The sequence below is a fragment of the Meleagris gallopavo genome, chromosome 9, assembly GCF_905368555.1.
Source record: "Meleagris gallopavo chromosome 9, MGAL_WU_HG_1.1, whole genome shotgun sequence".
NCBI classification, from domain to species: Eukaryota; Metazoa; Chordata; class Aves; order Galliformes; family Phasianidae; genus Meleagris; species Meleagris gallopavo.
Window position 1 is genome coordinate 71,916 of NC_139412.1, and position 117,564 is coordinate 189,479.

At 42.6% G+C, this 117,564-nt stretch overlaps 4 protein-coding genes across 20 annotated transcripts; 2 read left to right on the plus strand and 2 right to left on the minus strand.

Moving 5' to 3' along the window:
* Positions 1-5,413: 5,413 nt before the first annotated feature.
* LOC146543755 (uncharacterized) lies at positions 5,414-17,204 on the minus strand. 14 transcript variants are annotated; one of them, XR_014885055.1, is made up of 4 exons: positions 15,738-17,204; positions 13,998-14,269; positions 8,458-8,545; positions 5,414-7,267 (listed from the first exon to the last, which is right to left on the minus strand). XR_014885055.1 is itself a non-coding variant. In XM_085230857.1 (2 exons), the coding sequence occupies exons 1-2, from the start codon at positions 16,355-16,357 to the stop codon at positions 14,200-14,202; spliced, it is 690 nt and encodes a 229-aa protein (XP_085086983.1). In that variant the 5' UTR covers positions 16,358-17,204; the 3' UTR covers positions 5,414-14,199. The 14 variants fall into 14 exon arrangements, 1 of the variants encoding a protein (XP_085086983.1); XR_014885052.1 differs by having other exon boundaries at positions 10,892-14,269; XR_014885053.1 differs by having other exon boundaries at positions 5,414-7,561; positions 10,892-14,269.
* MSN (moesin) lies at positions 15,938-54,711 on the plus strand. Of its 2 annotated transcripts, XM_085230855.1 has the most exons (14): positions 16,013-16,072; positions 34,975-35,058; positions 40,022-40,242; positions 42,433-42,528; positions 44,390-44,664; positions 45,076-45,159; positions 45,533-45,679; positions 46,143-46,239; positions 47,594-47,757; positions 48,212-48,342; positions 49,003-49,163; positions 49,652-49,744; positions 50,170-50,403; positions 51,476-54,711. In XM_085230855.1, the coding sequence occupies exons 3-14, from the start codon at positions 40,057-40,059 to the stop codon at positions 51,638-51,640; spliced, it is 1,833 nt and encodes a 610-aa protein (XP_085086981.1). In that variant the 5' UTR covers positions 16,013-16,072; positions 34,975-35,058; positions 40,022-40,056; the 3' UTR covers positions 51,641-54,711. The 2 variants fall into 2 exon arrangements, with proteins under 2 accessions (XP_085086982.1, XP_085086981.1); XM_085230856.1 differs by lacking the exon at positions 40,022-40,242 and having other exon boundaries at positions 15,938-16,072.
* A 5,782-nt stretch (positions 54,712-60,493) lies between these two features.
* LOC100549832 (rho GTPase-activating protein 20-like) lies at positions 60,494-98,836 on the minus strand. Of its 3 annotated transcripts, XR_014885042.1 has the most exons (16): positions 98,636-98,836; positions 84,525-84,607; positions 81,995-82,165; positions 81,195-81,344; positions 79,794-79,835; positions 79,043-79,127; positions 78,047-78,124; positions 76,940-77,006; positions 75,973-76,161; positions 75,359-75,534; positions 74,699-74,860; positions 73,307-73,416; positions 72,736-72,925; positions 72,002-72,116; positions 69,551-71,375; positions 60,494-64,801 (listed from the first exon to the last, which is right to left on the minus strand). XR_014885042.1 is itself a non-coding variant. In XM_085230853.1 (15 exons), exons 2-15 carry the CDS (start codon positions 84,602-84,604, stop codon positions 69,646-69,648), a joined length of 3,345 nt encoding a protein of 1,114 aa, XP_085086979.1. In that variant the 5' UTR covers positions 84,605-84,607; positions 98,632-98,836; the 3' UTR covers positions 69,355-69,645. The 3 variants fall into 3 exon arrangements, 2 of the variants coding, with proteins under 2 accessions (XP_085086979.1, XP_085086978.1); XM_085230853.1 differs by lacking the exon at positions 60,494-64,801 and having other exon boundaries at positions 69,355-71,375; positions 98,632-98,836; XM_085230852.1 differs by lacking the exon at positions 60,494-64,801 and having other exon boundaries at positions 69,355-71,375; positions 98,636-98,835.
* On the plus strand, positions 60,551-63,987 carry LOC100549678 (adrenodoxin-like). The gene is made up of 4 exons (XM_010715119.4): positions 60,551-60,744; positions 62,260-62,384; positions 62,904-63,033; positions 63,276-63,987. The coding sequence occupies exons 1-4, from the start codon at positions 60,566-60,568 to the stop codon at positions 63,394-63,396; spliced, it is 555 nt and encodes a 184-aa protein (XP_010713421.2). The 5' UTR covers positions 60,551-60,565; the 3' UTR covers positions 63,397-63,987.
* Positions 98,837-117,564: the final 18,728 nt, after the last annotated feature.

Genomic DNA, 117,564 nt, shown 5'->3' on the forward strand with positions numbered 1-117,564 from the left:
ATGAGTCACAAGGAGAGGGCACGTACAGAAGAAGGAGAAAGAACACTTGCATCAGCTAAGATTCCATGATTTCTATCAGCTGGGACAACTGTGGCCTCAGGTAAACTGTTCATTTTCTGTCTTCATTTCTATTAGCTATGCTTGAGGCCTGGCTAGCCACTTAGAGTCTCAGCAGGGATAAAGAGAGATACCACTTTTGATCCAGAGAGCTCCAAAGAAATACCATTTGGGCTTAGGACAATTCATGTTAGAGTTAAGACAGCAAATTCTACCACAGGGCAGTGACTGGGAGATGGATATCTCTCATTTTGGAGTTATGCGCTCTTCATTCTCAACACAATGTTCTATTTTCAAAGAAAGTAATTGTCTCCTTACCTAGGCCCGTTTCTAAGAAGTAAACGGCTGTGATCTCTCTATGTCTTCATAGAGAGGACACTTATGTGGGGTCAGCAGATGTCCTTTCTACTGCTTTGTGGCTGTAGATGTAGGAATTCACAGCCAACACACTAAAAAGGCATACTCAGAAAATAAAGAACTTAGAGCGAAAAGCAACTCTGTGTAAGTCTGTGACAGCTGCTGAAGATGTCAGAGAACATATGTATCTGCAAGAGTGGCTAAATGTAAGACTCATATCAGGATCTTCATGTAGTTTGACCCATTAAATTCTTGTGCCATGGAAAACTGGGAGACAAGAACTGAAGAAATGAGAGACAGAGTTCCTGTTGGGTCTGTCCTGTTGTGTCACTTCCTTGGAGCAGGGTGAGTGCATACAGTCTGCTAAAAGACTGGTTAGAAATTTGTTTGTGCGCTCTGCTGCTCTAGTCTTTGTTTCTGTTTGTTAAAAACACTGTGGACCTGTTATCAGTAAAAAATCCAGTCCTCTTCTGAATCAGCACAAATTCTGCATGCTCAATGATATCCTATTGCAGGCTAACTGCATTTTGTGCTAAAAATAAACAAATCTTTATTGTGGATTGCCTCTCCAGTTTCATAAGGTACTTCAGATATGTATATAGACTGGGAGAGGAACTTGAAAGTAGTCCTGCTGAGAAGGACTTTGGGGTACTGGTAGAAGAGAGACTTAACATGAGCCAGTAGTGTGCTTCTGCAGCCTGGAAGGCCAACAGTAGCCTGGGCTGTGTCAACAGAGAGGTGACAGCAGGGTGAGGGAGGGGGTTGTCCCCCTCTTCTCTGCTCTTGTGAGTCACCACGCAGAGTACTGCACTCAGGTCTGAGGCCCCCAGCACAGGGAAGATGTGGAGCTTTTGGAGAAGGTCCAGAGGAGGGCCTCAAAGATGCTCAAAGGGCTGGGAGCCCCTCTCCTATGAAGACAACTGAGGGAGTTAGGCTTCTTCACTTGGAGGGGAGAGGGCTTCTGGTATTTAAGATGAGATTGCAAACAAGAGGGAAACTTTTTGCATGGTAGTGTAAAAGACTGATAAGGCAAGGGACAATGGTTTTAAAATGAAGGAGGAGAAGACTTGTATTAGATATCAGGGAAAAGTTTTTCACTGTGAGGGTGGTGAGGTGCTGGAACAGGCTGCCTAGGGAGGCTGTGGGTGCCACATCTCTGGAGGTGTTCAAGGTCAGGTTGGATGGGGCCCTGGGCAATCTGATCTAGTGCTTGATGTAGCACTAAATGGCCTTTGAGGTTCCTTTCAACCCAAGGCATTCTATGATTAATCTTGTCAGAGAGTGTAGAAAGGATAGTCCGTCTTATATTGAGGTATACTTTTTATGCTTCTTCCTCTTCAGTGAACTTCTCTAATATTTGCTGCCTTTTTAACCTCACAATTTCTTTCACATTGCTGTAAATGACCGATCTCCTCTGTCTCTTTGTATATCCTCCTTCAGCTCCAGTCATCCTGGAACACACTCTAGAGGTGGCCACCCTGAGCGTCTCCTTGGTGTCCCACAGCTCAGAACTGTTGTTTGAGCTCTGCTAGTTCACTGCAGTGGCAATGAGCCAGAAGAATACATTTATGTCATATCCTTCAGGGAAACACAAACTGCTTAAAAGCTGGTAAGTCTAGCAGTGATACTAGTTTTCCTTATAGGGAATCCTAGAGTTCAGAGAACTTCCTTGTAAATTCCTAGTTTTTCTGCTAGCTTTAGCAAGCTGGCAAGAACAGAATATCTAAGATTTGTGCAGTACATCCCTGGTCCAAGCAATGATGTAAACTCTGCCCAAACCAAGCACTCTCAAGGACCTCTTGCTGAGAATCAGTGTGGGTGTCACACTGTGGTATGGACTCCGGGAATAGGTAATTTGCATCCTTCCTCTGATCCAAACCTGGAAGCGTGGCCTCCTCTTCCTTGGAGTCCATCAGCCTATTCAGTATACTTTCAATCTCGTCTGTGTGGCAGAGTTTCTGCAGCCAGAGAAATTCAGAAGCAAAGCTTTTCTGAGATCTGTTCTGTGATTCATCTCTGCTGAGGAGGGGAGAGGTTCTTCATATCTGCAGCCTGGAGGAGTGTATCCCAGTGCTTCATCAGGCTAAATTTCTGACTTCTATACACCATGTGTATGGCAGGGGGCGGGGGGTGAGGATACGCTATTTGTGAGTAATACCGGGAGAGACATCCCTTCAAAATATGCCTTTATCTCCTCCCCGCTTGCCTTTTTCCTCCTTCGGTGTTGTCACCTTGTAGTATTTTAATCAGAGGAAGCAGATATACCAAGGAAGTCAATGGTAAGGGTGAAGCAGGGAGGGGGAAACGAGGAAAATCACATCACAGCCCAGTTTGCCAGTATAAACACTTGATGATTTCCTGTTATTGTAGCCTAAAATGTACCATGACATCACTTGCGGACCTCCCAGAATTGCCCAGAAGGAGGAAAAGTCAGCATTCTCAGCCCGCCCCCGGAGTGATTCCAGGAGATTCAGACCCTATAAGGCAGTGAAGCTCTGTGAGCAGCAAAGATAGAGTTTTGAAAGATTTCTTGTTCTTGGCAACGTGGGAATTTCACAAACAGGAAAAACTGCTTTTACTTTTCCTAAAGAGGAACCATTTATGCCTATGGTGCATTGATGCCTGGAACTGGGCTTGCTTTAAAGTAGAGCGGAAATGTAAGAAATGCTCTTAGCAGAGGACAAGCAGAGGTAAGCTCTCCCCTAATCGTGCCAGCTATTTGTTCCAGACATCCACTTTTTATAGTACTCGCTTCTACGTCCATTCTACGAACAGGGTAATTAAGTCAAAAAGCTGTAGATAATATAGAGCGGTCCAACATGAAATTAAATTGATAATTCTGAAAGGTACAGCTAGTCCCAAAAGTAGCAGAGACTGCCAGTGAAATGTTCTTCCTCCTTTCCTGTGTACTACATCAGAAGACATTTGTCTGGAAAATGAAGAGCCGAGCTATTCTGAGCCCGGATACATGAACTATCCTGGAATTTGACTCAATCGGTCAGATTTGTGTCTCAGTTACAGTTAATCCTGATTCACTGTTTTGTCTGTACCACTCTAAGCAAGAATAGATTCAGGTTCACAGAAATGGGTTCTCATAGCTTTTCTGTGAGGGATAGGAGTTGGCCAAATACACACCACACCCTTTAGCTACAGTTCGTGACCAGCCGTTTGGGCAGACCACAGTTGGATATCTGTGGTTTTTTCTTCATAATCAGAGTAATAAGCTTCAGAAGTGTGGTACTGTAACTGTAATCATTGGGATTCATACCATCCTGTCTTCCAAATTCTTTGCAACCATGAATACAGGGAAATATTTTGTTCCCAAAACAGGGGAAATTAATATTTTCACTTGATATGTAAACAAACTGAGGCAGTGATATTGAATGAAATACTACCTTTTAAAACAGAACTTGTTCTCTTCATGCCGTTTTATACTAATCCCATACATCTAAATGCTGCCAGCAAATTAGATTTGTTTTACCATGAAGTAGGTTTTAAAAGTCTGAAGAAAGTTAGTCAAGAGGAAAATGATAAAAGTAAGTCTAGTGAATAAAACATGCTTGGGATTTGACATTAAAATAAACAGAATGGTCTTCCAGTTTACTGGACAGATGTTACAGCCACGTATAAATTTTGCTGTTATTGCTCTACCTTGGATTTACTGGAATACAAAAGGGAGTTGTCCCATTTCTGCTACTTTTGGGTAGGAGAACCAAGCCATTCAGTTCTTTGCCATGCTGAGTTCCTTTCAAAGCTATTTATATAAGATGATTATCACTCATTAAGTAGTTTACTCTTCACTGCCAGTGCCGCCCATTTGCAGCGCTGGGAATTGAAGTTTATGCACAGCAATGACAGAACTCTGCATCCACTGAAATCAAGATCTAGGAACCTTGAAATAAGGAAGCAGGAAAGCAAGTTACTCAGATTCTGTCGGGATAGCTGTGCAGTTTTAAGGCCCTGAATTTATTTCTGTTATTCTGTATCTCATCTGAGAGTGGAGGTTATCGTGCGTTGTTCGCAGTGGAGGTAAGGAGAGGAGCTTCTTCTGAACACTGAATATACCAGATCTAGTGTGCAATTATTCTGGCTTTGGGATTTTTGCTGAGATGTGTAAAAAGATGTGCCCTGCCAAATAGCAGGGCAGCCAGCAGCAGGGACGAGTACCTGATACAAATTTTTGCAGTTCAGCATTTGTAGGTAGCTGATAGATGAATGTTCACACCACAAACTTAAGATGCCATGTTATGTATTTCTAGGATATTGATCCCTTTTCATACAAGAAAAGGATCATGCCATGTCAGTATATCCTCTCTTCCCACAGCACAGGAATGACTTGCTTGTACAGTGCTGCTCTTCATGTTGTGTATTCACTGCAATCTACTTCTGTTCTCTGTGAAGAAATGGATTTGAATAGTTTTTTCTCAGTTCTTTTCATCCGAGGATTGGAGAATCCTTTATCCTTCCCTAATGTGCTGCCACATCTTTTTCCCTGTCAAAAGTGAAGTACCGTTTTGGCTCGAATGTGAATCTTCATTTATTACTTGTATTTTGTCTGGTCTTTCTGTGAAGCAATGTCTACATATCTAATGTTCTGCAGCCCACTGGGTGCTCACAAAACAGAGATGACTTAATGCTGACTGACATCTTGAAGCCTGTTGTAATCCCATTTTCCCTTCCCATGATTCTACAAGAGGAAACAAGAAAGCTTCCTGCAGGTATGGAGGTGAAAGGAGGTTATTTGTTTCTGTAATACACAGTTCCTCCATGCATTAGCAATCAAAGCAGGCAACTTTGTAAATCTTATCTGGGTGCATGGGTAATCCTCTGTTGTTTTCTCCCATTGTCTTATGCTGGTATTGTCAGCAGCTCTCCTTGAGGAATAATCTACAGCAAATATGACCTGCTTTAGCAGAGGATGTTGGAATAGATCTCTTGAGGTCTCTTCCAATCCCTGTGATTCTGTGGATTCTTTGTAGACAAAGAAAAGGCTAATAGGTTGTGGTTGCTGTTCTCTTTATTGGTTTGTTGTTTTTTTTCTTTTCATAAACAAAAAGGGAAAAAATGGTTCTGCTGTGCAGTTTTAACCTTGCTGGTGTGAATCCTGAGGAAACATGCAGCGTGGGTGTGAGATGAGGGAAACGCTATCATTACAGCTGCCAAAAGCAAAACAAGACCTACGATGTTTCCTAGCTCTTTGTGTATCAACTCAAGCAGAATGCAGAAAGATGTCACAGTGGAGGAGGATCAACACAACACATTACTGCTGTGTCATTACTCAACTCCTGGAGAACACAATGGAAAACTTCTGATTAATGACTTGGAGAGTCGGAGGTAAATTACTTTTTTTTGTTGTTGTTGCTTTTATCAAATGCAAAAATCTTAACCAGAAGTGTCTTTTTATCTCTGTAATGCTGATTCACATCTCATAGGGAGGTGAAAAAGCCAATGAGTAAATGACAATGATTAAGAAGCTAAACCTCATGGATTATGAAACAAGTTATAGTCAGAGTATGACTTGGAGTACTAAAATATGGTCAGTATTGTGGACCAGTCCTTCAGAGAAAATATCCAATACAGCGTAAAGTTTAGAACTAAAGCTTCTTTCACAGGTGCGTTAGTTTAAACACTTTCAGACATGGAATCAAGTCTTCTATTATTTTAACACTGACGTTTATTGTAGTGAAGTAAAGCAATATTGCCAGTGTTGATGACTTAGCTTTGAGTTTTTAAAATCCACAGCTTTATTTATTTATTTTTAATGAACTTGAGGTCCTGGAACTGGGTAGGTGTGAGTATATATACATATTGAAGTCTACAATGAGAAGAATAATGAAAATAATTACTTCAAACATGAAAATAGTGATTTCGGTGCAGCTAAGAAGCAAAAAATCTCAAACTCATTCTCTAGTTCTCAATGTGTTTCAAAAAAACATTTAGGTCTGTTCCTTATTTTGGATATCCTGCTATGAGGGACGTGAACAGAAGCTAGGAGTCAAGCATGCATCAGATCAAGCTCCTTCTAGCAAACTGGGTGCCTGCTGACTGATTCTGATTAGGTGCTCATCTGGTAGCTGTTGACAGAGGACAACAGTGTTCTGTGGAAGCCATACAGCTCTGTGTGAGGCAATTTGCTTTTTCCTGCAGAGACAGACTTTAGCACCCTAAACTACTCCACTCATATGGCTGGTAATTGGTGTTGTAGGAAATTGCTGCATGCAGTTTATCCCCATGATCCCTCTGAACAGATGGAGCACTGTGAGTCCAGGGAGGCTTGCTGACAGGTTAGTGAAGCCTTGTGCTGTGATTCAGGGAAAACACAGCTTGACCCATGCCCTGCTGCTTTCTCTCAGCACAGAAATCCCAAAGGTCCATTCACAAACAAGTTTGATATGTTGTGACTCAGCCCTGAAAGTGTCAGAAGGCCATCTAACTTGCTGGCTTCAGTGAGGACTTCTGATATGTCCTGTGCTCTTGAGGATCCATCTTTTCTGCTTAATGGTTAGCTGTATGCTGAGAAGAAATCGTTCACTGAGAGGGACTTTGGTATGCTGGTGGCTGTATGGTTGCTAAAATAGATGGTATGGAGGACTTCTGTATTTTCGAAGCACTGTATGAACTTCATATAATCAGTTGGGTTGGAAGGAACCCTTAAAGGTCATCTAGTCCAACTCCCCTGCAATGAACAGACATCTGCAGCAGTGAACATATCCTTCCTGCCTCCAGGATTGCTGAGTATGGATGTTTCTGTTCGTGAAGGGAGAAATCATCTAGGCTTGGAGATTGTCTCAAAATATGTTTAGGCCAGTTTTGATGTTGAGGGCTTTTTTGTAGCTTTAACTCAGGGAATTTTCTTAAAAACAAAACAGGACAAGAAATTTAAAAAACTTGAATAAGAAATTAGTTCTTTTTTTTATTATTTCTTAGAATTTTATTTTTAGTTTTTATTTTAGTTTACTTTTTAGTTTTTTATATTTCGCTTTTTTATTTTTTTAGTTTTAGTTTTTATTTTTATTTATTTATTTATTTATTTATTAGAATAAGAAATTAGTTGTGAGTGAGAGAAAAAACTGTGAGATGAAGGAAAAACTCTATGGCTGTTCTGAAAATATAAGCTTGTAGTCCCCATGAAGATGAAAGAATCCTCCTGAAACAGAACAGGCATTACTGGGATGGAGTACTTGCTTCTCTGTGTCTATTGCTGAATAGCAGTCACTTTAAGGACAAAATTTCTAAGAACATTGTATATATGTGTATGGGAACTGCTGAATCATGGCCTGAGCCTCTGATTGATCACCTGAGGCGAGCAGTGAGTCAGCCACGGGAGCACAGGTGAAGGCAGTTCAGCTGTGCTGCTGGAAGGGGTGGAGCCTGGCTGCACCTCTCCCAGAGCCATTTAAGAGCTGACCACCAGTGGGGAAGGATCTCTTCTGGAGATTCCTCCTCTGGAGTTTTGTAGCGAGCCTTGGATGCAGGTAAGCTTTCTATCTATTCTCTTTTTGTTACTATAATCTGCTTAGACAAACTCTCTTGTTTTTTCATAATTATTATAATTATCTTTATATTCACTGATACATCTACTTATCCATCTGTTATCTACATATCTATCAATCTGTTTACCCACCTATCCATCCCTGTTTTTAGTGACACCGTAACCATACCGTAACACTCTGCGTTTTAAGAACAGAGAGAGAATGGCAAGGGAGTACTTTGTAAAAACTTAGGGAATACAAATTATGCTGCCATGTCTGTGTCTAACTGAGGCTGTATGTGCTGTGTAGTGCACCACTGTGTTCAAAGGTGGATAAAAAAGGACTGTGTATAGAGTGCTGGGGGGAATTGGTATTGCCCGTGGGTGTCTGCCTCTCACAGTCACATAATCCTGACTTCAGATTGCACCTTGTAGTGTTAACAAGGTGGGAGGGAGTTCCCTTCACTTGTGAGTGAGCTGGGTAGGAGAAGTATCATAAACGCTTCAGATTATACTCCAGCCCCAGGCTTCTCCTGCATAATGATGCTCTAGATTTTTCTACAATTAATTACTTGTTTTGAGGCTGCTCCACATCCTCGCAGAGAAACAGTTGTAATACTTATCTAGACAACTTTTCTTCTGTCACGGTTTGGATCTCACCTGGAGGAAAAAATAAATACAAAAATTCAAGCAGGAGCCAAAAATAATATCTTCTGTATATAGTATTCCTGCACTGGAATAAAAATGAGTGGCAACTCCCTGTGTATTTTTATGACCTCCAAAAATAGATCTAAATCTCAGGGAAAAAATGAATGATGCCACGGAAAGAAATGGTAAAGGGTGATTTGTCTGTAACAGTGCTGAGATCATCCTCCATATTATATGTCACTAGCTGGAAACATGGGCCAGTTTTCTCTCTCTTCATTGCTAAGACTGAAGTGCATCAATTTTGATGAAGTTTCAGTACAGTGGGGAGCACTGACTTAACATTCATGTGGAGACTGAGAGTTCCCTCCTGCTCTGCTCTACATGAACTGGATCATGGAAGAGCCATGGAATAGTGGGGAGAAGTTAGGTTTATAAGCAGCAACGCCAGCAACTCTATGTGTGAGTGCAACTTGTGGGTAAGATCACTGGGGAAGCACACATTCAAGGATGAGTTTGACTTCTGTCAGTGAAGACTGAGTCCATGGACGAGACTGTGGCATTTTGCAGAGGGGAGGAGAGCTTAAGAGCCAACTCCATAACTACAGTTTAATGATCTGTGCAGCATTGGCCAGCCTGGCCTCCAGGTGTGTCTTGGGTTTCCTGAGGCTGAGGACACTTCTGTCTGCATTGGAGACTGCTTTGGAGGTTACTGTCCCCACAGTAAATCTGCATTTCTCCTCGCTCCCCAGTTTAGTTCTACCGGCTCTGACGTAGTTTAAAATCTGTCCTAATAAAAATGCTTAAACAGGTTCAATAGACACAGGCAAGCCTGGATTCCTTTGACAGGTAAGTGTGTCTACATTAGGTAGTGCGGTTAATAGAGGCAGATCTGGAAAACAAAACAGTGTTAGATATTTAACAGTAGCTGACATGAAATGTGTTTCAGTGGGAGCTTATATTGGAGATGCTCTATTCTTGTCTTGACAACCAAACTATTGCTGGAGCTCATTGGGTGTATTCTTGGAGCACATCTTCTGGCCTATTTTCATTCAAACAGAATTTAGTCTACCAATTATGTGGCTACAACATGACAGGAAATGAAGTGCAGTGAACAGAGAATTCACTTCAAAAACCAACTCCTGATCTGAACTAAAAAGTTAGAGTAGATGCAGCTTTACTAATACAGTCTAGTGGCTGAGTAATTGGTGATTCCCATGAGTGTTATCGGTAGCGATGACAGGAGGGGTGAAAACTCCTTAATCCAGCTTGGTTACGACCTGTGTGCTGTACTGGTCCGCAGCTGAATGCACTATAACCCAAACTACTGCCAACAGCAGAGACAGAGCTGCCTGAGGGTTGACACATAGCTTTATTTACTGGCTACTGCTTCAGGACAGATAACTCCTACTTATGATAGATTACTCTGGAGGAATAACTGTGTTCCCTCTCCCACAGTGGCCCTATTAAATGGCCTACGAGTTGTAGAGGAAATGCTAAGTTGTGGCTTGAAACAGTGATTGAGCACCTGGTGGGAGCTCAGGTGCATGCAAATGCAGACCTCATTTAAGGGTTGGTGGTGGAGGTGAGGGTATCCTGCTGGAGATCCCTGCATACTTGAGGCCTTCTGAAGGTAAGTAAATTTTTCTTCCTTTGTCTGCATTCCCAGCTGCTGCATTTGGGCTTATTTAGATTTGCTGTAATCTAGGACTTTGCTACCTTGCTATTATTGCTGTACTTTCCATCACATCATAGCATTATGTGAGTGCAAAGGGGAGATGGTCTTAGGCTGGGAACATTAAAGGTCACTTGCTTGGGCCTTCCTGTGCATGTAAGAAGGCAGTGAGCAGCTTTCTGGAGTCACAAGTTCATGAAACAGGATCCTGAAGCAGACTGTGTGTAAGAGGGCTTATATTCTGCTGTCTCAGCTGGACCTAAAGGAGAAAAGTGGGCAAGGAGATCTGCACAAGAGACCAAGGGCTGCTTTTAAGTGTTCTTGAGAGCCCTGGACTTTGGTAAAATGCAGCTTTTGCTGAGTTGATGACAAAAGCTCTCCTCCTCTGGCACCTGCTCTCTAGCTTGCTTGCTCCTGCATGCATGCACTCACATAGCATTGGGGTTGTATCCTGCTGCCCCTGAGGTTACTGATACCTTTGGTCAAGACCAATGTCAGGGTCTATTATTCTCTTGCTCTGTTTGAATTTCTCATGTAAGCAAGGAAATTCTCGGATTAGCAGGCTGCACCACCACTTCCTATAAAGAACAGAGTGCACAAATGGTTATGCTGTAACATTGAGAAGTTCAAATCCAACCATGCAGCAGTATTTGTGCATCTATAGCGTAAGTGGATCAGGTAGGTACCTGGCTGACTTTCCAGCTGTTCTTGGCAACTGTGCAACATGAGTAAAGAAACATTTCTCAAGTGAAGAAACTTAAATCTTTTGCTGTGCATGATGATACTAAGATGTGGAGAGTTAGACTCCTTGATTATCTACATCTATTATGCAAATATTAGCTGGTGGTATTTCAACATGATCTGATAGTGATAGAACAAGAGGAAATGGTTTTAAACTAAAAGTGGGGAGTCTTAAGTTAAATGTGAGGAGGAAATTCTTTGCTCAGAGGGTGGCCCTGGCATAGGCTGTCCAGAGAAGTGTGGGTGTCCCATTCCTGGAGATGCTCAAGGCCGGGCTGGATACACTCTTTGCACTGTCTCAAAAAAATAAAAATAAAAAAAATAAAAAAAATTAGGAAACAATTATTTTCAATTAAGAGTTCAGGCACTGTGTATAAATGTTTACTAACATAATTAACACAAAATATAGCATAGCATCTGCACTGTTGCCTGAAACCTGAACATGGACATTTTGTCTGTACCTCTAAGAGAGCCAATATTATTACATTAATTTTATAGCTGGGCTAATAAAGAATGAAAAATCATCCAGTCACTGGTGCAGCTTACAGGAACTAAGGAAAGCTATCTTCTAGTCTCTGTCCCTAAAAAAAAAAAAAATAATAATAATAAAATAAAATAAAAAATTCCTTAGGATGGGGTCCGTGACTTTGCAGTGTCTGAGGTACTTTTACTTTGCTCAGAGAGAAGCAAATTGGTCATTTTTATATGAAAAAGAAACCTGTGATCTTTGAACAGTGTAGGCAGATCCTGTGTAGATGGCAGCCACAGGACTTCTGAAGAGACTTGTTATTGCTGTCCCTGCAGAGCTCTCTTTCCTATTTGCTGCTTTCTACTCCCATAAAACAAGCTCTTTCCTCCTCCACGCATTCTTTCCTTCTTTATTTTCTACAACAACAAAGAATTACTGGATGGTCAGAGATTCCTCATATGCTTTTTGAAGATTTTTCCATGGGTGCTGGCAGGTAAATCTTTAATGAATCACCTTATGTGATTTTGGGGGGGAGGGGAAGGAATACGAATGAGAATATGGAAGAGGAATAGGAATGAATAGTTTAAATTACCTCTTCTTTCATAATGTCACTGACATCTTGTCACAGGAATTGTTGTGCATCTTATGAAAGATCAACAAAGACCATCAGTCTCTGTCATACTCGGTATGAACCAGGGCAGGCAAACTACTGATACTTGTGCACAGAACTCTGATATTTCTAATAAACTTGGCAAGAATTGCCACAGTAATTTGCTCTCACTTCATTTATCTCAAATTCAGCCCTGGTATAATTCTGCTGATTCCGCAAGAGATTAATATACCTTGCAAGGCCTCCTTCCTTCCTGACTGTAGAGCTCCTCCTTTGTCATCCCATGAACCAAATAGAAAAAGCCTCGGCTGTTCTCCATGGCTGTGCATGGACTAAAAGCCTTTGTGGTTGAATATTAGCAATCACCACGCCCTACTCAATGTATCACAGCACTGTGGGCCTGCCTCCACTGTTTCCTGTTATGATCAGGCTCTCTTTGCAGTTAGTCTAGCTGTGATATTTCGTTGTGGGTGCTTAGCTTAAGAATCCAACTCATCTTCCTTTCTGCAACAAAGTTTGCCACTGTTGCATATAAGCACTTGCTGGGCTGAGCTCTATTAGATAAAAAATTTTCTGGGTTTTATACATACAAAGATTTGAATTGTCCTGTTAAGAAAGTATGAGCTAATTCCTCCATCATCCATACAAATAATCTCTCTTGATTAGTTTGAGATTAAATGGGCCAGGGGTACTTTTGCCCATCCTCTTGCACTGAGAAGGTGGCAGTGTCAGTCTATAAAGCTCACATTGTTCCAATCCTACCTAGCCTTCTGAGCATTTTTACACCACTGCCTTTCATCCAAACTGGCAGTTTATGCCCACTCACAGTTTTGTCCTTGCTAGCTGTGTTATCTATTACTTGAGCTGCAAATATTTGGAGTCAGGTCCCAGAATATCTGTTAGATTCCCCCTTGTTCTTCTTATTGCTGAAAAGTTTTTAAAGTGTAGAAAGCAAACAACATGACAAAGGTCATGGTGGTCTGGTGAACTCATATGAGTTATCCCACTCATAGGATGAGGGGAAACATAACCTTATTTTCAAGAAGAAAAAAAAAAAAAAATCCAGGGAACTACAGGCCTCACCTCTGTGCCTGGCAAGATCATGCAGCAGGTCCTCCTGAAGGCCCTACTGAGGCACATGGAAAATAAAGAGGTGATTGGTGGTAACCAAAATGGCTTCACTAAGGACAAGTCATGCCTGACAAACTTGGTGGCCTTTTATGATGGAATTACAGTATCAGTGGATAAAGGAAGAGAAACTGACATCATGGTGATAGGTGATAGGTGGATGGTTGGACTGGATGATATTGCAGGTCTTTTCCAACCTTGGTGATTCTGTGATTCTGGGATCTATGTGGACTTGGCATTTGACACCGTCCTTCATGACATCCTGGTTGCAAAATTGGAGAAAAATGGATTTGATGGCTGGACCACTCACAGAATAAGGAATTGACTGGACAGTTGCCCTCAATGAGTTTGTGCCCCCTCCCTGGAAGCATTCAAGGCCAGACTGGATGGGGCTTTGAGCAATCTGGTCTAGCAGGAGGTGTCCCTGCCTATAGCAGCGGGTTGGAACTAGATGATCTTAAAGGTCCCTTCCAACCCAAATTCTATGATTCTTTCAAAGCTATGGGAAAGTTTCAAGTTACCCAGCATTAATCCAAGAAAGCTGTATATTGAAGAAAGAGCTCATGCTAAATATTTCTTTCTTTTTTTTTTTTTTTTTTTTTTTTTCCAGACCACATCACTGGTGTGCTTTTTCTATCTAAAAGAATATGTGATCTGAAGAAAACCAAGATAATAAATCCCCAGAGAAATACCAGGTCTTCTCCCAGAAGAATGCTTAAAATTCTGAAATACTTGAATATTATCTAGGCCCTGAGTGGGCTGGAAATAATGGCATTTTTGAGGCAATGTTACTTATCTGTACAGACTCTTCCAAGGAGGAGGTTTTGACAGCTGACTCTTTTACCCTTTAAAATCTCATCCTTCAGTTGGGTAGGAAAGATAACTCTTGTCTGTAGCTCTCAAGGAATCCATGAATGGGTTTGTTTTCACACATGGCTAAGCCTTTAAATATAGGTAAGCAAATGGACTACTTGATACTTCAATCCTTTCTCAGCAGCTGGCAAAGGAGAGGTCTGTAGTGGAGGTCAGATCTTGGTGCAGCACATTCACAGCAGGGATTTCTGAAGATATTGTAGCTGGAGCATCCTGCAGCATAGGCATTTCAGATGTCTCATTCTAAGGGAAGAGGATAGGAAGAAGTAGGACAGAAAGTAAAGCTTGGAGACTTGTGCCTGTCACAAGGAACCATTGTCTTTCAAAATGGCATGAATACCGTTTTGTTTTAGCTATTGCTACTAACAGTAAAGAAGGACAAGAGAAGTGGTGTGAGATGAGAAAGAAGTGTCTGTCATGCTGAAGACTTTCTTTTGTTTTGCCTCACCCATTCAGACTGCTTACAGACTGCTTGGCCTATAGTTAGTGACTTTCTATGTACACAGGCAATGTCCAGCACACCATGAGTGCAAATACAATTACTTTGGATCCAATTGTTTCACTAGCAAGGGACTTCCTTTGCATCATGGCTACTGCCCTAAGCACTACGATGAAAACATCAGTTCCTTGAATGCTAAACTGTAACTCCTTAAATATAGCAAGAAAATAACTAGACTTTTATCATCTGCATTCTATCATCTCTATGAAGAAGAATGACAAAATCCTCCAAAGAGTAACCTCAGTTTTATGAAGGAACCTAGGAATAGAAGTTTCAACAGAGACAGAACACAACTTTCCCTATCATGTATCTCCATATATGTGTCCATAAGTCCTTTTGTTATTTTGGAGCTCTTCTGTCAGTATCATTTTCTGTCGGGGGGGAGGGGAAGGGAAATGGAATACTGTCATGAAAAACTCTGAGTAAAAATGAGTCAGAAAAGGAAAAAGGCAACTGTGTGAAATAGACCCTTAGGAAGCCAGTAACTTTTTTCCTTTAAAAATTTCCTTAAAAATTAATCATTACATTTATTGAGAATGTTTAAATTTCTTCTTGTAGACGCAAGTTGTTAACTTTAACAATAATTACTTTTTTTTTTTTTTTTTTTTTTGACAGTTATGTTCAAAGTCCCAAATGAGATGAAATGCCTCCTTTGAAACCCTGTGAAAATGCTGGAACATGATTCTGTCCATCAGTGGCTCCCTCCCAGAGATACCACAGGAAACTTTGGAGTGGTCCTCAGACTATTTTCATCCATGGATTTGACAGCTCACTAATATCATATCATTATGGTGATGGCCTCTGAGGAGGCTTGAGGACCAGGAGTGGTGTGTCTGCCAAACTGTGGGAAGCCACAGCCCCTTTGGTTATGCTTTTCAAATACCCGAAGCCGGTGGAGTGCTTTATAGCAAAACAGGCAGCTATAAGAACGTTGTACATGACAGCACGCTCAATGAATGTGCTCATGAGTCAGAGACCATCGACTTACCACAGCACCTCTGAGCTGCACCCAGTGCACATGATTCAGACTAAATAAAAGACAAAAGGATCTATCGCACACCACTGCCATCTTCTTATTCTGAAAAGTGCAATCGCCCGTAACACACACGGCTAATGTTTAAAATAATGCTTTCAGTAAGGACCAGGACTCCCAGTGACATCAGATACGCAAACGAACTTCAGAACCCGGGGCTTTCCCGGTTTCTCGGGCACCTGATTTCGGGGACGATGGACCACTCCTCAGCTTTTGCCCCGGTGGGCCTCAGCCGCCGCCACCAACGCCGCTCCCCTTCCGAGGCGGCCTCGCAGAGGGTCCCTCCAGCGGGGCAAGGCCTGCTGTAGTCCGGGCGGCGTCTCCCGGCCCCGCCTTCCTCCCCCGTGCGAGACACGAAAGCGCCGGGCCCCGGTACAGCCCCAAAAGAAGGCGGGGTGGGGTTTGCGTCGGGACAGGCGGGCGAGAGAATCCCGTTAGAAGCAGTGCGGAGAGCCCCAGCAGCGCAGGACGAGCGGTCCGTCGTGCCCAGAACGCCGGGAAGATGCCGAAAACGGTGAGCGCCGCGCAGCCGCTCCGGGAGGGCGAGCCGCCCGTCCGGCCCCGAGTTTCCTCCGGGGCGCGGCGGGGTTGGGATGGCGGAGCCTCGGCCGCCCGCCCCGTCGGGCGTCGGGAGCTTTTCGCGGCCGGGCTCGCCCTGTTCCTGGTGGCTGGGCCCCGGAGGTATCGGCGGCCACCGATCGGCCGTGACCCGGAGAGGGAGGAAGGGTCTCTCGGGAGCGCGGCGCGGGCCCGGCGGGGGGGATGCGGCGGGTAGGGAGGGATCCGCCCGCCCCTCCATCTTGTGCTGCGCTCCTCGCCGGTCGCTTCCTGTCCCGCCGCAGCATCCCGCGCCCGGAGGGGCCGGGCCGGGCGGGAGGCGGCCGCCTGGCCAGCAGCGAGCGAGGAGCTTCGCCCGGATGCCGCCTGTCCTCTGTAAAATGCCTGAATAAAGAGGCGCCTTTTTGCTCTGCTCTGCTTTGCCGGCGTCTTCTGTGTTGTGAGCGCGTTGGGTGAATCTTTGGAGAGCCCGATGGGGAATTAATTAAATCTATGGCTATCTCTCGTGTGCTTTGTGCAGAGGAGCGGTTTGGGGTTTTCACAACTTGTAATTAGTCAGTCTAGGTTGCTAGGGGAGGTTTGTCCCAGCTTGACTCCAAGTATTTCTTGGCTGGAGAGATCTTGATACTTCAGAAAGTCTGTTCAAGTCCATACTTGACTCTTTGTTACAGCAGGAGTTCAGTGACTAATAAGGAGCTTTTTTTTTTTTTTTTTCTTCTCAATGTAATTTCTCCTGTCCGCAGAAAGAATTGGTCCCTGCCCTTCGTTGATAAAACAGGAAGGAGCAGACTGGAAGGCTCTGGATGTTTCCTCACTCAGAATGTTCTGAAACGGCCTAGGGACTTGTGATCTTAAACTGAAAGACAGTATCTCTTACATCGAGAGAAGTGGGGGGGGAGGGAGAACCAAACAAAATAACCACACCCCTCTATAAAGGGAAGTTGAAACAGAATCCACCCTGATTTTTTTTTTTTTTAAGTAGTTCAATGTTATTTTAAAATAGATATTAATTACATATTTAACTGACTTCTGCTTTTCTTGCTATATTAAATGCTAGCATGCCAGATCCCTGAGATGAGCTGGATTAGTGTGTTTTAGCGTTTTCCCTTTTGTTTATTTGTTTGTTTATTTTTGCTTTTAATTTTAAACATTGGAGTCTTAAAGGATATCAAATTCAACCCTTAAAGATTGAGAAGACAGTACTTTCTAAAGGTTTTGGAAGGCCTTTCTTCAGACAATAGTAATGATTAGTGAAGACTTTTACTTCCTAAAAAAGGCAAAAAATTCAGTAAGATCAACAGAATTAGCTCAGGTTAAGGGACTTCTGTGTAAAGTGCAGTTGAGGCTCTTGAGCCTTATGAGGGTTTGCAGTTGTGAAGTGACTTCTTTTATCATGAATCAGACCAAAAATCCCGAATATGTCATGGAGAGGCTTATGAGGCAGGGTTCCCTGCTGATAGGATGAATCCAAGTGTTTTGACACTGCATTACAAGGTGCTTACAGCCTCCTTTCAATCTGGAGACACACCCTAGGCTGGATTCACGTTCGCTAGCTGCTGCTTTCTAGTTCTGACAGAACAGTCAGAGCTGGAATAGATAAAGAAGTTTAGGTATTTTGTTATACGTTGCAGAAAGTGGTTCACATGTTTGTGCTTGTTGAGAGAGAAAGCTGCAGGCCTCCTGCTAGAGGAGCCACTTCAGTTTCCCGCCCCATCTGCCACAATTGCAGACCCAACTGAAATAATACTTTAAACATCATTTCTTGAGCTGTGGTTTACAGGAACAGGAAATGCTGGCGTAACTGTGTAATCAGTTCTTCATGTGAAAGAAACATGACCACTAACATGCTAGCTTAAGATTTGCTAATAACTACTTAATTAACAAAACAATAAAACACAAGTAACTTTCCTTAATTGAGGTCAAATGTAGGTGAAACTTGAGCAGCTAGATGTAGCTATATGTAGGCTTCATTACAAAAATAAATCCATTGTGAAGAAGACAGATGAAGGAAATGTTTCAGGGAACAGTTCTGGCTGGGCAGGAAAAACATTTGTGTCTAAAGTGTTTGGTAGCTCTTATCATTCATCTCACCAAGCATACAGAACATGCTGTGGCTGCTTTGTGGCTTGGGCAGCAAAACTTGTTGAGTTCTGAGGCCCTGCTTTCTGGTAAACCAGGCTAAATGTTAACATATCTAGCTAGAAATTGCTTGTTACATGAGATTTGTTCACAGGGGCACTATGCTTTAGTACACTATTAATAGGAGTCCAAGAGTAAATCAGGTAACCTTCGAACTAGTGGCACGTGATTTGCTGTTGTGAAGTGTAATGTCTGCAGTCAATATGGGGTTTGTTGAAGGCCTTGTAGACAGTGTAGAACATCATAGATCTGCTTACTAATCCTGCCACACTCTTCCCAGGAAGGCTTCATTGTTTTATCTTGAGTGCTGTTATAGTTAAGCAGCCAACTGTTTATATATACTTTTTTCTAAAAGACATGCAGGATGTAAACAGCTGAAGCACTTGTGAAAGAGGACGTACAATTCCCCCTGCGCTTTGTATTGCGAAGGGGTGGAAGTGATTGGTTGGTAAAATTCTTCTTGCAAACTATTGTCAATTTCAAACTCTGCTGGTTCTGAGAAGTCAGTTGACTGTGATTGGCTCTGATCTCATGTTCACTGTCTTGTACTCTGGTTTTGATCAATTTCAGGGGTGACAGAGCTGAATGTCACACTAGATTCCAAATCTTGATAAAAATGAATGAGTTGTCACATTGGCAGATGGTCCAAGCCCCATAGTTAATTGCTTTAACTTTAATACTGCAAGAAACATTTAGCTGCGAAGAAATAATGGAAGGAAAGACAACTCTTTTGTGCCAGTCACATCTATTTCAGTGCTGATATTTCAATGTATTTTTAGCTATTTTGTCTGTGAATGTAGTGGCTTAGTGGCTATGTGAATGGTTTTGTCACTGAGAACTTGGGAGTGTGAGCATCTACCTTGTATGAAGTGTGTATTCAACTCTTGTGACTGTCCTATCACTGGGAACTGAGCAGTTCTGTTTTAGGTAACATGGATAAATTGATACAATCAGAGCAAACAGATTCAAAGTGGGGATTGTGAAGTTTGGACTCCTCTTCCTGTATTAGCAGAACTGTTTCTTTTTATGTGCGGAACATGTCTACTATGTTTTGAAGTGTTATTGCAGAGAAAATCAGCTTGGACAAGCATGAAGTCCTCTGAACAAAAGAGCAGTGAGATTTGCAGGTCTCAAGATTACTATGATAGTTCGGATTTAAAAACAAATCTTATTTGCTGCTACCTTTTCCCTTAATATTTTCTAAAGTTCAGCGTAACAGTTGCCAAAAGATGATGAAGGACCCTGCCTGTAGCTGATATTGATGGACTCCAGTTGGATTCCAGATGTCTTTAGGATTGGAGTAGGTCTGGTTAGAAGGAAGGTTATTGTGGGACTGCGTAGCGAGCATCAGGAGATCCTGCTGGATCATTTCTTGAGGTGTGGCAGCTTGCTGGGAAGCACTGCAACCAAGTGGCAGCTGTAAGCAGAGTGCTACATTTGTAGCATTTGATTTTTTTTTTTTTTTTTCTTGTGGACTTCTCTAGTGGTCTTAAAAGCTGGAGGCAGAGGGTAGACAGTGGTGGGTAACTAGAAATGATGGGCACTTACTTTGGTGCCCTGGATTGGAGTCCTACTGTACTGTAACAGAACACTGAAAGCATTCCAGATGCCTTCTGCCTACCAAGGGTTGCTTCTGGGATGTTGTATCTCCCTTTTTCCCTCCCTCAGTATAACTCAAAAAGTTTGGCACTGCTGATCGAAGTTGAGCTTTGGTCTGATGTTGGTGCTAACTAGTTGGGCAAACCAATCCATTGTATCTTTCTTCTAGCACTCACAGGCATTGAATTGAACTGAAAAGGTGTGACTGAGAGCTCTCAGAGGCCTTGATTTGTATAGAAGCTGATTTTGCCCTGTTGGTGAATTTCAGATGAGTTTGTACTTAGGAAGCAACAATAGCTAAAATATGCTGAGTGTGCTGTGGGACCAGGTTAACTACTAGAGCTATAGATTTATATCTGTCGTGGGATGTTTATACCCTATCTTGCATACTGTTCCTGGATTTGGCAGAAGTAGCAAGGTTTTACTTCTTGGGCAGATGAACCAGTTGGTGCTGATGATACTGAGCAGAGGCTTCAGTTTGTACTTCTGCCTTCTATGCTGAAGTTAAAAAGGTATTTTCAATAACCTTTGTGCTCAGTTTATTTATACATAATGCTAACATTTTACTTCCCCTTCTTATGGAAAGCCCTACCTCCAACTGTCAATGCACTGCGGAAAACATCCGTTACAGCGGTTTTAAACTGTAGCAAGGAAGGCCTATCCTGAGTGCCTGAGCTAAACTGGTAGTCGTGATCTAACTCGTAAAACTAAATGGCATATTATTAGGGTTGAGTGCTTATCGTATCAGAGGTTCAATAGGATTAAATATTAGTTGATTTGATTTTCAGTTCTTGCTCAAGAAACAAATCAGAAAGCCAAGAAGTAGGCTGGTAAGGTGCATATAATAAGAGCCCCAGGGAAGCTTTAGGTTTGCTACTTCTGTAAGAATCCTATGGGGGAAATAGTGCTTAATATCAGAGGACTGGTCATTACTTGCTTCTTGCAAATGTTGTATCACTTTATCTCACAGGCAGTACTTTTTTTTTTGGACCTACAAGGGGTTGCAGCACTTTCCTTGGGGCAACTGCCTCATCTGATTAATCAACCCTGATTGTTAATTGCAATTTTTGCTTTTCTCATGCAGCTACTCTATAAGATGTCTTAATATGGACTCCTTTTTTTGACAGGAAATGTCATTGTTGCCTCTAGAGGAAACTCATTTCTGTTGTTTTATGCATAGTGGCTTTGATATCTGGTCTGAATTGAATTCCTCTTTGTTGACGTCTCTAGGTAGCTTCATAAAAGACAGTTGGCAAACTGTTTCAAATACCTTCTGCCTTTTTGTGAAACTGGGTTGGGGGGGGGGATCCTTGAGTTGCTGGGATCTCTGCACCCTTTCTGATCAACTGACACCTCTCAGGGAAACTTGTCTGGCAGAGGTAGCTCTGGCCCTGCTCCCAGTTTTAAAGGAAACTGACTAAAAGCTTCCTCTAACTACGTCATCTCCTGCACTCTTTCCTGGCTTGGTGCAGCTCAAACAGCCTTATTTGGCTGACTTTCTTTTTTTTCTTCTTCCTCTTTTTTTTTTTTTTTTCCTTTCCTCTTGTGCTGCAAGAAGGCTTCCCTGAATTTGCCCAATAAAGCTGCTGTCTGTGCTCAGGCATTGTTCTAAGGATTACAGTGGAGTGCTTCTAAAAGAGTTCCGAGATCTCAGTGCTAACTCTTGGACCCCCTTTCCCAGGTGTCTTGTTTGTCTGCCTTCTGGATGTGATGATAGTGGAAATCTATATCCTCTATGAGGAGTGTCCCTGCTGTTGCAGACACAATGATGGAAGAGAGGAAATCCTTCTCTGCCTAGGAATAATGGGGGACATTTAACTGTTTTAAAAGAAGAGCACCTAGTTAATCGCTTTCTTTTCCATGGCAGTGTTTGAGAACAGCGGGGATTTGCATAGTGCAGCCAATATTGCTACATCAAAGGAATTTGTTTTTATCCTATCAGAAATTTCTAGAGCAGGCTGAAGCCTCCAGGTTCACGGAAAACTAATTTTGAGTTAACCTCTTTGTAACAACTTGAGTGCTCCAACTGGAGAAACACATATAAGTTTTCTAGAAGTTGTTGGCACTATACCCTCCCTTCTGACTACAGTAGCTAACTATTGGCTCTTACTGTAAATAGATGGTGCAATAAATACTTGGCAGTGAGGTAGTACCAAAATCACTGGTGACCTTAGTGATTATAAAGACACGGAGTCAACTGCAGCTGTTTGGAGGCTGAAAATCTGAAAATGCAGAAGTTTGGGCCTTACATTTGCAAGAGGCAATTATACCTGTAGCAAATGTGGACACATGACGAGGCGATCTTGTGCTGCTTCCCTCCTGTGTATTCTGAAAGGATATGTTTGCTTCTGCGAATGTGTGGTCCTCCAATGGAGTAGTGAGGCCGTCAGAAATTCCTGGCCTATGTGTATTAACTTTCTGAACCTCTATTAAGATTTGATGCCTCTGAAGCTGCAGCTGTCCTGAAAAACCTATTCTCAAATTGTCAGATGAAGCATGGAGGAATAATTTTCTGTGCTCATCTCAAACATGTTCACTCCTAGGCATAGAAAAGGAGGTTTTTTGGGGGGCTGTACGTGGTTCTTTCTTCCCATTGGCCACGACTGGTTGACTAACAGCTACAGGCAAAAAAGAGAGGTGCCCCAAAAAGGAAGAATGAATGAAAAAATTCTGAATCTGATCAGTTCTGTGGAGAGAGGTGATTAGGCATGCTGGGAAGGAAGGGATGCTTTTTTATCTTTTTATTTTTTTTAAACCAGTTCTGCATAGAGATAAAGAAATATCTGAAAAGATCAGAAAGAGGATAACTGAAGTAGAGAAGCAGAATAGTGCAGACTGATCCATGCTCTCCTGCAAGTTCATAGCACTGTTGATCACTATGTTAGCATTAGCGAAAGGCTTCTGAAGAGGATGCTAACTTCAGTGTGGAGGTTTTTTTTTGTTTTTTGTTTTTTTTTGGCAAAAAGAATGTCTTCCTGCAGACATGATCCATTCTTGTGTTTATCACTGGCTTCTCCTTTTCCCGTTACTAAGTCCTTATGACTTTCAACTTTCTTTTTCTCTGGATTAGAAACAGTTAAGGTGGGGAAGTGACTAAGTAGTGGAAAAGTGCAATCAGTCATTTAGTCACACCATTTAATAAATGTACTTCTTTTTCTGTAACAGAGTCCAATGACACATGCAATTGTAGCCTAAATCTCTCCTTTCAGTATAGCTTTTGGGCTATACTGAAATTCACTCTTGAGTATTAGTTCTCTACTTTGTTGTGCTATAAAAACTGACCTGACAGACAAATTTTAGGGTGAAGTGTTAGAACTGTCAACAACTCTGCTATCCCCTTGGTCTCTTTTTATTCATAATACCTTTAAGAATAAGGTAGATTTTCTTTATCCTTTAAATATTCTACTCTGGAATAGTGATTAAAATAATGATCCATGTATATTTCCTCAATATACTGTATGTCCTTTCAGACTGGCTGCTTGATGGGCAGGATGGTTCTGGTTATATATTTTTCTCTATTAAAATTCAGAACTTGTTGTTCTAACTGGTTAGTACAGGGTAGCTAGCTCTCCAGCAGCTTTTGTAGTCTTGCAGAGTTATCAAAATTTTATCTGAGGAAGATCTCTAGAGGTCATCTGATCCCATTTCATGCTCAGAGGAAGGCTGATTTCAAGGCCGAATCACTTTCTGAGCTGGATTGAATTGTTCAGAATCTTGTGTTGGTTGTGGTGAGACAATAGTTCTTGACTTTCCAAACTGTATGTGAAGAAGTGCTTGAATTTGCAAAGTGTTATGTAGATGCCTGGAAGTTCTTAAGGTTACCTTCAGGAGTGTGGAGGGATGGAGACAGTAGAAGAGCTATTCGTGTATAACGGGGGAAAAAAAAACAAAAACAAAAACAAAACAAGAAACTAATACTGCTCCAAGGGAGGCAGAGGGAGAGTGCGTTATGGTGGCAGGATGGTTTGCAGCGGTGGTGTGACCACACCCTGTGTGTGCTGGCACTGCTCTCTCCAGCTGCTGCCAGCAGCTCGACACCCACCCGCTTGGGAGCCTTTTGGGACACAGGATTCTGTGTATTCTGCTGTTGTAGCTACTCTCTATAATAGGAAAGCTCAAGTGCTTGAACTGTACAGAGCTTAAAATAACAGAAGGTACTTCAGCGATCACAAGCTGGTCTTTTATAAGCTATGTACAGTCCCGACAGAGCTATTTGAAACCTAAAATAGGTTGGAGAGGGAAGCAAATGTGGGTGGGGAAATTTACACTTAAAAGTACTATAGAACTGAGCTCTTTCAGGGAAATCCTTCATTTTAGAGAACTGTGACCTAAATAAGCATAGAAGCAGCCAGCCTGCATGAGACCCTGTACTGAAAGGAAATTGCGGGATTTTTCTAGCTCACTGAAAATGATATAACTGAAAATCACAGGATGATGAAACAGCTTTACCTCACATTTGACTCTGCCTGCAGTTAAATTTGGAGGGATGGCTCATAGTCTGGGCAGTTGAATCCCACAATAAGGCTGTGTTCTAACTCCTAGAAGTCTGGCTATTGTTCAAGATACTCAGTGAGCTCTGTGAGCTGGCCAAGAGCTCAATGTGCCACACCCAAGCACTGCTTTGAAAGTCTGGAACAGGCAGCTGCTGCATGTAGCTGCCCTTCTTGCTTATTATCAGCAAGCTTAAGTGCTGCTTGTCTCTTGGTTGAAGAACAGGGAAGCATCTGAAACAGTTGAGCACATTTCTGACTTGTTCTTCTGAACATGAGAATCTTTCTGCAGAAGTAAGAGCTCAGTTACAGAAGTGATCTTTATGCAGCTACCGAGTGGAAATTCTCTTGAATGATAAGTGCAGCTTCTGCGTGTGGCTTTTTTATTGCCCTACATTTCGAGTTACTCCTAACTGTAGGTGAATTTGGAGACCTTTACATAGGGAATTAGATGTTCAGCCTAGTAGCCTATGAACCTGTAGGTACTTAACGTTCACGTGGTGTGCCTGTGTGGGTCACGTTTGTTAGCATCCTGTCTTGATCTTGTTTTGAGCTCCTGCCAACAAAATTGCTGGTTGTAATTTTGGCAGGTCTTTACTGGATGCTAGGTTTGTAAAGCCTATCGGTTCTTTGAAAATGCATCTTGGCTACCAGACATGTCTTCTTAACACCTTGAACTATTTATTTTAGCTGCTAAATGGTACTGGGAAATCTCCCACCTTTGAAACGAAGCTTGGGAGGAAAGGACTAGACTAATGCAAGTTTAAGGGGCAAAAAGCTGCTGTCTAGCAGTCTTCTCAGAAAATCTGATATGCTTCCAGGGGTGTTGGAGTTGTTTCATGTGTTCAATTACTACGGTAGCAGTCAGGGTCATAACACCGATTTTAATGGGGAGGGTGGTGATGGCTGGACCAAAACACTTGTTTGTAACCTGTAATTGGGATTGCATGAGAAGTGTGCTCAATAACTGAGAAATGTCACACCCACTGCTACAGGCATTTCAAACATGCCCACTGCTCTCTGAGTGCCGTTAAGTCAAAGAGCATTAATGAGGGATGTGGTTAAGCTCAGACATGTGAAGCACAGCTGCCAACCCCACTGTTAGGGTAGAGAGGCCATAATAGGCATACACTGTTTCTCAAGAGAGTGGCACCTTCTAGCATGCACGAAACAAATTAAAAAAAAACAAAACAAAACAAAAAAGCAAACAAAAAAACAAAGTTTGCTGGTAGTGTAGTGGTCAAGTGATTTGTATGGCTAGATTCTGCTTTGTTTTCCCTCTGTAGAGGGAACTGTAGAAGGAGAGAAAGTTTTGTTTTATTTTTTTTCCTTCCCATCATTGTTTTTTCTTCATCTCTTCTGGATTTTGACTAATATAATAAAGAGTGTTTTCTCTAGATAGCCCAAATTACAGGTACAAAAATAGTTTTCGAGGGGCTGGCTTCAAACTAGCTCTAAACGAACAGCAAATGGCAATACTGGGAATTGAAACAGCTATGGGAAAGCAAAGGGAGGTATATAAGGAATCTATTTATGAGAAAGGAAATGGCAAAAATAGAGGAACTGACCCAATGCACAAAGTTGTGAATATGTAATGGTTGTATGACCTACAGACATCTGGACTTGATTGTAAATTTGAGGACTCAACCTTGACATCTTTTGCTGTCTTAGGACTCTTGTATTGCAGTTCCTCTGATCAAACTGGAATTTGTGCTTCAGACAGTGTTGCTAGGCTCTTAGCAGCCATTGAAATACCACTGGTAGGATGTACCTGGTTACTCTCTGCTTGGCTGTAAAGGAAGGAATTATATTCAAGTAACTTTAACTGGGAAACATGTTACTGAGGACTTTGGAGGATGAGCTGTGTAGGGGAATTCCCTGTTATTTTGTCGTTGTTGTTGTTTTATTTTGTTTTTTAATTTTGAATGACTTACTTGGTAGTAGTCTTAGGAAGAAGAACTTCTAGAGGAATAAAAGTTGTCTGGGAACCTAAACCTGATCATTAATTAAACCAGGTAAACAATGCCCCCAGAATTTTAAAATTCTATGTTCTCCATCCCATTAACAGGCACTGATAAAGCTCTGGTTTTCTATGACCTTGTGCTATAATGTGTGCTTGCTAGCACTGTTGAAAAAAGCCCAGATCTTTGTAACATGTATTATGAGAAAACAGAAGTTGAGGCAGAGGGGTGGGTGAAGGCAGCCTCTAAAGTGCGGGCAATGTAAAAGTCAGTCCTTCTGAACAAGGAATAGGCCTTTCTGAAGCTCTCTCTGCTGATATGGTTTGAGGGAGACCTGAGTTTTTAAAAAGGATGTCCTTTGAGGTTGTAAGTTGGTTCCCTACTTGGGAAAATGAGGCTTTGGCATGTATGAAGACACCTGAAGTAGCCACCCTGACTTAATGTGAGTACCGAATCTCTTGTCTGATGGGCCTGTCCTGAGGATCCCCTCGGGTTCAATTGTCTTATCCTGTAATCTGGCCCCTTGGACTATTGATCAGTTGTAAAGGGAGACTTCAGCAAAAAGCTAGCTTGTCACACTTTATCTCAAGAACCAGAAAAGCAACAAAGTACTGCTGTGTTGCTCTGCTCTGTAGGCATTACCTTTTCTATTGCAAAAGGTGTCTTTAAAGAGACAGTTCTTTTCACGGCTGCATTCCAGTTTATTTTTGACTGTATGAAAGAATTTTATTGTCTCTGGGATGTGAAGTATCCAACTTCATCTCATTGTGGAGGAAATGGAAGAGCTGTGAGGAGATCCCTTGTGAGAAAGAGGAATTGAAAGGCAGAATATATTGGCTGTGACCCTAGCACAGATATGCGTTGGTAGATGAAACATCCAAAAACTTGTGTCTGTCTGCAGTTTCTGGTAGCTCTGCTGATGAGCGTAGTTACAGGAACTAGTTGCTCTTGCCTACTGCACTGCGGTACTGTCCTGTGTCAAAGACAGACTTTCTCAGCTGTCCTGCTGAGAGCCAGGAGTGTGAGTCATTCACTGATATGCCTCTTCACATAACTCAGGCGCTTTTTATTTTATTTTTTTTTTAGCCTGTTGCTCTCAGTTCTGCTGTACAGCTCATTGAAACTTATGGTAACAGGAACGTAAGAGTTTTTGAACTATGGCTAACAAGTGTTTTCAGGAATGTGTAATTTAGAGGGACACTTGCTAGATCAGTAAGCATAGAGGCTTTGCTCTTTAGCTAGGAAATTCCACAATAGGGCAAGAGAAGTCTTGAGGAGATGTCTGCCAACATGCTGTACTGCTTCTGACTGTGATAGGTATCTACATCTGCTGAAAGGGCAGATGAAATAAGAGGGGCAGCACTCTTGTCAGGAGTAATGCAGTTTTCACTATTCTTATTAATAATTGGGCTTAAGAAGTGTTTTTGCAAAATAGACAAGTAAGAGATTAAATGTACAGTAAATACTGGTCATTAAAGTGTAAATTATATAGAGCTGCAAAGCCTGACTGCAGGCTTTTGGGGGGGAGAGGGGGAACAAACTTTGCTGGAATCCTACTTTTGTGTTCATGTGGTTAAATGACTTGCCTTTTAAATCGTGGGCTCAAACAATAGTCTTTTGTGGTAACAATCAAACAAACATGTTTAGGGCTCTGGTGCTACCGTATGACAGGGTTTATGTTAGGGTAAATAATTTAGTTTCCTTTCTGAATCTGACTACTTTAGCGTTATGTACCAGATTTTTAGTGCAACCTCTATCCATTTCAAGAACAGAGATTGATTCTTTCACCTACTGGATATGCTACTTTCTATAAATCATGTGAGAATATTTGTATAGGAAATGCTAGTAGAGTGGCCCCAAAATCTGTTTATTTTGAACCCCTTTTTGAGATAAAGCAAAAGTTTTCTACTCTTCCAAGCTCCGCATGGGATGGATGACTTCTAAAAGACTTACATGTTAGTCTCCAAGCACTAGAAGAGAGGGTAACCAGTAGCATAGGTATTGTTTTAGTGGTCGGTGTGCTCTAACCAGCTCTCCCTGCTAGTGGTACTAAATCAATTCCACAAAGTTGCATTTTGCTGGCAGCTAAGGCAGAGTGTTTTCTGCACTGGTATCACTTCTCTTGGTGACTCTACAGAAGTGAGGTAAAATGTCAGATGCATACTTGTGTCAGGGCATGTCTGGTTTCTTCCAGCTCGGGCTCTGCCTCCTCCACCCTTTCTCAGTTCATCTTCTGCAAGTATACTCTTGAAAGCTGTGAACTTTCTCATTCTTGACTGCTGTCACTGCAGCTCTCTTCCTGTGGCATCTTTTTAGTCTTGCTGTTCTCAGTAACTTGGTTTAGAACCTGTGTGAAAGCTGCAGCTTGCTGCCTGCAGAGTCCATCCTGCCTGGGGTGTGTCTGTTCTCTGCTGGAGTTCTGCTCCTGATGAGCTTAAGGTTATGAAAAGACCCTTTAAGACGGCTGGAAGGGGGCTGGTTTAATTAAATGTAATCCCTTTAGAAATTGCAAGCACTTTCATATGACCGGAGTCCAGCTTCCACCCTAACACAAAGGACCCAGGTTTGCCTTCAGAAGTGTGCTGGTACTCGGAAAAGAGCCAGATGTCTGTGAGTATTGCTGGTGCTTCAGGTGGGGGGTGTTACCTCTGATGCTCTTTCAAGGCAAAGCAAGGTGCTTCAGTGTGCTCTGTGGATTGCTGTATGACTCCTGCCCTTCCAGCAGGGCACTAGGCCAATAGGCACGTAAGGTGGCAGGACCCATGTTAGCTTATCTGTATAGCAGGGAGTAGAGTATACAAGCCCTGAGAAGCATTTGTAGTCTCAAAAACACTCAAAAACACTCAGGCGTGTTCTGTGGGAGTGTGGCACAATTCTAACAATACTTATGTACACAGTTGTTTTCCAGTCATAACAGGTGCCACCAGTGCATGTTGCTAATTGAGTATCTTTACCTACAGTAACTGCTGGGTGAAAAGATGCTCTGAAGTGCAGAAAGCCTGCACTACAGATTAATGGTTAAGAGTTGGCCTGGGATTTCTTTTTTAAAATAAACTTACATCATTTCCATAACAGTCAAATAATAAAGTATGATTTCTCCCTAATTATAGTTATGCAGTTTTATCCAGTAATTATCCTCTTGGTGTCTTAAACCTGGAAGACAGAATGTGAAGATTGTGGCCTGCAGACCAGCAGTGTGTAACAGCCTTGCATTCAGGAATTCCCAGGGAGAAAAGAAGATTTAACTCAGGATCTGGGCTTTGTAGAGGCTGATACTGTGTTATATTGGGGGCCAGAGAACTGGAGGCAATAGTCCAGGTGTGGTCTCATAAGAGTGGAATAGAAGGGAGGAATCTATTCTCTTGAGCTGCCCAGGATATGGTTGGCCTTCTAGGCTGCAAGCGCATATTGCCAGCTCATACTGAGTCTTTCATCAACTGACACACCCAAATCCTTCTCCTCAGGGCTGCTCGCAAAGTATTCTCCACCCAACCTGTATCTGTCCTTGGGATTTCCCCAACCCAGGGGCAGCACCTTGCATTTGGCCTTGTTCAATGTCATGTGGTTGGCATGTGCCTGTCCAGGTCCCTCTGTATGGCATCCCTTCCCTCTAGCATCTATCTGCACCACTCAGCTTGGCGAAGTCCGCAATCTTGCTGAGGATGCACTCGATCCCACTGTCCACGTTGCCTACAAGGATGTTAAATAGCTCTGGTCCCAGCACCCATTCCTGAGGAATACCACCCTTCACTGATGTCCACTTGGATTTTGAGCTGTTGACCATAACTCTTGAGTGTGACCACTCAGCCAGTTCCTTCTTGAGTGAGTGGTCCACTCATCAAATCCATTTTTCTCCAGTTTGGTAACCAGGAGTGTTTTATGTACAAACTGTCATCTTAGCATGTAGTTGCAGCAGGTTATTATAGCTGGGCTCACTTACGGACTTGGAAAAGAGCGCTGATCATTCCTGCTAGTACAGCTTCCTGGGAATCTGAGTGGAGCAAAAAGTGGGACTTGAAAGTGTATGGGCAATCTTTCTGAAAAGACATTGGAAATAGATGCAAATAGATTGTAGTGGCAATCTTTAGTTGTGCTTTTACTGGTAAAGCAGTGCGAGTCCTCAAATAGAGAAGAGGAAGAGTTGCTAGCTTTCTAGCTCTTTCCTGTAGCCATTATGAAATGAATCAGTTAGATGTTGGCTTTTTTTCTTGAGTACTTTTTAGGTTAGTTGCCTTTTGAAATGTGTGTGCTCTGTGCTTCTTTTGAAATGTGATGAATTTTCTTGTAATCTGCAAGATGGGCTTTTCTAGAAGCTTTTTATACAATATTGTTAGCTGTTAGTATGCAAAATACTCTTATTAAATGATAATGGAAAGTCAAAAGAAGCCTACTTAAAGGCCATCTACCTGGGTAAAAATTCTACTAGTTTAAGATCTAAGAAGAATTTTGAGGGCTGGAGACACTTGGGTACAGCAATTATAACTGTAACGCATTATAAATGATGGAAATTCAATTAGTTGCTTTAAATAGAATTTCAGTATAACTTACTGTTTCAGGATAACATTTTTGGTAAATCTGCTGCTGATGAAAACAAGTCCTCTATAAACACATACAGAGCAATGACAATGAAGGAATTTTGCTGATTATACCACGGGACTTTTTTTACTGTGCTAACAGGCATGAGTCTTACAATTAGTAACGGTTTATGAAATTTACAAAATCCTTTTTGGACAAAGGAATGTGGGTAATTGCTGTCACTGGACTTTGTAATCAGTGGCAGGTAATGTCTTTTTCTCACTGTATTTTCTCCTGTTGCTAGTGTTGGAGAAGAATGTGCCTCACCTGCCTGATATGACAGAGCTAGAACTGTGTATGCTCAGCAGTCCAAGTCAGTTACACTCAGAAGGAGTGCTTTATTCTATTTGCAGGCTGCCCTCAAATGAAGGTATTGATGAGGAATTGGACTCTTATTACAGTCTCCATGTCTGACTGGCTGTCTTCTAGAGTATTCTAGTTTAGTAGTTTTGATATGTTCTGCCTGGGAAAAGCAATCGAGTTTTTCAGGCAGAACTTGTCTTGTTATGGGGCAGAGATTGAGTGCCTGTAGAAGAAAAGGACTGTGCAGTGTCTTAATTCAGGCATAGCACTACACCATTCCTGCACAGTTACTTGGAGGACAGGCTTTTATTCTTATTTGGAAACAAATCTGTTGTATATATGCTACAATTATTTGTTGACAGGAAGACAGACCCATGTGTACTGCTTCGTAGGTGCTAGGATATTTAATCTAGGAAAACCTCATTAGATGGTTTAGAAATACAAATCGTAATACAAATGAATCCTGAGTCTTTTCTTGCTTAGAATAAGCATTGATGCAAAATTAAGTTAATGGTTTAAAGTACTTTGGCAGAGTAATTCAAGGGACAAAGCAAGCATAAAAGTCTGAATTATGCTGGGACAGATTATTCTTTCCTCTGATAATCATTTTGTGTACCTCTTGTCTTACTTCTGTGTTAGACAGTACTCAGCTGTATATGCCTTAGCAGAGTGGTTTAACTAAAGATAATATTTTGAATGAATGAGGAGAATGAAGGTGATCGTGCAGTTCCTGGCATTCACTTGCCAGGTAGGTAGTGTGTAGATCAGGTAGGCAGTTTCTGGTGGTTTCTCTCTGAGCTGCAGTCAGAACCCATTAAGCTGAAGTGACCAGGAGTTGGATTGCTGTAGGGCATTGTCTAGAACAAAGCTCCCTCCTTAGTGCTTTTTTCCTTTTTTTTTTTTTTTTTTTTTTTTTTTTTTTTTCCTCCCTCCCCCCATGCTTTAAGAACTGATTTGGATTTCTATAGCAGTACTGAGCAGAAGCAAAACACTCCGGTGAAGCTGCATCTGCTCCGGAGCACTGTCAGGCTTCTTATCTGCTAGCTGGGAATGGAGAACAGTACCTCCCACTGCCTGTAACGGTGGAAACTTCACTTTGTTTTTCCAGTTCACAACAGCTGGCTTAAAAATACAGCTTGGAAGCACATTGGGGTTTGGGGGGAGGGGAGGGGAGAAGAAACTACAAAAACTTTGGATTTTTTTGAGGTGGTGTTACATCCCAGGACATGCTTTCCTCCATTCAGTACTTAAGAGCAGTATGCTATTTGGTAAAACTTTGTGCAGATCAGGGAAGCTAGAATTACCGGGGTGCGGTTCTGTAAAACACATGCCTGTTTCCTGTGGTATTTTTGCTCATGCTGTATTCTAAAAAAGTGTATACTGAAATTGCAAATGCATACACCCTGTTTAAAACTTCTCCTTGAATTTCTACTCATCTTGAACACAGAGAGCTACTATTAGGAAAAAAGTGCATCTCTTATTACTTAATGTACTAACTGAAGGGTGATAACCCATCAGGGAGCTCAAGTATGTTTAACTGAATGACAGTGAAGGAATTTTGCTGATTGTACCATGGAACCTTATTTTGCTGTGCTAACAGAGCTGTGAGTCTTACAAATAATAATGGGTTATGAAATTCACAGAATCATAGAATGGTTTGGGTTGGAAGGGATCTTTAATATCGTCTAGTTCCAACCCCCTGCTATAGGCAGGGGCACCTCCTGTGCTCACAGTTCCATCCAGCCTGGCCTTAATTGTTTCCAGGGAGGGAGCATTTGTAACCTCACTGGGCAATTCTGTGAGGAGGATACTTATTGAGCCAGCTTTATTTTAAAACTTTTAGAGCAGAGCTTAAAAATAATTCAGGCCCAGGTTGCAAAGAGCTGCCATAAATGTTTCTGATTTCTGGTGCTCAGATACTGTGCTCAGATACTTCTGCATTTAATCATGTATGCAGGTGTTGTCAGCCAAGGGTAGCTACTGCATTTTTATCCATTAACAGGAGATCTGAAAGCCGATATATTGTTTTCATGATAGTTGGTATATAAGTGGATTAGGTGAACAGGAGGGGCTTTAAAGCAAACAAACAACAATCTGTTGCTGAATGACTTGTTTAACCCAATGCCTTTTAGACATAGTTTATGGATATCTTTGCTCTTGCTGTATATGTCCTAAGGAAGGCAGATGTAGAAGCTGACACTCCTCTGGTACAGGAAACTGCTTCTAAGTACAAGTAGCAAAACTGGTTTTGAGCTCTCATTCCTAGCAAGCATATCAAACATTTCTGTGCCTGCTCTATCTTTTTAGTCTCTAGTGTCACGTTGTTAACTTAAAGTATAAATGGCAGCTTGAGCTGCTCTGACTAAAACTGTTCACAGCATACCTTTCCAACCCCTGAAAAGTGGGTAAGGTAGGGTAAGAAGGTGGATTACACTGGAGAGCAAATAAATGAGTGTTTAGTGATGTACAGTAAATTGCTGTTGGCAGGGAAGAGAACTGCAAGATAATGCCTGTACACTGGGGTTTCGTGCACTGTGAATCTTGTCTATGTACCTTCACATTTTCAACTTTTGCTCCAACGGAGAAGTGTTAAAACAGTTTTTGTTCTTAAAATCTTTGCAGCTTCTGTATGTTTTTCTTTTTTGGAGTATAAACATGCAAGTAGAAATGAGCTCTCAGAAATCTCGGTATACTTGAAGACTTTACTTGGCCTGGTTAGAAGTTAAGTCATCTGCGTGTCCAGGAGGGAGTATTTCTATATCTAAGAATCTATAAAATATTCTGATAACGTGAAGTTGTAAATGGAATCAGCTATGTTTTAATCAAATATTTGAGATAAGAAACTTCTGCTCCTTATTTCTTAACTTGTTCCCTGAGAACTGTCGGGGAAAGATAAGCAGGTATATTCTTGCTTCTGTAAATTGAAATTACAGTTTTGCTTGCTGCAGTTTCCTTGTCAGTTTCATTTCACATGGAAGCATGACGGTGAGATGCTTGTCACTGGAGTGCATCATATAATATTTCTTCTGAAAGACAATTCATTATCTCATTTCTTACTTTTTTGCTTATGGTGTTTTTAAGAAATTTGACTGCATAGTAAGATGCACCTAAAACATTCGTTCATTGTTTCTAGATCTTTCACCTCCTTGAAAGAACTAGGTGGTAGTATGCACTTACGTAGGGATCATTCTACTGGTTTGTGAAGTGCCTGCTCATACGAGTGTCTTAGTTCAGTGTGCATTCTTTTTGCCTTCACATGTTATTCTAACTTGTTTGCTTTGTATTCGTAGCCCTTGAACTATATCAGGGATTGTGCCTTGTAATCTCCCCAGACATCCATGGAGACTGGAACAATATTGTTCTATTCCTACTACTCTTCTGCAGCAGGTTAAGGTTGTTTTTGCTTCCGGGGACTTCCTTGATATTTATGCTTCGTATGTTCCAAGGTCTGAGACATCTTCGCTTTGTTGACTGATTCCAGGATTTTCTACACTGAGAAATACAACCTCATAAGCTGTAAATGGCCCTCTCATATGTTATCAGTATGTAGATTTGAATGCAAGTTGGATCAGGCAGGATGAACACTAGGACATTTGAAAGCTATGCTCTGTGAGCAAGCTGAAGTGGTGGGTGCTGGGAACACTGGGCTGTCTGGGCAGGTGACTTTATAACTGCTGGCAGTGGAGTTCTTGGAAACCTGGGAATGGGTCTCTGGATGGAGGCAGATGATGTTTTTCATTATTGTGTAGTGTCAGTGCATGTATTATAATGATGTCTCTTCTGTTTTCCAGATCAGTGTGCGTGTTACCACCATGGATGCTGAGCTGGAATTTGCCATCCAGCCCAACACTACAGGGAAACAGCTCTTTGATCAGGTAAGCAATAGAGCTGCAGAAGATCTGAAGTTGACACTGATGTTGTGATTCTGATAACAGTTTCTAAAGGGCTTCAAGTACTAAATGACAGTATGTATAGCAACTTTAAGAGAACTCAAAAAAATATGAAATGACAGCTTTTTTCAAAACTACTTTTTTTTTTTTTTTTTCAGAATGTGTTAGGAGCTATTCTTACTTTCACTGAACTGTATTGGTACTGTAGCTCATAATTTGAGTTGGATAGCAGTAGATATCTGCAGCCACAACTCATGAGATCAATCTTACAGGGCACCTGGTAAGCTACTGTTGCTTGGCTTACTTGCAAACATTGTGTAATTGATTTCAAAGAGAAACTGATGTAAATCAGGAGGGTCTTAGCTGAGGTTTCAAACATTGTTCAACATTGTGCACACAAAGTGATATTGTATGCTCTCAACACAGCTTGAAGGTGATACTAAGAGAAGTTACATAGTGTATTATATTGAGCCTTCATCTAGGTGCTTTAGCCTTCCCCGTCATTCACTGGCTGGGCAAGCTTCTTTCTACTTTCCTCCAAACAGAAGAAGGGAGACGTGCATCCCAAATTTGGAGCAGCTGAAGACAGACTGTAAACTGCAGCTGCTGAAACTTTGACAGGCTCCACTGTGTGTTCCTGCTGTAATCCTGAAGGGCATATCTAGGCAACTGTCTAGCCACTCAAAGCATCTGTGCTGCTAGCAAGTGATGTAGTCTCTTCCTGTAGTCAGTCAAGGCTTTATGAGGACACTGAGGAAAAAAATCAACGGTTTCCTAATCAGAGAAGAATCTGAGCAATAAGTTCATGGCTTGAAGGAAAGTAAAATGAATCTCAGATTCATGACAAGATATGTCAGGTATGGCCATGGCTAGGTAGTACCAGGCATTCTGGGGCCAGCTCTACCCTGAGCCTGTCTTAATAAACAGAGAAACTGAAGAGAAGACCCACCTGCAGAGGTCAGCTATTTCATGTGGGGCCAGAGAGCCTGATTTTTATTAATTAATTTATTTATTTAATGTTTAACCACAAATTGCTACTTTCCTTCATACTCATCTGAATGATTCAAAATTAGATATTATATTGTCCTCTATACCCAGCCCTGGAATGGAGTAAAGTGAGATTCTATGGCTTAACAAAGAGTGCCCTTTTATGATGGGATAGGAAAAAAAAGGCTTTCGAAAAAGTTCTGTGCTGCAGTGTAGTTTCTCAGCTGTTTGCATTTTACTGTGCAGTAGCTGCAGTATATTGAGTCTGGTGTGATCTCAAGACTCTCACAGTTCTTTTGATAGATGGAATTGAGTTCTGGGTTCCATCGAGAATGGAACCAGTTAGTTTATGAAACCTTATTCTATTAAAGCTTACATGATATACTCCTAAATTCATCGAGAGATGAACTGATTTTATTTATTTGTTTGTTTGTTTATTTTGGAGAGGTGCTTCTTCAGTTGGATGCTTCCTGTAATTATTTTTCAACGTGTAATTTTTGGTATTGTCTAAATAAAGCACCAGGTACTAAGAAGTGTTGCTGCTGAAGTCAGTAGTGGTTTAAATCTGTGCATAAATTTTTCAGTCTACTCTAGACCATCTGTAGCTTTTGCCTACTGGACATTCAGTACAAAATAAAACTGTGGTGTGAAACTTGGATTTCAACAGCTTGTCTGTTTTTGTGAAGCTTGTGATCATTTTTCCTGTATGGGAACTTTTCATCTCTTAGTAATTGATTTCACTCCTTTGTGAACAGCTGCATGTGCAGAAGAGAGAATTTGTCCACAGTCAGACTTGCACATCACGGCTAAAAATGCTGGGATAAGGGAGCAAGTGCTTGTATACTGTAGCTGCAGGCTTCTTACTGTTGCATATGCCTTCTTTTCCTTTGTTAAACGTTGTTCTTGTCTTCACTTAGTTAATCTTTAATCCAGTGCTCAGCTTTACCCCCATCATCTCTCTTCATTGCTCTTTAAAACAGATACTTGTTCACTCTTAAGAGGATCTAGGAGAAGTGCAATCTTGTAGCTTATCCAATTGGCTTGTCCTCTTCATAATTTTTTTTATACTTTCATCTGGCATGTATGCGATAGGTTCAAAGTGGCTGAGCTATTTGTGTAGATTAGTTCCTCTAAAGGGCTAGTCCAGAGCTGTTTTCCCTGCCTATGCTACTAGTGGGATCTAAGCAATGATTGCTCTCTGACTAAGATCTGTTCACTCTATCTCAATTTCTATCCTGAGGTGGTCTTTGGTCTCATGCTAGGATCTACAAGAACAAAGTGAGTGTTAATTTCCTAGCTTCCTTGAGCTATGATGTACTCCTGAAATTGCTAATCTAGGTTTTGTGCATGATGCTGAATGTGAAAAAGTGTCTGCCATCATCAGGGTTTTTTTGAGGGTAGAGAGACTTTCTCTACAAAGCAACCTTATGTTTTTGCTACTGCAGTACATTGACCTCCTGGTGTGAAATCTGGCTTCAACTCTTTCACGGAAAAATTTTTAGATATCCTGAATGTTTTTGCCTCAGAGTACCCTTTCGTTTTGAGTGAGTTGTAAGTTCTGAATTAGACAAGAAGCAAACAAGTTTTACCAAGGTTTTTAGCTACACAGCTGTCTCAGTGCACGCTACCGGCTTTGTTCAGCAGTGTTTAGGTAGCAGCAGTGTTTAGGTTCCACCCACCGTGTCTAAAGGTAGAATAAATGTATCTATCCCAACGTAGTGATGACCTACTCTGAATTAGGATTAAAAGGACTTTTTGAAAGCTAGATATCTTCATGAGGAAGAGCAGTTTGATTCTAAAGAGAACGTTCTGCACTAATAATAGGTGAATGGACTTGAAGTAGGGATGCTAGTGCTTCACTCTTTCATGCTTGGCTAAATTCCAAAGTAAACTTATGTACTGTTATCTTCTCTAATCAGATACCTTGGAGCAGAAAAATCCTTATGAATTGATATATAGGGTAGTAACATCATGATTTGTACTAGAGATCTACCTATATCATCCTGCTCCCAATGCTTGTATAGTTGTAGCATTAAATAGCTTATGCTGACAAAACTGTATTAGTTGAGGCAGGAGGACTATACGAGCTTGTCTTCAGCAGCTCTGCTTATGTGTCTCTTAGTGTCAGTTGCTGAACTGCAGTGCATACCAACTCACCAGAAAAGCGAGTAGCTCTGTGAAGGATGAATATGGTCTCTGGCTGTGGTCATTAGATCTTCAACTATTTTGAGCACATCAGTAGTATGAAAGCATACTCCCTTCTTCCATGTACCCAATCAGCTGCACATGGCAGCTTCTCAAATGCTTTTTTTTTCTGATAGTTTTGACCTTGGATTCTTTTGGTTTCTTGTTCTTTCCCCCTTGAAAGCCTCTTATTTCTTCTAGCTTCTTGTAGAGGCATCTTAGCTGCATGCAATACTAGACCTACTGAGTGGTTAGTACAATAGATGGGTGGCATCTCTACCCACTTGATAGGCCTTACGTCAGGTTTTTTTTTTTTGTTTTTTGTTTTTTTAAACAATTGAGTAGTGGTTTCTAAACTGTTTAGTCAGTACTTCTTTTTCCATCCTACAATGAACTCTACTTCTCTGACTGCAGATTTTCTTCTCAATGACTTGCTTTGTGCTCTCTAAGCCTATAGTTGACCACGTAAACTTCAGACTGTTCAGTACTAGCTTTTAGACATCACAGAATCAAGAGATAGTGACCTCAGCATGTCATGCCAGAATAAACCTTCAGAGTAAGCAAAAATACCATCTCTTTCAAGGCAACAGCTGTCCGGAGCTGTGAATTCAAGTACAGTTTAAGGAGGAATGTGACACTAGAAAAACTTTTATTACTTCAGACTGTGACAGCAAGTTGCTGGCCTTCCCGAGACACTTTCCTGGGTATGAGGTCAGCACCTGAAGCAAACAGTGATATCAGTGGCTCTGTTTACTTCTTTAGAGGATAAGTGGCTTGAAGCATTGTAGCTAATCTTGGTCAAAGTGCCATTGCTCTCTTCTCAGATTTTCTGGTTTTTTTTTTTTTTTTTTTTTTTGCATGTTATTAAGAGAGAGTGTCATGTTCACACAGCATCATTCTCTTGGCCTAGTCTAGATTTCACAGGGTTGCTTGGATTACGTTATCTGAAGTTCTGGTAAGGTCAGCTTATACTTTAGAAATATTACCTCTCTTTAAGAGGTGGAGGGAGTGCTTCTGAGATGAATATGTAAACGTGCTGAACTCTCTGAGAAACCTGGTTCCGCAATTGAACTAAGAAGGGGTATTTTTTTTTTTTTTTTTTTTTTCCTTTTATGGATTCTTATTTCTACTCTTCTCTACTCGTGCTTCATTTTGGACATAATGTGCCTGAATACTAGCTGAGCCAACGCTGTATTCAATTTTGAAAAGTAATTGAGAGAAGGCTTCCCCAGTCATGATCATTGCAGGAAATAAAACCAAATAATGCCTGGGCCTGATAAAGATCTTTTGCATTGTCTAATCCATGTCCTAATCAAGGAAGGACACTTGTGCAGTGGCACAGAGGTTTTCAGTGGCAGTGAAAGCAGGATAATTAGGTGACATTTATCTGCAAAGTGCCTCTTTTACTAAATTAAATTTATACTATGGCATATTAAACTGCAGATGTGACAGATTAGCCAGGTCAGAGCTAGTCCAGCAATATTGTTTGCAAGCAGATTTCTCTCAAAAATACTTGATGTGCCTCTCGTGGCCTTTTCATCTTTGGAAAGGACAACAGGTGGTGTTCAAGACATATGTAGTGTTGTGGATGCTTTGTCCTTTGAAGCAGGAACTTGAAATGTCTTTTTTGCTTAAATACTTCGCTTTTGTCTTTGTGTAGATATTGCTCTCATGCTGGATCTGCACTTGTTTCCATGTGTGGTGTATTTCCTCCAAAATCATCTAGTCCAAATATCTACCTACCACTAATATTTCACTATTAAACCATGTCTCTTAGAACAACATTTAAGTGTTTCTTGAACGCCGCCAGAGATGGTAACTCAACCGCCTCCCTGGACAGAGCCTGATCCTGTGCCTGACCACGCTTTTAGAGAAGAAATTTTTCCTAATAACCAGCCTGAATCTCTCCTGGTGCAACTTGAGGACATTCTCTCTAGTCCTGTTGCAACTTATGTGAGAGAAGAGGCCGACCCCCACCTCGACACAACCTCCTTTCAGGTACTTTCTTCTTTCAGGTAGAGAGCTGTAAGGTTTCCCCTGAGCCTCCTCTTCTCCAGACAATTTTCCTAGGCTGAGAACTATAGCAATCTTGAACAGTCATCCTCATGCTAAAATGTACATTTAAGAGGTCTACTTGTGGCCCTCCTTCTACTGTGGGACAGCTCTTAATGGCAAGAACAATAGCTGGGAACGAGACTGGTACTTGTGGAGGGGGGAGGTGAGAAGGCCACGCAGACCTGAAAAAAGTGGAGTTTTCCTGTAGAAAACTTTTTAGTTCATGATAGTTTTGCTTTCAAGATTGAACCAAATATCCTGTTAAAGCTGAGGTGGAAAGGACTGTCACTTGATAGAGGCTACCATCATCTACCTTTACTTTCAGGATGAAGGCTGAATGGTACAGATCCATGCTCAGACTAACAAGCCACGATGTGCCTTGCTTTACATTTCACATAATTCCTAGAGGAGGAATTGCAATGCATCTTAGTTTGATTCGGTAGCCAAGTGAGGCTGTGAAGTTCTTGTGTGTGCGTGCTGTGCTGTCTCCCCCTCTCTTCTGTCCAGACCATTGTTGTCAGTGCGTTGCTGTGCAGACTTCTGCTGTGGAATAAAAGTCCTTTTGTGCGAGGCCTCAGTGTGATGCCATTCAGTTCCTTGCTGGCAGTTCAGCTTATTGAATTCCCAGGCTTAAGCTGCAGACAAATGAAAGTGAAGCAAGCAGACGCAAACAACAGTGGGGGTGAGCCTCCATTCCATTCAAATGTTAATATTGCAGAGAACAAAGCTTTTCTTAGGCTCTAGGACAGCCTGTCTTCCTCTCTTTCTACCAAGAGTTTTTGGTACATACAGCAAAATCGAATGCTTTTCTGAAAGCCTCCTTAGCTGGATGCATCCTACTATGTTACATGTGCAAAGTGAAGGCTTATCAGACCCACATCCTTTGTTTAATGTGTTATTTAGGCCAGTTCTCCATATTCAGGCAAGGACAGGCTGAATAATTTCATGGACTTGAAGAATCATGTGTACAGTCTATGCGGCCTTGTGCTTTTGTGTGTGTGTGTGTATGCGTGCACGTGTGTGTTTCTAATAGCATACAGCTGCTGAAAGCTCTCCGATATTTTATTTTTTTTTCCTGCCATGATGCTATTTCTGTAAAGCCAGCAGAAATGTCTGATCCAAGCCCTAAATAATAGAACTAGTAGTATGTTTGCAGGGACCCTCCGTCCTTAATTTTGTGGCTCAGCAAAACTGGACTCCACATAAAAGAGAATAGAGCACATCTTTAGGAATCAGCAAGGAAGTAACTTAACAGAAATTAGAGAATTAGAGAAACATCATGTAAAACATGGGACAAGGCAGGACTAAATCTACCTCAACTATTTGTCAAATCCTTTAGCATCTGCAGGAGGAAAGCTGCAAGCAAGGGTGGGTAGTGTTGAAAAGCAGTTCTCCAGGTACAGTGTTAGACCTAAAGATAAGTGTTTTATCCTTTCTTCTCCTTTGTCTAGTAGTGGAGGTTAAAGGTAGTTGCCCTGTTTGCAGGCATAAGATCGACTCTAGGGTGTCCAGGAGGGATGTGAAGGAATTTCAGTTTTTAGACTGAATGAACCCTATAGCAGGTGTGTCTTGGACTTGCCAGAGTACAAAGTGATGGCCTTGTGCTGGTGAACTTGCTTTATAAAGGAACCTCTCTCTCTCCTTTCTACTAGCATTATATTGCAGTAGTCTTGCCCTCCCCCATGATGCTCTTTTTTTTTTTTTTTTTGGTTACCATATTTTCGTAAAGCTGCCTTAACTATATTTATGTAACACTTGTGACCTGCTAGAGACATGACTAAGGAGAGAGTTTCTATACCATCATAGATATTTCCTATTGAGGTTCTTACCTGCTACACCTGACAGATCCATTGCATTGTATTTTGGCTATAAAAGTTGGCTTGTAAGTGGCTAATCAATATGGTATCTGATTTTAAGTATCAACAAATCTTAAGGATATGGGGGAGAGAGATGCTTCCCACATGGAATTCCTCAGGTGCTCTGTCATCTGTGTACGAGCACACTGTCAGGGGTGGCAGAATGCTAGGGCACTGCTTGTCTCTGTGCTCATCTGAACTTACCTCTGACAGGTTTTCTGCTACCAGTGAGATCAGCCTGTCTGGCTATGGCTCTTGCTAATTATCTTTATTGCAGGTTGTCAAGACAATTGGTCTAAGAGAAGTCTGGTTCTTTGGACTCCAGTATCAAGATACAAAGGGATTCTCAACGTGGCTCAAATTAAATAAAAAGGTATGTTTGCTTCAACCTCTCATTTGTCTGGGGTTCCCTTCTGTTGGAGGACAGGAGCAGACTCTGTACTTCTATCAGGGATCTTGCTTCTCTGCAGACATGAAGTTACAGCAAGATTAGTGAGTTCATACCACCTTCCTTCAATTGTTAGAGTCATAGAAAGGCATAAAAGGGACCTTAAAAATCATCTAGTTTCAACCCAAGACTGCCACTCACCAGATCAGACTGGCCAGACCCCACACAGCCTGGCCTCAGTCACCTCTAGGGATGGGGCACCCACAACTCTTATAGGCAGCCTGTGCCAGTGCCTCACCATATCATTTGTAAAAACAAAACAAAATGAACAACAACAAAAAAAACCCACCGCCACCAACAAAAACAAACAAACCAAAAAAACTATAACAAAACCTGCTAGTATAATCTAAATATCTCATGTTTTATTTTAAAACCATTTCCCCTTGTCCTATTGAACCACATAAATAGGAGCAAGAATTATTTTTTATAAGCTCCCTTTAAGTACTGGAAGGCTGCAGTGAGGTCTCTCCGAAGCTTTCTCTTCTTCAGACTGAACAAGCGTATCTTCTTCAACCTTTCCTCTTAGGAGAGATGCTTCAGTCCTCTGATAATCTCTGTCGCCCTCTTCTGAACCTTCTCCAGCAGCTCCATGTCTTTGTTGTGCTGGGGGCTCCAGGCCTGGACACAGTGTTCCAGATGGGGCCTTGAGAGGACAGAGCTGAGAGGGTTAATCCCCTCTCTAACCCCGATCCTCTCTCTAGCCCAGGATACCACTGGCCTTCTGGGCTGCAAGTACCCACTGTTGGCTCGTGTCAAGCTTTTTGTCCACCAGAAGCCCCAAGTCCTTCTCCATGGGGCTGCTCTCAGTAAAGTTCTTCTCCCAGTCTGTACACATAATTGGGATTGCCCCAGTGCACCTGACCTTGTTGAACCTCTTTAGGTTCACATGGTCCTACTTTTCAAGTTTGACCAGATCACTTTGGATGGCATTCCTTCCTTATGATCAGCCTTCAGCCTTTATGTACAGTTCCATCAGGATCCTGGGATGTGTGTCATTGGGCCCTATAGATCTGTACGCATTAGTCTCATAAGGCAGTCTCAAACTTGCTGTTATGCTACAGCAGGAGGAATTTTACTCCTTCAACTCTCATCTAGAGCTTTAAGGGCATGAGAGATGTGGGAAGCCTGTGAAGACACGGAGAGTTTCATACAAACATGCAGAAGAACTTTACAATAGGGATGATGGAGCACTGGAGCAGGTTTCCCAGACAAGCTGTGGAGCCTCCTTCTATGGAGATATTCAAGTGTGTCTGGGTGCCTACTGGTGTGACCTGTTGTAGGGAACTTGCTTCAGTGGTTGGAGGAGGGTGGTCCCTTCCAACCCCTGCGATTCTGTTAAGATTGAAGCCAAGAACTGTTGAGTACCTCAGCTTTCTCATGACTGTTGCAATTTCTTCCTTCTCATTTATCGCTCTCCTTGACCATTGTCTTCTGATCAGTGTAGAATCTCTTGTTATTTTTCCACATCCTTTGCCAAGGTCAATTCCGTCTGTGGCCTGACTTTCCTGATCTCATCTATGCATGTCTGGACAGCATCCTCATATTCTTCCCAGGTCACACATCCCTATTCCCATCATACAGTCAATCTTCCCCAGTCTGCAAGATCTGTTAACCGCCCTTGTAACTGTTAATGTGATGCTCATGTGAGCATCTTGCCCATCCATATTTGTGTTGCAAATGTGGATTTGTGTTTCTAATGCATGCTTGTCTTCTCTTCCTGAGCATTAACCCTGCTCACTTTCATCTGACATGTTAGCTATAAAATCTGATAACTCTTTTGCTCCAGGTAACAGCACAGGATGTACGCAAGGAAAGCCCTCTTCTTTTCAAATTCCGAGCCAAGTTCTACCCAGAAGATGTGGCAGAAGAGCTGATCCAGGACATCACACAGCGCCTATTCTTCCTCCAAGTGAAAGAGGCAATTCTGAATGATGACATTTACTGTCCTCCAGAAACAGCTGTCCTACTGGCTTCCTATGCTGTCCAGTCCAAGTACGGAGACTTCAATAAAGAAGTGCACAAGTCTGGTTACCTTGCTAGCGACAAACTACTCCCGCAAAGGTATGAGAATTTGTTCAGTTTTAGAACATCTTTGCGCTAAAAAGTTTGGAATTTTTTTGGAGTCTTAACCAGAGAATTCATAATAAAATATAGCCTCGTGCATCTCTTAAAGATCCTATTGCTGCTGAGGAAATTGTAGTTGGAAGTAGTTGGAGAAGCTCCAAAAAAGCCTGATAATGTAATGGTACAAGGAGAAACATAGCTGAATACAGCTTGTTGTTTGTCAGAAGCCTTGAATACTCTACTGATGTGTCTCTGCCTAGCCTTATAAATCCATATTTCTGGAAATGTTTTTTGAGTTGGGAGCTGTGATGTCCATGGAGTATTCAATGAAGCGTTGTTCTGGACTGATGTGGTGGTGTGTGCATAAATGCAGTGGCTGGTCTCAAAAATCCAATGTATTCTTTCTAGAGTTCTGGAGCAACACAAGCTTAACAAGGACCAGTGGGAGGAGAGGATCCAGGTGTGGCATGAAGAACATCGAGGAATGATTAGGTAACTGGTGCATGTGAAACTGCTGTATTTAGAATAGTGTGATACATGCTAGTGTATAATGTATGAAGTCATGTATGAAGTCACACAGTAATCTGTAGCTTGCTCCAGCATGAGTTAGCATTCATCAGGTTATTCTACTGAGAGTAGCTAGGCCAACGTGCCTCTGACCTTGCTAGTCCATGTAACTGGCTGACGTTAGTTGGTAAAAACAAAGCTGAACTTGCGGAGCTTGTTCACTTCTATATTCAAGGATGATTCTTGGAATCTTTGGCTAGTCTATTGCTGCTCTATCTGTGTAGATAATCAGCACCTTCTTGATCAAATGGCTTATTGACTCGAGAAATAATATCTGCTTTCTTTTTGCATGATACAGAGAAGATGCTGTCTTGGAGTACCTAAAAATTGCACAAGATTTGGAAATGTATGGTGTGAACTACTTCAGCATTAAAAACAAAAAGGGCTCAGAACTCTGGCTAGGTGTAGACGCTCTTGGACTCAACATTTATGAGCAGAATGACAGGTAATAAATCCACTCTCCTCATCACTGACTTCATCTCCTTTCCAGTGTAAGGATGTAAGGATAGTTAAAAGTAATCTGTTAATCTGCTCTGATATTTTGCTCTTATACTGGACTCTGCTGCTTATGTGTCATTCTTGGTTGTATTTTGCTAGAATGCACCATAAAATGTGCTGCTTAGGAGCAAAACCAATGAGACACTCAAATCTTACCAAGCTAGTTTTACCTGTATCCTTTGTCTTCCTGATGTGGATGCATTCTTCAGATATTCTCCATTTAATCAATCAGGATTGGAAAATTGCTCCCTCGTTCATTTATCTGATCAATTCTATTTGCTCATTCCAGTCAACCTGAGAGTACTGAAATATCATGAGGGCAGCTTTTTCAGAATTTTGATCTTTATGTTGTAATTCAGGAGTTTGAAATGACTTCGGACTTTTATCTCCTCTGTTTTCTGCTTCTGCAGGCTAACGCCAAAAATTGGATTCCCTTGGAGTGAGATCAGAAATATTTCTTTCAATGACAAGAAGTTTGTAATCAAGCCTATTGACAAGAAAGCACCAGTAAGAAGCAACAGCCGTATTAAAGCTTTTGAACTTTCAGTTTCTTCTTAGATGAATTGTAGAATGATTTGGTTTGGAATTGATCTGGAAGGTCATCCAATTCCACCCTGCTGCTGTGGTCAAGGTTGCCCTCCCACCAGATCAGGCTGCCCAGGTCCCATCCAGCCTGGCCTCCAGGGATGAGGCACCTACACTTTTCTGGACAGTCTGTGTCAGGGCTTAACCACCCTTTGAGAAAAAGGATTTCCTTCTAGCATCTAAACCAAATCCTCCCTCTTTTAGTTTAAAGCCATTCCCCCTTGTCCCATTGCTATTAGATCATGTAAAATGAATGATCAGTTGTCTGTGTTTTTACTTTTTTTAGTCATAAATAATATTTTTATCAGTAACATCAGCAGTTGCTTAAGTAGTTCTCTACTACCTTTTTGGGGCAGTATGCCAAGAATGTACTGAACAGCAACAACAGGGGATAGATGGAAATTGGTTCTGGCTGGGAAGGGAGGCATTTGCTCAGTGTAACCTTATGCTATCCAAAGTCAGTGAGAGAGAGGCTTTTTGCTTAGGGTTTCTGGTTCTCCTACAACCAATCTAATTCTCTGATACGATTAGGGATCTGAAGCACCTGTGCTAACTGTTGTATGCTTCCACTGATTTTTGTAGCGTGGAATCATCTTTCACCATGTTTTAATTTATTTGAAGCTAAAGCTTCACATCATTTTGTAGGGTGCACTGGGTACATTTTTTCCTTACATTTTTTAAATGAACATTATTTAATTTAGTTTACTCTTTAAGGCCTGTTAATATCCTGTGTCAGCTGATACCTTCTGTTCTTCTGGTTATTCTTGTTTTTTTGGCTGCTTGGAAGCATATTCTTGCTGCTGTTTTTGTTTTAACAGAGTTAAGTTATTTTTCCTTTAGAACATAATTTTTAACACTGTGGCATAAGAGAAAAACTTACACATGATGTGGATGACCAGATTTAAAGAACTAAGTGGTAATAAAGGTGGAAGAAGGCACAGCCTCAATGTTCCTAGTAAACTAACTCATGATTGATTGTATTTCTAATGAAACAATAGAGCCAAGCTGCTACATACTCTGTGTACTATGAATGCTTTACGATGATACCGAGTAGGCTGTAACAGGAAGTTGGGCAATTCTGCCCTGTGTCAATTTATCATCTTGAAATTCACTCCTGAAAGATGGAGGTCTGATTACTACCAGCAGTGAATTAGACACTGATCAGAAATGCTGGCTAGCAGTATTAGAAAGTTGAGAGTTTTGGTGTGTATTGCGTACATAGAGGGTTTACTACGCTGAAGGAACAATTTTAATGCTGCCTTTTTCTTTTCCCAAGGACTTCGTATTCTATGCCCCTCGGTTACGGATTAACAAACGAATCTTGGCACTTTGTATGGGAAACCATGAGCTCTACATGCGCAGACGTAAACCAGACACCATTGAGGTGCAGCAGATGAAAGCACAGGCTCGAGAAGAGAAGCATCAGAAACAGATGGAGAGGTTTGTGCAAGGTTCTGAGTAACCTGGACTTGGTTGGTCACTCCACAGTAGCATCATGTGCTAGATAGAAGTGCTGGCAGCATGCTTACTAACCTGCTTGAGCCAAGAACAGGGCAGACTTCAGTATATCTAATGAGATGATGTAAGTAGCTCTCAGGTGTGGTTCACCACCACTTTCTTGGAATTAAATGTGTGCCCTTCTATTTGAAAGGACTAATCTGGTCTTGATATAAGGATCTTCTGCTAGTAGCATTACTATTACGAACTTCCACTAAGGTGAATGCCAGCAAAGCAAGCTTTTTGTTTCTTCACTTCACTTTAAAAGCAGCACATATGGAGTAAAAATCATCAGCTAAGTGATCTAGTGCATTTCTCTTGTGTGCTTATAGTTACACTAGGAAGAGCTACTACAGCTGTAAATTATAAATTGCATTACGACTTTCCCCATTATCAGAGCCCTGCTGGAGAATGAGAAGAAGAAGAGGGAATTGGCAGAAAAAGAGAAGGAGAAGATTGAACGTGAGAAGGAGGAGCTGATGGAAAAACTCAAGCAAATTGAGGAGCAAACCAAGAAAGCTCAGCAAGGTAATATGAAATACTCCAGTATTCCATTAGAAGCACAGTCTGGGTAGTCTGAATGAGAAGGATTCAAATAGTAAAGCTAGGAGCATCTCTGATCCATTCAGATTCCAGTATTGTGTGCTGGCCAATGTGTTAGGGCCCTAGTTTAACCTTTTAAAGCTGAATGCAACTCTGTAGACGCGGATACTCTGAAGTATGGCTTGTATTAAAGAGGTGGGTGGCAGCCAAGCTGCCTCTCTGGCAGCTAGATTGTCTTTCAGTTGTCCACATGCCAGCTGGAAGCTTTATCTTAGCACATCTGTAGAGGAAAGAGTCAGAAAGTGTAGCAAGGATCATATCAGCCAGTACCCTAGCTTTTACAACCTAGTTGCTTGGCCAGCATTATGATGCAGTGCCCAATTGAAATGTAGCATGCTTTTCTGTCTTTAAGGATGTCGTTTTGAGACGGGTACTTCCCACAAATCAATCAGGCAAGTAATGTGCTGGCTTGCAGGTCTAGTTCTTCATCTTCAATCTCCATTTGCAATGTAAAGAGGAGGAAAGGGCATAGTTGCTTGAGTTCTCTCTAAAGGAAAGATTTCATCCAGGAGGTAGGGATAAAGGCAGCCTCCTATTACCTTCTTTGCTTTATTTCTCTTCAAATGTACTCTGCTATTCCTTCAGAACTGGAAGAACAGACCCGCAGAGCCATGGAGCTGGAACAGGAAAGAAAGCGAGCTCAGGAGGAAGCAGAAAAACTGGCTAAAGAACGAAGAGAAGCAGAAGAGGCAAAGGAAGCCCTGCTGAAAGCATCCCATGATCAACAAAAAACCCAGGAACAACTGGTGAGTGGGTTTGCTGAAAGTCCGGTAGCACAGTGACATTGTAGGGGACTTTCTAAGGTCATAGAACAAATTAAGCTATGAATATAGTGAAAAAGTATATTTTAGTTCTTAAGGATAGACATTAAAGAAGATGAATTAATATTTAAATATGCATGTTTGTATCTATTTGTGCAGTAGATTGAGACTGATTTTTTTTTTTTCCTTACAATAGTATCTGATGCTGAGAACAGATCTCATTAGATCTCATTAATTGCTTTCCTTGGTTTGGGTTCAAAGATGTGAGTACTATAGCTGTGTTTGGAGGAGGAAAAAAACCCTCAACAAAACCCTTTCCTTTTTTTCCCATGCATCATTTAGATATCAGTGGGACTGAAGTATCCTCCTTACAAGGAAGATATTAGAGATACTGTTTTTATTCAGAACTTGGACTAATGCTTCATTTTGCAAGTACTTCTCTTTTGTCCCCACTAAAAGTCTTTCCTTTGCAGGCTGCTGAAATGGCAGAACTCACAGCTAGGATCACACAGCTGGAATTGGCCAGGCAGAAAAAAGAGAGTGAGGCCCAGGAGTGGCAGCAGAAGGTAAAGTAGAATCTGAAGTAGGAGCAGTAATTTCTGTGGGTTAAATTTCATTTTGTTTTGTAACCTAAACTACTACACTAGAATACTGTCACTAGACGAGATGTCTGCAAGCTGAGGCTGTTGCAAATATGCAGCTTTATGTTTTTTTTGTTTTGTTTTTTTCTCGTAAAATGTGTGCTGCATTCTAACTCTAGCTTGGAATTGTTTGATTAAGCCTATAGGTCATTTTCCATGAATTATAACCATTCCTTAAATCTCTATGTGCAAGCCAGCAGAAAATATTACGAGTGATTGTGGCTGAGTAGTTTTGGAACACAGCACTTCAGTGTGCAAGAGATGTAGGGCTCTTAAGTACTATTTTTGTGTGCTTCTGCAAGAAGTTACATCTGAGTTGCACAGACTAAGTGTGGTCTGTCTTACTGCAGGCACAAATGGTGCAGGAGGACCTAGAAAAAACCAAAGAGGAGCTGAAGACTGCCATGAGCACTCCTCATGTCACTGAGCCAATGCACTCTGAGAATGAGCATGATGATGAGCAGGATGAAAATGCAGCAGAAGCCAGTGCTGAGCTTCGATCAGAGGCCACCATCAAGGACCGCAGCGAGGAGCAGCGGACCACTGAAGCAGAGAAAAATGAACGAGTGCAGAAACACTTGAAGGTAAGAAGTTTGCAGCCGAGTGTATGTACATGGGCATTGCTTCTATTCTTTTTGTAATTGTGACTGTGAGGTTTTACAGGTATTCCTTAAAAAGGAAGGAAAAAAAGAAGGGAGTAGTGAATAGTGAGTGAGGGAAAAGGCGATCATGACTTCATTGGATTGCTGCTTACCATTAGGGAAAAGGGCAGAACTTGTCTCCAGTTCATTTCTATTTCATTGGAAATAGCGAAGTCTTTTCAAGCAATGCCAAGAGGCAGCATCTGTGAGATGGAGTATGCTTGTGTGAGTCTTGCCAGCTACCTGACAGCTGTTCAGAGTCCAGCTGAAATGAATTGGAGGGCTTGGTTGAGTTCTTATCCTACAGCTGGCTGTAACTGTCCTGTCTGAATGGGTTGCACTGCAAAATGCTGACAGTAGCCTGCTACAGCTCAGCATGGGGGGGGGGGTTAGAAATGTTGCACCTCCTTCTCATAAGGAATTCCACCCTTCTGGTATTGATGCTTAGAAAGTGGTGGTAGCTCATTTTTTTGTAGTTTTTTTTTTTTTTTTTTTAATGTCTGCTGGCTGCATGGCTTGGAACAGACTTGGCTTGTTTTGCATCATGCTGCGTTGATCACGCACAGGTAGAGTGATAGAGGTGTCCTCTGTCATGCACAACACATTTCTTCTGTGGTAGAAGGCTAGTAGTTGCTTGATTTCTTCCTGGCAATCTTTAAGTCTTCAGGTGTTTCTCCACTGGACTTTCTCCTTCCTGTGAAGTAAATTAGTGACAGTCTTTCTCACTGTGCTAGACAAAGATAAGTAAGGTGGAAGCACCTCGCGGTATACTATTTTCAAATGTGGAGGAAAAATATTTGCAACTTTCACACACTTGTTTAGGTTGGAAAGGATCTCTTGAGATCATCTAGTCTCACTATTCTGCTCAAGAAGGCTCAGCTGGAGCAGGTTGCCCAAGACAGTGTACAGTTGAATTTATCTGTTTCCTGTGTAGGAGGATTAACAAGGAACTTCCTTGCCTGGCATTGAGGTTCTGGCTTGCCTAACCCATTGCTGTCTTTGTCCCCTTCACTAGGCTCTTTCCTCAGAGTTGGCAAACGCTCGGGATGAAACCAAGAAGACGGCCAATGATATGATCCACGCTGAGAACATGCGGCTGGGCCGAGACAAGTACAAGACCCTCCGTCAGATTCGGCAGGGCAACACCAAGCAGCGCATTGATGAGTTTGAGTCCATGTAAACTCTCCCCTGCACTTGCCGCTCTGCAGTCCCTTCTCCTTCTTTCTCATCCTCTCCCATCACTCACTCATAATCGTGCTGTGCTGGAACCACTACAGAAGAGCGACCATGGTCTTATTTATAGAGTTTTTGGTAAATGCTGGAGTTCGGCGACAGAAGAAAGAATGACATTTGCGTATTCCTGGGTAGCTTGGGAAAGCTAACTTGTATTAGGGCAAATCTGAAATTCTATGACTTTGGGTAAAGTCATACCGCATTTAGTTTGTTTTGCTTACTGAAATGGCTGTATAACTGTCCTCTCTCATTGAGTAGGGAGGCCAGCAGATACTTTCACTGAACTATAAAAAGTGCTAACAGTTTGACATTGTGCCTTCCTACTAACTTGCACAAGCTTCAGTATTAAGCTTTGAGGCCAGGATCTAAATTTTTGACATCATTAAGGGTCTGAATCACGTAGTTGAGATAGATAACCTGGAGTTTGGGAAGAAGGGTTGGAGGTAGAATGTGGACATACTTTCCAAAAGACCAAAGCTTTTGTCCTTTAAATGTAAGCAGACCAAACAGAATCTGTGGCATTCCTGCTGGTGTTACCTTATGTTGTTTAAAGATGAAACATGAAATTTCCTAATCACAAGGAGGCCTTTGAAATATTTTCACTGGTGTGGGATGTGTTGGAGCCTTGACTTCCAGGCTTTCCAAAATAAGTTTTCCTCTGGGTAAATGGCTTAAATGGCTTTGTTTGCTGTTGTTTTGTCTGACTTGAATGTAACTAGTGAGGCAGAGATAGCTAAAGAACACTGCCTTTCATCTTGAGGTCACCACTGAAAATGGAAAGGGGTAAGCAGAAATGTAAACAACTGAAAACTCCCATGACTGTATTTCTTTTGCTGAACCAGTACATTTCTAGTCAGGTGAGGTGATTTAGTTTTTTCCATGAGGCCTTTTTGGCATGTAGTCATTGGTGCCTTATGACTGTATAGATCTACTGTAGCTCAGATGTCTTTGTTTAAAATAGATACGTTCATAAAAAGTGAAGAACAACCGAGGACCAAAACTATTTTGTATCTGGGTCATGTAGAAACAAAACTGCAGCTGTGTCTTCCTGGCTTCCAGCAGCATTTGAAGGGAGAGGGTCATGAGATTTGTCCAATTGTTGCCTTAATCTTCACTAGCATTTTGCCAGATTCCTGGCTCTATTGTGTGTGTGTGTTTTTCTCCAGAAGGACGCTTTGCCCCTTTGTAGTTTCTAGTTCAGAGGGTTCTGTCTCTTAGGAGGAGGACAGTGGTGGCTGTGGGGAGACTTGTCCTGTGTTAATTGTTGTAATTGCTTTCCATCCGTTCCTACTCATGCTGCGGCTACCCAGAGTCATCCTTGTCACTTCTGGGGAGGGAACAGCCATGTATCTCAGGTTGAATTGAATTTAGCCTTGATCCTTTGTAGAAGGAAATGTCGACCCTTGGAAGAGGCCTCTTAACGATGGATTCCCTCTACAATGGTGTCTTCATTTGCTTTGCCCTCCTTGGAACAGCTTGTTCCTATAGAAAGTGGGGCTAGCCTATGATTTATTTTCTTGCCTAATGTGATTCTAAATTTTTCTCAGTTTTGTAGATACCCTCTTTATCTGCATGGTATCACTGCTCGTGATGATTCACATCTGAATGCTGAAGTGTTTTCAGCTCCTATTATTATAAGCAAAGGAGGAGTGTGCCAAAAAAGAAATGTCCACATCAGTGTTAACAAACTGCAGTATTTCCTCAACAATTCCTTGGGCTGCTAGAAACAACCTCACCAGTGTTGTACTTTTTTGGAAGCAATACATGTCTGTGAGTAAATCCATGGGAACACCAATCAACCAAACCATGGTTAGAAGTTTAGTGTGCTATTTCTGAACATCCTGATTAGTCGTATGGGAGCCCCCTTTATCCTCCTGGACAGAACATGGGAACGCAGGAAGCTTTTGGCTGACCAAAAACATATGCTCCAGTGCTTTGAAAGTCACAAATGAAAGATTGCAGTTAAACTTGTCAGAACTGATTTGCATATTTCTGTACTGAAGGGTTATTGGCACTGACTCTATGAGAGTCTCGTCACTGGTGGAGCAGACAACCATTACACTTCTCTTCTGGTGCTTTAAAGCTGGTTCTCAGCACTTCTGCACTGTCCATGGCAACTATTGGTGCATTTGCAGGGAAATAAAGCCCTTATTACATTAAAACTGTTTCCTAACGATCTGATATATAGTGCCTGAAATATGTGTTCGAATAATAAAACAGTGAACCTTTCTGTTCTGGTGTGTCACACAACACTGCTGAATTCGTGTTACGATGCTGGCATATCTTGTTTATAGGGTTTGGTTTTTTCTTAAGTCATTTTAGCTCCAGTTGGTCCAATATAGGAATAGAACGGCCTGTGCCAGTGACCTGACCTCCCTCTTTGTAGTTGTTTCAGCTATGCCTTCTTCTTAAGCAGTATTATATTCCAGTGATATCTAATGATATTTGATTTCAATACTTCTAGCTATGCACAATTAGAAAATATTAGTCGTGGGATGGAGGATGTGTTTATGGTCCCCTTCCCTTGGAAATGTATACTGTATTATAAAGAAATGATATTTTGCAAGAAAACTAATGTAAGAAGCTTTCAGTATTACAGTGAGATTTGTAGGCATGTTTTTTAATTTTTATTTTTCAGATTTGTTTTTCTTTCTTTCCATGTCCCAATTCAAATGGATAACTACTCCTCAGGTGGATGGAGGGAGGGAAGAAGAAATACCCTATCAAATGTTTGCCTGGCTTGATTTATCTCTCTCCTTTTCTTTTTTTTTTCCTTTCTTTCTTTCTTTTTTTTTTTTTTTTTTGTTGTTGCTGTAAATTATTATTTTTTTTTGACCAGCCTTTTTACTGGATTATAATAAAACACATTTTCTTAGGGTTATGTAGTAATTCATGGATCCATGTGGTTATCTGTAAAGAGACCCTTGATATTAAAGCATTTTTTTTTCCTGTTTGGAGGAGTTGTTAAAATCCATACCCTGTTCTTCCTACAGTGCCAATAAAGTTTAGAGAAATTCAGCAGATGGTGTCTGGATGATTGCTTAAAGTTTGCTTTGGGTCTAGCAATGTGCTTCCTAGTTAGACTTCTGGCACATGATCCATAGAAGGTCAGTCTGAGTGTAAGTTTTAATTTAATGGAGGGTAAATTTGTATCACGTTTAACTTTTAAACTTCCCCAGCAAGAGAAGGAAAAACTGTTTCAGGAATTTGCCAGTGGAATACCTGGTGTGCAGGGCTGTGCCCAGACCCTCAAGGAATCTAGCAACAGGTGAGTTTGTAAGAAGGTAGCCAGCCTTGGCGTTGCTGCATGTCTTGAACTTGCGTCTGTCTGAGTCTGGCCCTTTACCATTGATTACAACCTCATTTGTTTCACAACTACTTTGCTCTGGCTTTCTTTCTGTTTCCTAAGGTTGCAAGACAGGGCCCAGTGATGGAGGAATATGGCCGCTGCCAACTTTCTGCTGATGAACTGTTTGATCTTAGTTTTGTCTGCTTTTCATGCGGTTGTTAAGAAGGCCTTTGCATAACCTCTGTCTCCTGCTTGCTGCACTGTAAAATAAGGCAAGAGATCTAATAAAAACCTGTTGTTACTCAGATTTGCTATTGTAGGAGAAACTTGAACTTGTCTGAAACAAAATGTGTAGTGTGGAGCAGTGGAAACTTCTGAAATCTGTATTGGCTTTGGCATAGATACAGTTTTTGTAGGATGGTCTTCCTCATTCCTTTCAGGATTCAAATAAACCCAAACACAAGACTAGATGAACTGTGATGACTACCTAAACACTACTGTAGTGCATTCTTCAAGAGAAAACATGCTGATCTGTAAATGCAGCTCTCACAAATGAGTTTCTATCATTTACTGCACTTGCTTATAGGTGGGCAATACTTTCTCACTTACGTTTATGTTTCTGGAGGATCTGGAGACTCCAAAATAGTGTGAAGCTGCATCAGGGTTAGCTATTAGGAAAGGGTTCTTCACCTGAAGGTATTCAGGCATGGAACAGGCTCCCCAGGGCAGAGTTCATGGGCCCCAAGCTGCCAGAGCTCAAGGTGCATTTAGACACTGCTCTCAGATGCAGGGTTGGAATTTTGGATGGAACCAGGGCTTGGACTCAGCGATCCCTTTGGGTCACTTCAAAGATGTTCTGTGATTCAGTGATCTTCCTAGTCTATCTTTAAACAGGTTGAGATACTAAACTGAACTTATTCCCATGTTTCTCATCTCAGCTGACCTGGGAAGCTTCAGACTTCATGAATCTTGCTACAGTGGCTCTTCATTGAGAAGATGCATCTATTAGCTGTGTTCCAACATCTTGCAATGCTCAATTATGCAATATGTTAAGCATACACAGTTGTGTGGCAACTGCTTGAAAATCACGAAGACAGAATATCTCCTACTGAGGAAGCACAGAATAACAGGTACAACTAGTTTTCTCCGTGCCATTCAGTGTGACTGCTCTGCTGAGTGCAGGTTCTTAGCTATGTATAACTCAGTCCTCAGCATGCAGTGTAATTAACTTACACCAGCCTGTAATCGGAACATGTGGCAGCTGGCAGAGAACAGTGTAATTCATCTGTGACTGATGTCAGCACAGAACTGCTGCATAGCCATATGCAAGTTGACTCCATGTGTGATGTCATATATTTCCTTGCAGGAAAATCAGCTCATCTCTAAGAGAAGGATCTAGGCTACAGTGCATATTCAGAGTTAGGCTAAGGCTAGCTATTGTCTTGTAGGTTTGCATCTTGTGGACGATGATGCAGGTCGCTGCTACAGAGCAATGGTTGGATGCACATCTTGTTCGGTGTGATAGCTCCCTCAAAGCTACTAGTAATTTTAGGATGGATATTCTCAAACAGCAGGATGAGGCTATTCCAGAGAACAGAGAATCAAATGAGGAGGAGAAAGGAAAGAATAAGGTGAGTCTGAATAAAGGAGTTTTCTAAGTGCCTTCCAGGAGCATCTTTTGAGAAGCTGTTTCCTCTGTGTAAGTGTTAACACCACTCTTACAGCTTTCTAGTGAGCAGAGTTAGTTGGAAAATTACAAATCCCTGTCACTGTTATTGCCTCTGATTGTGCTCTTTTCGAGAAATACGAATCAGGGTTGCTCTCCAATCAAGAGGGAGGGTCAAGGGAATGTGGAATATCCTGCTCTTGACTTGGAAGGTTACAGAGAAGCTTGTCTATACTCCACATGCAGACGTAGTGCCCTCCCATTCATCTCTGAAGCATCCTTGACTGACTAAAGGAGAAGCAACTGTAGCTGCAAATAAAGACCTTGCCTGGGCACTGTAACTTGGTGTGGCCTTCACCCAGCCAGGCAGCAGCTGCACTGCCAGAGAGGTGGCTGTTGTCAAGGAGCTCTGTTAAAAGTTCATTTTGCTTCCCTGTTGCAGCATTAGTTCATCTCTGATGATAGCACTGTTGCCCTCTTGCTTCCAGTGGTGAAAATTTGTCCCTTGATTCATTTGTTTTCAGCAATTCTAAGGTTGCTGAACACCTAGAGAAAGGCCAGAGCAAGAAAATGGTAGTCTTGTTTGACAGATACAGAGATTGAGGCATGTTTAAAGCCTTCCCCCTAACTCTTTGGCCCCTACTAGTCAGTGCTTTCAAAGACTTGAGCTCACTTGATGCAAGTACTTTGTAGGATTGGGTTCAGAACATCAGTTTTGGGGCAGCCCTCTTTGCCTGGTCCTGTGGGCTTGGAGAAAGCAGAACAAGTACAATTTGTCCTGTTTGCTTATAGAACACAATACAGAGGGTGATGTGTTTATTCCAAGGTAGAACAGAGTTTGTGGCTGAGTCTAGTGGCTCGTTTCATGGAAATCAGTTCAGATTTCTTGCACTACCTTCATGTGTTCAGACAACCTGCCCTTCTCATAAACCTCCAAACAATAACGGAACCAATTCTCTACTGGGACAGAATGCTGGACTTCAGCTTTTTCATGACTCATTGAGCTGTTTGCTCAGTTCCTTTCTTCTGTCTGGACTTCTTTTGAGTTCCACTGTTAAGAACCTGAATGTTATCAAGTATCAGTTTTTCACTGGAGAAAGCAGGTGACAATATGCTGACCTGGTTGACATCTGTGTACCTTGCAGCTCACTCATGGGTAGGGACTGGGTAGTTTCTGCTGTGTGTATAATTTCTATCCCTTCCCCCTTCTGTCCTTGTGGAAGCTCAGCTGCAGGAAAGGCTGCCTCTGATTCTTCCTCCCACTACCTCTCAGGATGGACTTATTCCTCCCTTAATTTATCAAATATTCATTCAATGGTAGTGAAGTTGCTCTCACAAACCCAGAACTGCATACCTATGCATATCAATGACTACAAGATTAGATCACGATCTTAATCTGCTTTCAGAGGCAACAGATTTGTAACTTTACACTGTCCAACTGCAGTCTCTTGGAAGCTACAAAGTTAACAGAAGAACTCTTCTGGTTTGCACAGTGTATTCTACCGAAGGGAACAAGTGTAAGTCTGCCTGGTGCTGACCATGCCTATGTATTTCAAAGCCCTGAAACCAACTGTGGTTGGAGGAGATGGAGATAGAATCCAGAAGCCTGAGCATGCTTCTGGCTCTGGAGAGCTGCAACACTACTGCACGAAGTCTTGTTGGACCAGTGCTGTGCTGATATCAATCTGTTTATTACTTATGTAACAGTCAGAGATGGAGGGGATAATTGCATCTCACAGATACTTTGGAAATTTTTTGTGAGGGTCCCTAGACTGGGAGGAAAGAAAATTGTCCTTTGTGTGGTGCAGAGGAAACTGGGTAATGTATTTCAGGCCAGAAAATCTCTTCATTCCCAGTGTGTGCTAAGATGTTACTAGACATGTCAGCGCAGCCACTGCACTGATGGCAGCCTGACCTGCTAGTGAGCAAGAAGAGGCATGTGCATGTGTGTTCGCTGGTGGAAACTTGACTTTCTCCAAATTTCTATGAAACAGAGCTAAAGATTCACTTCAGCTGTGCCTGTCATTCCCGTAGTGTGCTGAACTTCCAAACCAACATTTTGAGGGGCTTTTTTTTTTTTTTTTTTTTTTTTTAAGTGGGGATTTTAAAATCTCCTATATTTTTTCTTTTCTCTTTCCGTGGGATGGGTAGTTATTTGAACAGCTTTCTATTTGTATCCTGGACTAAATGAAAGAAGTTTTGCTCTGGAAATGCTGGATTTACTTTTAAGCATGCTGTTAGATACAATTGGAAGGAAGAAGTAAGGGAATAAAAAAAAAAAAAAAAAAAAAAAAAAAAAGATCTGACACTAACAGGCTTTTTTCCTCCCTGTTACAAAGACCTTAGCACAGGATATCCGAACCCAGTTTAGGATGTGGTTCCATCCCACCCTAGCATGGCTACTTCTGTTTTCACAAGAAAACTGCTGCTTGCCTCCCTGCAGGGTTGGGTGTGATGATGATCTCAGGCCTGACTTCCCTCTCTGTGCTCTCCTCTCTTCCATCTGGTGGCATTGACCTGTCACTTGCTGTGCTCTGAGTTCCTGGCAAGGAGAGAGGTCAGTGTCAGGCAAGCACATGAATGTCCTTGCTGTGAAAACTGCTGCACATACATCTAGTTTATCTCTCATTTCAAGGTTTGCTGGAGAGATAAGATGCTTTGTGTTGGTTTGTTTGGATCACTGGTTTGCCTGCTGCATCTCTTGATGGTGCCTGAGAAGTGAAGGCAGGCTTGGGCACAGGATGTGAGTGCATGTAGAGAGGAACATTTTCCAGCCAGTTCTCACTCTTATACTTTAGTTTTTTTCTCCTGTGTGGAGTGATTAAAGAGTCAGTTTTCAAAAGTTGTTGCTTATGCTGGCTAATATTATATTATTTCATTAAAAACTTGATTAAATCAAGCATCCTAGTGAATGGTGAACTGTTAATTGGCTATTAGGGACAATTCAGGATCCTGAGATTAGAGCTGTTCTCATGCTCCACCAAAAAAACAAAACAAAACAAAAAAACAAAACAAAACAAAAAACCACCCCCCCCCAAAAAAAAAAAAAAAAAAAAACAAAAAACAAAAAAACCCTGAAACTGAAACTGTCCGCTCTGCAGAGTTTTGTTTCTCAGGCAAAGTGATTTACCCTGGTGCAGAGCAACACTGAAGTGATGTCAGTGTTTCAGGAAACAAACTGGAAGTTTCTTCTCTGGAAGCTTCACAAGCATGAAATATCAGTCAGTGTGAGATGTGATACCTATCTGTGCCTCTATGGCACTTTTCATCAGAGAATTTAACAACTGAAAGAACTGTGCTGCTTTTTGAGCCTGTCCTGGGAAATGTATGAATGAATATTCACATTCTACAGCTGGGAGCCTGCAGTACTGGGGAGTGATGTAGCCAGATGGTGTCCATGTCAGGAGGATGTCTGGTAAGTCTACCTCTCACCCTGTTTGTGTAAGAACTGATTGGCCCCCCCACGTTTTTTCACAAGGCACCATCATTCAGGCCTTCGATGTTTCCATTACTCTACTTTTCCAATTGTCAGCTTGTGACCCTCTCCCTGCCCCCTAATATAGTTAGGGGCACTGCACTGAACGCTGCTCCTAAAATCTGGATTTAGGGCTAGTTTCTGTAAAGGAAGTCTGGAAGGCAAAACAAGATGAGTCTTCCTTGGGGACTGGTGTGAAGAAATGATGCTTGTTACAATATTTTGCTCAGTACCCATGAGTGCCCTGGTACAGCCACAAGTGGGCTGGAGAGCAGCAAGATTCATGCATAACTCCTCCCTCTCCCCCTCCCTCCCCAGGGAGGCAGTCCTAACTTTTTTCTATTCCCCCCTCCTTTCCCATCCCACCATATTTATAACTCTTACTCTAGCTTGCCTTGCAACAGAAGACATCCCAGGAAGCACAAAGCAAGACCTCAGTAGCATGATAGCTCAAGGCATCTCGGGGCTCATGCGACCCTTGTTAAGTGGACTGAAAGTGAGTAAAACTCACTTTGTTTATTTCTGTGAGGTGACTGAGCAGAATTGCTTACAATCAAAACAGATGTCAAGAAGAGGCTTCAGCTCCACATGCAAACTCCAGGGTTCTCCTGGGGAATCGAGGTGAGTAAAATCCTGACCCATCTATCACTGAACTAGGAAGTACTTTCTCAGAAGGGAAATGCCTTGAACTCTACCTTGGACCCCACAGAAGGAAGCTGGTGCAAAACACGATCTGTAAGGGAGAGGTGGATGAGGCTAAGTAGATGCTCATCTGGGATGAAGATGGTTCAGGGAGCTGATCTATAAGAGGTACTGCTCCCCTGTTTCTGAAAGCTTCTGGAACCAAGGAGATCACAGCTAATGCCTGGATTCTGAGCATGAGTATAGCAACATGGCACATGAATTCATGCACTACTGAGGTCCCGTTAGGGACCATGAGGCCTTCGAGGAATGGGGATGGTAGGCAGGTCAGGTCAGGTACCTGGGCATTCCTGCTGTGCAAATGGTGAGATGATCACTGGGGTGCTCTATGAATTGCAGATTCTCTCACATTTCTTATCTCTGCTGCTGTAAATGCAGAGTGGGGAACTGGTGTTGTCTGCCACTCTGGGAAGTATAATACTCTATCTAGATAATTGGAAGCCTCACTGCAAGCTGCCGTGCCTTCCTGGAACGTTCTTTCTGATAAGATATGGGGAATGTAGATCAAGTGCTCATCTGCTGAGATGGTGGCTGTAGATGGCAGGGGCTGTACAAGACCGCATCATCTATGTCCTGCCAGGCTTCCAAGTGCAGTGTCACATGCTGGGTTTTGCTGAGACTGCTTACTTAGGTTAGGACATGCAGTTCGTCATAGTGGTTGAGTTTGTGAGTTGAACTGTGCTGTGAAAGTTGGTCAGAAGTTGCCCTGATCTGGAGGAGATGAAATGAATGATGTTTCTCTCTTGTTTGTAGATGCAGTTCCCCCAAGTCAGCATTAAGTGATGCTGATGGCTTTGTCCTTAATACTACTAGATTAAATCCCGTAGGCAATCAACACAACCAGTTACTTCTCCTAAGAAAGGATTGCATCAGCACAGAGGATGTTACTCAGCATGATTGTTCTGTAAACTGGGCTGAGCATGTCTTATCACAAGAAAGCCCACTGTGATTGACCTCACACAAGAAGTGAACACTTTGTGAAGGAATAAAGAGCAGAAAAGGAACGGTCAGCAAGTAATTCCCTTGGGAAGGGAGGGGGAAATGATGAGTGAACAACAACATCCTTTATCATTTACTTTATTGGATCCTGTGGGTTTCTCTTGTTATTACTGCATTTGGGATTAACATCCCAGGCTCCACAACATAGTACCTTGCCTACAAACACACCAGCCCAAGCAGAAGCAGTGCAGAGCCTCTGCATTTATTCACTCACAGCTGAACATTTATTTTGAGAGAAGTTTGGTAAAATGGGAACTATTATGGGTCAGCTCAGATTTGAACTGCCCTAGTTTGTGCATTTCCACTGAGAACTGACAACCTGAATGTCTTCTAGTATGTGTAGTGTAATCTTTCAGGTATTCAGCCAAAAGGCTTTGGCAGAGGATGTGCAGGAGAAGGTGGGATCCTCTGATTTTTTGCAAACTTTTCCTACAGCTCTGCAGATTCAGTGACAGTGCATTTTATAAATCGGGATGGAGAGCGACTCACAACCACGGCCAAAGAAGGGGAGAGTCTGCTGGAAGTGGTAGTCAACCAAAACTTGGCCATTGATGGATTTGGTAGGTGTTGCAGGTGGATGTGTACTCTAAGGAGTTCTGTGTCTGTGCTGTGACCAGTGGGTACTTGGGAATAGTACAACTGCACACACAGAACTGTGTTCTGATGAGACCATGAAGCATAGGGAGGATGCATACATCTCTCTTGCTAATTTCATCATCAGCAATTAGCTATGCAGTCAGCTTTTCTTGAATTGCTTAAACCTGGGGTCTCAATTTGCATCTGCTTTCTGGCAAGGTTCTTGTCCCAAAAGCTGCTCACTGGGCTGTCTTACCACACTGACCACCCTGCTGCCACTGGAATTCCAGTGGCATGATGGTTGAAGTATGAATATGAAAACCTTGATCCTCCCAGAGCAGAGGCAGGCTGAAGTCTATCTTCATCTGCTGTGTCTTCTGGTGTCTCTTTTGACATGCTCTAGGTCTGCTAAAGGACCTTTTTTCCCACTATTTCCAAAGATCATCTCCCTTTACCCCAGTGTTTTCTTCTGATTTCCTGCCACTCCCTGACTTCTCCACCAGGTGCGTGTGAAGGGACATTGGCTTGCTCCACCTGCCACCTCATCTTTGAGAAAGATACCTTTCAAAAGCTGGATGCCATCTCAGATGAAGAGATGGATATGCTGGACTTGGCATATGGACTCACTGAGACGTAAGTATACTTGCTGGCAGCAATAGATGCTCAAAGCCCTTCTGAGACAGATTCTCAGTACCTGTTTGGCACCCATTTCCAAAGGGACATGTTCTGCATTGCAATTGTGCCTCTAGAGCTGTTTTCTGTTGGGTCTTTTGCTTCTGTGAAAAGTAATCCTGGACCAAATATTCCAATGTGAGTTGGGAATTTCTTCCTTTACTGTGGAAACAAATGAAATTCACTCAATATTTTCTCCTCAGATCTCGCCTTGGATGCCAGGTGCGCATTAAGAAGTTGATGGATGGTCTGACAGTGCAGGTCCCTGTGGAAGTATCAGATATTAGGAGTCAGCTGGAGGTTGGAAAGCAAAGCAAACAGTAACCGGAAACAGCTCCTGCACAACCCGCTTCCTTAGGTGTGCAGGGACACTTGGCTTTATGTTAACACCAGTACTCTGCAGCTGGTTTACAGTAGACAGTAGAAGTCTGGTTTAGTATGTATGACTGTTCAGCAAATCTCTTATTTAGACAAAGCTTAATGCTAGGATTTTCAACATAAGTTTTAAATAAATGCTGAAGTGCTCTCCTGAGCACAACTGGATGAAAACATGTGGCTTTACAATTCCCTGGGTGGGTGGCAGTAAACATCTGTGCTGTGTGTAACTCATCTCCTTTTAAATTTAAGTATTCCACTATTCTCTGTGGCTACTGGGAATTCTGTGATGTTCTGTTACTTAACTGCAGAGCAGATTTTTCCCAATTTGGGAAGCTTGAGAAGAGATAGCTGTTCCAAATGCAAGATTGTGCTACTTGGCTTGATGACATCGACAAGCTTAGTCTGCTTAGCAGGAACATTTGAATGCATGTCACTGAATTGTTATGTGCCATGATATGCTAATTTCTCTAAATATCACATTTTCTCATCAATGTACTGCAGTGTACATAAAATAAAATCCTAATAATCAGGCTTTTAGATCTGTAAATATGTTTTTCTTGTAACATCAATCTGGTTGCAGTAGAACTAGTTAGGGGGAATTTAGATGTAGAACCTACTGTCCCAGTTACCATTGTTTTTTTGGTTGTTTGTTTTTTTTTTTTCCCCTTGTTTTAGATGGCAAGGTTGACATATTCACTCAGAATGTTGTAGAGAATCCATTATATGTAACCAAATATGGTAGAAATGCTAAGTCAGAGCCTGATGGAGCACCTGGTGGGAAGGCAGGGCCAATTCAGGGGAGCTCAAGCGCGAGCAATGCAGCTGATGACGGAAGGGATGGAGGCAGGATCCACCCCTTCCCAGCCCTCATTTAAGGGTTGGTAGTGGAGGTGAGGGTATCTTGCTGGAGATCCCTGCCTACCTGAGACCTTCCAAAGATAAATGAATTTTCTTCCTTTGTTTCTGCATCCACAGCTGCTGCTTTTGGGTTTGCCCTCATTTGCTGCAGCCAAAGATATTGCCATTCTGCTCTTATTGCTGTACTTTCCATCACATTATAGCGTTATAATTAGATAGTGAAAAATGAATTTCGTAGAGACGGGTAGTATCTCTCATTATCCCTAGTACTGTACTGGGGAGGACAGGTGCTTTTGGCTATACAAGTCCTCCTCTAGATTTGAAAGAACTGCAAAATCCAAGCTTAAGCATCCTGTTGCAGTGGAAAGCAGCCTTTCAAGGTGTTGAAATACATAAAACGATTTGTCCGGGACAACCTCATGACTCTGCTTCCTTCCGGAGATTTCCTGCATTATCCTCCAGGTTTGTGCTGGATTTGCAAGCCAGGATCCACCTGGAACAGTTCAGAAAAACAAGAGCGTAGTCTTTACCCATACTCAGCTCTTTAGTTTGTTGTTAAATACAAACGCTGTGCGGTGCGTCTGAGCGTCAGATCGCATCTGAACGCCAGGGGCCGAGAGATGCTAACGGCTGAGGCTTCGCTCAGACACCAGGTGGAGCTCGTTGTGCACCGGCGACTCAGGAAACCCAGGGCGCAGTTAGGAAGGAAGAGGATGAGACTTGAACCTGAATTTTTCTGACATCATCATATTTCTGTTCTTTTTTACTTGGTCTCTTACACTCTGACTGGTGGCTGGCTCTGAGACATCTCAGAGCAGTTTTCCATGGCTGATAATCCCTCCATATTTCTCCTTCAGGCAGGAGTAATTCTGCCATGAGCTCTACTCATATCACTGTGGTTGAGGGTCAGTGTGTTGCCCACAGGTAGGCAGTGACACCCTATAACTCCCCTGCCTCACACTTCGATTTCTGCTCTGATCTGTCATGCGGGAATCAATACAAAATTGAATGCCAGAAAACTAAGAGAAGGAAGTGCACTAGGAAAAAATTCAGGTGCTGCACACTCGTTTGTGATTTACCATGGGCTGCAAAAGAGATGTAATGAAAACAGTGAAACCACCCGGTGCAGTACCACTTTATATATTCCCATTCCTGATGCTGCCACTGCCCCTTTGACAAGCTGTTTGGGGCTTTGCAGTTGTACTTATTGGCCGATTCCTGTTTGTGAGCCTGCAGCGGGACCACAGCCTGCTATTGGAAGATATCATTTCTTTTTAGCCAGCATGAAGCCATGCACTGTTGGGATGGTGAGTGAGGCTGTAGCTGTTGGTTTGAAAGGGCTGAGCAGTGGCTGTCACATTCCACTCCAGTCCGATTGTTTTTTTGAAGAAAATGTTTCTAAGGTGAGGGTGAGCTGTTTGCTTTGAAATTTAGGTTGCAAAATCCTTGACAAGTCAGACCCTTAAAGGTGCCACAGAGTGTCAGATGGAGATCTGACTTTCCTGATTGTAGGTATGTCAGAAATGAAACTAAGATAGTTGAGATTAACAACTGTAGCTGTTCCCTGGACACTTCCATCACAGTTTCTGTCAGCCTACAGGATAAGAGAACAAAATTACACATGCCAAGCAAAAATGAGAGGTGGCTGAAGTGTGTGAGTCATTGTCTTCTCAAGGCAAATGAGCTTCTCTTTCTTGGCCTTGATCTTTAGTGTAAAAGAGAACAGGAAAGCTCCTTGCTTCCAAGATGGCAAAACAGTACTACGTGGCTGCCTGAGTGCCCGTGTCCAGCAGAGCCCAGAGTTGTCAAGATAACTTGGACTAAATCCCTTTTTTATTTTTTAATCTGAAAGTCAGCAGGAAGGGAAGGGAAATTTGTGTCTACACCTGAGAGCTGTGCTAAAAGGAAAACGTCACTTTTCTAGGTCAAAACAATGTGTATTCAATATCATTTGATCTGAGCGAACAGGGTCGTGTGAAATTTTTCTCAGGGGCTTTCTCAGTTTTCTATCTCTAGGGATTCTATGACTAATTTGCTATGTATATTTTGTTGACTTGGAAGTAAGGGGAAAGCTTCTGCTAACTTAGTAGGTGTAGGATTAGTTGCAAAACTGAGGGGAGCATCTTCATATCCACAAAGCTAAAATTCCAGTCCTGCATGAGTGGCTGGGCTCATGGTGAATGAGTACTCCAGCTTTCACAGCATGTCTAACTGTCAGCTACTGCATGTAATCTGAATAAAAACTTTTTTTTAAAAAAAGTTAGAAATGTTGAATATGAGAACAGTGATGGCTACCAAAAGGTCTTGTTGAAATGAATTGTACTTATCACACAGGTAACTATTTCCCTGATATTGAACTGAATCCCATCTAGCACAAGGCTAAAAAACAGTATTATGATATGAAGATCCATAGGAGCAGGAGCTTGGGCAAAAATGTTTCTGAGCAAGATGCACGTTTTCTTGGTGCCAAAGTAACTGTTTTACTTACTGTGTAGCTTTCCTAAAGTCATAATGCAAACTCTCTTGGATACTGTGTGAGCATCATCAGACTGTTTGCTACTGCAGTGCTGCCTGCTGAGCTGCCATGTGCTCCCACAGGGATCAGTGGTTTGTCCTATCTTTTCTGATAAACTTCGTCAAATTTAGTTTATTAATAAAATTTTCCTCTGTTAAAAAAATGAGTAAGCCCTGGGTTAGATAAATTGTTAGAGAAATATGCCCATATTAGGCAGCCTCAATGAGAAGAGGAAAATTTGTTTTGCCCCTCCCCTCCCTCTGTTTCTATAAACAAATCTCTTTTTAACTTGCTCGAAATTCTTTTAGGTGATGCAACTTGAGAGTTCTTTCTTGGCATTTGGGTCTGGTCCTCCTTGTCCAAGCCAAAACCAGCTGGGCCACTGAGCCAGTCTACAAGCTGTCAGCCTGTTTGGAACATAAATTAATCTCCCTTCCAAGTACAGATAACTCCATCATAATACTTAGTGCTGTTTCACCTTCCTGAAAAGACACAGATAAGGGTGATGACTGACCCTGCTCATTCTACAGCAGTTCCTGAAAAACCTGTGCAGATTCAGTTTGCTTGTCAGGTGCAAAACAGCAATGACATAAGTTTCCATGTGTCCAGGTAGGGGGGCATCAGCAGGGATAGTTTTACACCTTGTTAAAACAGTAAAGTTATCTACTGCCTCCTGTTTGGTGCTGTTTGGGCCTGTTTTCCTGAGGGAGAGCATCAAATAATGGTGACGTCAGAGAAATACGGATGGCAGGGGGTTCCTCGCCAGCACAGGCCACCCTTGCAGCTCTTGAAGGGGAAGCATGTGCCTTACAGCCTGCTTTGGTCTTCTGCAAGCAGTACTACACAAGCACAGAAAGGAGGGGAAGGGAAGAGCAGGAGGAACAAAAGGCAATCGCTACCTTGCAAACAAACCTGTGCCTCTTTTATTCAAATAGTTACAACCATAGGTCTGGGGAATAAAAACAAAAACAATACTGCGCATCTTTAGTGTCTGTGAGGAAAACGATAGCAGGGGGTTTGCATTACAACTATAAATACTGCTCATCATACAAGGCCCACCAGGGTGAGACGAGACAGAGACAGCACCTGAGAGTTGAGCACTTTGCTCAACAAAACATTTTCTGTACACCTTGTGATGCGGACTCTGGGCTTCCCTCCATCTCCATGGGAATCACAGAGTGCAAATCCGGACTACTGGACCAGTTCCCAGGCACAGATAGTGACCAGCAACTGCAAAATTCTTACTTGGTCATTTACAGATGTGGTTTTCCCTCTATGCAAGGCCTGAATAAGAGTGGGTGTCAAGCAACCCTCAAGTATGGTGGTGGCATGCACTCAGCAACTTGCAAAGGGGTACTTCAGAAGGACTTGATCACTAAGATTCATGTATTTTTTCTTGTCTTTTACCCTTTCGCTGTTAGCTGAGAAAACGGGCTGCCTCTCTAAGAGAATGACATATCCTGAGCCTTTTCATCTTTGAGACTTTCCCCATCATTTTCTTAAATCCTATCTAGCTACTGTGGTGCTCTCTGCTTATTTTAGAGCTCAGCTGGCAGCACCACAATCCTCTTAAGTCCCATCATGGCAAAAGTTACTCTAAGCATTATCCTGAGTGGCATCACAGCAATAGTGTAAGAGCCTACTGGCTGCATGTTTTAAGTAGTGCCAAACAAGCAGCCTTCTGTCATGCGCTTGCCTGGCACTTCTCCATAATTATCTCTGCTAGACCATACTGGGCAGAGCATTTTGGTGAGTGGGAATGCATTTCTCTGACACAGCTTTAGCAGTGTTATTAAAGCCTGAACAATCTCAGTTTATTAGATTGTCTGAGAGATTCCTAGCCCAATGGGACTTTTGCTGCAGCACTCGCTTCACAGCTTTCCTGACTACTTCCACAACACCATGACTTCATGCTAAAACCAACTGCTGCTTGGGCCCCTTTCAGCATAACTTGGAATTTGATTATGATCCCCATCCCCACTGCCTCTGGGAAGGGCATTCTGAACTATCATCCTCAGTTATAGAAAAGATGTCGCCTCTTATTAGGACTGGAAGACCCAGCTGTTCCCAGAGGATGCCAAAGAAGTTAAACAGTCATAGCTCTGTTGAAGCAACAGAGCTACAGTCCTTCAGAGCAATGGTGGCTCTATCAAATAATGAGAATCAACAGATAATTAACTGGGGGAAAAAAAAAAAAAAAGAAAGGATCTTGGATATTGTCTGTCAGTGAAAGCTGGGCTTTGGGCTCTATTTGGTCTATCTGGAGTCCAGCATCAAGTAGTAATGAACACAGTTCTACCCCTGGGGACAAAAGGAAGATAAGCAGAGAGAAGTAGTGATTTCTGGAATGGAGGTGAAGAGTCCCCTTTTGGATGAATGGTGGTGATGAACAGGGAATAGTGGAGCTACTCACGCAAGCTTAAAATTTAACTAATTCTGCTGGAATATTTGCTGCCCCAGTTCTCCAGGCATCTGTACACATCAGTGACTGAAGAAAATAAAGCAGAGTTTCTCCTTTTCTGCTTAAAAAAAAAAAAAAAAAAAAAAAAAAAAAAAAAAAAGACCTCTGCCAAGATCAGCAAATTCAGGGACAGTCTGGTGGCAGACCCTTTGGTGAAGTATCTCAAGCAGAAAAAGAATGTAACAAAAAGAACACCACTCCCACCCCACCCCAAATGAACTGCAAACCCCAATATTACATACACATTAGTGCCATTTTACACTTACTGCTCAATACAGCCCACTAGATTCTTCACATCTTGATCAGAATATTTTCTGCTGCACATACACACACAAAACTCAGTCCTTTCACAGCCGTCTCCCTAGACAAATGTCTCTTCTGCAAACGCCACTGCGTCACAGTCCTCAGTAGCCATTTCTGACAGTGGCTGCCTCCTGAGCCACTCCATCCTGCTCCGAAGAAGTTCATTCTCCACTGCTTCTGCCTCAGCCATGGGACAGGTCTTGTTTTCATCATGTTTGAAATATTCCCTGATGGTGCTTTGAACGGAAGCAGGGAGGATGATACGGATGGTGTGGCTGAAGGTGTTGATACCCTTGCTCGGGTTTGGCACCTGTACCTCCCCCACTGGTTCGCTCTCCAACTCCTTAGGAGTGGAGGCAAGTTGGAGGTTCTCTTTGTACCTTGCTTGTGAGGACAGGATTGTTGATTGACAGTGGAGCTGCCTGGAGACAGACTGCAAAACAAGGGGGGTATTCTGCCCATAAAACACTGTCTGGGGGATATGGACTCTCACAGACTGCATGCCCTTAGACGTGCTTTGCTCACTGGGGCTGCTGGGTGAATCATTGCTGCTGGTGTTTGCCAAGGACCTCTCCTCTTCCACTGGCAATCCCCAGTAATATTCTTTATTTGGGGCCATGTAAAAAGTTATCTTGGTGCGCTTCAGGCCTTCCTGGCTTGGAGAGCAGGCATCAACACTTCTGATTTCAATGTGCTTCACTACCTTCTCCCTGTGTTGCTGCTGGTTGATCTGCAGGAATTTCTTGCTGGCCGGGTCATCAGGTGAAGACTCAGAATTTTGTTCTAGCTCGTTGGGATAATCCAGGCTTTGGAGCTTGAGGTCAGGCACCCCCACAAATCTCAGCTGTCTCTCCTCCTTTTCCCAGTCAGTGTCAGTTAGAGGGCTCCCTGCTGCAGCTGTGCTGCCAGAAGGAAAGCTTTTCCTCTCCCCAGAACAATGTTTGCTCTCTACAGCCTTGGGTTCATAGTCACAGAAAGTGTCTAGGTCACATGGCTGTAAAGGCATAGGAGAGGTGAAGGACTTGTGCCACTCTTTTGGGGACTTCTTGGCAACCTTGGGAGACACAGCATGAAGCCTGGCAGATGTGCCAAACATAAACGACAGGGAGGAGACATCTGTAGGACTAACAGCTGATGACTCTGAACAGTACGAGAAAGCACTGTCTAGGGAGCTAAGTGAGGACGCAGATGGGGATGTAGTGGTTGAGGACAGGCTAGAGAAGCTGGACCTGTTGGACAGGTTAGATTTCTGAAAGTTGAGCTTCTTTACCTTAGAGCTGGTCTGAGGTGAATGCCACAGATTCTGCCTGGCTTTATTAGCCCCAGTGCTAAGGCCTTCATCAATCAACTTCTGGCTCTCCACTTGCAGTTGCTTGAGTCTGTGGATGTAGCCTGTGTGATTGTGCATGATGGTGGCATCACAGCTAGACTGGCGAGCCACTGGCTCATGGCTCTGAGCAGGAAGCTGGGAGCTAAGACAGACACTGGGCTCTGATGAGCACCGGTCCCTGGCTGGGCTAAGCGAGCGTATTGAGCCTATGGAGCAGAAGGAACCCTCCTCTTCTAGGAGCTCATAGCTGTCTGCACTGGCATTCTTCTGGGTTTTGCTTTGGTAACAGGCTGTGATCTCACTGAACAAGTCCCAGTCTTCTTGCTCCTCATCGAGTAACAAGCCACTGGGTGCTTCAAAAACGTCGTCTGCTTTAGGCATCAGGCGATGCTTTGGTCTTTCCAGGTCATAAGCAGAAAATTCCAGCTCATCAGAGGAGTCATCATTCTGAGCCATGCCTAGAGTAGAAAACACAATCAATTGTCTGTGTCTTCTAACTCCACACAGTACCTTACAGCCAAGTCATAAGAAATATTACCAACACCATTTTGTAAAGAGGAAAGCAAAGATGATCCATTATTTTTCCCAGGGACTAGACCAAGTCTGGGTACAAAATAAACATTTCTGGCTTGACAACCTAAGCTTTCACCACTAGCCTGCATTCACAGCACAATTAATAGAAAAGTGAATCTCCTCTCATTCAACCATTTTGTTTAGACCTACATAATTAATCTGGAAGAAAACATTGCTGGGACACACCATTGCTAAGGCTACAATAAATTCTTGTGCTGGTACTTCAGTCTGGAATGACTGGAATATGTTGAACATCAGCCACAGATGAAGTCTCATGCTCAGGGACATATTTAAGTTGTGAGAATTCAGCCCTCTGCTTTCCCTTTCCCCTTTCTTGGCCATACCTGACAGGGAAAAACAAAAAAAACACAAAAAAAAACACACAAAAACAGTTGTTTTTTCAACACTTTTCTTTGGCAGAGATGAAGGAGAAGCAAACTATTTTGCATTAAGGCTTCACCTATTAAAAAGATTTTAACAATGCCTTGAAGATAGAATGCCACCAACTTACCCCGAGATCTCTCCGAGTTTGTGGAATTTTTGTCCGGTCTTTGAAACAAAGAAACAATGTCACCTCCAAAAATCTCTGCTGAGTTTTCAATCAGAAACTGTACTAACATGGCTACCTGACAAAGACAAGGAATTACAAAGTCAGTACAGTGAATATATAACTAAATAAATAATGCAATTCAAGCATTTCCCCCAAAGTTCCTTTTTATTTCAAAAAGATATAATTTCCTACAGAATCTCTTGTTCAAAAAGCTGTTCAGAATGCTGTAATACTTCTGTGTTAACTGCACCTGAGGCAAAGATATGAACTTTGTGAGCTGGAGAAGCGAGCCAGGCATGGCACCTTCTATGTTTTTCCTTGCTATCAGTAACAAAGTACAAGCAAGAACTCCTCCCCTCCACCATGTTTAGTGCATACTTTATCACTGTAGGATAGCTTTACATTCAGATGAAACAGCACTATCTAACTCCAGCTGCCCCATCTTCCTTTAGCATGCTTGTCCTGAAGGGAATTTCAGCTGGTAAAACAATCGCAGCTTCCTTTTCTACCCTACATAATCAGAGTGGCTGAATTGCTCCACCAAACTGAGCATAACTGCACAGGGAAGCCCAGGTGCCACTCAGCTGGCAATATCACTGATACTGTGCCTCCCTTCAGCCTACAAAATACAGAACCCATAAATAAAAATTGTAAAAGAGGAAGACAATTATGAGACCAAGCCTATGAAATATTACCTTCTTTGTAGACCTGCTTTCCTCCTCAGGCCCTGTGGGACTCGGTAGCCACAGCATATTGGGTGCTATGCAAAGAGCCAGGTTAAACGCATTCATCTGATTCACAACGGAATTCTGCTCAATGTGATGAAGAACTCCAAAGAGGTGTCTGAGTAAGACAAGGTTGGCTTCTGGGAGCTGATTGACCAAGCTGTTCCAGGAGTGGTAACAGAAAAACAGCACTGTTCATAAAAATCCATTCTTCAAATACTGGAGTTACAATAGCTAGAGATTTAATTCCAATAATATCTGAGGTATTTCTGGTGGCAGAAGTATTGCAATTTATCAATTTGATTGTTCTCATAATTTGAAATGGTCACCAAAAAATAAATTTCTAAAGATTTTTTTGTGGGTTAGAAATGTTACCAAAAGACCACTGAAAGGAAAACGCTTTGATCTGTGACACTGGCAACCAGCAATGGCTCCACTGTGACCTGGGGCAGCAACAGAAGTCTTCAAGAGGACGAGCCTACAATCAGAGCCCTCCACTCCCACTTCTCCACCAAAATAATCTTTAAAGGCTTTTACAAACCTTTTGATAGTTTCAATCTTATTCAATCGATTTTCTGTATCCACAGCTTCCATCCACAGTCCGTGCATGTCTGAGGATAGAACACTGTCAGGTATATTTCGGAGAAAATCCTGAATTAAATATATACATGCAGAGCAGTCTGGTCAGTTTTAATTTCCTTGTTTTGGTTTCACAATGTATATAGTCAATGTTTATTCATATTAAGCAGAATATAAAATGAAATGTGACACAGATGCATTTCTCCTTCCCTCCCCATTTTCACCAAGCTGTCCTCAAGGCTCTTCACTTGCAGCATTACCTAACTGTATCTATAGTTTATGGCAGAAGAGAGTAAACAGCCAGCCCTCATGCTTTTCCCCCTCAACAGAACAGCACTGATCTCTACTGTACTAAAGCGAGGACTGCTATTCAAGGCTGTGCATAGTTGTTTGAAATATTTCTAATCAATAAGGACTGCCGTTTTTCTGAAAGGACTTTGCAAGAATTTAGCATATGCCTTGCAATATGTCTGACAGCCTTTTATATTAGGGCAGCAAAAACTACAGGCAAGGTGTTTTTCAGCACTTCAGTTCTCAAAGTTCTGACTGGTTCTGACCAGTTTTTAACAGATCGGGTTAAACCTGACAAGATTTAAACCATGTTTGACCATACAAACACTGGGCTTTTTCCCATTAAAACTTGAGTCTTACCACAGTCTTCATCCCCCATCCAACACACTGTCTCTGCTCAGATTTGGTAGCAGTTTTCCTTCTCACTTGCCATCTGACTAAAGGGTGAAGGCTCTGAGTCTAACCACCTCCTTTGAGAATGGCCTCTCTGTGGGCAGTGCAGAGCAGCTGCAGTCAAATGGCTCTTGTCCTCCAACATAAGATCACAGAATATCTTATGTTGGAAGGATCTTTGAGAACATCTGTCTCCCTCCACTCTCTTCTATGTCCAGAAAAGGACACAGAGCAATTGTTCTTCTGACATCAGAGGACTCTGTGGCAGTGTATATGTGTAGCATCTGAATTGCTGAGTTCAGGTTCTGTCACAGTATTTGATGTGAGATAACTTCTAGATAGAAGCCATGGTTATTTAGGAAGTAAATACTACTATATCTGCTGCTGGATGCTGTTTTGTACAATAACGGTGCAAAATGAAACATTGGCAAGAGGGCTACTGAACATACCTGAATATTAAAGCAACCTCCATCAAGTCAGACAGATAACTCTGTGCATATAGACAAGTGAAGCTATAGCTGAGAATGTGCCTTGATAGAAAATATTTTGTGCAACAGCCCCCACAGCGCCCTGCCTGCAATCTTTCCTCTCTTTAAAAATACATCTTGCTTCCTTACTGAAAGAAGGAAGGCATGATTAGCTGAGATAGCAGTTATTTGGCCAAACACACCGTGATGACAGCTGCAGCCACAAAGACCGACTCTCCATCCACCTGGACATCGTCTCCAGAGTTTAGCTTCTCCTTCAATTCCTTGCAAGTCTTGGCATTGGCAGAACGTCTGAAAATGCCTCTAGTAGAGGGACCTTCATGGTACAGCAGAAACAGCATATCCTAATAGAAAGCTCAATTATTCATAAGAGCCAAACATTTCACCCTGTTGTTTATCTTATATCTCATATATTGTAACAGTATAAGAGCTGGTCAGCACTGGAAAGAGGACAGATGTACAAGAGGTTTGTCATGACTTGACTAGGGACAAGAGTCAAACAGCTAAGTTGCAAGTACACACGAGTGCTCCTGTCCTTTGGCAAGTGAGACACCAATGGACAAATTGGTCAACTGAGATTCAGGCTATATACCAGTACATGGTACACTGACACTGTTCCTTCTTCACTTGTGATGGTCTTGCTGGAAAATCCCATTGAAACAGGATGGACATCTACACAACAAGTGATACAGATTATGCAATTTTTACTCATGCTACTGAGTTAGATCTGAATCACGGGCAAACATTGATCTTCTCAAACCAGTCCTTGTAAACATCACAGTGACTTTAAATTCTTGGCTAAACACATTGCATTTATGTCAGCAGCCTAACCTACTCCTTACCATGATTGGCTTGGGAAGGATCCCGTCAGGACAGACAGAGGACAGAGACATGCCGAAGAGTTTCTGTGGGGTGGTAGGCGACTGCAAAGGAGGGCTGTCTGTGGGTGTGCTGGTGCTGCGCCGCAGGGCCCAGTCAATCAAAGACTTCTTCCTCTTGGTATGCTTCTGCAGTGACTCTGAAAGAAAACATACCTCCGTCACACATGTGGCTGTCATTTCTACTGGACAGTGATTGACTTGCAGCAGAGGCAGAGATCCAAGCAAGCCAAGGACTTTCTACCATCTCATGGATAATAACTACACTGTTAATGAGGGTGGTCAGGGGATACACAGCAGTTAAGCCACCTGTTCATCTCTCAGTCATCAGCTAAACTCTTATTCACTCACTGCTCTTCAGGGAACCTATGAAATTCATGTATAGCCTGCAACTGAAAGTTAATCAAGGACTGAATGTCTTCACTGACAAATTTAGCACCTCAGCAATTGTGTCCTCTACACATGCAATCAAGTATGAGTGCAACTCATGGATATGCATACAATGCTAGGAAGAGTTTGGCACTGACAGTGAAAACAGCAAAATCTCATTCTGGTTAAGACACTCCTGCAGCTCTTACCCCTTCTCAGTTGCACTGGAGCTTGGAGCCTGGGTTTCAGGACAAACTGACATTGTTTCTCCCTTGGGAGCTGCTCAAGAAAGGATGCCTCTGTCCCATCAAGCAGGAGGGTATGATCGTGAGTTCCTTGTTGCTGGTCAGCTGAGTCCCGGAGACAGTTTAATGCGATGCTGAACGGATGCTCATGCCCTGTTGAGCAGAGAGGTGTGTAAAAAGCAAGCAAATTGCAGATGTGCAAACAACTCCAAATCTAGGCAGGAGGAAGCAGTCACAGCCAACAGCTACCACTCCCATTGGGCCTCTAAACAATGCTGCTAGAAACCTCCACCTGAGGACTGAAGAGGCACTTGAGCATTTATGACCATTGTTTTACAAGTTAAATTCAGCAAGTTAAACCTGGACATTATTCCCCATTAGCAGTTTTCCAGAACATCATACAACAAACCACTGCAGTAGACTTATGAGCCCCATTTCACCAAAAACATCCTGTAAGCATTACTTTGTGCTAGAGTTACCCCACTATGACAGTCTAGGTACAAGAAACAAGACTTGGAAAATACCAATAAACACCCACAAATAAACAAATGTGCAGTGTAACGAAGCCCAAAATAATGGTTTTAAAATGATTGTGTGGTCTTTGGAGCTAGATCTCTTTAATAAGCCAGCATGCGTTTCTTGGGCAGCCTGAGGACGTGTTTATGGGCTATAACTGAAAATACAATGTCGCGTTGGGATAACTTGCTTGGTGTGACTATGCGGCGGGCTGTAGGACAGCAGTCTGAGCAACAGCTGAACAACTGATATATGTAACAGAGAAGCAAGAGACAGTTAAAATACATCTAACAGCTTGGGGCGAATTGCTGTATTTCTTTACAGTATTTGTGAGATTTCTCTGCCACATATGCCTGTGTCGTTTTTCACTTATTTCTATGGTGCTAGAATTTAAAGAAAATGGGAGAGCTCATACCAATGAGAGGGTAAGCAGGGTCATCTTTTCCTGAGATCACCCAGAGATGATGGTCACTTGTCCTACCCTGATGGTTGAAGAACAGATAAGAGAAAAATATCAGTTGAAGGGGGCCTCGATCAGGGCCCAAGAGGTTGCACACAACTGAGAAAACAGCAGGAAAAAAAAAGATCTTAACGGGGCAAGAGTAGAACAGACATGTATAGATAACTCCTGGACAGGCACATGGCTGGGAGGGAAGGCTGCTCTGAGGCACTTTATATGATACAGAGTGGAAGAAAAAAGGTTCAGAGGAATATACTGAGAACCACAGGGATGCAAAACCACATAATGGTTTCCCAACTGTTCACTCAGTAGTTCTGACTGAAGAAATCTCTTGATACAATCAGCAAAGCACTACAGTCAAGTCGCTGTGCTTTTTCAATAGTGCTGGTGCACTGGTGTCCCTCATTGTACGTGGAGGGCACAGAACGTGGGACCACTTTGAGCCTCAATAGGCCAACGCTTTTAGTGTGTGGTACCAGCTATTCTCTATCTCCCTTTGCCTTGCATGCCACAGCACAGCTATCCTTGTATGATGTATTGGGATCGTGTGTTCTGCAAGCTGAAGAAAGATGAGAAATAGTAATCTATCTCAAGACTGGAATACTACAGAGCACAGTTAGGCACTTGTTCTCAGAGTTACACGTAAGCATGACAAAATAGAGGTGATTTTCATATTACAGAATGAGAATAAGACTTTCCAGAACTATTTTAGCAAAATATTCCACAAACTTCCTAGGCGTGCTACTGGACACTGTAAAAGCTGACACTATAAAAGCTAGATCACTTTCCCCACTGCAATGGGAAAGTCTCCTCTGATAACATCACTTATTCATTCACTATTTCACAGCTCTATTAATAATTCTTTGACAAGCTAGGCCCAAGCCTAGCTTCTGTGCTTCTAGAATTTTGCTGCCACAAACAGATTGCTCCTAGCCCAGTGAGTATCAGTAACCTCATGGTTAATTATGGCAAATGAAGACTTCTCTACCTCTGTACTGTCCCGAAATCTGAATGCTGACAGCTTCCCTAGCTAGCATCAGGCAGTCCCTGCAAGTCACCTACAGGAAGTCCAAGCTGGACAAGTGTCTTCTTCATCACACTCTCTGCAGTTTCCACATTGGACACATTGACTGTGGTGGTCTAGAAAGGAAAACAGAGGAAATGTAGGAAGCCATTAAGAAGGTATGGAGATCAGTTATATTTCTTATAGCCTGAAAATTTAGAAGAAAAAAAAAAAAAAACACTTATCTGTCTAATGCTTGTCTTTACTAAATATTCATAGAAGAGTTGTGCTAATTTGAACTAGAATTGAATTGTTGTTGAAGGTGATATATTACGAGAATTGTTCTTAGCTACTTATTTATCACTGATTCATTATAACATCCAAAGGCTTCATCCAGTAAAAAAAACAAAACAAAACAAACAGACGAAGCGGGTGGTGTTCAAATACTGTATTCAATCATCTTGGCACTTAACTGAAAGTAGTACCATTGTCACTGCAAGGGGTAAACATGGCACAAAGTTAATAAATCAAGGATGCCCACAGCTCCCCTCTGAGGGGAGACTTGCCAGAAGGTATAAGTGACCTACCAGGCTTGATGTGAAGTCTAGAAATGCACTGTTAAAAGACCAGAATACATTCCAGCAGATTTTTTCAGGAGAACAAACCAGTGACTCTTTCAGGATCAACATCCTCCTCTTACTACACTGAAAATAAGAACTACTGGTCACACTGGCACAAAACATCACCAACTATGAAGTGAAGCAAAACGAAAACAGAACAGATGGCAGAGGCCAAAAATAACATTAAGATATTTTTTGATAAGCGTCTCTATATCTTACGAATTCCCACACCAAAATCCTCTGAGGGGGCTTCCAGCAGGAAGCATGCAGCTGCACAGATGGGCACTCTCTAAACCTCTTGAGGTGAGACTTAAATTTTAAACAAGGGTAGCAGTAGCAGCAACACAGCCCTGCATTCCCTCCACTATTCCATGGATCTCCATGCTGCAGTCCATGCAGCACTGGTCCAATAATCAATTTCTTAGTTTTACTTACAGAAGAACAGTTTTCAGCATCCAGCACAAAGATCTGAAGGTTTAGGTTCTTCAGATATTCTTTCTGTTTCATTTCACTGATATGCCTGAAAGCCAAGGGAAAAGGAAGAGCCCTAAGGTTTGGATACAAGAGGTTCAAAGGACCAGCTCCTTGGCACCGTAATAAATACAGATTAATTACAACAGTAATAACAACAGAGCGATCATGTGCTCTTTCTGGCTTCTTTATCTTTCTCTAATGTCCTAGACAAGCAAAACACATATGGCAGTACTGCAATGCAAGGTACATGTTATACAATGATGGAAGACTCCTTCCATCATTTTTGGATCAATACTGTGTTCCACAAAAATCAGGAAGTAACGTCTCCCCCTCTCTATACCTGGATATTAATGGAAACAACATACAAAAACATTAAAAAAAGAACTGACTGGAACATCTGGATGCTTTGAAATACAACCAGAGAATCAATACCACTTCTGACATTTCCACCATGATTAGGAAAGTCAATCTCCATCTCCAAAGGAATGAAGATGCTCCAACAACATCTTCTAATACTCTTCAGCTTTTCTATAAACACTAGTTTTGCTTCAACACTGGAATTCTACATTCAGGTTTCAAAGGCAGACATTTCAAATAGCAGCTACACACTTACTGTGATGAAAATGGAGAGGGCAATTTGATATCATAACAGATTTCGTCTGAGGACTGTAGAGGAATTACTCAGATAAAGAATGAAAGAAGGGTCACTTACCACAGTAATGCAGACAGCCATTGTTTCTTCACATCAGCTGAGCTGAAGATAAAAAGGAGGCAAATCATCAAACAAGTGCTGAGTAGGTAACAACCCTTGGAAACTTTACTCAGTTTCACCTATATATAGCTGTAAGTCAAAGTTCCTTCCTGCAAAGTCTTGGAACAAAAGCACAGTCCTTTCCTACCTTCTATGCTATTTCAACAACAATGACAAAAAGATCCGAAAACAAACTGGACTATATTTCCTGCCAAGGGTGACATACATTCAGATAAGGAACGAATGTCTTTCTATGGTGCTGGAGTGAACATATCTTGTGGGCCTTTATTATTTTTTGCAGAGATCTTTAATTACTATTTTCTTTCTACTGTTACTTTCCTTCCGATGCCTGTTCTTCCTATAAGGTTCTACTGCCAACATGAGTTGTCCAAGTCTCAATAACATGAAGGAGATAATTGAGCTGGCGTTGAGTTCGGACTAAAAGACAAGTGACTACTCACATGTCAGAGCATGAGTCCTAAGGCCAGGAAAACGTCACCTGAGAAACACCACCCTGACTTTTGGACATGATGAGGCAGTAAGTGCAAAACTAGAGTATGTTTCTAATTTCTTTTTCCACTGGAACAGCTGAACCAAGAAAAAAGCATTAGGCTAGATCAGCTCTTCCTAGCTGAGAAAGTCAAGAGAACTCCTGTAGTCAAAAGGATCCTTGAAAAGTGCTGGCCTCTCTGCTTCACAAAGGAGTGTGATGCAGAGAAGCCTGAACTAGCAGCAACCTGAGCTCAGTGTGGATATACCAGTTCTAGACATAATTTTGCCAGCCTAGACCAAGCTCAGGCTAATAAAAAGGTCACCTGCCTTTCAGCAAGCCTTATGAGTTCAGGTGTCTTTGACATGGCATTTGGACATGATCTGGCTGTGTTCCAATCTGCTCTACACAAGTGGTAAAGGAATTTAATCCTGCCAAAAGGCCATCTATAATTTTTCAGTAATGTAACTAAACTATCCTTTGTAATGAAAAAAAATCTTAAACTAGGATCTCTTTCAGAAATGGCTGCTGGTAGGTACTGAAACAACATGCTTGTAGGATGTACGATGGCACAAGCTTGTTTGCTGATCTGGGTGTAGCACTCCAGTGTATTCTGCTGCAGTGGGGCCAATCCTTGTTATAACAACAATTCCAAGCCTTGGTTCTCTAGTTTAAAACGCTCTCAGAGATCAGCCTGCAGATACTTTCTTAAGATAGCTGTCTTCCAATATTTAAACTACCACCACCACATTCCCTGGGGATGGAGGTTTTTGTGGTAGAGTTCAGGGCTCTGCACTCTCAGTCATTGTTTCACTTAATACACGGAAAACTTGGGCAGCTGTCTGGTTGAAAAGAGAAGTCTGATGGAATACCTGAAGGTGACGACATAGTTGATGGTAGGCCAGCCGATAACAAATGAATTCTCAGGACTCATCTTCTTCTCTGTTACTTCACTGAGACAGGTGCCAGTCCACACTTCAGTCAGATGAACTTGCTTTTTGAACTTCAGGCTGGAGGAAGACCTGTAATTTAAATTATGAATTTCTCAGGTCATATTCTAATATCTAGACCCCCAGTGATTGGCCATGCCACCTTACAATCAGCAGCAACATCAACAAACCTCCAAAATGTTAGAGGATTGAAACTGTCTGATGCTCAGACAAACCCATATGTCTGGGTATGTGGAGGCACTGTAAGAAAGTTTTGCATGTGGATTTTGTGGTTGGTGGCTCCAGTCTGACAGCTATGGTTTGGGGCAATACGATTCACTAGAGCTACAGGCAGGTGACGATTTGAGCTAATTATAATCTATACCGTCTTTCTAATAATTGAAGTCACCTAAGCTCTTCACATATACATTACATGAAACTGTGACAGAAACAGTGAGATCAAGAATCAAATTTCTGTGCTTACTACCCCCTGCTCTTATGCAATTTCTCCAAGAAATCCCAGGGAGGAAAAGGGCAGAAACAATTAGACACTCTTCTCCTCCAGGAAAATGGAGTGAAACATTAATAGTAGGAGGAATTTCTCAACGTGAAAGGAGGGGATGCAACATTTTAGATCCATATTTGTAAAGAAGAGATATTTTGATGCCTGCTCCGAAAATAGCACAGGGCTTAGCTTCAACAGCATGCACTTGCGAGAATGAGCAAGTGCAAATTCCTCTTACTTGGACTTGGCGATGATCAGCATATCACTGAACAAGATCAAATGTCTCTCCTGAGTCTGCAAGCCCACGGTTAGCTGTACTCGCTCATCCAGGATGAAAGTGGAACCTGGGTTGCTAAAGATCCCACTTGGCATCCCATTATCTGAATGGGAAGAAGAGACTGTAGTTTCCCTGGAGAAGGGAAAAAAAAAAAAAAAAAAATTATCAGCAGCTTTTCTCACAAGGTTTTGCAATTGAACTGGTGACTATTTTGAAACAAAGCGTTAGTCCACCGCTTCTCTCATCACTGCCCCTAATTCTTTCAGTTATGAACTGCATTTGCCTGCCTCTGCCCAATTAATTTTATCAGCCTCAAGCAAATTGAAAACTGCCTAAATGTCTACACCAAATCTGGATCGGTCAAGCTGTTCACATTTCTTTTTGAGTCATTTCTCACGCAAAAAACTTATTTCCTGCAAATGCATGTGAGCTATGACTGGAAGTCAACACGGAAAACCCAAGGCAGTCCCTGGCTCTCAGCACTGCTCAGCCTGGCATGGGGGGGAATGTGGACAGAGACTTCCTTTTTCATTTCAGTCCATGTTTCCAATCTGTACTGAACTGCTCATCAGTGCAAGGGCTGTAGCACAAAGAAAATGAACTGCACGTGGTCAGCTATCTCCAGCCATCTGATTCTGGTTTACACAGCTGTAACCCAACACTTCATTTCATCTGCAATTGATTTAGATGCTGACCATTTTCCTCCTCTCCTCCCCCCCCCCCCCCAAAAAAAAACCCCAAACATCCCAACAACACAACTGTAGTTGCTGCATGTTGATTGCAGTCAGCAAGCAGTCACTGAGATTGAACCAGATCCTTTTCGTATGCTCACCACAGATGGAAAAGACTCCACAATGTGCTTATCTCCTTGCTCACATCTCAGCACTTTCCAGAGCACGCGCAGGGGGTACAGTCCTGCCAAACTGTGCTCTGCTCCCTGGTTGTCATTGGCAGCGTTGGCAATAAAACAGGTCCTACATGGTCCTGGGCCTACCCTCACTCTACAGGTGGGATTGTGCTCAACAAACAAGCAATAGTCATTTGCTCAGTCTTACTAATAGACCAGGATCAGGTACATGAGCACGTCTGAACTTGTTAGCCTCTCAGAAATAGTCCTAGATTTTTATGAAGATAGAAGGAAATAAGGATCCTCCTGTCTACAAAGACAAAAGTGTTCACCTTGTCTGAGGCAAGCATGTATGTGGAAGAGATACTCAGCTTCCTCCTAAATGCAGCTCCCAGCCCCCTCCCACTCCCAGATGAACCAACACAGCCTAATCTTAAATCCAGCCCTTCCAATGGCAGTCCAGCATGCAGAGTAGGGGACAGCGAGTTCTCCTGTGGAGTCCCCAGACGACAGCTGAGCAGGAATGTACACAGCAGAATGACAGAATCATAGGGGTTGGATGGGACCTCCAGAGATCATCGAGTCCAGCCCCCTGCCAAAGCAGTTTCCTACACCAGGTCGCACAGGTAGGTGTCCAGGCAGGTCTTGAATATCTCCAGAGATGGAAACTCCACAACCTCCCTGGGTAGCCTGTTCCAGTGCTCCATCACCCTCACCTAAAGAAGTTCTTGCACACGTTTGTGTGGAACTTCCTACGCTCCAGTTTCTGGCTGTTTCCCCTTGTCCTGTCTCCACACACTGCTAAAAAGAGTCTGACAGGATGCTCACAAGATGGATCTGCCACTACTGATATGCAAGACAGCAAGCAGCATGGCAGCATGTGTCCTGTTGTGCCTCCCTGAGAAATTGTTTTCCCACACCACCTGCCCAGAAGACACTTTCTCCATGGCTGCCTGCTCTCCTGACAAGGCTGGTGCAGCCTTCCTCTCCCTGGAGCAGCTCCTTCCAGACCTGCTCAGCAATGGACCATTTACAGTTCTTTCCCCCATTAATTTAAACCAAACCACAGACTCTCACTGCAGTCTGGGCTGAGGGGATTAGTACAACTGTACTCTTTGCCAAATCAGTGTAAGTTCACAGAACATAGTCAGGCCCATACAGGACATCTCTACACTGAAGTTCTCCTTCCAACACCTCTCAGTTGTGCTTCTCACCCACAGCCATGTACCACTGGACAGGGAAGGCCCTCACGTACTGCTCTGCTTTGGGCATCTTCTGCTTGTCTGTGACATCAGTTGTTCAATTTCTTAGGGCACCTCTATTCAACTTCTCATAACACTGCCTGCTGGGGGTTAGATGCAGACTAAACAGCGATGCATCTGGCAGCTAAATACCTTGCTGAGCTCAGCCAGAATGGTACAGGAAGCTTGGCTCTCTTGCAGTCCAGCAAGAGAGTGGGGAATAATGTTGTTTTTTTTTCCCACTGTTTGCTAGTGTAGATGACATGCACATACACAAAGATTTTTCAGATCTATCCATAAACAAGTTGTCCTTGACACAGCTAAATGAATTTGATAAACAGCTTGGTTTCAACCTGCCTAGGCAGAAAAGTGGAAAATGGAGTCAGAGAGTTATTTTCGCTACCTGGAATGGTGTTTTGACTTGCCAAGAGCTTTAGTAATGGCAGAAGGTGTAGATCGCCTTCTTTGGACGATGGGCTTCATCTTCTGCAAGAGAAAAATAAGTTGCAGTTAGTTTGGCCACCTTGGAAGCAGATCTTCCACTGCACTCTATGACTGCACTCTTTTTTCTGGCCAACACTTATCAAACTCTAATACTGCAAGCCATGATCTGAAACACTTTGCTTCCTTACTAAAATACTCGTCAGCTCTCACATACATGTGGGACATTTCAAACTTTCCTAACTTGAAACACTTCTAGTTTTCACAGCCAACATTCAAAGTAATGACACGAAATTAGGCAAAGAAAAAAAATGCACGGGCTGAGGATCAGGAAAACCTAACGCTCACACCTAGCAGACTGTGGGAAGGAATGGAAATCACATTTAAAACTGGACTGAACAAAACTATAGAGAGCATTTAATGCTATGAGGAGCCATATTTTATGGGCTGAAGGAATGGATGACATTACTTAGTAGATTTCCTTGTTTCTTCACGTTCCATGATATACAGATTCAGCAATTGGACTGTTAATGTGACACTCTCCTTGTAATCTCAAAACACTTGTATTTTTCTCAAAAGCACTATCCACAGTCTTCTATCACAGCAAGGAGATTGTAAAGATGACACTTGTTGGCATGTTTGGTTATCATGAAAAGTCACACATACGTATGAAGGCCAGACGTCTTATTTTACTTGTCGAACAGTTTTTTGCTTGTGTTTCCCCCCCCCCGCCTCACCCCCCGGAGAAAGATGCCAAATTTTAGGCTGGGAGACAAATACTTACCTCAGCAGCTCATACTTAGTAAGCATGGGAAAAATCTGTTCCCTGGCTCAAATCTAAATTCAGCATTTATCTGTGTAGAAGCTTTAAGTATTAGGAGGTTAAGAGAATTCTGAGAATTACTGATCTTTTGACTTCTGAACATATAAAAATATGAAATATCTTAAACATAAAAGAAACTGGATTGCTGACTGAAGAGGTGTCCTATGAAGAAAACCTTTTCATTAATTACATATTTTTCAAACTGTGCTGAATGCAGAAATAGTTATTGCAGCAGTACTATCTCTGAGTATTTTACACTATTAGAGTGTACTACCTTACATTAACTATGTTATCATCTCATTCTTGCAATGAGAGAGGAAGGTATTACCCCCATCTCACTGATGGAAAGGCCGAGACCAAAATGACTGCAGAGCAGTTGGGTGCCCAGTGTTCAGCACATTAGAAGCACACTCCCTGCTCATTTTTTGCTACAGCCACGAGGTCTCAGCACACCTATAAATCTGTCTCCTAGTGTTAATGTGAGGAATCTCAAAAATTAAGAGCAGGCCACTAGTGATCACTTCAAAAGTTGGAGGAATTTATTCACTGCAGTTCAAAATGGAAGTCTGAGGCAGAGGTGGAGTACAGCTGCCAGAGAAGGTGCACTCTTAGTCGTACCCTACTCCATTTATAAGACACTTCTTGACTTCTGTGACAAAAAGATCAAAGAATTCCACAGTCAAGAGCTTTCTACAACACAGACTGCTGATTAATGCCAGACTTGGTCTGTCCAAGCCTTCCAAAATACAGATGGACTCGTGAAAAACAGTGTATGGTCATGTACCCCCCTCCAACTTTGGGTTACAAGAGCAACTTAATTAGATCATTTTTTAACATATGAATGCTCAGTTGTGCAACATCAACAATGCTCTCCAAGTAATTTGTTTGTGTATGAATATATAAGTAGACAGAAGGACATTAGTTTCTCCCTCATTTCCCAGTATGACCTTGCCAAGCAAAGTTCTTTCTTTGGAAGTTTCACAGAGAGAACTAAATAAAAATAACATCGACTCAAAAACATTTGTTTTTGGAAAAAAGAAAAAAGAAAAAAAAAGAGAGTCCATATTGAAAAGGAAGTTCTGTCTTTCCTAGGAGCCTTAATAAGATGAAATGTTCCTACAAAACACAACACAGCAAAGAGTCAGTCAGGCAGTATCTTAGGGTGTGGTTTCTTAGTGGGAACACCCAAGTAGCTGTCAGCTGCAAAGGTCACTTGAATAAATAAAGTAAGCCTGCAGGGAGATCTAATGCCTCCTTGGGCCAGGGGCACCGTTGTAACATCATCAATGGTGTTGTAATATAACCATGCAAGTGATGCAGTCTTCTGTTACAAAGGATCATATGCACCTACTGACCTCACTGTACATAAAGCAATCATTTTGGCCACCTATTAATCTTCTCTGCACTGTAAAGAGGTAAGGGGTACCAACCACATACATGATATGAGTGAAACGTAGGAAGACACATTCCCCAGAATAAGTTTCACAGGATATATCAGTCAGGATTTACTACACAGGTGATAAAGTCCGTGTGGATTTCTTTTTTTGATAGTCAGGAATGGTTTCAGATTGTATCTGAACGTTGCCAGCATTGCCCTCCAAAACACCTTGTCATTGCCTTTCTCCAGAGGAAGAGCAGAGAAGTAATAACCTGTTCTGCCTTTCATTTCAGTAGCCATGTATGGTAAAATTGTTGCTTGCTTTTCTTCTTCTGTTGGGGAGAGCATAGCTATGTATTCCATTTCAAGCAATTTTTTTTTTCACAAGGCCTATCCAGTGTAAACAACATTTCTTTAAGAAACTGCTAGACAAGAAAAGTCTCCTAGCAATCCAGGTTTTTTCAGTGCCATGTAAAAAACAACAAAAACAGCAGAGGGATGACCAGTCCACACACCAAAAATGCGACTAAAGCAGCAGAGAAGCAAACATGCTGACACCAGCTGGTAAGCCCAAGTCATAAACAGGGAATCAGATGATGGATTTTTAACATAAAAAAATTTTCAAACCAACATATGAAGAAAGGGAACTGAGATGACATCCTCTGCCAGTCCTCTGCCTTCACATGGGGAGAAATAATTTGAAATGCAGTGTAAAAACTTTCACAAGTCCCACAGTAGGAGAAAATGAGCTCACCTTTTCCTTTAACTATACAGTGGGCCAATTATTTACTAACAGACACATAAATACTTCAGGCCACTCCTGAAACAAACCTGAAGCACAGCGTTGCACCAGCCAAATCCACCTTTTGCTCCCTTACTCTTCATGGGACAGGCAGCTCCAGCGCCTGCCTCCCCTCTTGCTACACGGACAAAACAACACGAGGACTTTGTCCCACACAGGAGCAGCCACAGCCTCTTTGACCCCCAGAACCATTGCTGCTTGCAGGCAGCTGCTGGTGATGCTCAGAGTGGAGATCTCCAGGGTGCCAAACAGCATTGCACAGCATTTCCACAGAGTATTGTTTTCAGATGAAGAGAACACTTTGCTGTGCTCCACAACATCAGAGCCAGGGAGCACTTTTGCTGGAAGTCAGCTCTACTCACATTAACCAGGCGCTTGAATTAGAGAATCCTTGGAGGGACACAGCAGAATCTCTGCTTTTTTTTTTTTTTTTTTTTTTTAAACCATGGAAACAGATAGCCGTTTACCCAACATACTTGAAAGCGCTTGAACGCTTGCAACACTCCAGACCCTGTTTGTGTATTACACATCTCTGAGTTGCCAATTTTAGCTGCGTATTTCTTGGCACTGGGAATGTTATGAGTCTGATGCCCTTCATTCCAAACCCATGTAAGGTCTACAGTATTGATTCCGCTGGCAAGCACAAGCAGATTTCCCCCCTCCTGCTGACCTCTGTACATGAATGCTATTTTTCAGATAATTAAGGTGGGAGAGGGCTGAAAAATAATGACACCTACTTAGCACAGACTGGATCATCCCTTTCTCAATAGCTGGTCAAAATCTGTAATGTCTGTGGTGGTGTGTAAGGCTATAATGTCATGGAGAGTATAGCAATAACAGTGGAGCAGCAAAGTCTTTGGCTGCAATAAACAAGAACAAGCCCAAACACAACAGCCACGAACACAGAAATGAAGGAAAAAAGCTGCTTACCGGTGGAAGGCCTCAAGTAGGTAGGGATCTCCAGCAAGATGCCCTTACCTCCACCGCCAACCCTTACGTGAAGGCTGGGAAGGGGTAGATCCTGGCTCCATCCCTTCCATCACTCAGGTACATTGCTTGCACCTGAGCTTCCCTGCCTTCCCACCAGGTGCTCCATCACTGCTTCAGGTGGTGACTTAGCATTTCTGTTATACAGTGGAATGCTGCTATCTGGTACAGTTCATATTCAAAAATGAAAATGTTTTTTTAAAGTTCAATTTTTCTGCAAAACATAAATTGAAATATTTGTTTCATAAGCATTGACATGTTTTCAAAAATGCCATATATTTTCTGTGACCACAGAAGCTGGTGCAAGTTGGTAAGACTACTTCACTCTGCCAGCAGCAGCAAGAAGTCACCTGGACAAATTCATCTCCATCAGCCAGTGAAAAGCAATAGGAAAATACATCTCTCTTGCTTACGGGCTGCTGGTGCTATGGAAGACTGTAAGTTATGACACAAATGTGAGATTCTGCTTCTAGATCAGGAGTGGGAGATAGACAGACAAGGTGATAGTTGGCTTGGCCATGTGCAAGCCCACGACTGCCCAGTTGCAGGATCATCTGTGTGATAAGATGTGATAGATATAGATTTGGTGTTCAAGAAATATTTAGATGTATTAAGGAACACAGGTTAGTGGGGAAATGTTAGTGGTAGCTAGACAGTTGGACTAGACGATCTTGGAGGTCTCATGGTGCTTCTATGATCCTATGTCAAAATTTCTGCAGTGCTAGAGACCATGGGGCAGGATGTATGAGCTGGCACAAAGCAAGGATGTTTTCCAAAAGAGACTTGCTTGGTAAAAAGCTTTAAGATCCTTTGTGATAGGAAGAATTCTTTCAGAGCTCTCCATTTTACTGCAAGGCTCTTCCAAAGCAGTGCCTCCATAAAATTTTAGTTTTCACTGGATCCGCATTTCCCAGGGAAAGATTTGTCAGTTAGCAAATGTCCACCCCATACACTCTTTGCTGAGGCAAGGATGACAGCCATTCCCTCCCTTTCTTGGACAAGGGAAGCACTGAGCACTGATTTAACTTGTACTGAATCTTGTTAGAGATGGACTAAAAATTAATATGTGACTCTAGATCCAGGACACTCACTCATTAATGTCTCTGTTGTGAAGAAGTCCATCTGCCCAGTGAGCTCTGAATTTAATTTAACCATCGCCCTTCTGTTCCTTCATACCTGGTTGATTAATGAGCTCCTACACTGACTCTGTTGCTATCACAAGCAGGATTTTAAAAAAATTTTGAAGCTGAATTTCGTTACAAACCATTGTACAGAATTTAGACCAGCTTTATTGTTCTGGCTTCCCTGTGTTCAAGAGCATTAAAGGCAATATGATCGAATATAGGGAGAGAGTTAATTTAGTTATGTATGGGAACATTAAGTCACAGCCTGAAGCCGTGATTGAGCCCCTGGTGAAGGGGAGCAGTCAGGCATGGGAGCACAGGTGGAAGTTCCCAAGACCTCATTCAAGGGTTGGCCACCACAAGGGAAGGATCTCTACTTACAGATCCTCTCCTCTGGAGTATTTGGTGAGCCCTGATCATCAAAAAGGGGTAAGTAATTCTTTCTTTATTTACAGGATTATGACCTTTACCTTTCTCAGGCAATTTAAAACTGGTTTAAAGCAGTTATATCTGCTAATGCCTTTCTCAGCAAGGTCTATCCCTACTTCCAGCATATTGATGTTTCACCTTGAGTCCTTTGCATGCTGCTGAATGGAGATGAGGGATTCCAACCCCTCCAAGATGTCACTAGTATGGCTGCAGGACCTAGCTTACTCTTCCAAGGAAATTTGCTTCTCTCTGAGCTTTTACTTTCTGTTACTTTTTAATATGGAAAACTTGGCTCTTAGTTCACTCTCTCAAAGTCATAAACTGAAGATGATTAAAGGGAATCAGATACTTTTAAAATACATATATATTTGTTCATAAATGTGGACTCTGAGTAAACTCCATGCTGACAGTTAGGTAGGCTTATGTTGTTGAAGACACCACCAAAGACACAAAGTCTTTGATCACTCGGAACATCACAGTCTGTTCAGAGCTAATAACACCAATATTATTCTCATTCTTGCATGGATCTCATGAAATAATCTTTTCCTGTGAATACACAGTATTTTATGTTGTGTGAGGGCACATAGCTGATCTCTGCTATTAATCAACTGATCCCAGTAAATGCACATAAAAGCAAAAGTTACTGCATAAATACAGCACGCAGTTATTTAGCTCTTAGGTAACATTAAAATAACTTAGAAGCCATTTAAGAGTACAGAAGCAATTAACTGATGGCTTGGATTAGATTCATATGAAAAAAATTGCTGCTGCTCTTCCATCCACTTCTGCCTTCTGTTCTGTCTCTTGTTTATGTGACTGTAGGACACTTTTACGAAGTGTCTGTATAACACTGCAGTTGCATTCCAATTTTGAAAACCAACTTAGAGACAGATAGACAAGAGGAGATTGTTCATTGTGAAAAGGAAATCTGGCATTAGGTTACAAGAATTGAAAATAACCAGACTTGTCATTTCATTATGTTGATTTGCATTTAAAATTAGTGCGGGGAAAAATGCTTGATTAATAACACTATAAACGTAATCTCCCTGTGATCCTCAGGTCTTTGTAAGACCAGGAGGAACATCATGCAGGACAGTAGCCCACTGGCATGATTCACCAGGCAGAGAGGAAAGGAAAATGAAGCCTTGGGCTAACAGCCATCCTGTACTGCCAACACTCCCTGCCGCTGCAGTTTTTCCACCTTCTCATGCACTGCACTCATACGAATGTTGCGTCCTTCCCTGTTTTCAGCAGCTGTAGGAGTGCCTCCAACTGATGAGACATCCATCCCATTTCCCATACGGATGCCACGTGGGCATCCCTGCAGTGCATGAGGCCTCTGCAGTCGTTCTAGAGATGTTCCAGGCATGTGGACAGGCGAAGAGAAGCAAACCCTGCATGTCTGGAGGAAGACCCACTGCTATGTCTGGCCAAGTGAGAGCTTTCAGAACAGCTGGCTGCCACTGCTTTTCCCTCTATATAACTGTGTTTCACCATAACTCTTTTTAGCTGGTGGTTTCTAAAATACTACAGTTTTTACTCAGCCAGGCCCTTCCTTACTCTCCCTCCATAAGTCTACTTTGTCTTCAAAGAGACAGCTTGAGAAATTGAGGCAATGAGGCTCAGAGTGAAGATGTAAGTAACGTGTAAAGGGTGGCATAGAAACATAGTGGCAGAGATAGACTTGGAAGCTCGGTCCTTCTCCTGGGAGAGATCTAAGCTAGGTCTCCTTTCTCCTCAGATCACAAATTGTTATTATGACATTTTCACTGCAAAGAAAAGGCAGATGCAGTTCCTGCCAAGGAGTTTATCCAAAAGCACAGACCAATGTCTGTGAGCAGACAGAATTTAAGCAGATGAAATCTCATGGAATATTATTAGAAATTCCCAGAATGTTAAAATTTGTTTTCCTCTACCTGACTGATGAGGCAGGCTCACATGCTGCCACTGGAGCTACAAGAAGTTTTTCCATGACACAAACGATTCACTTCTTCTAAAAAGGAGCAGCTCTAGGAGCACACACAGCCCAATTAACGCTATGCTAACTGCCCTGTGCCTCCCCCGGCCTGAGTTTCTGGCAGTCCCTTATGTTTTCTGGCTAATGCAACTCTGTTCCGGTCCTTCCTGCCTAGTTTTTCCATATTGCTGCATGTCAGGTAAGGACACGCCTGCCTGTCCCTTTATACTTCAATTGTTCATTACTTCACCCTAAACAGTGTGAAAATTCAGGGCCCAGAAGACAGGAAAAAAAGCACAGCTGTTTCTTTGGGGTGAATCTTGCCAGCAAAGACATTTGGTGTTAACATTTCCTTGCAAATGCTAGGGAGAATCTTTAACTCTCCCATCACCACTTTAACCCTTTGATCTACTTTAGATCTATAGTTAACCTAATTAATCAGAGAACAAAATGTAAAATAACATTGTGGCTGCAGCGCAGAGATGGAGCAGAGTTTAATGTGAATGCAGAGCTAGGAAAATTGTGTGTAAACATTTATCTGAACTGTTTTGCACAAGTTAACCTTCACATGCTGTTTTACTAATTGCTCCTCTCTCCCTCGATGCAAAAAGCAGCTCCAACCAAACCCAAACATTTCTTAAAATATGCAGAACCTGATGGATGGTGCTAAATCAGTTTGCAAGGACACGCTTTGAAACATTTCCTTTTCCTTCCAAGAAATGGAGCCCTAATGGTTTATTTTAAAATGTCCCATATAAGGGTGATCAGGAGAAACAATTCTCAACTGCCAAAGGCTGAGTAGGTTTTCCACCCGGGGGTGACTGGGGATTAGTTTGACTCACACTCATCTGTTCCATCTCATTTTTCCCCTGCTGCCATGGACTATTTGTGCCTGCAGGGCCTCCCTTCCTCAGGATTGCACAACACTGGCAGCAGATGGCAAAGAAAGAGGATGTCCTGAAAAGCACTGGGGAGACTGATGCCTCATGGAGAGTATCAGAAGTCTTCCAGAATGAAGCTACTCCAGGAACCTCTCACCAGAAATGCCGCCTTCTCTCTGTATGACCTAAGAAAACCTCTGCATAACTCTACACAACTCTACACACACATATGTATGATCTCCAGCATTGGGCCGTGGTACACTCTGATTATGAATATAGCAACAAACAATTACAGGGTAACTGCTGGTAAGACTTAAGTTATAAATCAGTGAGTGCATACTTTTAAAAAGCACTTTAAAACATTTAACGCAAGCTGGTTCTCTGGAGCAGAAGCTTCTATTTTAAAGTAGGATGTATACATAACACGAGGAGGAAGCTTACTGAATTTCACAGTATAAGAATTCATCACTGAGGCCAAAGTAAATTAAGAATCAGGATTTCTTTTTTAATGCAAATAAATAGTTTGCTGAGTTGTGATTTGGCAAAAAGAAAAACTCGTGGAGCAGTCAAATGTGAGAAACAGAAGAATGTACTACATTTCCCCATGCCTTCAAAATAACCCCCTTTCTTCCTCTCTCCTAGTTCAAAATTCCTCCCGCTACCATAAAAAGCAACAGGACTGCCTGGGTATTCCCAGTTACAGAACTACTCCAGTCTCTCCAAAGCAGGGCTGCTGAGCTCAAGAATGCAGGATCAGCCCTTGTTAGGGCCCAGATGATCTACCAGCACCTGAAATGCACAGTACCCACACTCAGCTTGTAATATAGGAAGCTAAAAATTGCACAAAGAAGAGAAAATGTTAACTACAAATAGTACTGTAATGCTTCAGGTCCACTGAACACATCTTAAATGCTGTGGCATGAATTCTCACTTCTCCCTCTTCCTGCCATTGCACAAGATGCACAATAAGTGCCAGCTTCCAGGTTCTTAGTGGACCTCCAACACATCCCTGATAGAGCGACCAGATGCTTCTTGCCATTATACCTGCCTTGGTTTTTCTTTAGGAATAGAAGCAGGCTTACTTCCAAGCCAGCTTCCCTCAGTCTGAATGCAAAAACATGCATGGACTGTGCTTCCCAAGAAAGGTCCCACATTCCTACCTTAGGAATGATCAATTCTGTTACAAGCAGAGTGTCAGTGGGAAACCCACTCCCCTTTGACAGGTACTGCCAGTAGTCTTTGGTGCCTGTGAGTTTACATACCTACTGCACAATGCAGGACTGGTGCTTCTCATGTATTTACATTGATTAAATAAATTTATTTGCAGCTTGGCCACAGAAAAGAGCTTGAAAATAGGCAGATCTGTGCATCTGGATTTCATTAGGACTGAACATTAATCCCTTTATGACTTCTAAGCATCCTGTTAGTGCTCCACAGACACGGGGTTGTTAAATGGCATTTTCAGAGCTGGCTGGCTGAAAGATGGATTAATCAACAGCACCTCTTCTAGCACACATACCATGAAAGGCAGTTTCCCCTTTCTCTTGCTTGCCCATTTGCTGGATGAGAACAAGACAGGTAATACACTTATTAGTAACATCCAATGTTGAATCCCTCCTCAAAACTCATCTTAGCTTTGTCCTGAATTGTAGGATTTAATCCTACAGAATTTTGCAGTTGATGACAGTGAGGCTCCAAACACCCTGAATTTCAGTGGATCTGCAAGCCTAACGTTACATGAGCTAGGCGAACAAAAGCGGACTTTGGCTCCAAAAATTGCACGTCTTTGCCAGTTGTTGGAGTTGCAGGAAAATGTTAGGGGTGGAACATTGAAAAAGGCCAAGAGAGACATTGCTGAGCAGTTAGGCAAGGCAGGCTGGAGCAGCATCATGCTGGCTGAGCCCATGTAAAAATGAAGGTGTGAAGGTGGAGCTTGAAAACACAGCCTGAAGAGATGCCAGCCGACTGAGAAAGGGAAGAGAAACTAATCACAAAGAGCTCAGAGATCAAATCACCTGGAAGTCAGAGGGTGGTTTGCCAAGAGAGGTTAACAAGAAAACATGCACATTCTTACAGCAAAATCTGTAAGATTTTTCTTACAGATTAAGCCTTTCTATGAACCAATGAAAGTTAAGCTATGAAGCCTTTTTAAAGCTTTTTTAAACATATTCCAGCTTATGGGCAGCAGAAGAGATGGAAACAGAAAAGCAGCAGAATGGAACTTCTCCTATTTAAGCCCCTTAAATAAAGCTGTCCTAATTATACCATGGGAGCAACTCCTGCAAGCTACTGCAGAAAGTCATGAGTGAGCCAACAAGAGGATGTGATTAAGACAGGAAACACCTTCCTTCCACTGAAGTCAACCATCAATGCCAGTGCTTTTCAGGGACCTGGATTTGTAAAAGGACAAAGAACCCACGGGGATGCAGAGGTCGCATCCACAGGCAATGAGGAATGTGAGCAGCCCTGGGCTTCTCTGAGATGTTGCTCTCTATGCCTCTGTTTCTGGCACAGTCCAAAGGAGCTGGCAGTGGAAAACTCTGAGAACTGTTCTATTTAGAGACAATTTTCCTGATTCATACGTTATTCTTCGCCTTCGTTTTTCCCAGTGTGGTTTTTCTTTTTTTTTTTTTACTTCTGCCTTAACCTCTACAGGAACAAGCGTGAAATCAGTATCAGCTGAAAGAAGGCCAAACGTAGGGCACACAACACGGCACAGAAGATTCCAAAGGCTTTATAATCTGCCCCTTATACCCTGTTCCCATCACTTGGGTTTAACGTAAGTTTATGTGTAAACACGCATCTCCAGTCCTGTGCATTTTCGTGGGTCTTTGATAGATTCTATCAGATTATATATATATTTATTTTGAGGAAACCAGAACAGATAAGTTTCTACTGGCATCACTGTCAGTTCCTATTGGCATCTTTACTTTTTCAATTGGAAAAATGTCCTGAGCCTCCTTCTTTGCTTTCCTTATTCCAGCACATACACAAAACTCTTTTGCTCACAAATTTCCCAATTAATGCTGCAGGCAACATCAAATCCAAACCAAACCAAGTTTTTCAACAGGAATTAAGAAAAATACATTTTAAATTACAAAAACATCCTGTTTTGCTTCAGTTTCTCCCTCGCGTGCTGGACTCCACCCTACCTGTTTTCAGCGGGGCTCACTATGAGCACCAGGTTTTGGAAACTTCCACATCATTATCCGCCCTACCACTTGCTCTCAAGGGAATGTGAGAAGGGGCAGCACTGCAGAGAACAGGAAAAAGAGGGGTTGACTGCTTGTGCCCATGCACACCCTTCCTTGCTCCAGTCCTTCCTCCCACAGCTCCAAGACCCCTCCGGAGAAAACGCCAGGAAGAGGAATCAAGGTGTGGGGGTTTTGCTTGTTTTAAAAACACTGCGACTGCTGCAGTGCCATTCTCTGTCTGAAATGGAAAAGGTGCTATTAAGCAGACTTTCTATATGCCGTACAAGGTATAAGTGATCTTTACAAGGACACTTTCCTTGACAAGTCAAAGAATATCCTAAGGAGATGCCAGGTCAATGACATAAGCATATGGTGGGGTAGGGAGCTGGTGAGGCTGGATTTCCACGTTTTATTGAGAAAATGACAATGCAGATTGGGTGTGGACCATATGTTTGTAACTCCTTGAGATGACTGCTGCAATCACCTTCCAGCCAAGGATAAGGGATGTCACCTGCACAGTGCTGCCAGACAGGCAATGAAGCACTGTCCATCCCAAAGGAGGCTGTGAGCTCACTCAAGGCGTGCTACTGTGTTTGAAGCAGTAGACTCTAAAGAAATCTAAGTTTTGGTTTTTTTTTTTGTCCTATAGTCTTTAATAGTTGTTTTCCTCTTGAAAGAAACCTATATTAAATTTTAAAACATCACTACAGGGTGCTAAATAAATAGGCTTCCAATCAATCTAACTGTACGAGCAGTGAGATTTTGGAGAAAATTGTTTCATTACAAACCTCGCTGGGATGAGAGAGGGGTTAAAGCATCTATGCAGACTCCTGACTGCTTTCTTCCTTATTCCACAAAGGGAATATCCCTCTTTAACTGTATCCTGGAGAACACCAGCTCAGAGGCCCACAGAGCGCACCCAGAAACTTCCCTGCAGCAGGTCATGAGTTGCGCCAGGTCTCAGCAAGTAGGAGGGGCAACTAACTCATGGCAGAGAACGCTGCCATTAATATAAAGCCCATCAAATATCAGTGGCTAACTTTAGCTTAAAGCCGTACTGGACAAACTGATGATCAAGTCCTTGAAGAAAGCCCTGGGAGAGCTGCAGTGCCTGCAGTGCTGTGTGCATCCCAGGGAGCACAGCTCACATAAGAGCTCTGCACTATGCTGAAGCAGGAGCCTGCAGCCCTGCTGCTCCAGCTGAGTGAGCTCACAGCCTGATGAGATGCAAGGCAAAGAGTGGCCATCGCTTTCCAAATCTGCAGGTAATGCTGGCACATCACAGCAACACTTCGGGTTACACAGAATGCATCAGCCGAGGGTCCTATTAGGAAAAGGAATGCTAAGGGACGTTCTGAAGGTAGAAGACAGGAAAAACATGAGAAAAACAGACATCTGTGTCTTAACAGCTCTGGGTAGGGCTTGTAGGTAAAAGCTGCGAGCATCTCTAGAATGGGCAGCAAGAGATGCAATAACACATTGCTCCAGATTGTAAGGATCTTTCTAAGACTCCGGTTGTAAGCACTCTCCAGCCCTTGGCAGGCACTATTAACATTACAGCTAGCTGCAGCTTTTTTTTTTTTTTTTTTTTTTTTTTTTTTTAATTGAACTTCATATTTATTCCAGTGGAAAGTGCCTCCGAAGAAAATTGCCCCATCCAACTACTGTGTTCTGGATGGTTTTGTTTTGTTTTTGAGAATTTCAAACTGGCATTTTGAGAAACATTTAGAGTTTTCCTTTATATTCCATTATTTCATGCTAAAATGACATTCTACTGCTCACCCCACTGCCCTAAAAAAGTCATCAAACTGTTGCTCAGCATCTCCCCCACCAGTGTGCTCTGCTTTTTTCCCAGTGCCACATCTTTTCACCCCAGAGAACACTGCAGTTTCTGTTGGTGAGTCTAAAAATACGAGGCAGCGACAAAAGGGCTGTTTTGCCCATCACGATGTCCTGACACGTAGACAGTGACTGCACTTGACAGATCTCCTAGAAGAACACGTAGAAGCAAAAGCACTGTGGATTCTGCCACCATTCTGAAAAAACCCACTGTGCAAACGCGTCTCGAGAAAAACGCTCTCAAAACTCCGTTCTGCAGAAACCCTATTTCATTCCTGACCCACACCAAAGCCGGGCGGATCCCCGACTCCAGACACATAGGCATACCTACCCCGTGAGGTCTCCTACCTCCCCCGTCCCTCCTGCAGCCGGGCCGGCGGCAGTTCCCCCCCCCAGCACCTCCTCGTCCGGCTCTGAACTTCCCCGCCGCTCGAGGGACACCGCCCCTGAAACACAGCCACGTCTGAGGAAGGACTTAGGAGATCTCCCCGACACGCGGGCAGCACTACGAGGAGATCTGCCCCTGAAACTCAGCCATGTCTGCGCGGGAGCCGGAACGAGAGCCCTGCTCCGCGCGGAGCGGCCGCCCCGGGAGAGCCGGCAGGGGACACCGCGCCCCGAAGCGCACCGTGGCGGGGAGGGCAGCGCTGCGTACTTGCCTGGCTCCGCGCGGAGCCCGCGGCGCAGCTCGGAGCGCTGCGGTCCAGTCATACCCGCGGCCGGGGCTCGGCGCCCCGCATGATGCACGGCGGCGGCGAGCGGACGCGGAGCACCGGGGCCGCGCGGCGCTGCGGACGGGGCAGCTCCGCCCGGTACGGGCTCCGCTGGGCACTGGCGGGGCGGGCCGGGAGGGAGACAGGGAGGGGAGAGGAGGGGCCAGGCGGCGGCAACCCCCAGCCCGGCGTGGGACGGCTGCTACGGGCGGGGTGCTCCGGCTGCTGCGCTCCGGTCTCGTCCGATGGGGGGGGGAACAAACCCCCGTCCCGCTCCGGCGGGATGCAAAACTGGAAGGAATGCCCCCATCTCCTCCTACTCATCCTTCCCGGGTGTGAGCGCTCAAGGGAGCGGCCCGATCTGTATTGGAGTAATATCAGCCCCACCCGGCAGCGTCTGCCGGTGCTTCCAGCCCGGCGCCCTCCCGGGAATCTCCATGTAGTACAGCGAGGTGGGAAGTGGGGGAAGGGGAGGGTTGGAGGAGGGACATGCTTCAGGTTCCTCATCCTGGTTAGGATGAACCCACCTCACTTCATGTTCACCTGAGCGTCCTCTTTCTTTGCCCAAAGCATTGCCGAAAATAATAGTAATTTATATTAAAAAAAAAAAAAAAAAAGACGTGGAAAAAAATGTGTTGGGGAAGACAGGGAGGATCTGCTTTCAAAAATATGTGTTTCTGTGCAGGGTTTAAGCAAAATCGTTGCAAGCTGGAAAACTACAAAGTGAGGTGAACTTGGTATAGAAGAGGACCCAACAGATTGTCTCACTACCATTATTGGTGCAGAGCCTCACTTTCAACAACAGGCTTTGCTCAAGAGTGGAGTCAGGGACTAAATGTGGAGAAGGAGCTACCCAAAAAATCACTCTGACAGACAGTTTTTGTGGGCAAACTGAGCACATGAGCCAAGAACTGATGGGGCCACAGACAGTTCCATTCTTGCTCTAAAAAGCAGCTTATCTTGGAAGTCAGGGGACCTGAACACAAAGGCATGAAAATAACTTCACGAGGTATCACCACTTTCTTCCTTCACTCCCAGCTCTAGCTCTCTTAGCCCAGCTGTCAGAAATGGCCTTGCCCACCTGATTTTCCATCTTCTATTGTCAATCAGCTTCTTGCTTTGCTTATGTCTGTGTGTATCATTCCTTATATCTGCTTTCACAGGTGGAGAGTTGCTATCTCATTATGAGAAATGTTTGCTTACCTTCCTTTCTATATTTGTTTGACTTCTCCCTTGATCTTTCTTCAAGGAAATTGGCTAATGGCAATTATGCTAATAGATTTTATTACTATAATATTTGTTGGTATTACCGCAATGCATCAGGCTGACATTTTTTGAAAGAGACTGTTAAGCAAAGACTTCAGTCTCACTGACAGTTAAGTAAAGCCTAAGTAGGCACTAATTAAATTGTTTTCCCAAGATTTTTAAATATTCTGCCACGGGGATGTTTTGCAGTTGTGAACAGAGGGGGAAGGTATGTAAATGCCCGCAGAGGGCAGCCTGGACTCCTTCCCATCCTCCATTACTGGTGCTGCTTCAAGTGGGATCTGCCTGGGTGGCTGCCTCACAGGCTGAAGTATCTGGGGCTATTTATCATTGAGAAGACATGAGAAGCAATGGGGGACAAATTTCTCCTCCCCACATCCTTTTTTTCTTCTTTTTTAAATAGGAAGTTCTGTTTAAAATGCTTTCTAATTTGCACTGCAGGAAAATCATGTCTCTGTGGGGAAGTCTACTTGTGTAGAGAAAGAAGCCTCAAGAGGCTATTCCAAGGTAAACATATACCAAGGGTGGATGCTTTCATAGTTCTGTTGCCTTGGGAAATATCTGTGCTATAAAATCCTCTCTGAAGATGTGCTGAAAGGAACACGTTACAGGAGGAATACATACTCTATACTAAGAGTTTTATCTCTTGCATGTTAAAGTTTTGACCACTCACGGAAGTATGTGAGGTGTTAAATCAACTGAACTGTTAAAGAAGTGCACAACATCTCAGTCACACAAAACTGAAAATAGAGTGATTTTTTTAAAAGGTAAAAATAAATATGAGGAATGCTTCATTTGCCATTTGGTACACAGTGGTCAGACCTTTTTCTCAATGCATATAAGCTCAATCTCTAAGCAACCCTTACAAATATTATTCAACATAAAACTCTTTTGGGGAAAAAGAAAAGTAATACAGCCTTCATATGCTCATGGAGTATTACAGAAAACAAAAACAAACAAACAAACAAAAAACAAACAGAAAAAGCCCAAAAATACAAAACCAACCAAAAATGTAATCCCTCTCCATCAGATTGCATTCTTATGTGAAATACCTTTGGAGGCAATTCCTGCATGTCAGAAGGTACAAATGGGACAGGCAAATTTAATGTTACAAATAACACTAGTGCTTATTAGTGCATTTCATTCTTTTTTTTTCCCTGGTCTGGTTAAGTGGATCCACAGTCCTGTTGCAGTTCTGCCCATTACCTTGTTATAACTAAAACATTGCATTTCTTTAGGATTTATTTCTAAAGTCCTAGTATCGTTTTCCTAATGGAGTAAATAGAAAAGGTTTCTCTTGTAGTTGGAAGTTCCCATGATTTCTAAGTTGAATAACGCTCTTCATATTAAATAAAAATGCTCGAGAGCCCCTAAGCTTACTACACTCACCATGGTAGCTTAATGGAGTTCAGCTGAGTTTTTTTACTCCCACTGCACAAGCACAGTGTTTCAGGATATATGTATCTTATAGGTCAGCAATGTGTGAAAGAGAACGTTAACCCTAAGTTTTCAAGCAAACAGAGAGGATCTTCTTCCCTCCCCTTTGCCTCCTGCCAAAAGCCATACATGAATGATCATTTTCTGAGGAGCAGTTAATCTTCCAAAGAATGGGCTCAGAAACAGCCTACTGATCTCTCCAGCTGGTTTGTTTTATGGTATCCCAGCAGCTGCATATAGGATCAGATATGGAGAAAGAAAATATCATGCTAGGATACAAATGCTAGCTCTCTCTGAGGAGCAGTTAGTGATACAGAATTTAGGAAGGTCGTCTCTGCTTGAGTTGTCTTCACTGGTGACTTTGTTGCTCCATTTCATCATACGCCTGCCTGTCTGAATCACTCTGCAATGTTTTCCTTCTTTTCTTTCTGAAACGCGAATACACACCAAGCATTTTTTAAAGATACAACTGCTCCAAGGCAGCCAAATTGGCTACAAGCCTGGGTATTATAGGGAGGAATTCAGGTCTGGAAATCTGACAGCATTGATGTTCTTTAGGTCCCTGGTGTCTTTCAAAAGGTTGTTCGATGTCAGTGCTCAGCTGAAACAGCCTTTTCCAGCAGGGAAGCCCGTCTGCAGAAATATCAAAACCAACTTGTTCCAACTGCAGCTCTCAGTAAGCTTTTAGAGTTATTCAGCAATCCCTCTCCTCTGCAACCCCCTGCTCCCCACCCCCCCCCCCCCAAAAAAAAAAAAAAACAGGAAAAAACCACAACCAATCAACAATAAGCAAATGAAAAAAGCCCCACAAAAAAACAACAAAGCAACTGAAAAGCATCACCATACCATATAGAATCTCCCTATTCTTTTTCAAAAGCACATTCAAGATACATTGCTGGAAGACATTATCCCAAATCACTGTGTTTTAGAAGAATGCAAGAGGATTATCACATGGGAAACACCTCAGACTGAACCAATTCTATACTTCTTTCCCTCTCTACATCGGAAAATAAAGGACTAGCCAAGGGATTCCACTTCAATACAGTTGTTTCCTTTGCTAGTTAAGGAGTTGTTTCAAAACAAAATGTAGCCCAAATCCTCATCCTCTTTTCAGGTAGGAAGGGGCCTGGAATACTGTGCTGTATTGGATGCAGTGGAAACTTCTTCCTACTGACATTAGATCTCCTGGCCCTACTGCGTGGGCTGAAGTGATCAGGTTGCCGTATGACATGAGCACCTCCAGCAGAGGCAGGCCAGCACTGACAAAATCACATTTCTCACCTGATACAAACATTGGAAAAAAAATCTTTTGTCTTGTTTTTTGACAGTGCAGAGAAGTCTTTTAAAATAGTTTGTCAATACATGTGATCAATAAATAAATTCACTGTGCTTTCTTTCCTACAGTGTTGCAGAACTACTACTTGACCCATGTTTGCATTTGCAGTGGTAATAGCATTGCTGCCTATATTTGTAATGAGCTGATATTCAGCAGCCCTGATTTCACTTTTACAGAAAAAATGCAGGGATCAGGTAAGAAACTTCTTCCTGCCCAGGACTGCACTGTCTGTGAGACGAAACGGAGGGAAGCTCTTCTTTCCTCAAAGCATTAAGTCATGGGCTGCAACTGGGAACACGAAATCGGGTTAGCATGAAGGCCAGCCCACCGCATCCTTCTTACACAATATCATTTAGCACGGCTACTCAGGCTGGACCTTGTTCTCAAGTCCAAGATGAAGCTGGCCCCTGACATAGAGGAACGCATCCTATATGCACTGTGTACTCCTCACCCTGATGTACATTGTGTTTCCTTCAGCAGGGCTTGCTGGTATCCCATCTGCCCAGTTGCTTTCTCTGCTGTAGTTTCATTTGTAGCAGAAAATACCATAAGGATGTCTGTACAATGATGGACTGCTACAGCCTGCTGCTCCTGGAACCCCTGCAGGCCTGTAGACCCTGAGACCATGCTGCTCTGCTTCCTCCTTGCTCCCTATGTGGAGACAGGAACATGATGATGCCTGTGATCACTGCCTTCCTGCTCCCGAGGGTTTGTCTCTGCCTCAGCACATGTTGATCCCTGAGCGGTCCCACGGGGAGCACAGTGCTGGTGTCAGTGGTAGCTGTGATGTGGTTCCTCCATGCCCTTCAGGGGACACACAGCAGGCAGACATTCTCCAGCCCCACATACTGGCTGCAGTGACCTAAGCCCTATCTGCGTGCATTTCGGTGGCAATAAAGCCATCTGCAATTTTATCCTATAATCCAAACACACCACAGAACTGTTCCTTCGTCAAATGGACACAAGGGTTCCTACCCATGCCCTTATCAGTTCACAGTGTGTGTCTTAGTGATTGGCCATTTATGGGAAAATATGTGCTTTTGAGAGTACGAGCTTTTGCTGTGGTAGCACTCTGCCCACGCAGAAAGGGCTGTCCCTCTTGCCAACTTTCAGCCTTGGCCCTGCAAACGTGATTTAGCTTTTGGAAAGGAAGAGGCAACCAGCACATCCTGTGAGTTTTTGGAGAGGAATGCACAGCAGCTTGTGAAAATGATTTGCTGTGTGTGTTGAACAGAAAGAATGTCAGGCAGGCGCAGCTCTGAGGACTCCCTGTGGGATCAACCTGTTCCTTCTTCGCAGTCACTGCTGCAGTTTTGAGCAACCACCATCAAATATTAATGACTGTGGGGAGAACACTGTTCAGGGGAAAAAAAAAAAAAGGAAAAAAAAAACAACAACCAAAACCCACCCTTGAATTACCAATCTTTTCCTTCTACTCTTTGCCACCTTCTAGGATGAGATCCTTCTGAGATTCTGATTGACTTCCTTCCTTCCTGTTAAGTCAGAGAGATGATAACTGAGAGGAGTAGCTGAGAAAGAGATTGGGGCAAAGATGTGCCTACAGGGGATATCTCAGCATTGCTGTAAGCCTTCACGTTTAGTGTGGCTTCTTTTGATTCACAAACTTGGATTATTTGGTATGCTGGGATTAGTAAGTGACAAAATTCATCATTCTGTTGCAATTCATTAATATTCCTGTTGCTTGCCTTAGTGAATGCCACAGGGCCTGAGCTGATATTCTGTAAGCTCTTCAGAGGCAAATTCAATTCTAGGCAACAGAAAAGTGCATTTGGTGTAACTTTGGGAATTAAACTGGAGTTAAACCTGTACAAATCCAGGAGAATTCAGGTTATGATTTTCTTCTTAGTACAAACCAGGATCAACTGCAGTGCAGCTGATGGAACTATTTATATCAGCTTTATAGCTTATACAAATGAAGCTTTGGTGATTAAATATGTGTATACTGATGTACTGCTTAGGGACTCTAGTTTGTAATATTTTTGTAACAGAAAGTTGCAAAAATCAGATTAATTCAACGTGGCTAGCACAGAATTATTCTGATAAAAAACACCAATGGTGAAAACCATTATGAAGATCCTTAAGCAACGTCCTTGGCACTTGCAGCACATCTGGAATCTGCTGGACCTGGACCATTTAACCTGTGACAAGAGGGGAATAAGTGGGAATTAGAATGGAAGGATTTATACACTCCTGATAGACCATCAGGAACACCTTCATTCTTGTTGAAAATGGATTAATTTTGAGAAGTGCAACAAAACTCAGATTGTCTATCCCTGCACCAGTTTTCACCCCAAATAAGAGAAATAGAAAGAGGGGCTTGTCCCCCATCTGGCATCCAGTGCCATAAACTGCACAGGACAGAGTTGGGTTATAAGTTAGTCAGCTTGTGTGCTCTGAACGTACTCACAGTTCAGCTGTGTGCCGTGTGACAAACAGCAATGACAGGCTGACTGGGACAGCAGAACACACATCTTCTATCGGGAGCATATGTGAGTTTGTGTGAAACACACGATGTGTGTTTGCACTCTGCAGCATTTTGAATGGGGGTGTTTACAGATGGTTTTGGCCCACTGAGAATTTCTTTGGCATGAGGAGGTCCTGTGAATGTGAACCAAGCCAAGCACACCTCTGAAGTCATTCTTGCCATGAGATCACCAGCTAGCCATAACGTTCAGGATCTTTGAAGACTCCCCTTGTGTTTTTTTAACATTTTTCCTACCATTAGGTCTGATCCAGAGGAATTAGAATCCACCAAGGGAACAAAGAGAAACCTTCTACAAACCAGAGAAACCAGTCATAACAGCGAGGCATTGAGATCACACACAGGGTCTGGAACAACACTGTGTTGCTCTGGTCTGATTTTTCTGAAGGAAAGTATAGTGTAAGTCAGTGTTAATATCAGATTACCATGATCCTCTGGAATTTTGAGTACAGTCTTCCACTAGGGCACTATCCATATATTTTGCTTTCTGCAGATTATTTATCAGCAATCTTGACTTTGTTTGGCTTCTTTTTTTTCTTTTTCTTCTCTCTTTTTTTTTTTTTTCTTCAAAGAAGTTAATTGTGTTTATCAGTCTACTTAGCACAGGCCAATTGTGGTTCAGGACCCTGGCCTAGAGGTGGGTCCAATCATAAACATCAGATGTTGGCACTGCAGGGTGCTGGGGTCAGCTGCATCTCGGTCCAAGTCAAGTATGAAAGCCAGTCTCCAACACAATCCATTTTCTTCGGCATCAGATGAAGCAGAGCCTTGAAATGTGAAGTGCCAAATAGTAGAATTGATATATGTGAAGAACTCGGTAAGAATGTGGTTCAAAAAAGATTGAATCACAAATCATTAGAAGCCCTTCTGGAGGGGCTTTTCCCTAATGATCCTGAAACCTACAGTGATTCAAAAGTCTCCCTGCTCTCCCAAAGGAGTTTTGAAAAGATAAAGTGTTTATGTATTTGTGGGGATAGACAAATCTTGCTGACCTTTGGCACCTGCAGCCCATAATAAAATAATTTTTCCACTTCAGAGGATTTGGGATAATAGTGAGTGTTAAGACGGTGTAGTCCATGCAATTGCAAAAGGCTGTCTGAGCATCTGGAATGGAATGTCCCCCTTGGCTCCACCGTGCAGGCACTGTGTCCATCTCTGTGCCACACACAGACGCTGTGCTTCTCATCTCTTCTCTGGGAGCCTCTCACACGCACTCTCTGCTCCGAGTTCCTTTCATGCAGACTCTTTCACAGCTATATACAGCGTCTTTTGTCTTGTTCCCACTCTCTGGCCACCATCCACCCACCCACTCTCTCCAGTACTTCCTTTGCCTCTGGTTTTCATGCAGACACCTCCCCTCTGTACCCTGTCTCACACAACAACCCGTTTTCCCCAACACACAGACACCCTCCTTCTCCTGAGCATATGCAGAGCAGAGGCATTTCCTTTTATTGTGCGAACAGCCTCTGCAACCACACCCATCTCTCGTTTATTCATTGCAGTAACACATTTGGAGTGGAAGTAGCCCTGCTGAGAGCTGCCACACAGTCAGTGCAGGAGAGCCAACTCTTCACCCCACACTGCCATTATTCGTAGACTACTGCTTCCTGCCCAGAGAACAAAGCACGCGCAAGCTTAGGAGGTGCGATGAGATGTCCTATGGTGCTCGAGGTCTGCGAAAGCATCTCTTTTCTTTACCAGGACAAATCTGGCAGCTTCAGCAATGACTTTTCCAGCACTCTTTCCTGTGACATCTACCTTACCTGCAAAATGCATAGAGGGGAACTGAAAAACATGGGAGTGTCTGTGTGAGTGATAAAGTTCTTGATCTCCGTGTAAAGAGCTGGAGAGGTCCAGTGGTGGAGAAACAATCTGTGTCTAGCAGCTCATGTTACCTGGATCGCTACCAGTTTACATTACGCAGTTCAAAGAAACTGTGAAAACACAGGCAAAGGGCATGAAGACAGCCACCCCCTCTGGAGATCAGTGTCTTGCTGCTTTATCCTCATCCAGGGCCATACTCATTCAAGCTTGCTATAGAAATACCAGAGAAAAGCATAAGAGAAAAGCTGCAGAAACTGAAAGACTCACAAGCTTCTTTCCCTCGTTTGACTTGGTACATATTGCAAGGCATTTACTGCCAGATGAGATAAATAAAGATGCAGACCTTCATCTTCCTTAATTCCTTCATCTTCCCCTCATTGTTTACAGCCCTTCCTGAATTTGGAGACAGTAGCAGCAGAAGAAAAGGCGTGGAATGGAACCAGCCTGAGTCTTTGACATACTGCAACTGCCTGAGGGTGATGAGGACAACAGACATATGGCAAACTTAATTGCTGCCTGCAGCTGGTTTTAGAGAGAAACTCTGCATCCATATCACTTCCAGAACATTAACATCTCTTTGAGTTGCCTGCAGCCAGTATGGAAAGAGGCTGGTGATGCTGGGGAGAAGGACAAGCAGAAGGTTGTTAACTTTGAGAGATGCTTGATGCTGTTCTCTGGAGGTGCCTGACAACCCCAGGACTTGGGGTTTAATTGTCAGGACAATTGTCAGGACTTGGCTGTTTAATTGGGAGCTTAATTACTTTTGGGTTACATGTTAAAAAAAAAAAAAATGTTAGCAATAATTTTTCCCACACAGAGAGATGAAAGGATAACATTCCTCCAGGCAAATATGGTGAATCTGATGAAAATTTGTGGGAAATTTTCAAGTATTCAGATGTAAAACCTACTGATGCCTAGACCTTGTTTTCAATTAGAGCTTGCCAGATTCGGACCACAGCACTTCCCTTTGTGCTCCATTATTTAAGGGGTGAATATATATAATCCTGAACAAGAAAAGTTGCTTTTGCAGCATTTCCAGTCACAGTAAGAGTAAAAAACCATCAAGAATTCACAGCAAATCCTTTGGGTCACATTTGCTTTTCTGTCCAATTCTTCACATTCATATCTTTCTGAAAATCTGGAGTTGGCCACTGGAGAAACTCCATCCTCAGAAAAAGCCCTGCCTGGTCCTAGGTTCAGTTTCAGCCCTCAAAAGTTGAATCTCAAGGCTCTTTTCCTAGCAATATCCCCAGCATGATCCTACCTGTATGGTTGCACTTAAGTCTTCAGACACCTGAGCAGAAGTCAGCTGCAAAGGAGAGTAGATTAATTTCCATACCTGCAACTTTTTATAGGAGAGACTATCCTGCTACACTTATCATCACAGCGTGGTCATACCTCTCAGGTTTTTTTCCTGGCAGCCAGCTCTTCTGCACCTTGAGACCTCCATAAAATTATGGATCTATCCAGTCTGGGAAGTCTTAAACACATTGGAGGCCCTTTAGAACTGCTGTCTGGGAAGCAAAGCCTGCATGGAGCAGTGAAGGTGCTCATGAAGCAGAAGAAAGCCAGTGCTGCTCTTCTGACACATCGTCTCCATATCAGAAGTGTGTAAAAGTAACTTAGGAAATTAAGTTGTCTTATTTTGTTTCCTGAACATCAACTGCCTCTTTACAAAAACTGAAATGCTTTGTAGAAATGCACATTTTTTGACAAAAAGGTGTTCTCAGGCCAAGGAAGAAACACTTCAAGTGGGAACAGCAATGAAATCCAACTTGGTAAAGAAAAAGATAGTTTGTATGTTTACTGGTAAAATAAACACAGACAATAAAAAAAAAATAAAGAAAAGAAAAAGTGAAATTACATGCTAGAAAAGTAATTCAAAGCGATTGATAGAGTTGGGAAGGTAGAAGAAAAACTTGCCAAAGGACACAGAGAAGACAATAATTTTGTGCCACTGTGTTGAGTGAATGCCCTTCTCTGAAGAGCTACAGTTGCATCTAGATGGGATGTGTGACCATGAACAGTGCTAATCTGGACCCAGGGAACATTTTTGGCCAGAGATCCCAAGTTTGTAGCTGCTCTGTGGCTCAGGAGTTGGTATGAACTGGGGGAAAATTTCACTTCCAAATTTCAAGGTTTAATGTCAGGCACTCCTAGACTTTTAGAATTAAAATCGTAGAATTAAAAAGTGGAAGAAATATCTGCATATCTATACAGAGGGCTAATCTGTCCATGGATTTGATTAATGAGGAATATGGAAATATGAGTCAGAGTCATTGCTTTAGAATAGTTCAGTGCATGATCAGTAAAATATGCAACAAATCCATTCACTAGCTGGGAAAAGTTGCTCCAGTCTAGTTTGGAAAAATAATCATGGCTGGGAATAAATACTTCCTCCTCTTGATTGATAGAGTCAGGTTTTCCTGAGATGAGTGTGAATCCTACAAATTCTGTAGGATTTCAGGGGGCTGCAGAAAGTGCATGAATGTGAGAGGTATGTGGTGACTGGCAGTGGCTGTTTTTGTTGTTTTTTTTTTCCTAGCTCAGAACTGGGCTGGGTTTCCTGGCCCTCCTGTTCTGAACAGTCAGAAATTTATTTCCAAATTTTGTCACTGGTTCCACTTGGAAACCTGCTGGCATGGTGGTCTACAAACAGCCAGTTCACAGCTGTGCAGCAGTATCTTCCAGTAGAAGTAAGTGATGTCTGAGATAAAAATCATATCTTGCGTCTCTTAACCCTGTGAATTCAACAATTCAGCCACCTCGACTTCTGGAGGGCTAGTGAGCTGGGAGGCTTAAAATGATGTTTTGTATGTCTGATATGTGACAATATTCTAGTGGAAAATAGCACTTCTGATGTCAAAAGCATGAGTACAGCAAGCCAGAATGAAGTCAATCATCTGAGTGATGTGTGCGACACAGCCCTTCAATTCATCCAGGTCACAAAAGGACTTTGCAAATCCTAGGACAGTAATGTCAGCACCCTGGGCAACAGCTTCCTGGTGCAGACCTTGATTCCACAGCCAGTGCCTTGAATTCCCCCCATCCCTGGGCAGATCTTCCTCCTGGAGTTGAGCTGGTTATGCAGTCCCTGCACACTCAGCAAATCTGTTTCCTCAGCTCACCACATCTCGCAGGTGGACAACAGAGGTCCTGAACAGGTTTTTTTCACACCTGCTGGAGGAATTACTGAATCAGCACTCCAAAGACTGGCCGGGATCAAACTGGGTGGCCCGAGTGCTCTGGTAATGTGCATTTTTTGGGCAGTTTAAATCTTAACATAAATCAGCATTTCTAAGAATTTCTAACCATGTATGTTATTTTTTGAGATCACAAGGAAATAACGTGAAAAAGGAAGCAGAAATGCTTAAAGGCAAAGAGGGAAAATACCTTGATCCTGTGCCAGCTTAATATGACTAATGGATTCTCCTAGAATGGCATTCCAAGAACCACTCTGATACAGGAGAGGTGGTGACAGATTCTTGCAGGAACAAAACCAAAGCCGTTGGTTATCAAAACACGGCTTGCCATCAGTCACAGGCACCATGCCTAGCACCAAGGCCACAAACACCATTTTCCACCAGGCATGGCAGAGGGAGGCAAGAGCTGCACCCATTCAGCGGGCAGTTGAGGCCCAGAGCTGCTGCCAGGCAGAGGAGCTGTGGGGCGGCCGGGCAGCACTCCGGCCCTGCGGCTCTCCTTGGGAACAGGCACACAGGCTGCACACTCCCCAGACCACAAGCAGCTGCCACTAATCCAGGAGTCCTGTGCTGCCTGAAAGAGATGATTTAATGTCTGGCTGGAGGAGTGAGGAGATTGCATGAAAGCATGGACAGCAGAGAAGCTTTCAGCTTTCTATCCTTTAAAGGGTGAAAACGTAAGGGAAGGTGTCAGAAGACAATTTGTTTTGGCAGAGAGAGGGGAAAAAAGCCCTGAGACATGGCTAGGAGCCAGAATAATTCTGCCAGCTCCAGCCAGGACCAGGCTGTGGGTGAGGAACAGGGAAGCATTGGTGTGCATGTCCTCATTCCAGCAGCCTGGCTGTGGGGCAGGAGAGCTGCAGGTGGTGCTGGGGCACAGCAGGAGGAGTGCAGCACAGCCAGTGGTGCCTGTGGAAGCACTGGCCCATGTCCTTCCATTGGGTGGCGTAGGGAATTCCTTCCTCTTGCTTCATGATGTGCGTGTGGTAGGGGATGAGGGAAAAAAGACACCATTCAGCTAAATAGCTTTGTTGGGATTAATGCTTATCTTCCTGGCTTTTACTGCTCAGCTGTACAAAGGAGCACTCAGAGGGATGGGTGAGGGGAAATGACATTCCTCCATGTGGGGAAGCATACAGACCTCTTTGGATGGAAGTTCTTACTAAGTCCTCATTCGCAGTTTTTTAGTCCCTCTCCCCAACTCTGGCATCTGGCTCAGAATTTTCACATTCTGGAGAGGCCTGAAAAGGCACCAGTGCCATACAGAAGGCTTCTCTCAGAGGCTTCCTAGTCTCGGTGAGCAATGGTTGCCACACTGGAGGAGATGGTCAAGATTTCCATCTACAGTGGAAGTGGAACGCTCATCTGTCCCAGCTCCTTAATCGGTAAAAAGGAATTACAGTGTTCAAAATCCATTCCATGCCAACGCTCATTCCACCCTCTAGCAAAAATTCCATCTCTGTTCACTGACAGATCTGTCTTTAGCTGATTTTATTGTGGTGGGGTAATGAGAGGAGAACAGGAAATAGGATATATCTTAACTTAGACGAGATAAAAATCCTGCTCTCATCTTAGAAGCTGGAGAACGCATCTCCCAGCGTGTAGTTCTTGTTTTTTGGGTTCAACATATGAACATTGTTACTCACAATTATTGCAAATAATTACTTAGTGACACTGGAATTCCCTGGCACGGTATCACATCCATTTTAATACTCCTTCTCCTGCTCTGCACTAAACTGGTTATACTGAGGAGGCCACTCAGGTGTGAGCTGATTTCCATCCTCAGAATGTTTTGCCTGCTGTCTTCAGAAACTGATTGCTGTTTTGAGAAAATGGACTGTATGCAGGAGAATTAGTCACAATGCTTTCAATTGGGTGGAGGAATTCTATAAAGCTATCTAATTGCTAGAGCACCACTGGTGATTGGATTAGCCAAGGTGTGATCAAAGCATTTCCCTCAACTCATCTTGCCCTGCAAAGCTGCTTGTAGGTGTGCTAAAAATCCCTTATGGGAAAATAGTAGATGTTTAGAAACAATCCTGTTCTCCTCCCAACAACCTGCTAATCTGCCTGTGACCTCACTTGCTCTCCGAAAGAACACAGGAGAGCTCCCAAAATTTAATGTCTCTCTCTAACACCATTGTCCTGCACACTTCCGAAGGTGGAGTTGCTTGAGAGCTATCCAGGAAGCCAAAAATCTCTGGAAGATTTCTGCAAAGATGCTCAACTTTCATGACAACATAAGAGATTGGCAGCAGCATTTTATGAATAATGAGAACCATTGTACTTTTGAGGAAATTAAAATGCATCTCTGAACAAGTCTTGGCACATCATGAGGAAGAGAATATGCTTATCAGTCAGGTCAGAGCCTCAGAGTGATGAGCAACATAACCAAGTTCGTGAAAAGTGCCCATGTGTGACACCTTTCCTCATCATATCACCATCTGCATAGAAATAGCAGCTCTTCTGCTCTCCAGATTCCCAGAAATTGTATGGGACCGATGAAATGTTCTAAGGGCTGATGAAACGTTGTTGGAAGACAGGAAAAAGCAAATTGACAGGTAGTTCATGCACACATGATCTCATTTTCCCTTGTGGAGCTGTATCTTCCTTTGTTACTTGTGAAAGACTGCAGCTATTCATGAAAAAGCTTGTGAATAAGCCAGAATCTGAAAATTACAAAGAGCTAAGGCATTCCATGGATATCAAAGTCTCATCATAGGCAATTAACTCATCAAAGGCTGAAAGAGGATGATGATTAGACTGGTCTGATTTTGTTGTACTCCCTGAGCAAATCAGAGTTGACAAAATGCTTCAACAATTTGCATAAAAACTTGAGAGAAGATGGAATAGAGCTCTGTGGCCATTGCAGAACAATTAAAAGCCTTTTGCATTATTTTTGTCCATTTATGTGTCTTCCCTTCATGCTAGGCATGTGTATGTATGCCAACACAAGCATTCTCCTCTCTAAGGCCACTCTTTTCGATCCTGAAAAACACTGCAGGCTGCAGTAATATTTTTAACCTTTTTTCTCAGTGTTTTCAGAAGTTGTAATTGGTTTGTACAGTAAATTGCAGCATCTTCTAAGAATATACTGCAATGATTTATCTAGGATAAGGTTGAAGGGCCCCAGAGATAGACTTAAAATCACTTACAGTCATAAGAAACGCACAGGTAAAATAAAATGATTTTGCTATTTACCTTGGGAGCTTATATCTCACTGAGTCACTGACAGTTCAGTGATCAGCTCAGTGTCCCCTTTGCACAGCTTTCACAGTCCTCCCAGCTGAAGTCTTCCAAGATACTGATTATGCTCTCTTGAATCGTGCAAATGAAGGACTGCATCAGAGTTGAAGCTGCAGTCAAAAGTCTTCCAGAGAAAGTAAAATTTCACTTGAAATGCTTATCTCAGCAAAGAATTACAGGGGCTGTGCTTTCCAAACCAACACACCACCTTTGTTTCTTAGCTTCTTTACAAACGCAGTTTAAGGATTTGTTCCACATCCCCCACGAGCATCTCTCTTGGTCACAGCAGAGCAGTGCAGCCGCTTTCCTCCAGGAGCACGTGCTTGGCTTAGAGGCAAGAAGAAGAGGAGCAACGGAGAACAGATGACAGAGAAAGCAACAGGATGGGTGCGAACATCCATTGCTGCCAAAGAACTGCCAGGGCTTCAGGTGGTTTTGTGAGGAATTGTCTGAAAGTGGTTTCAGAAGTTGAAATGTACTGACGTTTGTACTCCCTTCTCGTGGGCTAGTTTAATCCACCAGGGACTCATAGAAGGGGCAAAAGTAAGATGAGATCCGATCTTCTCAAAGAATTAAGAAATCAAAGGTCCTCCTGAGCTTTATTCAATGTTTTACTGATATCTTTCTCTACCACATCCCTCATCAGAAATGCTGTTCTCAAGGCCTTGACTACAAACTTCACAGGCAGATGTGTCCCTACTCAGTGCAGGACACAACTTTGGCAGTTTTGCAGGATGACATTTCTGCAAACTGTTTGCTGACACTCCCTATTCTGTGAAATGGTAGTTCAGAGGCATTGTGTAGCATCTGCTCTCTGAATGCAGTACTCACTGCAGGCAAATTCCGACCCAGACTCAGAGGTACAGATGCATCCCTCCAGTCATGACTGGACCTACAATGTTTGATCAAGAATTCATGTCCCAAGTCTTCTAAAATGTTTATTTTTTTTGTGTGTGTTCTTTTTCCTTCTTCTCTCCAGTAGTGCCATGCACTTCCTAGGGCAGAAATTAGTAGGAGAAAAAAGAAAGAATGATGGAGATGGGTGAACAGAAACATCTGTCAGCCAAATGGTGTCTCAAGACTGAAGCTCTGATTTTCAGTCTGTGAAAGACACTTCTTGTCTTCTGCCAGCGGGGGAATCTGGATGGGTGCCCAGGAGTTAAACAAGAGCTGAGTAGAGAAAGCATCAACAGAGCTGTAATACAGGAAAAGGCGGAATTCTTGTGGAATCTTCACTCTTTCCTGCTGGTTTCCTGCTTACTACATATGAATCACAGAGAAAACTTTTGTATTGGAAACTGAAGCAGAGCAGCCATTCTGGGATGGCCAGATTGAGAAAAATAGGCTGTGGATAACCCACTGCCACTAACCTGTCTTTAACCCTCTTTGTGGCGTACAACTCAGCCAACAGCTGCTCTGATTTCCAGCAGTGTGGTCGAAGTGCTCTCTCTTTTATTTCTCTCATTCTTATAGTGTCAGCCATCCAGCACCAGGGAGGATGGAAGCACTGTGGGTCAGTGCAGTTACCAGATTGGCCAATCTCCCACATGCCCAAACAAGCAGCTCCCACTGCTTGGCCTTTCTCTCTCATGGTCGTAAGATATTATTGATTCGTGTTGGTGTATCTGACATATTTACTCCAGAAGACTTTCCTCTGGAGGCCTTGCAAGCTTTTTTTTTTTTTGGTTCAAGGACTAATAAATGTGTTTCATTTGAATTTCTTACCATTAAAGAATGTAAAAGTAATACAGACATTCACCAAGATATTTCCTTCACTGTGTATTGGACTTAGTGTGGGAGAGAAGCGGCTTGATTTATGGCAGACATTACTTCCATCACCAGGCTGGTGTGAGCCATGCATGTGGGTGTTTTTATGAAGAGATTACATTTAATTAAAATGTATAAGCCTGATGGGAGAACTTTCATGATCCTGACAGTATTTTGCATAGAGAGAAGGACAAAAGCCACTCACAAAAATACATGTTGCAAGGCACATTTAGAATGACTCACACTATAAACCTGTCCCACCTGAAAATAAACCTCAGATTAAATGAGTTTGCTTTTGTTGTTTGAAAGAAAACAGTGCACATCCCATCTAAAGAAATGGGACTCTAAGCAAGCATCAGAGAGATAGGAAACGCGAGAGATAATTCACTAACCAACGTTCTGTTATCATTATAGTTCAAATGTGATTAATTCCTCTGGAATTTGTTGTAATAATATTAGTCCTGGTGACCTCATTTGTTATACACATTGCTGCCATCAGGAACCTGATGGGTTGCCTAAAAGATTCAGAGCTTGCAGCCATCTGCGTTGTACCTGCTGTGAGGACATCTGGATCTCCTCAACTACAACTGCTGCATGATTCTTCCACCTTGGCAGGGTTTTGTAGCTGAAGCTGCCAAAGGAAAACTGTTGGCAGTGATTCAGTGATCTGGGGCTCAGCAGCAGTTCAGTGTCCCAGCATGCACAGACTCTGCCTAGCTTCCTCTCCACTCACTGAGAGATCCCCACTTTATTTAATTTCTCTTTGTTTAGTTTTGGCATTTGTTTTTTTTTTTTTTTTTTTTTTTTTTTTTTCTTTTGTCCTCTTCCATCATCTTGGTCACATCTCTCCTCTTCAGCCATCTGCTTAGTTCTCTCTCCTGATGCACTCACACTGGTGCTGCTGACCTGGACTGTTCCTTCCATCTGCAGCATGGCTCTCGTCTGAACTTGATTATTACAAAGAGCAGGAAAGACCGAGTTAGTTTAAGACTCTCCTTTTGTTGCTGCACATATGTGGGATGATGGCAGTTACTGCTATAAGTTTTTGGATGCAGATCTTCTACCCAGAACATGGAACAGCAATCCACTTTTGATGAAGGAACTATTATGTTTCCATTTACAACATTCAAATTTCATACAATTAAATAGTCTGTTCGACACCTAGAATCAGATTGGTGCACTTTTCTTGAGTTTGAGAGCCCGCTCCTAAAAGTTCTCTCTTGCTGTACATCAGGAAAGACAGTAGATCCAGAAGGTTTGTGTGTGGATGACAAGTGCAGGCAGTGTAGGGGCAGGACTTTAGGGAAAAAAAACATGCTTTGTGAGGTCCAGGCACAGCCCTGAGCAGCCTTGAGCTGCCTTCATCTCAACCAGCACTACTCACTTTGCAGGACTGTACTATAAGTGAGGTTAATGCACACTGGCTTCACAGCAGTTCCAAAACTTTGGTGCCTGCACCATCAAATATATTACTAACAATCACTTTCTGTGTCTTCCCAAAGACTTTTTGCCCTGCTCTCTCTATGCGCTCTGCATACATGACAGTGCATTTCCCTTGGCTTCATTCTTTTTAATTTTAACCTATACTTGAAACCAACGAGGTGAAACTGTGCAAATACTAGACGTCTTTATTTTTAGATTATTTTTCTTTTAACTTTGCATCCCTGATTTTTTAAGAACTGTTTGTCGACAAAGTGTGGACCTCCCTGGATTCTAGGAATAATCAGCAGTGATTCCTTCCCAGTCTTGATACTTCCCGCAGTGTATTTCTATTCTCTATTAATAGTGGAAGCAAAGTCGCTTGCTGGGCATTTGAAGAACAGCTAAGGCATCCTGTCAAAACTATTTCATTGTTGCATGCAGCCCTGATCCCAGTTGCTTTAGTATATGCAATACCTCAGCACAGCACCACCAGTGCTACGTGTGATGCACAGATGTTACTGCCCTCCTTGGAGAAAAGCTTGCTCTTGCTGTACAGACAGCAATGCTTTGCATGCTTCACAGACATCAGGATCCCACCAGGTCCAATTTCTGCCTGAACTCCTCACACAGCATGCATCACTCACGCTCTTGCTTTTTGTGTCAATACTACTTCATAACAGAACTGATTTTGTGACGCTTCAGGAAAGGATACACAAGTTAAAGGGCTTGAATTATTATACAGCAGCTGATGGTCACTGAAAATGGAGAAACAAAAAGCAGTATAGAAAGTCCCAAGATTTCCTAACAGTCAGGATTTCCCAGTTGGAAAAGCAGTATACAATGCCCTGATGATGTCATTGAAGCATCAGTT

Coding starts and splice junctions, on each gene's coding strand:
- LOC146543755 (XM_085230857.1), bottom strand. CDS start 16,357: ATGGAGGGGCGGGCGGATCCCTCCCTACCCGCCGCATCCCCCCCGCCG. Junction 14,270..15,737: donor TCCATCGTCCCCGAAATCAG/GTGCCCGAGAAA, acceptor CTCTTCCCTTAG/AATGAGACATCTGAAATGCC.
- MSN (XM_085230855.1), top strand. CDS start 40,057: ATGGTAACTCAACCGCCTCCCTGGACAGAGCCTGATCCTGTGCCTGAC. Junction 42,529..44,389: donor GGCTCAAATTAAATAAAAAG/GTATGTTTGCTT, acceptor CTTTTGCTCCAG/GTAACAGCACAGGATGTACG. Junction 47,758..48,211: donor CATCAGAAACAGATGGAGAG/GTTTGTGCAAGG, acceptor CCCCATTATCAG/AGCCCTGCTGGAGAATGAGA.
- LOC100549678 (XM_010715119.4), top strand. CDS start 60,566: ATGATAGCTCAAGGCATCTCGGGGCTCATGCGACCCTTGTTAAGTGGA. Junction 60,745..62,259: donor GGTTCTCCTGGGGAATCGAG/GTGAGTAAAATC, acceptor CTTTTCCTACAG/CTCTGCAGATTCAGTGACAG. Junction 63,034..63,275: donor GCATATGGACTCACTGAGAC/GTAAGTATACTT, acceptor TTTTCTCCTCAG/ATCTCGCCTTGGATGCCAGG.
- LOC100549832 (XM_085230853.1), bottom strand. CDS start 84,604: ATGAAGCCCATCGTCCAAAGAAGGCGATCTACACCTTCTGCCATTACT. Junction 81,345..81,994: donor CTGATCATCGCCAAGTCCAA/GTAAGAGGAATT, acceptor TTTAAATTACAG/GTCTTCCTCCAGCCTGAAGT. Junction 75,535..75,972: donor TCCAGTGCAACTGAGAAGGG/GTAAGAGCTGCA, acceptor GTTTTCTTTCAG/AGTCACTGCAGAAGCATACC.